Source organism: Scyliorhinus torazame, chromosome 27 (assembly GCF_047496885.1).
Source record: "Scyliorhinus torazame isolate Kashiwa2021f chromosome 27, sScyTor2.1, whole genome shotgun sequence".
NCBI classification, from domain to species: Eukaryota; Metazoa; Chordata; class Chondrichthyes; order Carcharhiniformes; family Scyliorhinidae; genus Scyliorhinus; species Scyliorhinus torazame.
The window spans coordinates 15,872,035-15,993,782 of record NC_092733.1 but is presented as its reverse complement, the minus strand read 5'-3'; the positions used below and the strand labels follow the sequence as shown (position 1 = coordinate 15,993,782).

The window sequence follows — 121,748 nt, the reverse complement described above, 5'->3', positions numbered from 1 at the left end:
GGTGCTTCATAAAAGGAAGATAAAATTTGGAATGCTGCAACCGGCAAGACTGTGGGTCACATATCAAGGGAGGCACCACTACTTTGAGACGGCGGATGAAGCGTGGACTTTTATTGTAGAAGAAAAACTGGAATGAGTGGACTATTAAAAAGAACGTTTGGACAAAGTGGTGGGGCGAATGTGGGGGGCGAAGAGGGGTTTTATGTTCTAATCCTGCGGTATGGTAACTTTTCTCTCTCCCACAGGTGGTGATGGGGGGAGGTGGGGAGGGAGAGGAGATGGGGCGTTGGCCATGGGGGGCGGGGCCAAGGGAGAAGCGCGGGCTTGGCTCCCGCGCTATGATAATTATGGCGGGAATAGAGAAGCAGGAAGGAGGGGGCGTCGCACGGTGCGAGCCGTGGTTACGGTGGGAAGCCGAGGTCAGCCAGAGTTTGCTGACTTCTGGCAGCAACATGGGGGGAGTAACTACGCTAGCGGGGGGTCTAGCCGGGGGGGGGGTGGGGGTGGGAGGGGGGAATTACTGGGTTGCTGCTGCTGGGGAAAGGGGGGAGTGGGTACAGGAGAGGATGGGCGGGGGGGCACCGCCTGGGGGAGATACAGCTGCGTGGGAACTGGGTGAGAAGCTGGAAAAAGATGATGGCTAATCGGCAAGGGGGGGGGGTGGGAAGCCCCCCAACTCGGCTGATCACGTGGAACGTGAGAGGGCTCAACGGGCCGATAAAGAGGGCACGGGTACTCGCACACCTTAAGAAACTTAAAGCAGATGTGGTTATGTTACAGGAAACGCACCTGAAACTGATAGACCACGTTAGGCTGCGCAAAGGATGGGTGGGGCAGGTGTTCCATTCGGGGCTGGATGCGAAAAACAGGGGGGTGGCTATATTAGTGGGGAAGCGGGTAATGTTCGAGGCAAAGACTATCGTGGCGGATAACGGGGGCAGATACGTGATGGTGAGTGGCAAACTACAGGGAGAGATGGTGGTTTTGGTAAACGTGTATGCCCCGAACTGGGATGATGCCAATTTTATGAGGCGAATGCTAGGACGCATTCCGGACCTAGAGACGGGAAAGCTGATAATGGGGGGAGACTTTAACACGGTGTTGGAACCAGGGCTGGATAGGTCGAAGTCCAGGACTGGTAGGAGGCCGGCAGCAGCCAAGGTGTTTAAAGATTTTATGGAGCAGATGGGAGGCGTGGACCCGTGGAGATTCAGTAGACCTAGGAGTAAGGAGTTCTCGTTTTTCTCCTATGTCCATAGAGTCTATTCGCGCATAGACTTTTTTGTGCTGGGTAGGGCATTGATCCCGAAGGTGAAGGGAACGGAATATACGGCTATAGCCATTTCGGATCATGCCCCACACTGGGTGGACTTGGAGATAGGGGAGGAAACAGGAGGGCGCCCACCCTGGAGAATGGACATGGGACTAATGGCGGATGAGGGGGTGTGTCTAAGGGTGAGGGGATGTATTGAAAAGTACTTGGAACTCAATGACAATGGGGAGGTCCAGGTGGGAGTGGTCTGGGAGGCGTTGAAGGCGGTGGTTAGGGGGAGCTGATATCAATAAGGGCACATAAAGGGAAGCAGGAGAGTAAGGAATGGGAGCGGTTGCTGCAAGAACTTTTGAGGGTGGACAGACAATATGCGGAAGCACCGGAGGAGGGATTGTACAGGGAAAGGCAAAGGCTGCATGTGGAATTTGACTTGCTGACTACAGGCACTGCAGAGGCACAATGGAGGAAGGCGCAGGGTGTACAGTATGAATATGGGGAGAAGGCGAGCAGATTGCTGGCACACCAATTGAGGAAAAGGGGAGCAGCGAGGGAAATAGGGGGAGTGAAGGACGAGGAAGGAGAGATAGAGCGGGGAGCGGAGAGAGTGAATGAAGTGTTCAAGACATTTTATAAAAAATTATATGAAGCCCAACCCCCGGATGGGAGGGAGAGAATGATGGACTTTTTGGATCGGCTGGAAATTCCCAAGGTGAAAGAGCAGGAAAGGGTGGGACTGGGAGCACAGATCGAGGTAGAAGAAGTGGTGAAAGGAATTAGGAGTATGCAGACGGGAAAGGCCCCGGGACCGGACGGATTCCCAGTTGAATTCTATAGAAAATATTTGGACTTGCTCGCCCCGGTACTGACGAGGACCTTTAACGAGGCAAAGGAAAGGGGACAACTGCCCCCGACTATGTCTGAAGCAACGATATCGCTTCTCTTAAAGAAGGAAAAGGACCCGCTACAATGCGGGTCCTACAGACCAATTTCCCTCCTAAATGTGGATGCCAAGGTCCTGGCCAAGGTAATGGCAATGAGAATAGAGGAATGTGTCCCGGGGGTGGTTCACGAGGACCAAACTGGGTTTGTGAAGGGGAGACAGCTGAACACGAATATACGGAGGCTGTTAGGGGTAATGATGATGGCCCCACCAGAGGGTGAAACGGAGATAGTAGTGGCGATGGATGCCGAGAAAGCATTTGATAGAGTGGAATGGGATTATTTGTGGAAGGTGTTGAGGAGATTTGGTTTTGGAGAGGGGTATGTTAGATGGGTGCAGCTGTTGTATAGGGCCCCAGTGGCGAGTGTGGTCACGAATGGACGGGGATCGGCATATTTTCGGCTCCATAGAGGGACAAGGCAGGGATGTCCTCTGTCCCCATTACTGTTTGCACTGGCGATTGAGCCCCTGGCGATAGCGCTGAGGGGTTCCAAGAGATGGAGGGGAGTACTTAGGGGAGGAGAAGAACACCGGGTATCTTTGTATGCGGATGATCTGCTACTATATGTGGCGGATCCCGCGGAGGGGATGCCAGAAATAATGCGGATACTTGGGGAGTTTGGGGATTTTTCAGGGTATAAATTGAACATGGGGAAGAGTGAGCTGTTTGTGGTGCATCCAGGGGAGCAGAGTAGAGAAATAGAGGACCTACCGTTGAGGAAGGTAACAAGAGACTTTCGTTACCTGGGGATCCAGATAGCTAAGAATTGGGGCACATTGCACAGGCTAAATTTAACGCGGTTGGTGGAGCAGATGGAGGAAGATTTCAAGAGATGGGATATGGTAGCCCTGTCAATGGCAGGGAGGGTGCAGGCGGTTAAGATGGTGGTCCTCCCGAGATTCCTCTTTGTGTTTCAGTGCCTCCCGGTGGTGATCACGAAGGCTTTTTTTAAAAGGATAGAAAAGAGCATCATGGGTTTTGTTTGGGCCGGGAAGACTCCGAGAGTGAGGAAGGGATTCTTACAGCGTAGTAGGGATAGGGGGGGGCTGGCACTACCGAGCCTAAGTGAGTACTATTGGGCCGCTAATATTTCAATGGTGAGTAAGTGGATGGGAGAGGAGGAGGGAGCGGCGTGGAAGAGATTAGAGAGGGCGTCCTGTAGGGGGACTAGCCTGCAGGCTATGGTGACAGCCCCATTGCCGTTCTCACCGAGGAACTACACCACAAGCCCGGTGGTGGTAGCTACACTGAAGATTTGGGGACAGTGGAGACGACATAGGGGAAAGACTGGAGCATTGGGGGGGTCCCCGATAAGAAACAACCATAGGTTTGCCCCGGGGGGAATGGATGGGGGATATGGAATGTGGCAAAGAGCAGGAATAACGCAACTGAAAGATCTATTTGTGGATGGGAAGTTCGCGAGTCTGGGAGCGCTGACCGAGAAATATGGGTTGCCCCAAGGGAATGCATTCAGGTATATGCAATTGAGGGCTTTTGCGAGGCAACAGGTGAGGGAATTTCCGCAGCTCCCGACACAAGAGGTGCAGGACAGAGTGATCTCAAAGACATGGGTGGGGGATGGTAAGGTGTCAGATATATATAGGGAAATGAGGGACGAGGGGGAGACTATGGTGGATGAACTAAAAGGGAAATGGGAAGAAGAGCTAGGGGAGGAGATCGAGGAGGGGCTGTGGGCAGATGCCCTAAGCAGGGTAAACTCGTCGTCCTCGTGTGCCAGGCTAAGCCTGATTCAGTTTAAGGTATTACACAGGGCACATATGACTGGAACACGGCTCAGTAAATTTTTTGGGGTGGAGGATAGGTGTGCGAGGTGCTCGAGAAGCCCAGTGAATCATACCCATATGTTTTGGTCATGCCCGGCACTACAGGGGTTTTGGATGGGGGTGACAAAGGTGCTTTCAAAAGTAGTAGGAGTCCGGGTCGAACCAAGCTGGGGGTTGGCTATATTTGGGGTTGCACAAGAGCCGGGAGTGCAGGAGGCGAGAGAGGCCGATGTTTTGGCCTTTGCGTCCCTAGTAGCCCGGCGCAGGATATTGTTAATGTGGAAAGAAGCCAAGCCCCCGGGGGTGGAGACCTGGATAAATGACATGGCGGGATTTATAAAGCTAGAGCGGATTAAGTTCGTTCTAAGGGGGTCGGCTCAAGGGTTCACCAGGCGGTGGCAACCGTTCGTCGAATACCTCGCAGAAAGATAGATGGAATGGAAAAAAGAAGGCAGCAGCAGCAGCCCAGGATCGGGGGGGGGGGGGGGGGGGGGGGGAGGAGGAACCAGAAGGACTCTCAGGGTTGTTAATATATACTGTATAATATGTATAGGTCGTTGCTACAGATAATTATATATTGGACTGTTAAATTATATTTTTGGAGAGTGTTACTTGTGATAAGGCAGTTGCCAATTAGGGTTAGTTTTCATTTTTGTTATTTATTATTTATTCATTTTTTTTTTTGTTTGTTTATAAAATAGGTCATTGTTATTTGTGTTGTTATAATATTGTGTAAAGGATGCACAATGTACTGTGTTGGTTGACCAAAAATTTTCAATAAAATATTTATAAAAAAAAAACTTGTGTCATATGGCTCGATGGGGTTCTATGTAATAAACTTTCCCTCAGCTCAGTCTTAGACAGTGACCTTTCCCCAATGCCCCAAGCTTTAGTGCACATAGTCCTGGCTTTGGATTTTCCAATCTGCAACACTCGGACAGGGACAACTCTTTGCACTGGAAGACCAACCTGCCTCGGGCACACGAAAGAGCTTCTTTCACCAAGTTGACGATCCTCCAGCAACAGCTGATATTTGTTTTGATGTGCATCCCTGGGAGTGGCCTTTAGAGAGAGCACCACTGTCCTGCAGCACGGAGCTGCTTGGGATGAACCTAGACATGGCCCACTTCATCTCCATAGAATCCATGGAATTCCTCCAGTGCAGAAGGAGGCCATTCATCCCATTGAGTCTGTACTGGCCCTCTGAAAGGTCATTCTACCAAGTCCACTCTCCCACCCTTAACCCCAGGCATCGATCTTGGCTAATCCACCTAACCTGCACAACTTTGGACACTAATGGGCAACCTTTTTGGAGAGAATCTCTCTTTGATCCATCTTTCTGGTTTCTTGTCCCATCACCGTCTCTTGCACTACCATTCCTTTAGTCATTCAACCTCTCCTGCTTTCCACCCTATCACAGACCTACCACTTTCTTTTACCCCCACCCCTTCCCTACTCGCTTAGGAACACCACTAGCAGTTATTTTCCTATTTTCTTTATTCATTCATGTGGGTGTCATTGGCTGGGCCAGTATTCATTGCCCATCCTTAATTGCCCCTGAACTGCGTGGCTTGCTAGGCCATTTTGGAGGGTCAGTTAAGAGTCAGCCACATTGCTGTGGGTGTGGAGTCACATGTAGGCCAGACCGAATAAGGGCGGCAGATTTCCTGCCCTAAAGGGACATTAGTGAACCAGATGGGTTTTTCCGACAATGGGTTCCTGTTCATCATTAGACTTTTAATTCCAGCCTTTTGTTGAATTCAAATTTCGCCATCTGCAGTGGTGGGATTCTTACTCGGGTCCCCAGAGCGTTACCTTGTGTCTCTGGGTTACTGACCCAGTGACAATAACTCCACTGCCTCCTGAAAGTTCGTCCTTGCCTGTCTGCTCCCACACCTGCCGGGTAGTTGCAGAATTTCCTATTTCAGATTTTCTCTATATTCCGCAGTATTTTGTTCCTTGAGCTCCTGCCTCTGATAATTTTTTAAAATGTAAATTTAGAGTACCTCATTCTTTGTTTTTCCAATTACGGGTCAATTTAGCGTGGCCAATCCACCTACCCTGCACATCTTTTTGGGTCGTGGGGGTGAGACCCGCGCAGACACGGGGAGAACATGCAAATTCCACACGCGCAGTGACCCAGGGCCGGGATGGAACAGGGTCCTCGGCGCCGTGAGGCAGCGGCGCTAACCACTGTGCCACCGTGCTGCCCTACCTGCCTCTGATCATTGTCCCTTGCCACCCCCTCCCCACCCAAGTGGACAGCAAGCGATGGCAAAAGTATGGACAAACTGTGATGCCTCCGCGGTTGGAATAGCTTGCGGGCACATACCGCCTGGGCTTGAACATTTGCGTAAGAGCTCTTCCTTGTTTGAAAAAAGTACAGTGTTAATGCAACTTCCTCATCGTGTAACATCCTTTACAAAGTTTCATAATTTCCCAGCCCCGCATGGACATCAGTACGATGGCTGTGATCTAGAAGCGCAGCTGCTAGTATTATGAGTAAATTTAGCAGTAGGCTTCTTAAACACAGCAAGACCCCTCCCACGTGCAGTAAGCCAGATAAATGACCAGCCTATTTGCTGCAGTGTGGTGCAACTAGGGGCAGCACACTTTCTGGCCACCCCCCAAAAAAAATCTCAAATTGCATTAGGAAATAGCTAAACACAGCACAGTCCCAGATCGTTGGGGCACGATAAGCGGTCACTAATCCAAAGCAGAGTCCTGCAATATGTGGACAATAGAAAATGTTTCAAAGCAAGTTCATTCTCTCAAAGAGCTCACATGGGAAACTAACTTGGTGTTGACGGATACCAGAATAAGGGATTACAATCTTGCTGATGTGGTGGCCAGCAATCCATCCCAAGTTTCAGCTTAGAATGCAGTATTTATATTCTCAAACTGCCCCCCTCTATTCAATAGGCGCCCTCACAATGGGTGGTGGGGGTGAGGGTCTTGTTTAGAAGGAATAAACTGTGAATGACACTGCTTCCATTTGGCTCTGATATCTCTGCTCCTTTTTAAAAAATAAATTTAGAGTACACAATTCTTTATTTTTCCCAATTATGGGGCAATTTAGCGTGGCCAATCCATCTACCCTGCACATCTTTGGGTTGTGGGGGTGAGGCCCATGCAGAGATGGAGAGAATGTGCAAACTCCACATGGCTGGGATCGATCCCGGGTCCTCTGCGCCGCGATGCAGCAGTGATAACCACTGCACCTCCGTGCCAATCCCCCCCCCCGCACCCGCTGCTCCTTTTGTAACTATGTTAGGCATAACATATCTAACCGAGAAATACACTAAGTCGTGTTTCAGGCAGGGAGCGTTTTCAGGTGAAGGGGTCTGGCCGAATTGAGTATAAGAACTGGCAAGTCATGTTGCAGCTGTATAGAACCTTAGTTAGGCCACACTTGGAGTATAGTGTTCAATTCTGGTCGCCACACTACCAGAAGGATGTGGAGGCTCCAGCGAGGGTGCAGAAGAGATTTACCAGGATGTTGCCTGGTATGGAGGGCATTAGCTATGAGGAGCGGTTGAATAAACTCGGTTTGTTCTCACTGGAACGCTGGAGGTTGAGGGGCGACCTGATAGAGGTCTACAAAATTATGAGGGGTATAGACAGAGTGGATAGTCAGAGGCTTTTCCCCGGGGTAGAGGGGTCAATTACTAGGGGGCATAGGTTTAAGGTGCGAGGGGCAAGGTTTAGAGTAGATGTACGAGGCAAGTTTTTTACACAGAGGGTAGTGGGTGCCTGGAACTCGCTGCCAGAGGAGGTGGCGGAAGCAGGGACGATAGTGACATTTAAGAGGCATCTTGACAAATACATGAATAGGATGGGAATAGAGGGATACGGACCCAGGAAGTGTAGAAGATTGTAGTTTAGACGGGCAGCATGGTTAGCACAGGCTTGGAGGGCCGAAGGGCCTGTTCCTGTGCTGTACTTTTCTTTGTTCTTCGTTCTCTATTATCACAGAATTGTTATGACGCAGAAAGGGGCCATTCGGCCCATCGTGTCTGCACCACCTCTCCAAACGAGCATGATGACTTAGTGTCCATCCCCTGCCTTTTCCCCATAGCCCCTGCACATTGTTTCCATTCAAATAATCAATGCCTCGATTGATCCTGCCTCACTATACTTCCAGGCATTACGGAGTCAAACCACTCACAGTGTGAAAACATTTTTTTTTTCCCCATAGTGCATTTCACCATAGACGTTAGTGCAGTGCAGAAGGAGGCCATTCAGCCCATTGAGTCTGCACCAGCTCTTGGAAAGAGCACCCTACCCAAGCCCATACCTCCACCCTATCCCCATAACCCAGTAACCCCACTCAACCAACACTAAGGGCAATTTTGGACACTAAGGGCAATTTATCGTGGCCAATCCACCTAACCTGCACATCTTTGGACTGTGGGAGGAAACCGGAGCACCTGGAGGAAACCAACGCACACACGGGGAGAATGTGCAGACTCCGCACAGACAGTGACCCAAGCCGGGAATCGAACCTGGGACCCTGGAGCTGTGAAGCAATCATGCTAACCGCTGTGCTACCGTGCTGCCCTTTGCGAATCATTCTCAATCTATGCCTTCTCCTTCTAGATCCTCTTAGGGGCGGGATCAGTTCCTGTCTGACCTCATCATGATTTCGAACATCTCCATGAAATCTCCCCTTCGCTTTCTTCTCTTCAAAGGATACAGTACCAACCTCTCCAATTGCACTCATAGAAATCACGTTTAAAAACTAACACTTCATAATTGGCTTGTGATGAAAGTACTTCACAGCTATTCCACTCATCCTTTCCTTCCCCTCTGTTGCCCTTTACATGGTCACAGCTTTAATTCCTTGCGCTGAAACTGTTAAGGACCCACACCTACACACCTTCTTCTCCCTGCACAAATTCGAGGGTCTCTTAAACTTTGGAACTCATTATCTTTTATTTTTTTAATTCATGGGTTGTGGGTGTCAATCTGGGCGTTGCTGACCAACATTTATTTATTTATTTATTATAAATTTAGAGTACCCAATTCATTTTTTCCAATTAAGGGGCAATTTAACGTGTCTAGCAATCCACCTAGCCTGCACATCTTTTGGGTTGTGGGGGCTAGGCCAGCATCTGTTCGCCACCCCTAACTACCCTTAAGGTGGTGGTAAGCTGCCTTCTTGAACCGCTGCAGTCCATGTGGAACAGGAAGACCACAGTGCGGTTAGTGAGGGAGTTCCAGGATTTTGACCCAGTGGCAGTGATGGAACGGCGATTATAATCCCAAGTCGGGGTGGTGTGCGGCTGGGACAGGAACAAGCGTTAGTGTTCCATGCGTCTTCTGCCCCTCACGGTGGTAGAGGTCGCAAGTGTTGAAGGGTCCAGAGTCACGTGGAGGCCAGACCCAGTGGAGGAGCCAGATTTCCTTCCCGAAAGGCCACTCAGGAATCGGATGGGTTCTTGCAACCACCAATGGTCACTGTGACTGAGACTGGCTTTATATTTCGGATTTATTCACCAAATTCAAATTCCACCGGCTGCATTGGTGGTATTCGAACCTGCGGCGCCTGGGTCGCTAGTCCAGTGACATTACCACTGCCTAGGGCAGCACGGTGGCACAGTGGTTAGCATTGCTGCCTCAGGGCGCCGAGGGCCCAGGTTCGATCCCGGCCGCGGGTCACTCTCGTGTGGAGTTTGCACATTCTCTCTGTGTCTGTGTGGGTCTCACCCCCACAACCCAAAGATGTGCAGGGTAGGTGGATTGGCCACGCTAAATTGATTTGATTTTGATTTGATTTATTGTCACGTGAACCGAGGTACAGTGAAAAGTATTTTTCTGCAGCCAAGGAAACGTACACATTACGTACATAGTAGACAAAAAAGAATAATCGACAGTCCATTGACAAATGGTACATTGGCAAACAGTGATTGGTGACAGTGCGGAACAAGGAGCCACACAAAGCAAATACATGAGCAAGAGCAGCATAGGGCCTCATGAATAATGTTCTTCCAGGGAACAGATCAGTCCGAGGGGGGGTCGTTGAGGAGTCTGGTAGCTGTGGGGGAGAAATTGGCCCTTCAATTGGAAAAAATAATTGCGTACTCTAAATTTACTTTAAAAAAAGACATTGCCATCTTCCCCCCCCCCCACCAATGCAAATACGTGCCAGTGCTATAAGCAGTGACAGCCTGGTGTCCCTCACTGCAATGAATCACAGAAGGAGAAGGAGGCCATTCAGCCCATCGAGTCTGCACTTGCTCTTGGAAAGAGCACCCTACCCAAATCCACACCTCCACCACCACCCCAAGTCCACACCTCCACCCTATCCCCATAACCCAGCAACCCCACCCAACACTAAGGGCAATTTTGGTCACTAAGGGCAATTTATCATTGAGGCCAATCCACCTAACCTGCACATCTTTGAACTGTGGGAGGAAACCGTAGCACCCGGAGGAAACCCGCGCCCACACGGGGAGCATGTGCAGACTCCGCACAGACCCAAGCCAGGAATCGAACCTGTGGCCCTGGAGCTGTGAAGCAATTGGATTGGATTGGATTGGATTTGTTTATTGTCACGTGTACCGAGGTACAGTGAAAAGTATTTTTCTGCGAGCAGCTCAACAGATCATTAAGTACATGAGAAGTACAATTGTGCTAACCACTATGCTACCGTGCCACAGTATTGAACCAGGCACAGCCAGGAAAGCCCGCTGTTGCCCATTGAGGACATCACCAACAGCCAGGCCACGCCCTGACTTGTTCCCGCCTTTCCCCGTTTCTGATTGGCCGGGCCGGCGCCGGCCCGTGAATGGCTGGCGTCACTGTCAATCTGACGTCTGGCCTCTCCCCCTGCTCCTCCCCCCCCCCGCCCCTCCCTCCTCCTCCAAGCCCGTCCAGTCCGGCCCCGCCCCACTTTGCGAGACCAGCCCAGCCCGTCCATCAAACGCACCGAGCAAGTTCGGGTGTACCCAGCTGCCTACCGCCCCGCCCGCCTTCCAGCCAACCCTGACGTTCGACCCGCCTCCTTCCGCGGCAGCTTCCGATCGGCGATTGGTCTGAGCCCAACGTCCGTCAAATCAGCCACCAGGTTAGTGAGAGAGGTCGAGGCCGTCCTGGGGGAGGGGCGGAAGATGGCGGAGGAGGGCCGCTCGCGCTGGCCGTCTGAACCGATGCGGCAAAAAAAACAAATAATAATCACGGCACGTGTTTTTTTTTAAAAAACAAAAAATATATATATTTATTTATATTTAAAAAAATATGGGCAACTGCTTCAAGTCGCAGGCGGGCGACGACATCTCGCTGCTGAATGACTCGGCCGTTGGCGGCGGTTCCCCGGAGCCGGAGCCGGGCCCGGGCTTGCTGCTCGCGCTGCCGCTGCCCGCAGCGCTTCACCAGGTCAGTCAGGGAGGGAGGCAGCAGCCATCATCCAGGCACAGAGAGAGGGGAGTGGTAGGAGGGGGGCGGCCTTTGTCTTTTTAAAATTAAGAGCCTTTTGCATTTATATAGCGCCTGTCTGCCTCCCTTTGCACCCAGCGAAATGCATTTTGTTGGGCACTTTTTTTAATGGGGAGGGGGGAACTTTTGCATTTATATAGCGCCTTTTGCTGCCTCCCTTTGCACCCAGCGGAAGGTTTTTTGTTGGAACCTTGTTAGGGGGGGGGGGGGACTAACACTGCATTTGTATAGCGCCTTTTGGTGCCTCCTTTTGCACCCTGTGAAATGCATTTTATTCAGTCCTCTTTCAATTGGGGGGGGGGGATACTCTTGCATTTAAACAGCGCCTTTTGCTGCCTCCCTCTATACCTAGTGGAAGGCTTTTTATTGGACCTTTCTTAAATTGGGGGGGGGGGGGAAAGGACTGTTTGTGGCATGGTAGCGCAGTGGTTAGCGCTGTTGCTTCGCAGCGCCAGGTTCGTTTCCCGGCTTGGGTCACTGTGCGCGGAGTCTGCACGTTTTCCCCGTGTCTGCGTGGGTTTCCTCCGGGCGCTCCGGTTTCCTCCCAGAGTCCAAAGTTTTGCGTATTAGGTGGACTGGCAATTCTAAATTGCCCTTGGTGTCCCAAACAAAAACGTTTAGGTGGGGTTACGGGGATAGGGTGGAGGTGTGGGCTTTGATAGGGTGCTCTTTTCGAGGGCCAGTGTAGACTCGATGGGCTGAATGGCCTCCTTCTGCACTGTAAATTCTATGATTAACATCTGAACCTAGTGATCATTGGATATTGAAACAAGGAGAGGTCTTAAACAAGCTGACACCTCGCTATCGTATAACATGGAAATGTTGCCACAGAGAACCATAGGTTGCTCTCCCCTTCCAGAGCTGACTGGTGGTGATTGAACTAGAGGGCAGCCACACCTCAGGCGAGCGGCAAGGTGGGAAGACGGGGCCTTCACCTCAGTCGGTACGGGAATTGAACTCGCGAAACAGCCACCCAGCCATCTGAGCTAACCTACCCCCGAGTGTAACAGGTGTCACACTCTTGCACACAGTTAGGAACTGCTTTACCGAGGTCCGATGTGAAACGGATTTTAGGTTTGAAGATTTGAATTGAGGTTTCTGCGTAGCAGCTGTGATTCTGTGATTTGCCTAGTGCCTTTTGCCGCCTCCCTTTGCACCCAACGGAATGCGATTTGTTGGAGCCTTTTTAAATGTTGGGGGGAAATTATCCTTTGCATTTGTATAGCGCCTTTCACCGCCTCCCTTTGCACCCAATCAATACTCTAATTGAAGTGTTTTTAAATTTAAAAATAACCTTTTACATATATATATCGCCCTTCGCACTGATGAAGCATTTTAAATTAAAAATAGACTGCATTTTCCCAGGTTCGATTCTGGGTCACTGTCCGTGTGGAGTTTGCACATTCTCCCCGTGTTTGTGTGGGTTTCACCCCCACAACCCAAAGATGTGCAGGGTAGGTGGATTGTACACGCTAAAATTTCCCCTTAATTGGAAAAAATGAATTGGGTACTCTAAATTTTTGATTTTTTAAATAGACCGCATTTAAGCTTTTGCATTTTTGTAGCGCCTTTCGCACTCTCTGATTCTCTCAGTTTTTATTTTTATTGCAGTGTTTTCAGTTGAAAGAAACTTTTGCGTTTGTAAAGTGTCTTCCACAAACCTCCCTTTGCCTGCCACCATTGTTGGTATGGCAGTACAGTTCTCCCTCAGTACTGTACTGGAGTGTCAATGCGAAATAAAAACAAAAAATGTTGGAAATACTCAGCTGGTTGTTGCAGCAGCTGTGGAGGGAGAAACAGAGTTTACGTTTTGGGTCTGTGACCTTACATCAGAGCGGTTTATCGTCCAGCTTGAAAGGCAGTGCAGCAGAACTGGCGTGTCATCCTTTGATTTTTGGGCTCATGTCACTTGGAGTGGGTACCGAACCCACAGCTTTGGAGGTGAGAGCACTACACCTGGGCCACAGCTGAGACTGGAGAGAGAGCAGCATCGTACTCTGGTGGCCTCTTAGTCCACTGACTGAATAGTTTGAAAAATTTTGAGGGGTTGCTGTAAATGATTTGCGTCAGAGGGCTTCCTAAATACTAACTTCAGTGCAAAAATGAGCCCCAGGAATTTGTAAACAATAGGACATTTCCCAAATAACCAAGTGCATTAAGAGACTTTCATTTCTATTGTGCCTTTCTCCACCCCCACTTTGCAGCCAGTTAAGTGTTTTTTCGTAATAATTGGCTTGGCTTTTGAAATGGAGTTGCGCTAAGCCAGCTCCCTCAAACGTCATGACTGGATTGTTTTTCGGGTTACCTATTGGTCAAGGGGGGTGGCGCAGTGGTTAGCACTGCTGCCTTACGGCGCCGAGTACACGGGTTCGATCCCGGCTCTGGGTCACTGTCAGTGTGGAGTTTGCACATTCTCCCCGTGTCAGCGTGGGTCTCGCCCCCACAACCCAAAGATGTGCAGGTCAGGTGGATTGGCCACGCTAAATTGCCTCTTAAATTAGAAAAACTGAATTGGGTACTCTAAATTTATTTTTTTTAAACCGTTGGTCAAGGTCACCAGGGGGAGCTTCTTTGAGGTAGTGTCCTGGGATCTTTTGCAACCACCAGATAGCGTAGGCAGGGCCTCCGTTTAACATCTCATCCAAGAGATGGAAGCTCTGACGATGCACCACTCCCTAGGTACTGCGCTGGAGTGTCTGACTGGGTTCTCTCCTCGTGTCTCTGGAGCATATTTAAAAATTCCAAGTTTCCTTCCGCCTTGAGGCTCGTTTGGTAGCTCGTGTGTCACTTTGATTCTTGACGAGCATGGTTGCTGGCGAATTGGTCCTTTTATGTGAAGCTTGTGAGCAATCCAGCAAGGCTTTTGCTCCTGAAGACTACTCGTGGCCCATGCTTGACGGGGACGGACTGGAGCTCATCTGTGATACGCTTCTCAGTCCAGTAAGCACAAAAGAGGATAGTAATCACTTCCCGTGGAAATGTGTCCCAGTGGGAGTCTGTGATTTCAGCAGTTTTCCCAGTATAAAAAAAAGTCAGACATGAACAGTACTGGAACTAGATTGTGGTGAGCATTTCTAAAAGAATATTTCAGTTACACTTGAGTAATTCTTTGGGTTTTCTAAGTATGTCCAAGGTTTATAATTTGTTTTTATTTTATCAAATTCGCCAGTTGCCATCCAGAGCTGGTCTCCATATTGGTGATTGTGAAAATATCGTTATTGTCATAAAAACCCGTCTGCTTCATTAAGGGAAGGAAATCTTCCATCCTTACCTGATCCGGCCTACATGCGACTCCAGGCTCGCAAGTTAGGCCTGGCAAACCGTTCGGTTCGAAGGCAATTAGGAATGGCTCTGCCAATGTTACCCACATCTCCAGAAAGATTTTCTAAAAAAGGGTTGATGCAGAAAAACGTTCTGCTGGTGAGAAGCACCAATTCAGTCCGACAGGCCTAACTCGATATTTAAGCATCAACCAAACTTGCTCGTTCCCCTCTTCCAGTCCATTCGGCGTAACTTTTTATTCCTTCCGTCATCAGTTGCTTACCAGCTTTCCCTGCAAACGCACCTGTTGATTAAGCGAGTGTGTGAGGAAAATGGGAGTTTTGAGAATGACGTTAAACAATGTTGTTGAGACTGCGCAAGTAGAACTTTAACCTGGACCTGTCCCAGCTACTACCAGATCTGGGAATGCTGTGGAACGAATGAGAGTGGGGGGGCTTAAAACACAATGATGTTCCTTTGGGATTTTATTTTCGATGTTTGGAACCACATTCGACACCCCACAGCTGGACAGGCCATGAACGGGAGGCTTTGGAGGTGGTGCAACACATAATAAAGGCCCACACTTACGGGGTGAGGTCTGAGAGGTTGGAGCAGAGCTATGGTGATGGGGTATTGCGAATACATCTTGGACCTTGGGTTCAGCGATGGGCTGTGAATAGAGCTTGGGGACTACGCGTGCCACTGCTGCAGTAACATTGTCCAAAAAAAAAACGTGGGGAAATATAGTCTCCTCACTGAGGAGAAGATGTTGTTTCTGCACTTTAGAACATTGAAACCTCGGAGCCTCTAATACTGACCACCGTGTGGCTTTTCTTTTGCAGACAGGATTGCTACAATAACAGCAAGTTTATAGACGACCAGAGAGTCGAGACAGGAAAAGCCAGTGGAGACCAGCGAGTGCGCAACACAAAGAAAGAAAAGAGAGAGGGGAAAAAAAGCCACCAGCTTAGTAAAGAGAAAGGGAAACTGCGTAACATGGCTGAGAGTAAGAAAGAGAGGATCAGAATTCGGGAGGAACACAAAGGGAAAAGGGCTCTCAGAGAACACAGCACAGTGAGTGAGAAATAAGCTATTTGACTGGTGGGGCTGGTGGATTTACTGAAACCACTGTTGGCAGGCGGCTTCAGTACTTGAAAATACTACCAAAACCTTTTTATGAAAAGCTTTTAACAAGGTGAAACTCGATGTGGTGTGAATTTGTACGCACAAGAGGGAATGTGATGCCTGTGGGTTTGTTACTCGGGAGTTGTTATTCGTGATCGCTGAATCCACAGTGGCTGTTAAAATAACCACTCGGGCACATGGACAATTGGCTGACCTGAATCTGTGATTTTCAAATCGGGTGGCCAGGAGATTTGGTCTCCCGTCCTCTCTGGGTTGGATGTGGGTGGCGGGAGTTACCTGAGATTCCTGCCCCTCATCCCTCTCGAGTTTTGTGTAGGATGTTATTCGGAATGCCATGCCTGAAAGTGCGGTGGATCCCGTTCCGATAGTGGCCTTCGAAAGGGAATTGGATGAATAGCTTGAAGGAGGAAAAAAAATTGCAGGGATCTGGAGAAAGTGCAAGAGAATGGGCCCTAACTGGACTGCTCTCGGAAAGAGCCAACACACTCTCCCGTGTCTGAATGGCCTCGTGTGCTGTAATATTCAATGAGTTGGACGGGTGCCTGTGGGATGGCACAGGTCACCTTGCCAAGTGTGCTCCAAAGACGAGCTTCTTGCTGCCCTGAATGCTGTTGGCTGCTGCGTATTCTCTGCCTTGCTTGCACTAAGCATGTTAAATGAGTTAATGAACATGTTACCGTGCAGATGATTACTGAACACTGAAAGCAACTTTGACTCTTTGCTTCAGTGTTGTTGTCTGTAGTCTGAATCTTATCTGCTTCATAGGCAGGGATCGTCATTCATTCAGGGGATGCGGGTGTCGCTGGCTAGGCCCACATTTATTGCCCTTGAGTAAGTGGTGGTGCACTGCCTTCTCGAGCTGCTGCAGTCCATGTCATTAGTTTTTGCAGCATTGGAAGAGGCCCTTCGGGTCATCCTGTCCACGCTAGCCATCAAGCACTATCTACTTTAATCCTATTTTCCGACCCTTGATCCGTAGCCTTGTATGCTCTGGCGTTTCAAGTGCTCATCTAAGTACTTGTTAAATGCGGTGAGGGTCCCTGCCTCTACCACCCTTTCAGGCAATGAGTACCAGATTCCCACCCTCTCGGTGAAAAGGTTTTTCCTCAAATCCCCTCTCAACCTGCTCCTTACCGTAAATCTATGCCCCCTGGTTATTGACCCCTCTACTAAGGGGAAAAGGTCCTTCCTATCCACCCTATCTATGCCCCTCAATTGTATACACCTCAACCAGGTGATGTTGATATACCTGTAGTGCTGTTAGGGGGGAATGGGAGTGATTGAGAGAATTGAACGGTGCAGTGCTTTACATGTTAGTTCTTAAACTTAGGTTTTAATACTGCCTCAAGGTTTGACCAATTTTAATTTTAAAGGATATGTGAACCACAGCAAATGCTGATTCCGATGGACACTGGACTAATTCCTCCCCTTTTCCAAGTCTATCTGTTGTCATCGTTTGCCTGTCCAGTCTCTTTCCCCTCCAAATTCAGATACTTTATTCAAATAGAGGCACACGGTCTTCCTCATCCACTCGAAGTAAGCCGGGGCCTTGGTTTACTGTCTCACCTCAAATGCAGCACCTCTGACAATGCGGTATTCCCCCAAGAGCTGCGTTGGGAGCATCAGTCTAGGTTGTTAGAATAATCTTTATTAGTGTCTCAAGTACATGAACACTGCAATGAAGTTACTGTGAAAACCCCCACGTCACCACATTCCGGAGTCTGTTCGGGTACTCTGAGGGAGAATTCAGAATATCCAATTCACCTAATAGCACGTCTCTCAGGACTTGTGGGAGGAAATCGGCGCACTCGGAGGAAACCCACGCAGACACAGGGAGAAGGTGCAGACTCCGCACAGACAGTGACCCACGCCAGGAATCAAACCCAGGTTCCTGGCGCTGTGAAGCAACAGTGCTAAACATTGTGCTATTGTGCCGCTCATAGTGTGCTGATGTTTCTGGAGTGGGTCTTGAATTCTTGACTCTGACTCCGAGGCGGGAGTGCTACCCAGTGAGTCACAGCTGGGCACTCAACCAGCTTTAAAGCCTGGCTTTGTGAGGTATTGAAACTGGGTGGGGTGGGGAAGAAAGCTGAGAATTACTTAAGAATAGGATCTCAAAAGCACCATTTACTCAGAGCACTACCCAGCATAAAGATGTCACAATCCAGTTGCCTAATGTCGTAAGCTATCTGAGTGCTGTAACCAAAGCTTCGAACAGCTGAGAGACATGCACAATATATGGTGGATGAGTGGTGTAAGGAAAGCAATGCCGTCACTGCAAGTGGCTTTGATGTGCCACTTTCATTCCGAGTCTGTTAATTAAATGTGCATTCTCTTTGCAGCCTAGCACTTTATTTTTCTTTTAAAAAGTGGCCTGGTTAACATAGTTGAGTAATTTAATAGGTCTATTAAAACACCACTTTTAGCCATACTGCTGCATTTACTAACTATGATCTCTTGAGTTCTGTCTTCTGGGGTATACGCTCCTGCCATTTTTAGCCCCCCTTTGCCGAATGCTCTCTGGAGTACAGTTCTGTCACTGCCAGTGGAGATCTCTGTGAACTGAGTGCCAGCAGACTGTGCCTGCTGTACAGAGTATTTTTAAAAATTATTTCACGGGTCATAGGCTTCACCGCCAAGGCCAGCATTTTTATTGCCCGTCCCTAATTGACCTTGAGATGGTGGTGGTGAGCTGCCCCCTTGAAATGCTGCAGTCCTTGTGCTCTATTGTGCTGTCGCAGAGGGAGGTCCAGTATTTTGACCCGGTGATAGCGCAGGAACGGTGATGCGTGGCTCAGAGGGGAACGTGCAGGTGGTGGTGTTCCCATGTGTCTGCTACTCTTGTCCTTCTAGGTGGTAAAGGTCAGGGGTTTGGAAGGTGCTGCCACCCACACCACCCATACGCACTTTTAGCCACGCCGGCCGATCTTCGCCACCCACCATTATCACTTACCTGCTTGGTCCTCACTCTCACTTGCTTTGTCATTCAATGTTACATTTCTGTCAGGACTTCAGCTGATGATTCAAGTTCTCACTGGATTCTGTGGAGGAAAAAAAATCAAGAGCTTTGTCATCTAACTCGCCTTTGAAATGCCTTTGAAATTTTGAGCGTTTTGAACTTTAATTTGCCAGTATTTCCCTGTATATAGCACTCATGGGCTTTGCACCCTGATTTTCATTGGCACAATTAACAAAACCATACCTCAAGAAATCATCTTTGTACTGCTTCGTTCATGATTCCCCCCCGCCCGTGTTGACCAGCACAGAGCCCCCCCCCCTCAAACGCTGCAGCCATTCGGGGATTAACCGTGGCCAGCGTTTTTGAAAGCTGGCTGCAGCCATTGGGTGGTACTTCCCGTGATCGGAAACGCTGCAAACGATTGCACCACGACCCTCCCAACACCCGCCCCTGTGTTTAGAAAAACCCTGCCGTAGATGGTACACACTGCTGCTACTGTGTGTCCGTGATGGAGGAAATTAATGTTGGGAATCTTGTAGCATAGCGGAGTGATTATTCCCTAACACCTGAATTGTATGCGTTTCAGGAACAAATGCAAATTCCAGTTTATCACCCAACGCCCAGTCAGACCCGCCTGGCAAGTCAGCTGACGGAGGAAGAACAGATCCGAATAGCGCAGAGGCTCGGCCTGATCCAGCACCTTCCCAAAGGCACCTTTGACTTTGGCGGCAAGGACAGCCAAAACAAGAAAATCAAGGAGTGAGTATGAGTGCGTTGGAAAGGGAGCGGGAGATAGCATGGCAGGGAGCTGGGTACTATAGTTCTGCTTTCCTAAAGTGGGCTGCAAGAGTGGATAGGCATAAACTGTTTTCACTGGCAGGAGAGTCGGTGACCCAGATTTAAAATAATTGGCAAAATGGTCCAGCGGGGAGACTTGGGGAACTTCCTTTACACAGCAACTTGTCATGACCTGGAATACACTGCCTTTTAAAGGGGTTATACTTCTGCAGGTGTGTCTGTGTGTTGCGGGGGGGGGGGGGGGGGGACAGGCATGTGGCACTAACTAGATAGCTTTTTCAGAGAGCTGGCAGAAGCACGATGGGTAGAATGGCCATCCGTTCTGCATGGGTCACATGAGCCGATTATTAAGAGCTTGTGAGTATTTCCTGATGGCACAGGGGATTGATTCTCTTCCCAGCCTGACACTGAGGCAATGCGGACTGAGTAGGTCTCAGGTTCGATGTCTACTTTTGTACCTGATTTCAGTGGGAATGGTGGGGTTCTTTAATCGGACCCCGAGATAGGGAGGCAACGGTCAGCTGAGGTTTCTGCCCTGTTCACAGTGTTCATGAGTGTTGGGTGAAGACAGTCTCCTGTTTTAGCTGCCATGCCCTTCGTGATCAGTCAAACAACCTGCCGATTGTCGGGTGTCCAGACTGGCGAGTGAGGAGCAGTGATTCTGACATGTGCAGTAGAGTGCAAATCTATGGTCATGTGAACTGGGAAGCAATAAATTTTATAAGCCAGTAATTGCTGTATCCTGCTGCTTCTGTTTATCAGGATTAATCTTGTGTTGTATCAATAACGCCAAGTGTGCGGAAATGGATAAAATCGAAACACTGAATTGTCTGATACATTAAGCAAGGATTTTTTTGTTTTTACTTGTTAGTGTTTTCCCCTCCTGACTGTTCGTGAGGTGAACCTTTTTCCCCCTTGTCCCAGTGATCATTATTCATGGGTATGTGAACAGAGTGAGTTTATGTATGTTATATTTCACATTTCTGCCTATATTGTAACTAATGTTTTGGATAAATTAAAAACAGGCCAGAATGTGGCAATGCTCTTTCTGGTCTCCACTCTTCATTGCTGACTTCCCATTTACCTAGCACAGGTGATAGCCTAGAAATTCAGCCTCACTGTACCGTGACTGGTTTGGTTGCTAATAGGCCTGCCTGGGGTAGCGGGCAGGGCAGTGTACTTTGTTACAAATAATTTCAGGATAAATTAAAAACGTTGAATCGTACAATGCAGAAGGAAACTGTGTTGGTCATTCTTTTGCCAACACTTTAGTCACACCCTCTTTGATCTGGTAGCACAGCGGTTAGCACTGTTGCTCCACAGTGCCAGGGTCCCAGGTTCGATTCCCGACTTGGATCACTGTCTGAGCGGAGTCTGCACGTTCTCCCCGTGTCTGCGTGGATTTCCTCCCACAAATCCTGAAAGACGTGCTTGTTAGGTGAATTGGGCATTCTGAATTCTACCTCCGTGTACCCGAATAGGCACAGGAATGTGGCGACTAGGGGATTTTCACAGTAACTTCACTGCAGTGTTAATGTAAGCTGACTTGTGACGATAATACAGATTATTATTATCTCTCCCCATAGCCCTGGAAATTTTTCCTTTTCAACTATATCCAGTTCCCTTTTGAAAGTTATTTTTGAATCAGTTTCCATCGGTCTTTCGGGTAATGCATTCCAGATCAGAACGCAGTGGGTAAAACAATGCTCCTCATCTCTCTCTCTCTCTCTCTCTCTCTCTCTCTCTCTCTCTCTCTCTCTCTCTCTCTCTCCCTCTCCCTCTCCCTCTCTCTCTCTCTCTCTCTCTCTCTCTCTCTCTCTTCCCCCCCCCCCCGGAGCATATCCGTTAAAACTCTCCATAACTGTCTCTGCTCTTAAGGAGAACAACAGCAGCCCCTTCACCCCCATCCCTGGTGCCATTTTAGTAAATCTCCTAGTGGCCCTCTTCAAGGCCTCAACATCCTCACTAATGTGAATTGGCCGCAGTACTGATTTTATAAAGGTTCACCATAACTTTCTAAAGTTTAACATCTGTATTCGCTCTGTTTTTTTAAATAAATTTAAAGTTCCCAATTCATTTTTTTCCAGTTAAGGGGCAACTTAGCATGACCAATCCACCTACCCTGCACATATTGGGTTGTGGGGGCGAAACCCGTGCAGACACTGGGAGAATGTGCAAACTCCACACGGACAGTGACCCAGAGCCGGGATCGAACCTGGGACCTCGCCGCCGTGAGGCAGCAGTGCTAATCACTGTGCACCGTGCTGCCCTTAATCACTCTGTTTTTAAAAAAAAATTGAACCATCCTTCCTTCGTTGCCATTTCTGCCATCTTCAAGAATGTGTGTGCAAATCCCCAAGGTCTCCCTGCACCTTTGCCGATCCTTTATCACATTGTACCATTTAACCCTGTGCTTTGTTTCCCCCTCCTAGGTGTGTGATCTGTATGATGGACTTTGATTATGGCGATCAGATCCGGTTTCTGCCATGTATGCACATATACCATGTGGAATGCATTGACGAGTGGCTCATGAGGTCCTTCACGTGTCCTTCGTGTATGGAACCCGTAGACGCAGCTTTGCTCTCTTCCTACGAGACCAACTGACTTAATCCGGCCTCGCCGAGCCTCACCGCACTTTGAATGTCTTGCTGCCAAAAGGGGGAAAGAAATGGGTGGGGGGGGGAGGGGGGAAGAAAAGAATCATGCACTCACTCAGACCAAAGAAATATCCTGTCATCTCACCAAATGAACCGTAGCTTTTAGGTGTGTACCAGTCGCATTTTTCCAACTGGAAAAGCAGTCAATTGGCCAAATCTTCTACTTAACACTAACTGGCTAAAAGGGAAGTGATTAAAACCAAAGTGGAGGCAGTAGTCCCACTGTAACAGCACAAAGGTGTTTTGGATTTCGCTTTCTCTACACGTGCGGTATTAGCCACCCTGCTCCCAGCTAAACACACACACACAACGGTGTCGCTAACTGGGAGACCAGGGCAAAGACTTTCTTGTACTTTTTTTGGCTTTTACTGCTTTGTTGTTTTTGCATTGATGTTCTCTCGAGATGCTGCCTCATGCTGGGTGATGGTAGCTCCCTCGGGCCACACCAAGGGGGCCATGCTTCCTGCTCGTCTAATGAAATGGGCCGCAGGTTTGGGATTGGAAATGGTCACGCTTAGCGATGATTCTGCCATGGAAACGGGACAAGTTAAGTCTCGGGGCCCTTCCACCTTAACTTAGCAGTGCCCCGCAAGAGATTGTTGGCAGGTTATTCAACCATTGTGTGTGTGTGTGTGCGTGGGTGGGGGGGGGGGGGGGGGGGGGGGGGGGGGGAGAGAAATGTGCATCTTTTGCTTGAGATTTGTTCATGGGATGTGGGCGTCGCCGGCTAGGCCAAGCATTTATTGTCCGTCCCTAATTGCCCTTGAGAAGATGGTGGTGAGCTGTCTTCTTGAACCGTTGCAGCCCCTGAGGTGTGGGTTGGGGAGGGAGTTCCGGGAGTTTGTCCCAGCGACAGTGAAGCAGTGGCGATATATTTCCACATCGGGATGGTGTGTGGCTGGGAGAAGGAGCTTAAAGCTGGTGTTGTTCCTGTGCACGTGCGCCTTTTGTTCCTCAGCTGACCCTCACTTGTTCAGCAGCCGCTCGACAGGCTGGAATTCGGACCATCCGAAGTGCTGAAGAAGATGGTACCAACTGTCTGTGCAGCCAAAGTCCACTGCTGAGATTAGCCAGCTCAGCGCTGTAGCAGGGGACAAGTGAGTGTCAAATACCACCTAGTCTGAGGCCACCATGTGATGGGTTTAATAAGTGAGACAGCGCAATGAGTTAGTATATTTTAACCGCTGATTTACAAAGTCTGCTGGGTCCCGTGTTGGATGCGGATGTCAACCTTGCAACTGTCAGCCTTGCTGCTGAATCCTGTTTCCAGCCAACTGGACATGAGGTGCTGCGAGCAGCCCAAAGGGGTGTTGGGGAGGGACGGATACATTGCAGAGGCCACCCTGGGAGGGCAGCGAAGGTATTTCTCAGTAGCAGGTTGCCGAACATCAGAGAGCTGGTGAAGTCCTGCCAGCCAGCAATAATTTGCGGAATGAGACAAGCTCCCGCAGTCTTTGAGAGGGATTGACTTGAAAAACTTCCACTCAATCTCACAGCACTTTACTACAGAGAGCTTGTGCTCAAGTATCAAGATTTCTTGAAATTTCGTGCAATCTAATGAACCAAAAAAATGAAGACTAGTTGAATAGAATAATCAAATGTTACAGTGCAGATGGAGTCCATTGGGTCCTTCTGCCTGTACTGGTTCATTGATAGACCTGATCATTTAGTTCAATTTACCCACAGCGTGGTTTTTTTTTCCCCCCCTTTAAATATTTATAAGTAATGGATTGTTTTGTATACCATTTAAAGTGTTCAAATGCAGTGCCTCCATGGGGCTGTTGAATCTAGCGCCTTTGTAACTCGGTGCCATCTGGCAATCTGTTTCTCCAATGCTGGGCTGTCCAAGGATGATTGTTGCTTTCCTTCTGCACACTCACATTGTCTACCTTCAGGCATGAGGTTGGACAGTGGGTCCAGCGGGTTACTTGACCATGGATTGGGCCCCATCCTGCCCTTCACTGAAGTGCACTACCAGAGAGTGGGTGATTGGATTGTGGTCCAATCCCTAATGCGGGAGCACTGTCCAATTGACAGTGTGTCCCAACCAGGGGTTGCCAAGCCGGGAGGTATCAGCACATCACTCCATCCTCACGGGACCCTGGCTCCCCATGCCGAGTGGAAAGCAAGGTGAGGATGTGTTACAGATAATCCAGAGAATCTAACTTGCTTTGGTAACCTTCACTTTTACATGTATTCCGGAGCTATGGATAATGATGGTGGAGGCTCCAACATTCTTTCCAATGCATGGCTGACTAGGAACCTCTCCCACCCTTGCCGTCTCTCATTGGTGTGAGTTGGAAGGATACTTGACCTGTTTGGCCGCATTATGTACGGACCTTCTTTGCCAATCAAGTCCTGGGGGTAGACTTGAACATGTAACCATGTTGTAGAGGCAGAGATGTTACCCACTGCGTCACAAGACCACCCAGAATCATAGAATCCCTAAAGTGCAGAAGGAGGCCATTCAGCCCATCGAGTCTGCACCGCCCTCTGAAAGAATGCCCGCCCTATTCCCATAACCCACCTAACTTTTTTTTGACATTTAAGGGGCAATTTAACATGGCCAATTCACCTAACCTGCACATATCTGGACTGTGGGAGGAAACCAGAGCACCCGGAGGAAACCCACGCAGACACTAGGTGAAAGTGCAAAGTCCACACAGTCGCCCGAGGCCAGAATTGAACCCATGTCCCTGGCACTGTGAGGCAGCAGTGCTGATCACTGCTCCACCGTGTCGCCCACACAAGTCCTTGACAGCCAGTCAAGACTCATCCAACAAACGGCTTCTTCCCCCATCTCCAATATTTTTACAACTAATGAGAACCTATTTTTTTAATAAACATGCGTGATCTTCCTTTCCTCCGGGCTGCAGCAGCTTTCTGGTGATTAACCTTTCGTTTCTGGAGACTATAGCAGTGTTCAGAAAGGTCGACAGTGTTAATCTCAGTGGAGATCCATTGGCCCTGTACAGATAGATGATTGAAGCCAGAAACTTGCTGGTCTGTCTGGCTCTGCAGCATGGGGCAGCCGGATTTATTTACACACTCGGCCTGAGTCACCAACTCTTGAGGATGTTTCCAACTTGCCTGGGGATTCCAAGACTAGATAGGGAGTTGTTTAAAAATTGGAGCTAGACTGGCAGGAATGAAGTTGGGAAACACACATCGAGAATAGTGGAAGTTTGGACATTCTGAACTCTCCGAACAGGCGCCGGAGTGTGGTGACTAGGGACTTTTCACAGTAACTTAATTGCAGTGTTAATGTAAGCCTTCTTGTAACTAATAAAGATTATTATTAGAGGTAGGTGTGTACTTGGTACTGAGGTATATTGGCGATCTCAGTGTGAGGGTGGGGAGGAGGCAGCAGAGGCCAGTAAAATTCAGCCTGTGATGCCCCTCACCTCTTTATTTAATTTCAGCACTCCCAACACATCCCTCAACTGAGATCAGCTTATTCAGTACCAACCGATAGTGAACTCTGTGACTTTCTGGTCTCCGGCTGAGTGTTAAAGCTGGTGATGCCTTTCTCTAATGGGATTTGGTGGGGGGAGAGATTTGGGGCCTTAGAAGTGCTCTTTAACCCGTGCACTGCCACATATCTTGTCGCAGACTGAAATGTCTCTAGGAATGCACTATAACGTGATTAGAGTTTATAGCTGTTTGGGGGTCTTGCTATATACGCGGTGTGAGTAGATTATTGGCTTCTAAGCATCATTTGATAGTCTTGTTTCGCTGAGAGCAGCCTATAATTTTACCCCGGTAAATTGGAAGGAGCAGTGCTAGAGTGACTCGCCTGTTGCACAGGGAGAATGATGCCTGGGCTGTTACCCGGAGAGAGAGAGAGGAGCATTAAAAGAGAGACTTGACTGGAACTGACCTTCCAGATAGTGTGACAAGTCTACCTGGGCCAGGTGCAATATTTAAGGACTTGTAGCAGTTTAGCAATATTTAAGGACTTGTAGCGGTTTAGCAAATTGGATGTCACATCTGCCTCTGGAAAGCTTGTTGCAAGCCTAGTGGCAGTTTGCATTATAAATGTGGGCATAGGGATTTAGAATGGAAACCTGAATATGAGGACACAAACGTGACGTGAAAGCGGGGACTGAATTGTGTGTATGTATGTTTCAACGCTTCCCACTTTCTAACTCCCCTTTTATTTGTAAGTGGGACTTGGAGTTTGCAATGTGACAGGAGTTCCACTTGCACATGTGCACCTGGGATGTTGTATGAATGGTAAACAAGGGGCCTCCATTCTCGGAGGCTGGTTTTCACCCTTGCCTGGGAATTGGCAGCAGTGAGCGAACGTTTATGTGATTACAATCCCCGGTGAGAAATATGTTGGGTGCAAACACTTGAAAGCGCTTTTATGGTCTATCGTGCACACTTGAAAAAAAAAAAACAGGTTTTGGAAGCCCATGGGGTGGGTGATCTTGATGTGGGTGGGTCATGCTAAGGGAAGTTGAGCTGTCAGCCACCCCATGTTTCTGTGGATCTGACCGTGAAGTATAAAGTCAGAGTGATTCAAAGGTTTTTCTCTCTCTCTCTCTCTCTCTCACCCCCCCCCCCCCCCCCAATAGAGAGGGGGGGGGGGGAGGAGTACCTGAGAAATGCAAAAGTAGCTTGTTCAGTGACATAAACAGATCGGATATTGTCTGCATTTTTTGGGCTTGCAGTCAGTGACTTTTCGCTGACACTCTCGCACGGGCCAGCTTAACCCTGAGTATGCTGGGCTGGCGTCTGCATTTAAGGGTTCGCCCCCAAGAACTGGCAATCTGTGAGTAAGGACACGGCTCCCCCATTTGTGGCGGGGGCATCTTGTCAGAATCTTGCTGTTTGGGAATACACAGCCACCCCATGTTACAATGTAGTTCTTTAATTTGCACAAAAGGCTTTCTACATCAACGATGTCTCGTATCTCCCAAGTTCTTCAGCTCATTGTGTCTGTGCCGGCCCGGCCATAACCATCTATTCTAATCCCATGTTCCAGCTCTAGGTCCGTAGCCTTGTATGCTATGGCGTTTTAAGTGCTCATCTAAACACTTCTTTTTTTTTTTTTAATATATTTTATTCAAATTTTTTTTCGGCCATACAAATTTTTTTCCCTTTTTACAACAATAAAACAATATAAATAATAGTGACCGTTTTTTAATAAATAAATAATATATAAACTAAATGGCAACTGCCATACCAAAATATTAGCTCTCCCAAATAATAAAGTCAAACAAGCCAATATACATATCCAAGTAAAAATATCCATACAAAAACACCCCTGAGGACCCACCCGAGCCCCCCCCCCCCCCCCCCCGGTTGCTGCTGCTACTTTCCCAGTTCCTTTATCGTAAACACTTCTTAAATGTTGTCAGGATTCTTGTCTCTACCACCCTTTCAGGCAGAGAGTTCCAGATCCCCACCAACCTCTGGGTGTTGAGGCTCTTCCTCAAATCCCTATCTACTGCTTTCCTAATTTTTGCACATCTCAATTAGCCCCCTCCTCAGCCTTCTCTGCTTTAAGGAGAACAATCCCAGCCTCTCTTCGTAGCTGAAACGCTCCAGCCCAGGCAGCATCCTGGTGAATTTCTTCTTGGACGACTATTGTTTGCACCACCATGGGTAGAGATATCCTGAAGCTGCATTTGAGTGTGAAGAGCCTTGTTCTTTATTTGACATAATGGACAGAGCAAAATTTGTGTACACAGCCCTTTGCTTCTGACAAGCACCAAGATCCCCACTGACTGATATCGTAGATCCTCAGCCATGGGCAACCGATGTTCCCATTATTTATTTTTATAACTCCGATCAACCTAAACACATTTCAGTCAAGATGTTGCAATCCAAAACTGCCCAATACTCTATTTTGAGTAGAAATAATATCTTTTGTTAGTTTATACTAGCTGCTGGTAATATAAATCATGTAAAAGTATGTGTTTATTTTTAATTATAAAAAAATAAAGTAACTACATATTTGATTTCCACAAGGTCTGGTGTTATTGTGCTGGGGCTGTTGGATGTGATCTATGCTTAGAGATGTCTATTCCTTCTACTTTCTTTAGCACTTTCTGGATGAGTTCAGCCCTGACAACGCTTAAGAAGCTTGAGCGCATCCAGGACAAAGCAAACCCCCTTGATTGGGTACTCCAAACACCACCTTAAATAGTCACTGCATCCACCATCGACACCACCATGGCTGCAATGTGCTCCATGCACTGCAGCAGTTTGCCATGGTACCTGGCAGTCCAAGCGGTGTAAAGTCTCCACTGTTATTGGATTTTGACCCAGCAATGCCGAAGGAACTTGTATATTTCAAAGTCACGATCATGCGTGAAGGGGCAGCACGGTGGCGCAGTGGTTAGCATTGCTGCCTCATAGCGCTGAGGTCCCAGGTTTGATCCTGGCTCTGGGTCACTGTCCGTGTGGAGTTTGCACATTTGCCCTGTGTTTGTGTGGGTTTCACACCCACAACCCAAAGATGTGCAGGGTAAGTGTATTGGCCACGTTAAATTGCCCCTTGGAAAAAATTAATTGGGTACTCTAAATTTTTTTTAAAAAAATGATTGTGTATGACTTGGAGGGGAACTTGGTGTTCCCATATGGCTTTGTTCAATGGTTCAAGTGGGCAGCTCACCACCACCATCTGAAGGTCAATTAGGGAGATGCAATAAATGCTAGCATCAGCAGCATCCCATGAATTATTTAAAAAAAATCTCTACCTGGTTTTCCCTAGCCCTACTCAATGGTCACCGAGACCAGTTACAGTACAGACCACTAGAACCCCAACTGTGGTAAACTGGCACGGCAGCCCCCAAAACAGACTTTCTGGCCTGAACTCTTATGTTTATTATATGTTTATCATTTAAGGATTGCTTGCACTGCATGATTTTAAAACAAATTTGGAGTATCCAATTATTTCTTTTTTTTCAATTTAGCATTGCCAATCCACCTACCCTGCACATCTTTGGGTTATGGGGTGAAACCCATGCAGACACGGGGAGAATGTGCAAATGGGTTGTCAGACTCTAATGGGATAATGGCCAGGATCGAACCTGAGTCCTCGGCGCCATGCTTGCACTGCATGTCACTTCAGACACCAAATGTCAGTATAAGACACCCCCAGGCCATGTTAAATGTGGAATCATGCTGCCTCTGCAGTAAGATACAGGGAAGATAGCAGGGAGTAGGTGTGGTTTTTGCAAAGCTCTTGAACAAAACAATGTATTGGCACGGACAGAATGGACCCAAATAACTCTTGATTTCCATTTCCCAATCTCCCATGCTGATGTTGGCAGTAAGTTAGCATAGTGGTTGTTACCTATCTAGCAGTCTAGATTGCAGCATTGGACTTCCGGTTGCGGCCATGCCGAGGTAGGTCGCACGTTTGGCAGCTCCCGCCGAGAATGGACTTTTGGGCTCTTCAGAGGGGCCCCAATGGCAATTGTTCGACGGCTCCCAGTGTGGGAAGGTAACAGCAAGGTTCCCCCCCCCCCCCCCCCCGTCCGTATATGGATTGACCAGGAGTGGAGCGGTTTAAAAAAGTGATCCTGGTGCAGCGGAAAGTGCGAGGGAGGAAAAGCAAGATGGCGGCGGGTGGTCGCAGGAGCACCAGGAGTTTCTTAAACGCTGCTTCGAGGAACTGAGGACAGAAATGCTGGCACCAATGAAGGTGGCGATTGAGAAGCTTGTGGAGACCCAGAAGGCCCAAGGGACAGCGATCCGGGAGGTGCGGCAAAAAGCCTCGGAGAATGAGGACGAGATCTTTGGCCTGGCGGTGAAGGTGGAGGCGCTGCACAAGAGGTGGGCGGAAAAATTTGAGGACCTGGAGACTAGGTCGAGGAGGAAGAATCTTCGGATTTTGGGTCTCCCTGAAGGAGTGGAGTGGCCCGATGCCGGGGCATATATGAGCATGATGCTCAATTCGATGATGGGCGCGGGACCTTTCCTGAGGCCCCTGGAGCTGGATGGGGCTCATCATGTCCTGGCAAGGAGACCCAAAGCCAACAAGCCGCCAAGGGCTGTAGTGGTGACGTTCCACTGCTTTATGGACAGTGTCCTGAGATGGGCCAAAAAAGAGCGGAGCAGCAGGTGGGAGGACACGGAGATCCGAATTTACCAGGACTGGAGTGCGGAGGTGGCTAAGAAGAGGGCTGGTTTTAACCAGGCTAAGGCGGTGCTCCATCGGAAGGGGGTGAAGTTTGGGATGCTGCAGCCAGTGCGATTGTGGGTCACGTTCCAAGATCGGCACCACTACTTGGAAACGTTAGGCTGCCAATGTGGTGATGATCCGCAAGTGGGTAATGGAGGGAGAGGGGGTGGCGTGGAAGAGGCTAGAGATGGCGTCCTGTGTGGGCACGAGCCTGAGGGCGCTGGTGACGGCACCGCTGCTGCTCTCACCGACAAGGTACACCACGAGTCCGGTGGTGGCGGCGACGCTGAAGATCTGGGGCAGTGGAGGCGACACGGGCAAGGTGGGAGCCTCGGTTTGCTCACCGATTCAGGAGAATCATCAGTTCGTCCCGGGAAGGATGGATGGGGGGTTTTGGAGCTGGCATCAGGCAGGGATTAGAAGAATGGGGGACCTGTTCATTGATGGGACGTTTGCGAGCATAGGGGCTGGAGGAGAAGTTTGGGCTAGCCCCGGGAAACGCAAGTGAGGGCGTTTGTGAGGCGGCAGGTGAGGGAATTCCTGCTGCTTCCGGCACATGAGATTCAGGACAGGGTGATTTCGGGTGTATGGGTTGGAGAAGGCGAGGTTTCGGTGATTTACCAGGAGCTGAAGGAAGAGGAGGAGGCCTCAGTGGAAGAGCTAAAGGGCAAGTGGGAGGAGGAGCTTGGGGAGGAGATAGGTGAGGGTCTGTGGGCTGATGCCCTGAATAGGGTTAATTCTTCCTCGTCTTGCGCCAGGCTCAGCCTAATACAGTTCAAAGTTACTCACAGAGCGCATATGACAGGGGCGAGGTTGAGTAGGTTCTTTGGGGTGGAGGACAGATGTGGGAGGTGCTCGGGGAGCCTGGCAAATCACGTCCATATGTTCTGGTCGTGCCCGGCGCTGGATGGGTTTTGCAAGGACTATGTCCAAGGTGGTGAACGCCCGGGTCAAGCCGAGCTGGGGATTGGCATTATTTGGGGTATCGGACGAGCCGGGAGTGCAGGAGGCGAAAGAGGCCGGTATTCTGGCCTTTGCGTCCCTGGTAGCCCGGCGGAGGATTTTGCTACTGTGGAAAGATGCGAAGCCCCCTAGTGTGGAAGCTTGGATCAACGACATGGCAGGGTTCATCAAGCTGGAGAGGATAAAGTTTGCCTTGCGAGGGTCTGTGCAAGGGTTCTCCAGGCGGTGGCAACCGTTCCTAGACTATCTTGTGCAGCGTTAGGAGATCAGCAGCAGCAGCAACCCTGGGGGGGGGGGGGGGGGTTTCTTTTGAGGTGGCGCTTGGGTGAAGGTGTTTTTTTCCCCCTATTTGTGCTTTTAAATGTTATATGGAGGGTTATTGTATATGGGGGAAATCCAATGTATAATTTCTGATTGTGTTTTTGTTTCTTTTTTCTTGTTGGGGGTTGGGGGGGGTTTGTTGAAATTTTGAATAAATATATATATATTTTAGATTGCAGATAATGATCTGCAGCCAAAATTTCCTCCCACAAAGGACATTAGTGAACCAGATACATTTTAAAAAAAATTACATTACCCAATTATTTTTTCCCAAGAGGCAATCCACCTACCCTGAACATCTTTGGGTTGTGGGGGTGAAACCTGTGCAGACATGGGTTACATTGTGGGAGTTACATGGTCACAATTATGATACAAATTTGTTATTCTGAATTTAATTGAATGTTAATTCCCTGGTTGCTGTGGTGTGGTGTGATTTGTACACATATCCAGTTCATTAGTCCAGACCTCTGGATTATTAGTCTAATAACAACTATGATAACACACCCTTCAAAAGCTAACAAAAAACATAAGGATTTTGCCCCTTCTTCTACTTCTCTCTAATTAGGTTTCCTGGTATCTGTTCTGCTTCCATTTTAAGCTGCCTCTTTACACCTGGGACTATCTGTAATTATACTTAGTTGTGTCATGTCGGAGATGTTAGAAACTGGTGTCCAGAAATGGGGTGGAAGATGACACAGGCAATTTAGCAGTTAAACAGACTGAAAAGGAAACTACTGTTAGTCCAGAGTCAAAGGTATATGCCCACACATGGTTGAGTCATATGGTCCCATTCAGACTTAACCTCATGAGGGAATGCATTAGGTAATTCGCCCAAGATCCATTGTCATTTGGGGCAACCTTGTTTGACAAGCCATTATCCCATTAGAGTCTGACAACCCATTTGTCCGCAAAATAGCATAGCTCTAGTCTTTTGTGTAAACGGGAGTTGGCAATCAAACCCACATTTCAGTTGAGTTCCGGTCTAGACATCCCAGAGGAGGAGTTTTGTTTGAAGGGCTGGGCAGAGCTTAGAGAGAGAGGCAGAATCGATTTTGGAACAGGCAAGAAAAAAGGACGTGAGCAGCCATGAGACAGGTGACAAAATCTGCTACACAGAGAAGGCTGTGGAAGTCACCCAGAGAGGTCATGAAGGAAACTGTTCCTAGGGCAACATGGTGGTGCAATGGTTAGCACTGCTGCCTCACGGCGCCGAGGTCCCAGTTTCGATCCCGGCTCTGGGTCACTGTCCGTGTGAAGTTTGCACATTCTCCCCGTGTTTACATGGGTTTCGCTAAAAATGTGCAGGTTAGGTGGATTGGCCACCCTAAATTGCCCCTTAATTGGGGGAAAAAAAGAATTAGGCACTCTAAATTTTTTTTTTTAAATGAAGGAAACTGTTCCAGATTACAGGCTTTCAAAAAGGGTTCTAAAGGAACTTGATTTACAGCAGAGAATTGCTTCGAAAATACAAGTATCATCTTTGCCTATCTATGTAAGTGGAATGAAAGCTGATTGTTTAAGTATATATTCGATTTGAAAGACTGTTGACCATTATGTCCAAAGTAATATCAATATTTAATTATGTAGATATGTCATGTTGCTGGTTGGGTGTTACAGTAATGGGATTGAGTGCTTGGAGCTGTACGGATGGTCTGACAGTGCAAGGGGAGATTCATTGGACTGGTGGTCTGACAGTGCAAGGGGAGGTTCATTATTAACACATCACAAGGGGAAAAGTTCACAACTTCTGAAAGATCATACAGAAGAGGGTACGAGTGACAAAAAGCAGCGGTTTGCCAGATCTGAGATGTCGCTCTTTACTACCTTATTCAGGACCATAACATATGGTGCTGTACTGCTCCCTTACTGAATACAATCATTGGCAATGCAATGGTAAACAATGGGAACCTCTTAAAAAATTATACACATTGTTACAGCTACTCTCAACCACGATCCAGATCATTCTTGTGCGATTTTGATACCCCACACTCTTAGCGGCATTAAGGAGTGCAGTACTGTAGCCTGTAGTCTTATTAGGAGTCTAACCGGACACTGATGCGGTGGTAAGTGGACACAGCAACACAAAAGCTATTTACAACATTTTTATTTAGTATCAGCAAAGATGGGGGGAAAAAAATTGTGTTCTGCACCTGAAGAATAGCTCTTTAAGTAAGAGCAATGTGTGCAATGTAACGGTGGCAGGTGGAAATAAGCAGGTTTGAGCACAATCTAAATTCAATCAATTGGCCACCCTAATTTATATTGTAAGAATGGGTCGGTGAGCTGTGCTGCTCCCGAATCTCATAGCTGTCATTCAACAAATAGTGAATCGTACAAAACGAGAAAGAAGACAACATAGCTAATTCATCTTGCATGCTTTCAATACAATATGTAACACGCATAGCCAATTTAACTCAGTTGGCTGGACAGCTGGTTTGTGATGCAGAGGGAGGCTAACAGCCTGGGATCAATTCCCAGAACAGCTGAGGTTTTTAAAAAAAAAATTAGTCTCCAATTCAGGGGCAATGTAGCATTGCCGATCCACCTATCCTGTACGCCTTTAGGTTGTGGGGCTGAGACCCAAGCAGACACGGGGAGAATGTGCAAACTCCACACGGACAGTGACCCGGGGCCGGGATCGAACACTGGTCCCCTCAACATGAGGCAGCAGTGCGATGGTTGTCTGGGACTTTACTTACCATACCACAGCACACACTAACATAGGCTTCTTGGTCTTTGCTGAGTGACCTAATGTAGTTAGCGTGGTTTTTTAAAAACCTTGTTTTACCCTTTGGGGCATAGTGGTGGGGAAGGATTCCTATGCCGATTATCAGCCCATTGAACTGCGTTGAATGCTCCTTCCGTGACCAACAAGTCCTGGCATTGCACTCAAACCCGGAGCTTCTGGTCCAGCGGTCGGGATGCTACCACTGCGCCACAGACCTCCTTAGTTACTTCAAGGCCCCTAACTTCCTCGGTGGACTTATCCACTTGATATTACAAAGCCCATGTTTCACCCAACCTTCCTCACTCGGGCTGGGTGAGACAGGAACAGCAAGGTGTGTCCCTGGCTGCACCGGAGTAACTGGGGTGCAGGGAAGAAAGGAATGTCCCTTTTTACAGCATTAGGATCAGTCCGGAGTGTGTGTGGGGGGCTCATGTTTGTGCGGGTTGTCCCATGCAAGGTTGGGTCTGGGTGTTTAAATAGTTACTCAAATTAGAAGTGACCCCCCTCTTTCAAAGTAACCATCAGGGTAAAACTGGCAGGACCATCAGAAGTTAGCAATTTAAATTGCTTCTTTCAGATGGTTCCCAGCCCAGCACAATTGTCCAGAGGAAATTGGCACCTCCTGGAGCAATTCCCCAGTGCATCATTAGGGTACCCCCCTAAATGCAACACCAAGTAATGGGTTATGATCAGTATTATTCTACATTCAACCATAGTTTTCTTGTGTGGACAGCCCAAAACAGCAAAGTTAGCTGCTTCCCCTAATTCTTGGTTTGTTGTAGCTATGCTGATAACACCCAAGGTCTTGCCACTTGTTAGCAGGAATCACAGGAGAGGAGTCAGCAGCTGGAACCCTGTTTGATTTTCCCCTTCCCTAGCTCAGAGACACTGCCATCAACCTCAGAGCATGATTGCTCTTTCCTGGTATGAGAGTGTCACTGGCAATGTTGCCCACCTCTAATTGCTCTTTGAGGAAGTGAAGAGTCAGCTTCTTTTGTGAGTCCAGAGTCGCATGCAAGCCAGACCAGGTAAGGATGGCAGATTTCCTTCCCGAGATGGATTTTTTATGACAATCAATGACAGTTTCATGATCACTGTTACTGAGACTAGCTTTCAATACTAGATTTTATTAACTGAATTTAAGTTGCCAGGGTGGGATTCAAACATATCACTGGAGCATAAACCTGGGTCTCTGGTTTACTAATATTGCCACTACACTACCGGCTCTCTATATATAACTAAGTGCAATCAATTTCCAGGGATAAAATGCAAGGCTGAGTTCCATTATCAGCTCCTGCTCACAAGGAACTCAACTTTAATTCCTCCTCAAATTGGCACACTTAACAGCACAGCAAAAAATGCACCATTCCCAGAGCGAAATTAGATCTATTAAATATTGGTCTATACCTCTGAAAACTATTTGTGGTTAAGGCAGGAGAAAAGCACAAGTTGTACAATATTGTCATTGTTTTAAAAGCTGTCAGTTTTACAGCACAGTGACCCTTCGGCCCATTGAGTCTGTGCCAGCCATCAAGCACCTATTCCATTTTCCAGCACTATCGACGGATCAAGTATGCACTTGCATTTCAAGTGCTCATCTAAATACTTAAATGTTGCGAGGGTTCCCACCTCTACCACTCTTTCACACAGAGTTCCAGATTCCCACCACCCTCTCTGGCTGAAAAGGTATTTCCACAAATACCCTCTAAACCTCCTGCCCATTACTGTAAATCTATGCCTCCTGGGTATTGACCCTCAACTAAGGGAAACTTTCTTCCTATCTATGACCTTCATAATTTATACACCTCAATCAGGTCCCGTTCCCCCCTCTCAAGGCCTTCTCTACTCCAAGGAGAACTCCAGCTGAATCAGCCTCTCTAGATAGCAGAAATGCTCCAGCCCAGGCAGTATCCTGGAGAAACTCGTCTGCCCCTTTCTAGTGCAATCAGATCCATCCTATCATGTTGCGACCAGAACTGCACACAGTACTTTGGCTGTGACAACCGTTTTGTACAACTCCATCATAACCACCCTGCTCTTGTATTCTATGCTTCAGCTAATTAAGACATATGGGATACTTGCCTTTCTCACCTTACCCACCTGTCCTGTTGCTTTTAGGGACTTATGGACATGCACCAAAAGGTCCCTTTGGTCCTCTGTACTTCCTAGCATCCTGCCATTCACCATGTATTCCCTCATCCTTGTTCATCCTCCCAAAATGCATCACCTCGTACTTTCGGCATTAAATTCCATTCACCACTGTTCTGCCTATCTGACCAGACCATCTATATCACCCTGTAATACAAGGCTTTCCTCCTCACTATTTACACCACCTGAGGTTTACTAAAATGATCTGTGCCACGAGGCAGTATGCTCAATATACAATGTAGGGGAGGGGGAAGTTTATTCTTTCGTCAAGTTGTCATTTATCTTGATGCATAAACCTCTCTGCAAAAAGAAAATGGGGGGGGGGGGGGGTTATTCAAACATCAAATTAGGTAACCTATTCTAAATGGATTTACATTAAGCATCAATTTAGTTTTCAAAATGCAGCAGTGTGCTGGTGGTCCACTGATGCAGATAAAACATCCAAAAATGTGCCACTTAAGCGTGAAGTAAACATGTACAAGTCAGTCAAAATTTGTGCACTGGTGAGGGGCCTTTGCAGATTGGAAAATGCTTCCAAATTTCAGATTTCCAGGCAGAAGAATCCAGCATTAAAGGACTGGCTTTTAGTTTATTTTTTTGTTTTAAAAAAGACTGTTTTGCATGCAAAACATATAGCATGGCACAGCAAAGTGTCACTGATACATCAGATACTATACATGTACACCAATTGCTATGTGACAACTGTCAGTTGCTTTGCATATTGTAGGCAACTGGTATTGGATAGTAGAAGGCAAAGTTTAAATATCAGTAAAAATCCAGTAGCCAAACAAATGAACCAGAGTACTGGCAATTCATTTTACCTTTCAGTCAAAAACAAATGAGTGTTCCAGAACATTCCTACCCCCCTAAATCTTGGTTAAGGATCTTTTCTAGTCATACAGTGACATATATTGAAGACCTGGCAGTAACGTTGAGCTGAGTTAACATAATGTTATATTCTGGAAGAAAATGTTCAATGGCATAATATTCAAAGGACTGTTCGGGGTGAGAGGCCGCATTTAGCCTCTATAGATCACAAGAACTGGGAAAACATCTTTAATTATCTATCGGCAGATTGGGATACCAGCACCGAATAAAATCCCTTATACCAAAATCCAAATTAGTCATCAGTGAGTGTGAACGATGGTTTAAATTCTTCACGACCATTGGCTTGCTCAAGATTTCACTTGGATAAAACTGCGTTGGTTCTGGATAAAGGGAGGTTTGAATTTATTCCATGGCTGATGTTTCCATGATACATTTCACATCTGATTCACCACCTTACCAGCCAAAGCCAAAGGGCCCAAGTGTTAAAGCTGCGAAGAGATTGAGAATCAGTTCACCAAAGTTTTGGCCTTCCTAAATGTCCACGCACAAGGAGAAATGTGAAAACTGGCATTCTCAGGATATCCAGCATGGCCAAAATAGTTTCGGATTTGTCCACTTATTACAAACAAACGACTAGAATCCCTCATCAATTCAGTGCAAACGACCGGAATCCCTCATCAATTCAGTTCAATTAACCACAGCTATTTGCACATAATTAGGAAATTCAGATTCAATTCCCATCCTACACAAATTGCTTTTTTGAAAAACGAATTCTCTTCTCCCTCGTGAACTTACATAGTGCCAGTAACCCTCAGAACATTCTAAATTGATTCACAGACAATTTGCAAAATGGAAAGTCCCTCTAAGCGAGAGATAATTGGTCAAGTAACTCATAACCAACAGGTTGGACTGAACATCACAGCTCTAGTGCCATAGGATCCTGCACACCAAGACAGGGCTTCAGTTTAACATCTCATCCAAAAGACAGCACCTCCAACAGTGCAGCACTTCCTCAATCCGGACTGACAACTGTGCAGCTTTATGTGCTCAAGTCTCTGGAGTGAGGCTTTAGCCTACAACTTGACCCAGAGGTGAAAGTGTCACCCATTGGTTTTAGACTGACAATGTTGAAAACGTGGTCCTGCTTCCACTGGATTGATTGCAACACCCTCCAGTAACTCTCCCAAACTGCTATTCACCAATCAGCCCAGATAGCAAGTAGTAGGCTATTTGAGTACCCCACACGCACAAAATAGGAGTGGGAACTGTGCCAGATTTCCCCCTCCCTAACCCAGGAAGAGCTGAAGGAAACTGCAGTGCTTTAACCTGGCCGGGATGAGCTAATCCAGCAAAGTCACAGGATCAGTGACACGGCTCACCTACTCATTGCTAAACTGCTTACAGGTTGAATTACGTGGTTTCATTTGATAATGGGTGCTTGTTGGTCCCTTTACATCAAAGTTTCAAAAACAAAAAACTTAAAACCTTTTAAAACAAAATTGTTGGGGCAGCACGGCTGCCTCACGGCTTGGGGACCCGGGTTCGATCCCAGCCCTGGGTCACTGTCTGTGTGGAGTTTGCACATTCTCCCAGTGTCTGCGTGGGTTTCACCCCCACAAATCAAAGATGTGCAGGGTGGGTGGATTGGCTATGCTAAATTGCCCCTTAATTGGAAAAAAATGGGTACTCTAAATCTATTTTTTAAAAACACAATAATTGTTAGTGCTCCCCTCCCACTAAAGAGTGACAATTCCTGTAGTGGCAGGTTTCTAGAAACACTAGCAATACTCCAACATATCATCTGAGTGACTATTCTTCATGTGAGAGCATACAGCAAGGCCTGGCCACTTCCATTATTGAGGAGTAAAAGTAAGACTTTAAAAATAAAAGTAAAACATGGGACTGATTGGAGGAGGACGTCTGGGGAAATGATGAGATGTGAATTCACCCATCAGTGGAAAACAAGTATTTTACAATATGTGATTAGAGAAAACAATGGGTGGTAACTTCAAGGTGGAGATGAGGAAATGGGCCCATACCTGCCAAAAGCCAACTCCACTGGGTGGATATCAAAGGTAAAGAAATAGTCTAACTATAGAACTAGCTAAAGACAAAGCGAGTGAGAGAGGAAGCTGACATTAGAACCGCAGAACATTGCAGATACAGGGCGGGATTCTCCGACTGTTCATGGCGGTGGGATTCTCTGGTCCCGTAGCAGTGAATGGGAGATTTGGCTGAGCGCCCAATTCTCCGTCCTCGCTGGCAGCAGTAGTGGGGCAGATTCACAACAGAGAATCCTGACCAGTCTCCTGAAAGCAGCAGCCATTTTCCATCTTCACGGAACCTGAAGATTTCCCAGACGTGGACACTATAACCTGGCTTGGTAGTTATTTTCTGGATTTACCGGATATAGTTACTGAATATTGGATGTGGTTTGGAAAAAGGGTGTCTCACTTCACCTAGTGTAGTTGCATGTGTATAGTCATCAGTCCACTTAAGTGTCATAGTGTATTATAGTCCTTCTTGTTGTGTGTTTTTGTTTTGCTTTAAAGTAAATAAATATTCTTTATTAATTGTTCACACTACGACTGGACTGTTCCTCACTGGGTTGTACACCGTCCCTCATGTAATACCAGAATAAACACATACGCCACTATGAAACGGTGTTCTACGATACTCTTCTGGGTTTTGGTATATTCTCGCATTTAACATCAGCGTGGTTTGTAACACCATGTAAATGTTTTGCTAATGTTCTCAGTAAACATCGAAACGCACGAGTTTCTCAGTGGAGGAAGTTAAGACTATGATCAGGAGCAGGTGCCCTGGATGGTTTTCTTGGCTTCCCAGCCCCATACCAACCAATACTGTACACCGGGAATCAGTTAAAACACAGACCAAAATGGATTTTCTTGCTTGCATGGTTCAGTCCCCATCGAGTTATCCTACTTCTGTCAGATACCTTAAACAGCAGCATATTGGAGAGAGATAAATGACAATTCAATCCCCAAATCAGTCAGTATCCATTATACCTCCCCACCCCAATCCCACCCACACAAACCAACATGAACTACACTGACAAGACACGGGGCCCGTAAGAGGAAACTATCAGGTGGGTTACAAGGTGCCTGGGAATATCTCACATCCTCAAGCAATTGGCCAAAAGACACGCTGCTGAAAATCTGGGACAAACAAAGGCACAGCCAGAAAGACTGAACAGAGAGAGGAATCAATTAAATAGTCAAAATACTAATTTGTTAAATGCAAGGAAACATCTAATATAGTACAATCCAGTTCTAATCTATTGTATCTATTATTTCCCCCATTTAATTTACATCTTACCACATCCAAATATTTATAGGTCCAGCAGATATTATAGATAAATCCTATACAAATCAGGAGTTTGCAGTAACAGTCCTATGGAGATCCAGCAGGAACCAGCAGTTTGAACTGCACTTCAGGATAAAATGAGAGTTCTGACTTGTTGAAAAAAGACAGGAATTGTAGAGCAGGCTTCTTTGTAATTTGTAAGATAAAACCACCGTCGGACCTTTCCTCTTCATGCCCCCCCTGGCTATTGCCAGTGGTATGTAGTTAGTAGCATGGCTCAGGGGTTCTACCAAATCAACTCTTCTGTTTTCCCCCATCACAACTCTCTGTAATCTGGTAACGGAGGAAGAGGTGCTCTGGACACTGCTCTGGTAAATCATGAACAGCTTTCCAGCAACTCATTCTATTTAGACTTGAGCAGTCACACAGACCATTCCAGCATCAGTAGGCTTTGCCACGCTCGCAGGCTTTGTGGTCAATAAATGGGAAAGGGAAACTCAAGCATTAGACAAGAAGCAGTGTCCTCACTAGCACTGCTGGAAGATGAGCAATACCAACAAGGTGAAAAGCCAGCTGTGTCGATTGTAATAAGAGCTTTGTATTAATGTTCCGCTGAATACATTTGAGGTAGTTTTGCGAACTTGAAAAACATTTCCTAGTCCTGCCCCATTTGCTGTGTTCACTTTAGACACCTGCGTGTCCATACTGCCCACTCCCACTTAATTCTGTCAGGGCTGTCCCACTCGTCAGCTGTCCCATCAGAAAACTCACTCGAGAGGTACAGCCGGTGGTCACATTTGCAGCTTTGTCCCTCAGCCCCAGGAAGGAACTCACGGTGAAGGCCAGTCAAAATCACCGATCTCCAGCATTAGAGCTGTCGCCCAGCAGACCACAAGTCCCACTACTGCCTCTTACAGTTCAAGTCTCAATGTAATACTTCTGATCAAAAACATAATGCCTCACCAGCAACGGTCAGACACTGGGCGTCTCCCAATGCAAAAGCACATGGAGGCGTCTGACCAGCCAGAGATGAAACCAGCTGTTCCCTACGTTTTAGCTGGCTCGGCAAAACACACTTGCCAAGAGTCCAGCAGAATATACAAGTTTCAAAAAGTGGCTACAGTTTTGTAGCTAATAACTGGAGGCACAAAAGAGCAAATATGCATGGAGTTTTTTTTTTACTGACAATTGGAGCTATATCGTGCATGTTATAAAAAATAAAGATTAAAAGTGTCTGGAAACCATGTTCTATGTTGAAAACAGGAGGTGGGACATAACTATCGGGAAACTGTACACAAAATCACACTTTGAAAGTGGACAGGATTTCCAAGTTGAAAATGAAACAATGCATTGGATTTTTGTTTGCAAACCACAAATCCAAATAAATATATATTTCAGGCGGTCAAAAAAAAAAAATCTCATACTGGCTGTACAGTGAGGGCAATGGGTGGAGGACTTGGATCTTAACTATTGTAAAATATAATACAGTTCTTGGCTGCAAGAGCGCTGAAATGTGGCTATTTAACAAGAGGCCGAGTTTTGTCGTCGTCACTGCACTGATGTGCTTTGTATTTCTTCACCTCTGCCATGTATTTGGCCCACGCGTCTCCTCCACGTGCCTCAGCCTGGAAAGAGAATGAAAAAGAAACACAGATAGATTGAACTGTGCATTTAACAGAAGCAGCATTGAGGCAATTGCAGGACTCCAATTTAGTACCAAAGAATAGGATCTGGATTCAAAACCAGCTACAATGCCAGAAGGGATTTGTTGGCTGTTTAATAAACTATTGTTGTGGTTTTGTCTTCCTCGTTTTTCCTGAAGGCACTGACGTGGTACAGTCGTGATTCCACATGTTGTCTTTGGCACCTCATCCAAGGAGGTTCCTGAGCATACCTTGGGAAGATCAAAAGGTACTCAAGAGTGGAGCACCAATAGTTGATCTGTCCTCACACAGGGGTGCCTAAATTAACAGCAATAATACTTGGCTAAGATCAAGAAACTCATCAGGAAATGGACAGAAGGAAAGCATCCACCAGTTTAAATATGGTCAAGTGCCTTAAATACTTATTATGGTTCGAATGCTAGACTGGTGAGCGGATAAACAAGGATTGTGTTTAATTATGGGGCACTGGACTTTAGGGAGGATGTCAAAGCCTTCGAGAGGTTGTAGCAGAGACTCACTAAAATTATTCCTGGTCTGGGAGACTCAGTGATGTGCATAGAGTGGAGAAGTTGGATTGTTCTTAGAATAGACAAGGTTAAGAGAACATTGGATAGGGGTGTTTAAATTCTTGAATGGTCTCAATAAGAGTCAATGAGGAGAAACTGTTTCCACTGGAAAAGGACCAGTAACTAGGGGAAAAACATTTAAGGAGTTTAGCAAAAGTATTAGGAGTGACATGGAAACGCTTTTGCTACAATTTGGAATGCATTACTTAGAAGAGCTGGTGGAAGCAAATTCAACATATTTTTAAGATGGGAGTTGGGGTTAACTACTTGAAGGGGGAAAATTTGCAGTGTTATAGGGAAAAGGCAGAACAGTGGAACAAGTTGGATATGAGCATACATTCAAATCTACAAAATCGGAGCAGAAGTAGGTCATTTGGCCCCTCAAGCCCTCGTTGCCATTCAAGATCATGGCTGATCCCTTTCCGATTCCACATTTCCATCTACCCCCGATAACCTTTGATTCCCTTGCCTAGATAGCTCTACCAAATAACCAATACAAGCACAAAAGATCGGGCATCATTCTAGAAAGTGAAAATAGTTAAGTCAACACAAAGATTAGTGACCATAACATTTAGCGAAAGGATAGCTTCAGAGGCTGCACAGACTGTCTCCCTTTTTAAATGATAACATGTAAGGGAAGAGACTAGCTGACTCCCATCAAGGTAAATCCAGTCAAATGCTTTAACAAGCAAAAAACAGTACACGTGGACACAAATTTAAGACATTCCAGGGTAGACTGCACACACAGAGCATCATAGTCAAAAGGCTATTGAATCTTACCTCTTCTTCAGCCTTGTGTTTCTTGGCTACCATTCCAGTCTTGAGGGCTAGCTTTGCCCCACCTCGCCGCTTTCCCACCTGGGGTAAGGGACAGAAGACTGCAACCATTACACGAGCGCTTGGAGCTGCAATGTCAATGCTGCCCACTATGTAATAAAACAGGGATCCTGAAATTAGACCTCATTCCACAACAGAATGCATCTCCCACATCAATGTCTCAACACATTTCTAACATACAGTACACAATAATGTGAACAGAGGCAGGCCATTCTTTATACTCTCCTAGAAAGCAAAAGTGACAGTATGGGTGTTTCTATCAACCACCAAGAGCTCATCAGATCTTTTTAGCATTGAATTAGCCAGATATTTAATGTGAATACTTGCAAGCCCATCTTGCAAGAAGAACGAGATTGCAAATTGAATTTCTTGTTGGATTTTCAATATTTCTCTGGGATAAGAATTAAAACAGACCAGGTAGCATCATCCACATACGCATTATGGATAAAACAATGTTATAAATCAGGTTTCCAACTACAATTTGATGTAAACGCTTCAGTTCGGGGATCTCTTGGTTTCATAGGTTTCGTCAGTTTACAAACGGATACTTCTTGGCTCCTGCACTATTTCTGCCCCGTTTTATTGAGCAGGGAACACACAATTAAAATCATGAAGAGCAAACCCTGAATTAATAATGAAAGCTCTCTTCTCCAGATGCTAACTCAGTTACTGGCCATCCCCAGCTGTTCATTTCAGATTTCCTGTTACTTTTTTGACACAACAGCACTTCACCTCATGTCTCTTCACCTTACAGAAAGGAAAACACTGACATTTAGAAAGTAACGATATGACCAACTAACTGTAGCAATGCTCATTAAAAGGGACACCTTAAATGTGTTTTGCAATCTGCTGCAAGCTACGTTAGCATCAAAGGACTTGCAGATCAAATGCGCCATTTGAGTCACTGCTTCAACATTGTAAACAGCACCAGTGACATTTCCAATAATATCAAGTTTTAATGCTCTAAATGAGATCAATTTGTATACTGGAATCCAATTCCATTGAGGAATAAACTACCCAGGTCCGCACATTCCCGGGCTGGAACAATAATAAACCCGTTATTATTATTTATTTTAAATTTAGAGTACCCAATTCTTTTTTTTCCCCAATTAAGGGACAATTTAGTGTGGTCAGTTCACCTAGCCTGCACATCTTTGGGTTGTGGGGCGAGACCCACACAAACACGGGGAGAATGTGCAAACCACATACGGACAGTGACACAGAGCTTGGATCAAACCCGGGACTGGTGCTGCCCCAGTCTGTTACTATTTTAACAAGAACTATTCACTTATTTTGTATCCTCATAGCTACCATAGAAGCTAACATAGCTGCATGGATTGCTATGATGTTCCAGTCTTTAGTGTAATCTACACATTACTGATACTTGTACCAGTCTTATCAGATACATTCTCAAGTCTATCTAATAAGCAAGTATTTGGCCTCTGTCTAGCTGACATCACAGACAGTGTAATATTTTGAGTGAATTAAGACCACATCATTAACTAAAGATAATCCTGTTTTCCCGTAATTAATGCAGCCAAAACAAACTGAATACTATTACATCATTCCACCCCATTGAATGGACCGTTTGTGAACAAGACAATGATGTGTTAATGCTTAGAAACAAACAGCACATGGCATCATACCACATCACCTGGCTTATAATAGGTCCAAAATAATTTCCACATTCATATTATAATGAAGAGAATGTCTTGCAGCTGTAAAATATACAAGGGGACGGAGACACTACATATTGCTATCTTTAGTTATTAGCAGTAATTTTCCAGTTTTAATTTTTTTGTAAAATATAGAATTGAAAATATACACAACCGGATCGAGCAATATTAGTTGATCTTTCTGATCTGAAACATCATGCAGTAGTTGAATGATTCAGTAGCTGGGGCAAGAGAGACAGTTTGCATTATATAACATCTGGGGCTAGTACATCGACATTGCTCTCCTACAATGCACTCAGGAAAAAGGACCCAAGAACTGAAATGCTTATTCTAGCACAGATAATCTTGTTTTGTGACATGAAAAACACTGAAGATTAATTGTCCATCATCGTAATATAAGCCAAGAATCCTGGGGATACAATTGTTAACAGCCTGAATGTATACAGTTCTACTCCAGGTAAACTTGGGAAGGAATCTTTTGACCCAAGATTTAAATCATAGCATCTTACCAAATCGAATCACAATTGGAACAAAACTGACCATTTGACTATTGAATGAGTTCCACCATTCTTGGAACTCCCATCTTAACAACTCCGTGGCTGTACTACAACACATGGATGGTCGCAGTTTAAGGTGGCAGCTCAGCAATTAGGGATGGGTAACAAGTGCTAGCCTAACCTGCGAGATCCACATACCACGAAAAATATGGGGAAGAAAAGGTCTGCCCATACAAGATTTTCAGTGATAAATTTTAATCTTCAACTGATGACAGTTCATCTGCTCCAGCCACTAATAACCGTGATACTGCTGCTCACTCTCAAAGTCATTGACTGTCCAGGGAGTAGGATACGGCCTGTATGAAATAAAGTGAAGGGAGGAAAAAGAGCTGCATTCAAATTAAGCTTGCTTCATGTGTAAAGTGGTTGTGACCCAAACTGAAGTAAAAAAAAAAAATTTAAAATTTTTTTTAAAGAGCATCCAATTTTTGTTTCTAATTAAGGGACAATTTAGCATGGTCAATCCACCTACGCTGCATAACATTGGGTTGTGGGGCGAAGACCCACGCAGACACAGGAAGCATTTGCAAACGCCACATGGACCAAACCCAGGTCCTCGGCGCCATGAGGCAGCAGCACTGCACCACCCAAACTGAGGTTAAACTGTGCTGTGTAAATTGATGTGGAGATGCCGGCGTTGGACTGGGGTGAGCACAGTACGAAGTCTTACAACACCAGGTTAAAGTCCAACAGGTTTGTTTCGATGTCACTAGCTTTCGGAGCGCTGCTCCTTCCTCAGGTGAATGAAGAGGAATCCCATCTCTGGATCTGTAAAGATTTAATCACCTGCTAATGCTCGCATTCCAAGCATTGTCTGGCATCTTTGAATCTGTCTATATATATGTTTCTGGAACATACCTCTTCATTCACCCGAGGAAGGAGCAGCGCTCCGAAAGCTAGTGACATCGAAACAAACCTGTTGGACTTTAACCTGGTGTTGTAAGGTGCTGTAAATTGATGTGGAGATGCCGGCGTTGGACTGGGGTGAGCACAGTACGAAGTCTTACAACACCAGGTTAAAGTCCAACAGGTTTGTTTCGATGTCACTAGCTTTCGGAGCGCTGCTCCTTACCTCAGGTGAATGAAGAGGAATCCCATCTCTGGATCTGTAAAGATTTAATCACCTGCTAATGCTCGCATTCCAAGCATTGTCTGGCATCTTTGAATCTGTCTATATATATGTTTCTGGAACATACCTCTTCATTCACCCGAGGAAGGAGCAGCGCTCTGAAAGCTAGTGACATCGAAACAAACCTGTTGGACTTTAACCTGGTGTTGTAAGACTTCGTACGGTGTAAATTGGGCATTGAAGCTTGAACTTGGTCCAAACCAAAACAAGGATGTTGAGGTTTATGGGGGAAACACGCATGTCTTTGTTTCTTTGCAGCAATGTTTGAATTATTGTAATAAAACTTAGTGCTGGAGACGGAAACATTTTACAATTCAGGCTGTCGGGTGTCAGCATCAAGCACTCCCAGGACATGTACTTGAAAAATAAAGCTCCCTGTAGCCTCATCTAATCTCAGCTCAAAGATCCGATGGTATGACATCATTCCATTTTGCACGCCAGCCTTTCAGAGCCAGATTGCCAATTAGGAACTGGATTGAGACTGCCCTAACTTATTCGCCGTAGGATCCTTAACATCCAGCAGGTAGGATTTTACCCCACCAGTATGGCCTGATTTGAATCCATACTGGATCAGTCAATCCACTCGACCACTCACAATTAAAGTATTTTCTACAGCAGATACATTTTAGGAAGCCACGCATAGATTTCTACTGAAACGAAGGTACTATTTTAACCAGTATGCTAGTTATGTCAAACATGCAGCTTTATAACGAGTGATTAACCTTTTTAAAAAAAAAAAGATTTAAAGTACCCAATTCCTTTATTTTACAAATTAAGGGGCAATTTAGCATGGCCAATCTGCCTATGCTGCACATCTTTTTTAGTTTGTGGGGGTGAGACCCACGCAGACACAGGTAGAATGTGCAAACTCCACACGCACAGTGACCTGGAGCCGGGATTGAACTTTAATCACAGTGACAACAGTACCAGACGCATCAGAAGGCATCCCACGGGACGTGGTTACCAGCTCCTCTACCGTTAAAATGTAAATGTTTTATACAGCATAGTCAACATTCTCCAAATATTTAAAACACAATAGCTTTAACATATTGCGGGGCATGGAGTGGTTGGGAGGGGAGGGGCATGCATTGAAAGACAACCCTACAGCAAATACTGAAGGGCAATTTGACAACATTGTAGAGTTACATTCCACCTACATGGAGCCTCACTCAGTGTTCCTTAATGGCGAGAGAAGCAGCAATGGGATTTAGGCATCCACGTAGACAAACCACTAAAAGCTGGTACACAGGAAATAAAACATAATTTTGGCTTTTACCTTATGGATGCTGGAATTCAGAAGTGAGGAAGTGGTGCTTAGAGGGTAGACCGATTGTATGAATTTGGCTTGTATTTCTATGAAGTTTGATGGGTTAGCTAATCCAGGGAAGAGACACAGACATGATTTCCTCTATTGCGGAAATCCAGACCAAGAGGACACAATCTTAAAATCAAAGCTAGGCCATTTAGGAGTGAAGCCAGGAAGCATTTTTGCCCCCCCCACACAAAAGAATAGTACAAGGCTCCAACTCACTCTCATAAAAGGCCACGGATGCCATGTTAATTGAAATTTTCAAGACCGAGTCCGAGAGTTTTGTTCGACATGTGTGTCGAGGGATATGGAGCCAAGGCAGGGAAATGGAGCCGACGATCAGATTAGCCTTCCTATAATGAAATGATGGAACAGGGTCAATAGGCAGAGTGACCTACTCTTGTTCTTATGTTGAGTGGGTAGATGCCAAGAAAATAGTCTCAGAGCAAAGGGTCAACCATTTAGTGATGAAATTAGGAAAGTCTTCTTCACTGTGAATCTTTAGAGTTTTCTACCGCAGAGGGCAGTGGATGCTTCATCATTGAACACATTCACAAAAATCCAATGGATTTTTGGGTACCAAATGAATTAGGAGATATCAGCTCCCAACACCAACTTAGGGCGGGGAAGGGTAGTGGAAAACTATTGTGATGTTTATGAGAACCCATTAGGAAAAGTCCTCACATTGAATGGGAGCACATCAAGACAATTTAAACATCAGTATCGAAAATTTTAAAAACAATATTGGAAATGCAGTTCCAGGGGAAAAAGGACGATGTATTTTTTAATCCTTTATTTTTGGCATCCTTGCTATGGTGTGGTGCCCATAAATATGTCTCGATTTATAAATCCCAGGATCAATGATGCTTTTGAAAACAGCTTCGGCTTGTCCTGTTGCCTTCAAAGACGCGTGCATGTGAATGGTCAGCTTTTATTTTTCCTGCAACCCCATAAAAAACAGGTTACTTCATTTACATTGTCCTCTCCTTACCCATTAAACACGAGGTTTGATATTTATCTGAAAGACAGTGTAGCACTGAGTTATCAGCCTTGAATAGGTGCACAAGTCTCAAAGTGGGGTTCAAAGTCCCGAGCTCCTGATTCAACAGAGAGAGCACGAGCAACAGCTGGCACACTGCCAATCATAAAGTCATAGTTTTCACAGCATGTAAAGAGGCCCTTCCTGTCCGCACTGGCCATCAAGCACCTATCTATTCGAATCCTATTTTCCAACACTTGGCCCGTAGTCTTGTAAGGCATTTCAAGTGCTGATCTAAATACTCCTTAAATGTTGTGAGCATTTTCCTGCTACTTTCAGACAGGAAGTTCCAGATTCCCACCATCTTCTGGATGAAAAAGATTTTCCTCAAATCCCCTCTTAACCTCCTGCTCCTTACCTTAAATCTTTGCCCCCTTGGTGAATGACCCTTCAACTAAGGGAAACGCTGCTTCCTATCCACCCTATCTATGCCCCTCATTTTATACACCTCAATCAGGCACCCCCTCAGCCTTCTCTGCTCCAGGTAAAACAACCCCAGCCTAACCAACCTCTCTTTATAGCTGAAACACTCCATTCCTGGTGAATCTCCTCTGCACCCTCTAGTGCACTCACTTGCTTCCTTTTAGTGGGGAGACCAGAATTACACACACTACTCCAGCTGTGGCCTAACCAACGTTTTATACAGCTCCATCATAACCCCCCACACTCAGGGGTCACATGAAACTGCCTTTTCTAAGAAGGAGCTTTATTGTCACTACAATTGTTGAATGAAGGGATGAAAATGTAAACAGTGGGCTATTATATGGGGGGGGAGAGAATAGACAAAGAAGGGGAATGAACTAACTAGCATCTTCCAGTCCTAGAATACCTACAGTGCATCAGGCCATTCGGCCCATCGAGTCCACACTGACCCCCTGTCCCACTCCCTGTAACCCCATAACCCACACCGTTGGACATTAAGGGACAATTTAGAGAGGCCAGCCCACCGAACCTGAACATCTTTTGGTCGGACCGCCCCACCAAAGCCCCGTTCTTTAACCAGGAGGCAAACGGGGAGCAAAATCCCTCACTCTTACAATATTCAGCACGCTTTTCTTCCTGTCGCTCTGGGCCTCAGCACTTTGCTCCTGGCCAGCAGCCACACTCCTCTTGCCTCCATTGTCCACATCCCCGCCGCTCGGCGCGGCTGCCCCGTCGCCCCTCAGCCTCTTCTCCTCCTCCATCTTCTTCTTGAAAATCGCCATGAAGCTGCCGTCGTTAGCGAAGGCGTTCACCCCTTTGCTCTCCGTGCCGCCGCCGCCGTCCGCCTCCGAGCTTCCAGAAACTTCGCGGCTCCTCCGCCTGTCCGCCATCTTGGGAAGGGGGAGGGGGGGGGGGGGGGAGGGGGGGAGAGAGAGAAGCCGCCGAGGCTGCTGGGAGTTAGCCACCTCAATAAAATCTATTTTTTGTTTTTGGAGCGGGGTGAAAGGGAGGCCAAAAGTAGTCAATCCAATTGATTATTTTCAAAAGAAAAACTCCGATGGGTTCGGCCAAAAAAAACCGGTCGCGCGGTGTTTATCTGGAGGGGGAAGAGGAGGGAAGTTGGCCAACTGACAAGCGCAAGGCATGACGGATCTTCAAACGGAACCGGGTCAAAAATAGATTTAAACCACGGGGCCCAGCAGCGTTTCGATTTTAAAGACGACCCGCGGCGGAAAAGTTTTATTTTAAAGCCGTTCTTTGAGCGGGGTCGCGGGCCGGCCAATCGGGAGGCGCGTCGCTCAGCAGCTCCGAGCCAATCAGCGTTGAGGATGGAGGGAGGTGGCGGCGGCGCTGCCGGGATCTGAAGTGAAGTGAAGTCCGTCCGGCTGCACCCTCGGCGCCGGAAGCCCGATGTTCCAGGGCCGACGTGTGCTGCTTTCTTTCTTGTTTTCTCCTCCTTTCCCTCCCCGCGGATGTCGATCGATAGATAGATAAATAAATAAATAGAAAGTTCCACCCTTAACCCCACGGGGGGGTGGGTCACGTGATTGTGTCGGGCGATGGCAGCGGCCATGGACGAGGAGTTTGAGGATGCCATCGACGTGGAGCCCCTGGAGCCCACCCTGGCCAACATCATCGAACAGAGGTCCCTCAAGTGGATCTTTGTGGGTGGGAAAGGAGGGGTGGGTAAAACCACCTGCAGGTAAAAGCAGGGAGGGAGTTACCCCACGTTTTATAACCCCCCCCCCCCCCCCCTGCATTCAAGGGACACGTTGGCCAATCCCAAGACTTAAACTTGGCACGTAAAAGAAAATCGCATATGCAAGCGTGACAACCCTCAGTTAATTTCTGTTCTTCTATTTAGTTGATTGGCCCTATAATACATCAGATCAACGAACCCAGCAGGTGGACTTGACGTTAATGCTGGATCTAGATTTGTGTCAAAATGACAAGCCAGTCCACGACTCTTGACATTTCAGACCAGGGAGGACGCTTTCTTTTTAAATGTCAGGTTGAACGTGGGGAATGAGAGCAGACTTACACCCACACATCCTCCCTTGTGCCTGCTCTGCCCTTTGGTTTGATCGTGGCTCATTTGGGTTTATTGGCACATGTACCAAGGTACAGTGAGAAGTATTTTCAGTCCAGAAAGATTGTTCCATTCATGAGAAGCATAGGACATATGATAAGTACACAAAGTAAATTTGTAGGCATCGGGTGAAGCATACCGCGTGCAGTGCTACTCAGTAGAAAAGATGCATGCTGAGATCAGTTCAGTCCATAAGAGGGCTGAAGTGTGGTAACAGCGGGGAAGAAGCTGTTTTTAAACCTGTTTGTGTGTGTTCTCAGACTTCTGTATCTCCTGCCCGATCAAAGAGGTTGGTAGAATAACCTGGGTAGGGAGTGCCTTTGATTATGCTGCCTGCTTTCCCAAGGCAGCGGGAGGTGTAGACAGCCAATGGATGGGAGGCAGGTTTGTGTGATGGACTGGGCTGTGTTCACGACACTGTAGTTTATTGTGGTCTTGAGCCGAGCAGTTGTCATACCAGGCTGTGATGCAGCCAGATAGGATGCTTTCTGATGAAATGAAATGAAAATCGCTTATTGTCACAAGTAGGCTTCAAATGAAATTACTGTGAAAAGCCCCTAGTCGCCACATTCCGGTGCCTGTTCGGGGAGGCTGTTACGGGAATTGAACCGTGCTGCTGGCCTGCCTAGGTCTGCTTTTAAAGCAGCGATTTAGCCCTGTGCTAAACAGCCCCAGGACTGTTCTATACCAATTCTTCTATATCTTCTATACCAATTCAACTTTACAATCTGGTCCTTTGATTCCCTTAAGAGCCCAAATACCCTTCGATCTTAGACTTGTACATACTCGGGGACTGGCAATCCATTGTACTTTGGGATAGAGAATGCCAAAGATTCGTGCACCCTAGGAGTGAAGAAATTTCTCCTGACTCTGTCTTAAGTTATTGACCCACTTGTCCACAGTCTATAACTCCTAAGATGAAAGCAAATTACTGTGGATACTGGAATCTGAAACAAAAACAGGAAATATTGTATCTTAAGCAGATCTGAACCGAGAGAAGGGAGCTAACGTTTCAAGTCTGGATGACATCCAGACTCAATGTTAGCATTTGTGGAGCGAGAAGGAAGCTATCAGACCTGCTGAAATTGTCTAGTATTTTCTGTTTTTGATGTGGCCGTCACATCTAGTTCTGGACTCTCCAGCCATGTCACATACTTTCTCAGCATCCGACTTGTTGAGTCCTCCAATGGGATCACATCTCGTTCTGTTCAATCTGCTCATATGGGACAATCATCATCCCAGGAATTGATGTACTGAACCTTTGTTACACCACCTCTAAGTGTAGTGTGTTGTTCCTTGGGTGCCAACACCAAAACTACAACTCCCAGGTGTGATCTCACTAAAGCCCTGCACAATTGCAGCAAGATCTTGTTCTTGTATACTCCTTGTATCCCCTTGCATTAAACATCCCGTTTGCCATAATTGTAGCCAAATTTAATTGGACTATTTAAGATGCCTTTTTTTGTCCAATCTTGCTGAGTAGCATTCAATCGGATGTATTTTTAAAAATCTTGTCCGTTGTTAAATTTTCCTGTTAAAATGTTGCTTTGTTTGCCAAATCTGAATTGGAAGATTTTCTTGATAGTAACCTCTTGTCTTTGTTAATAATGGTGCACTTCATAAGGAAAATGATGGGGATTGTGTAAAATGTTTACTTTCAAAGCTTTTCAGTGCTTGTGCTGCAGGAGGACGTTGCCAGATTTGAAGAATAGAATATCCCTACAATGCAGAAAGAGGCTTTTTGGCCCATCAAGTCTGCACCGACCCTTTGAAAGAACACTCTACCTAGGCCCAATTTCCTGCCCTATTCCCTTAACCCCACCTAACCTTTTGACACTAAGGGGCAATTTACCATGGCCAATCCACCTAACCTGCACATCTTTAAACCGGGGGGAGTGGACAGAACCGGAGGAAACCCACGCAGACACAAGGAGGTCGGAATCGAGCCCAGGTCCCTGCGCTGTGAAGTCAATGTGCCACCGTGCTGCCCACAACTTCATTTTCTCTCGTACACCATGGCCATTTGTTGCAGTGTTGGCTGTGGTACTGAGGATTATTGGAGCTAGTGTCATTACAGGAATTGAGTACATTGGCTCACAAGCTCAAAGAATACTGTGGATACCGAAACAAGTCAGAGGCTGGGGGTTCTGTGGAGCGTAACTCACCTCTGATTCCCCAAAGCCTGTCCGATACAGTCAAGAATGTGATGGAATACTCTCCACTTATCTGGATGATGCAACTTCAACAACAGAAGCTGGACACCATCCAGGACAAAATGACTGACTTAATTGCCACCCCATCCACCACCTTCAGTATTCGCTGCCTCCACCACCTTTTTGTCTTGTGTTCCATTATTGCACCAATATCACTGAGTACAGGGTGTTGACTCTAGTCAATCTTACAAGCTACATGTGCTGTACAAAGACAGGAAGTAATGAATGAGGACCTCTGTCAGAGATTGCCCCAATGATTACTTTTAATGTTTCATATGGTTGTACCTAATTTGTGAATGTATTTCCCAAAACAGCTGCAGCTTGGCTGTGCAGTTGGCAGAGGTTCGCGAGAGCGTGCTGATCATTTCCACAGATCCTGCCCATAACATCTCGGATGCGTTCGATCAGAAATTCTCCAAAGTACCAACAAAAGTGAAAGGCTACGACAATCTGTTTGCTATGGTAAGTAAAAATACAAGCCATGTAGAATAAAATAGCACAAATTAAATGTTATGCATGCGGCTCAAATCATTTATTTTGCAAAGCATATTAGGTAAACCAAGAACTGATAATGCAGAGGTTGCTGTCAGGGAAAAATGCTGCAGCTACTTTGTAATAAGAATAGTTTCAATTATTACATTTGGTGGTGTGTGTTTACATGCGGTGGTTGGCCTGAATGTCGACATTGCAGCTTTCAAACCTGCAAACATGGTAAATCTGATTTGGAGGCCAGTTTTATTTTAAGATAAAAATAATGTTTTGTACAATCCACTGCTTCCAATATCCATTTATGAACATTCAGTCGTAGGCTTATGTTTTACCCACGCTGTCACCTGTTGATTCCCGATAGAGTTCTCTTCAGAGAAATCTGCCCTCAATTTCTGTTCCCCACAGATGTTAATTCAAGTTTCAATTTTCCCCAAGTCGGCTACCTGCTTCGCACTTCTGTTGTTCAGAAGGTTTTGATCACCCATATTAAAACGTCTTTCTTTGTCCTGGTGTTAACCTTTGACAGATTGCGATCATGAGACTGGGCTAGATCTAGCCCATTCTCATGATCGCAATCTGTCAAAGGTTAACACCAGGACAAAGAAAGACGTTTTAACATGGGTGATCAAACGCTTGGTCAAAGAGTCGAGGGAGGCAAGAGGAAATTCCAGACCTCAAGGCACCGCAAATGATTGGGTGAAGGAAATGGGAGAATGAAGGAGTGCAGTGTTTCAGGGGGGTTGTGAGACTTGGTCACCCGATTTGAAGTTGTAAGCATACTCTGAATGTATGATTCACGTGGAGCCCAGATCAGTTGCTTTGAGGGAAAATTTCTATTCATGCAAGAGTTTCCCTACAAATGAAAATAACGTCAAACGTGGGAAATTTTATTGAAAATCCAGTTGGACGGGCAGCGCGGTGGCGCAATTTAGTGTGGCCAATCCACCTACCCTGCACATCTTTGTGTTGTGGGGGCCAAACACACACAAACATGGGGAGAATGTGCAAACTCCGCACGGACAGTGACCCAGAGCCTGGGACCTCGATGCAGTGATGCAGCAGTGCTAACCACTGTGCCACCCATGGTTTTTATTAGGTGAATGCATCAAAGCCAGGTCAGTGGAGTTTGCGTAGAGAACAACCATGATATGATTGAATGTTTGAACATGCTAGGTGAGCTGAACAGCTTACTCCTGTTCCTACATTCTCAGTCTATCTCTTGAATTAAACTTTACACCATTCCCTCTAAGCTTGCTTTCAGCTCAAGTCAGCTGCCTTATGCTTGCTCGTGAACTACCTTGTGTTTCTTGACACTTAAAGGGTGCTCTAGAAGTTCAAGTCATTGCCTTATATTTAAGCTAACTCTGATTTACACAGTCATAAAGAAAAATGGGGAGTGGGGATGTTCCTGTAGGGGGGAAAAGCTGTTCGAATGAAAAAACTAGGTTGATATGTCCGATAGGGTCTTCTGGGTGTGAGGTTTTCAGCTTGCATGCCATGCGGGTAAGAGAAAAGCAGTTTTGGGGAGTTTTCTATCCTGTACCAGCTTGGGTTCTAAGAATGATCACACTGAAGCTATGTTGCAGCTTTTTCTCCTTTCCTCCTCCAGGAAATTGATCCGAGCTTGGGAGTGGCCGAATTACCTGATGAATTTTTTGAGGAAGACAATATGTTGAGCATGGGTAAGAAGATGATGCAAGAGGCGATGAGTGCGTTCCCAGGCATCGATGAAGCTATGAGCTACGCTGAAGTCATGAGGTAATGTGAGAGGGAAAGGAAGATGGGAACAGGGGGCGGCTGTTTAACTGCTCACACATGTTCCGCCATTCAATGAGACCATGGCTGACTTACCTAATTCTATGCACCTTTGCCTCATTAAATATTTAAAATTAACACTCCATCTCGAATCAATTGCTGTTTGGGTGTTCCAAACTTGCATATAAGATTTGTGTGTAATTTTACTCTTGAAAAGTCTGGCTCTAATTTTTATGCCCCCTCGCCCTAGACTCCTTAAGCCACAGAAATAATTCCTCTAACCTGTCTGTTTCACTTAATATTCTAATCTTCAGTCAGATCACCCCTTAACCTTCTAAATTCCAGGAAATACTTGGATCCAAAAATATATAAAGTTGTACAGCCTTACTTTCATCAAAAGACAGCAGGTTAAGATAACTTGTTTGAGAGACTCCAGTTCTGTTTCTTTATTTAAATCTGTAATATTTAGTGTTCTAGGTTAATGATATTGGTAGCAAGGTATGATTGGTGTTTTTTTTTCAACGGGTAAGATGTTGGTTTGTGTGTGTGAGAACTCCCATGAATGGGGCCTCTAGCTTCAATCCTGGGCCCTTACTTTCAAACAGGATTGCAGGGGAGCAGCTGCATTGTCTTTTGTCTCGTGTGAATGGATGCAAACCTGAGGAACAGCGGAGGAAAATATTGTGGGGTAGGGTGCAAGTATGTTCATGGGAACGTAAAATGTCCCCATATGTTATGGCCCTTAATGTGTACAGGGTGCAGTCTAGCAAAAACCGCTATAAAGAAGGTATTCATGAGTGAGCAATAGTTGAAATGGATTTAATCCATCAACTAATGGAGATAAAGCCCTGGAGCCATTTAAGTTGGGTGTTGTACTTGTAGTGAGGCATGGGGGCAGTGGGGGAACTGTGTATGAGTTAACTATGGGTACATAAGCTAAGATGGAACTTCTTTACCCAGAGAGTGGTTGCAATCTGGAACTCGCTACCACATGGAGTGGTTGAGAATATGGAAAATGGGGCAGAACAGTGGCACAGTGGTTAGCATTGCTGCCTCACGGTGCCGAGGTCCCAGGTTCGATCTCAGCTTCTGGGTCACTGCCTGTGTGGAGTTTGCACATTCTCCCCATGTTTGCGTGGGTTTCACTCCCACAACCCAAAGATGTGCAGGGTAGGTGGATTGGCCACACTAAATTGACCCTTAATTGGAAAATATTTATTTGGAAAAAAAAGAGAATATGGAAAGCTAGATAGATAGAGATGGGAATAGAAGGTTATTCTAATAGGGGATGGTGGTGGTGGGTGGGTGGGTGGGTGTGGGGGAGGGGGGCGGGGTGTGGGGGGGGGGGGGATTGTGGCGCATGAACATCAGCAAGGACCATTTGGACCAAATTGCCTGTTTTTAATGCTGTACATTCTAAGTAATCATCCTCTATCTGTTGCACATTCTATGCTTTGCGAGCCATGGGGATATTACTGCCTAATATTTTTATTTAGATGATTTAAATGAACCTTCAATCTGTTCGGAAATGCAGTTTGTTTGGAGTAGGGGATGGGAATACATACTGAGCTACTTGCTGACGTGGATCTAAAGGTGACTATCATAGACATAGAACAGTACAGCACAGAGCAGGCCCTTCGGCCCTCGATGTTGTGCCGAGCCTTGTCCAAAACCAAGATCAAGCTATCCCACTCACTGTCATTCTGTTGTGCTCCATGTGCCTATCCAATAACCGCTTGAAAATTCCTAAAATGTCCGACTCCACTATCACAGCAGGCAGTCCATTCCACACCCCAACCACTCTCTGAGTAAAGAACCTACCTTGGACATCCCTCCTATATCTCCCACCCTGAACCTTATAGTTATGCCCCCTTGTAACAGCTACATCCACCCGAGGAAATAGTCTCTGAGCGTTCACTCTATCTATCCCCCTCATCATCTTATAAACCTCTATTAAGTCGCCTCTCATCCTCCTCCGCTCCAAAGAGAAAAGCCCTAGCTCCCTCAACCTTTGCTCATAAGACTTATCCTCCAAACCAGGCAGCATCCTGGTAAATGCTGTATGTCGAAGTCATATAGATAGTACCAATGTAAGCGTCCTCCCCCAGGCCAATATTCCCAGTATCGGGGTGCGCTCGACCAGTGCAATAATGGGCGGGCTGCATTGCCCGCACGCCCGACAAAAGACTCCCGAAACAAGTGCTCTACTCCGAGCTCCTCAATGGCAAGCGATCACTGGGAGGGCAGAGGAAACGCTGCAAGGATACTCTTGATAATCTCTGTAAATAAATGCAACATCCCCATCGACAGGTGGGAATCACTTGCCTTAGAACACACAAACTGGTGAAGAAGCAAGTCATCATTGACGCTGATCAACTGCGCAAGACAGAGAAATTCTATTGTGCACTGAACCTCAACCCACTGTTCATATCGCTAAATATAGGACACCATCTCTGTAAAAATCTGTAAGATGCTCAAACATATTTTAGCAGTGATGCTCCGACTCTCAAAATCCTTGCAGATAAGTGACCGGGTGGATTATTGTGGCTCTTACTGCACATTAATTGGTGCAGGTAAAATATAATATATGTAAAATGCTTGATTCAGAACCGTACGTTGTATAATTTAGCCTTTACATGTCTTGTTGCAATTTGAGAACATGCTAAGATAGAACTTTAACTGTCTGTCCGGTTAAGCTGTTTAAGGGTATAAAATTTATGGGCACTGATTTGCAGGTGAACCAGGTTTCATTGTGGCATTTGCAAATAATTTTTTAATAGCCTAACACAGCTCTATTTGTTAAATAACTTGTGTTCTGCAGGCTGGTGAAAGGCATGAATTTCTCGGTGGTGGTGTTTGACACGGCACCAACAGGGCACACACTACGACTCCTGAACTTTCCAACTATCGTTGAGAGGGGACTTGGGAGACTAATGCAGATTAAGAACCAAATCAGCCCTTTTATCTCCCAGGTAATCTAAGCTCGTTGCTTCATTTGCTCTGAAATCTTTTAGACAATATAATGAAGGTAAATTGATGTAAAGAATGAGATTATGGTTGCTCTGCTGGTAGGTAAAGGAGCTTGGTGTAGTGCTTTTGAAAGTCCATGAGTTGGGAAGTGTGTAAAAATAAAATCTGATAGCATTCTTGCTTCTCGGGCCATCGGTGTCCACAACTGAAAAGTGGGCAGGTCTAGATATTTTCCCTGGGCACAAATAGCCTCCCAACACCTAATATCTACGTGAAGGACTTTAGTGGACCAATGGTGCTCAATTTAAAAAAAAAAAAAAATCATTGAGAGAAGATCAGATGAAGGAAAATAAACAATAAACAAAGTCAGTCTTCTATGTGTATATTTAAGTACAATTTTCATTTGGTCGATGAGGCACTGTCTAATTGCAGACTCTCCTAAACTTTTTTTTGAAGCTTGCATATGTTAGGTTATTGTAAAGCCTAGCTGTTACTTATGACTTGGAAGCTGCAGTATAAATTTGATATTGTATCCAGTTTGTTCCGTTTTAGCTGATCTTGGTGCTGAACAGCTATTGCAAATGTGGAATCTTGCTGTGCATGTTGTTGAATCACTGGTGTGATGCCTGCAATTTTCTGTTGTGGTCTTCCACACTTTATAGCGTGCATTATGGAAAGCCAGTTTTTAATGTTAGAGTGTGCAGTATTTTGGAATCTAATTAACTAGGATACCTTCCTTGCTTGAGTATAAATGTAAGCAATGCTTCAGCCATCGACTCTTAAATAAAGAAAAACAATTAAGGTGACTGACATTATGCAAGCATTTAACCTTTGATTAATTGATGCTTGAATTGGTGTGTATAATCTTTGATCGTGCTGGTGTAGGATCAGGCTGTGCACAATTCAACCACTGCCTGTGTTTCAGATGTGTAGTATGCTTGGACTTGGTGACATGAATGCAGATCAACTTGCGTCGAAGCTAGAGGAGACTTTGCCCGTCATTCGTTCAGTCAGCGAACAGTTTAAAGACCCGGTAATTACTGCCTCATTAATTTTTCACTTCACACAAGATCAGTAGTGACTTGAGATTTAATGATTTAACTGAAGTCGCTATTCTACAAAATCTGATTTAGGGTGTGGAACTTTTATTACCACCTCGAGCGAAACTCTACAATGCAGCATCCTTTCCAAGCCACACTCTCGCCTTCCCTCATAATCTTCAAGAGCCCAAATTTGGTGTCACTAGGCCGTGGTACCGTGAATGGAAAATTGTAAGGGCAGCACAGTAGCATTGTGGTGAGCACAATTGCTTCACAGCTCCAGGGTCCCAGGTTCGATTCCCGGCGTGGGCCACTGTCAGTGCGGAGTCTGCGCGTTCTCTGTGTGTGTGCGTGGGTTTCCTCCGGGTGCTCCGGTTTCCTCCCGCAATCCAAAGATGTGCGGGTTAGGTGGATTGGCCATGCTAAGTTGTCCTTACTGTCCAAAATTGCCCTTAGTGTTGGGTGGGGTTACTGGGTAATGGGGATAGGGTGGATGTGTGGGCTTGGGTAAGGTGCTCTTTCCAATAGCCAGTGCAGACTCGATGGGCCGAATGGCCTCCTTCTGCACTGTAAATTCTATTATTCTAAAGATGTAGTGGTGTTAGGGGACACGGACTGGTAAATTAAATTGTCTGTCACTATTTGCCTTGAGAGTATTTTTTTTCCATTTAAGGGGCAATTTAGCGTGGCCAATCCACCTACCCTTGTACGTCTTTGGGTTGTGGGGGTAAGGCACTCGCAGACACGGGAGAATGTGCAAGCTCCATATGGACAGTGTCCCGGGTTCGATCCCAGCCCTGGGTCGCTCTGCCCTGTGAATATTGAGATTGCATTGTATCATGTGTAGGGGGTGGCGCAGTGGTCAGCAGTGGGTTCGATCCCAGCCCCGGGTCACTGTCCGTGTGGAGTTTGCCGATTCTCTCCGTGTCTGTGTGGGTCTCACCCCCACAAACCAAAGAAGATGTGGGTGGAGATCTGCAGTCGAAGAGAGTTTCGCTGAACTCCACTAATCTATGCTAAATTTGTTGAATTCTTCAGCAATTTCACATCTAAACATTGTCAAGGCACCCAGATATTTTCCAATAGGATTCATGTAAATGTATAACCAGACATGGGTTAGACCAAAAGACATAGGAGCGGAGGTAAGGCCATTCGGCCCATCGAGTCCACTCCACCATTCAATCATGGCCGATTTCAACTCCATTTACCCGCTCTCTCTCTCCATAGCCCTTAATTCCTCGAGAAATCAAGAATTTATCAACTTCTGTCTTAAAGACACTCAACGTCCCGGCCTCCACCGCCCTCTGTGGCAATGAATTCCACAGACCCACCATTCTCTGGCTGAAGAAATTTCTCCTCATCTCTGTTCTAAAGTGACTCCCTTTTATTCTAAGGCTGTGCCCCCGGGTCCTAGTCTCCCCTGCTAATGGAAACAACTTCCCTACATCCACCTATCTAGGCCATTCATTATCTTGTAAGTTTCTATTAGATCTCCCCTCAACCTCCTAAACTCCAATGAATATAATCCCAGGATCCTCAGACATTCATCGTATGTTAGGCCTACCATTCCTGGGATCATCCGTGTGAATCTCCGCTGGACCCGCTCCAGTGCCAGTATGTCCTTCCTGAGGTGTGGGGCCCAAAATTGCTCACAGTATTCTAAATGGGGCCTAACTAATGCTTTATAAAGCTTCAGAAGTACATCCCTGCTTTTATATTCCAAGCCTCTTGTGCTGAATGACAACATTGCATTTGCTTTCTTAATTACGGACTCAACCTGCAAGTTTACCTTTAGAGAACCCTGGACTCTCTTGCCTTTAGAGAATCCTGGGTTCTCTTAGGAATGTGTGCTATTCAATCATACTGAGCTAGAGAATTCTAATCTCTGCTATTTAGAATAGAGTGAGGTGCTATGGTTGACTTTGAGAGGTGCAGTGTGTAATAACCATCCAGAAATTTTACTTATGATTATTCCTTATTGGATTTCTTAGGGATGTTTATGGCAGGGATTGGGATTGAGCGGGGCAGGGCTGCTTGTCTTGCTCCCCTGGCTAATGTAGTTTCCTGATGCACCAGAAGCAGAAAGTTTGCACCCACGTGATACCTGCGCAAACCTTCTGAGCAGAAATGGCAGAAAGACTTGCCTTTCACTACCACAGGACCTCCCAAGACACTTTACAACCAATTAACTACTTTTGAAGTGTAGCAATTGTTATACTGTAGGAAACATGTCATTCAATTTACGCACAGCAAGAACCCAAAAACAGCAACGTGATCTGTTTTAGTAAAGTTGATTGAAGGAGAAATATAACTATTCATCAGCACACTCTTGCTCTTTGAAATAGTGCCACGGATCTTTTTATGTTCAAGGATTCTGTTTAGTGTGCCATCTGAAAGACAGCACTGTAACACTCCCTCATTACTGCACTGGAGTGAAAGCTCAGATCTTGTGTCCAAATCTCTGGCGTCAGATCGCAACCATCTAAATCATGGGCGCTTGTGCTACCGACTACTAAGCCATGGCTGACGGCCAAGAGGGATATCGAAGAAGTGAAAGAAAATCAAACCTAATATTTTCTCCTGCCTTCACCTCTGTTTTTTGGTTGGTGAGATTCAAGATGATGTTTGCCTCTTAAATCTATTCTTTTTTTAAAAAAATAATTTTTTTTCCAATTAAGAGGCAATTTAGCGTGGCCAATCCACCTACCCTGCACATTTTTGGGTTGTGGGGGCAAAACCCACGCAAACATGGGAAGAATGTGCAAATTCCACACGGACAGTGACCCAGAGCCGGGATCAAACCTGGGATCTTGGCGCTGTGAGGCAGTAGGGCTAACCCACTGCGCCACCGTGCTGCCCTACCTAAATCTCTTCTATGGCCTTTTCTGTTTACTTCTCACAGGAGCAGACCACATTCATCTGTGTATGCATTGCGGAGTTTCTGTCCTTGTACGAGACAGAACGACTAATTCAAGAATTGGCCAAGTGTAAAATCGACAGCCACAACATCATTGTAAACCAACTGGTGTTTCCAGATCCTGGGGAGAAACCATGTAGGATGTGCGATGCTCGACACAAAATCCAATCAAAATATCTAGACCAGGTACTGTTATAACGGGCATGGATTTTCTACTTCGGTGAAATATTATGCACAGAAGATGTGACCAGCTAATCTGACTTGCTCATGCTTAAATTAAATCAAGTTTATTTTTATTTTCTTTTTCAGAGATGGTTTAAGCCCATTTCAGACTTACTGTTTCAAGCTTGGTGCAGTCGAGATATAAAGAATGCTAATAGGAGTTGGCCCCTTCAACCCATTTCAGCATTCAGTAAGATTGTGGCTGATCTGCAGTTTGACTCTGTTAAACCCCACACCTTTGACCTATGCCCCTTGATACCCTTGCAGACTAAATCCCTCTTGAAAATGTCAAATGGCCCGGAAAAAGTTCTGGATTTCCACTGCACTTTGTGTGGAAAAAATGCTTTCCGATTTCACTTCTGAAATTGTGCCCAGTGTTTCCTCAATATTTTGTTTTGAGTGAGCAGGCTATTTGTTCAAGTGCAAGGCCCCTTTAATTGTTTTTAAAATTAAATTTAGAGTACCCAATTATTTTTTCTAATTGAGGGACAATTTAGCACGGCCAATCCGCCTACCCTGACATTTATTTTGGGTTATGGTGGTGAGACCAACGCAGACACGGGGAGAATGTGCAAACTCCACATGGACAGAGACCCGGGGTCGGGATTGAACCCGGGTCCTCTGCGCCGTAGGCAGCAGTGCTAACCACTGCGCCACCGTGTCGCCCCCTTTAATTGTTGTTCCATGGCCACATATGCACAAAATCTAAAGGGGTCGGCATCTGTGTGACCTGCGATGTTGGTTGAGCAGCTGCGCAGCTTTTAGAAAACCTTGATTGTGTCCCCTTATTCTGGGTTTCCCCGTCAGAGAAAATTGTTTCTCAGTTAGCTACTCTATCTAATCTCTTTTTATAATTTGAAACACCTCCTTAGATCACCTCTCAGCCATCTACGTTCAAGCAAATGCAACCCAAGTTTATGTGAGTTTAAATGTAAGAACTCTGAGAGAGGTTGGAGGGGGTGGGAATGGGGAGCAGGTGGACTGGAGGAAGCGAGGGGGCAAATTACTGCCCAGGCTGTGAACTCCAATACTAAATGCAATTAGCTCTGTTTCTCTCTCCTTGGATGCTTCCTGACCTAAGAATTTGGAACATTTTCTATTTCCGTTTCGGGTTTCCGGCTTATTTTGCTTTTTGTGTTGTACAAGCTGACAGATTTTGCTTTGTTTTCAACTGATATGACTTTAAAATGAGTGCTTCATTATGATAAAATTAGCTTCTGATACCCGAGTTCAGGATGCTTGTAATTGCTGAATCTATAAAAACGTTTTGCTTTGAATTGGCTGTTCAAGCCTTTTGAACTGGTTGAATGAAACTGATCTGGCAGCTTAATATAGTTATGGTGCATGAGTAATGACTTGAGGGTTGCTGAAAAAAGACATGCTTTCAAAGTTTTTTGTCTTGTACTCATCCAAACAGAATCACAAGAATACCAAATCTCAAAGGGAACAAATTTATATTGCATGAGCAGAGGGTGCTGATTGGTTGAAAGTAGACTCTGGTTGGTGTATGAGGTACCATGGAGACTGTATTAGGGAACAGTTAACTGCCAGGATTTTTGTTTAAATTCAAACCAGGCAAGTCGACTCTGATCATGGCATTGCCATGGGGAATGAACCTGGGAATGGCTGTTTCCCCGCCCCCCCTTTTTTTTTTTTTGGCTGAATGAAAGCTTAGGGACAGCCATTCATAGAATCATAGAAGGAGGCCATTTGGCCCATCAAGTCTGCACTGAAAGAGCACCCTACCTAGACTCTCACCTATACCCTATCCCCATAACAACTCCACCTAACCTTTTGGACACTAAGGGGTGATTTAGCATGGCCAATCCACCTAACATGCACATCTTTGGATTGGGGGAGGAAACTGGAACACCCGGAGGAAACTCATACAGACAAAGGGAGAAAACTCCACACAGTCACCCGAGGCCGGAACTGAACCATAGTCCCTGGTGCTGTGAGGCAGTAGTGCTAGCCACTGTGCCACCGTGCGTCCCTGGTTCATTCCCATGGCAATGCAATGATCAATCAAAGTTGACTTGCCTGGTTTGAATTTAAACAAAAATCTTGGTGGTTAACTGTTCCCTGGTGTATTTTCCATGACAATGCCTCTACCAATCAGAGTTCACTTGTCAGCCACTCAGCACCCTCTTCTCATGCAGTATAAATCATTGTTTGTTTTGAGGTGTGCTATTCTTGCAATTCTGTTCCAACGAGTGCATGGCAAAAGCCTCAACAGCATGTCTTTCGTCAACAATACCCGAGCTCTGTAAAGATGACATCCTGGCCTGCTTTTGAGGTTTCAGTGTGTCAGGCACAGAGATGTTTCCATTCCTTTCCTTACTATTCATTATGGAGGGTTGGGTCACAATTTGCATCTTAAACGTCTTTCTTGAATGCGATGACTTTGGCTTGTCTTTTTGGTTTCCTTTCTAGATGGAGGATCTGTACGAAGATTTTCACATAGTGAAGCTCCCACTGTTACCTCACGAAGTCAGGGGCACCGACAAAGTCAATACCTTCTCTAAGCTCCTGCTTGAGCCTTACAAGCCACCCAGTAAATGAACAGACTTCCCTCATTCCGTTTTGAGACTGACACAGAGAAATCTGACACTTGTAATTTATTAACACTACGTTTGTAGGAAGGAGCATGGGAAGAGCAATACATGGATGTTATTTATTGTTCTGGCCAGATTTTTTTTTTTTGTGGTTATTAGTAATTTTAAGGAGGTGATTTTGCATTGCCTAAATGTGATCTCGAACAGGTTGTGTCAAAAGCCGGGGTTGTAGAGCGAGGCATTGGAGATTTGAAGCTTTATTCTGTGATTGATGACTTTAAAGGAAATGGCTTTTTAAGCTTCGACTTCCCCATCTCCTCTTAATGTTTTTCCGTCCTCTCTCAAGTGATCTCGTAACTTGAGGACTCGGCGCAGCCTCCGTAATCCTCTTATCCAGTGATTCCGTGGCATAGCTTTAATTTTTCTCTAATTAAACGCCTCCAAAAGGAAGTGAATGGTTTACCACAAGTGCAGCAATTGTGTTAGGAAGCAAAAGTGCCCCCCCACCAACCCCTTTCCCCTGTTGCTGTATTGGAGGATATGACCTCAACGTTGTGAAACTAGCCCATTAAACAGATTGACACAGGCCATTCTCTTTCATAGAACTCTTGCGTTTCCCATCAGCAGGAATTAAAGTTGCTCGTTGTTTGTGAATGGGAGGCTGCCGCCCAATATTGGGCAACAAGTTCTCATTTTCATTACTAATTTAGAACTTGCGTTACATCAGTACGTTCCTTATTCCACCCACCTCCCCCAAAAGATATCTTAATATACAGCATGCTGACTGCATCACCCACCTCCAGCAGGCCTTGGGTTACAAGGGAAAAGGCTCTAAACCTAATATACTTTTTTAAAGTATATTTCTTGTTCTGACGTTGCAGGGCCTTTGATTTGGTTTATCGCATCTGACACTTGGGTGAAAGTGTACCTGTGCTGATGTGCTGCTTTGAATGCTCTCCGTGCTTTATGGGATCATTTTTTTCCCCCTCAGTTGGAAAAGATGTTTTTCAATTTGGAGAGGATTGTGATGGAGAAAATGGTTTATAAGGAACCCATGCAGACCCAGGTATTTTTCAAACATGTTCCTGCTGCTGCACTCGCACTACTTTTGGATTCCCTTGCGGAGATACTTCATGGTCTGGCACTGGGTCAGATGTGGTTGATGTTCACTTTCCTCTTAAGACCCTTCCATGAGTTGGGGGCCAGGTGTGGGAGCGGACCCTGTATTCTTTCAGACCTAACCGGTCTTTTCATCTCCTGGGTGGCTCAGCTAGCTAAAGTAATGAGACCTAGCAGAGCAGCGAGGTCAAATGATTGGCACAAGGAGGTAAGAGGTCAGCCAGGGCGGGAGTGGGCTGGCTACAACGACTCTGATCTAAAGAGGAGGCAAATTAACTGCGGTTCTTCTCCCTGTTCCTCGTCCTCCGAGATAAATAGGCATTCGGTGTTCACTTGCTGTTCTGACACGTATGAATGCCCACTTGGTACAGGAATGCCCACTAGTGAGCCCCCCACAATCAACATCATTTATTTCTTTGGGGGGGTGGTTCTCGTAGTTTGGGGAATTAAATTCAACAAGCACCTAAATATCCACACCTGTACAGCGACTTGTTTTGATCCATAATTCTGAGAATGTTCATAAAGTCACAAAAAATGTCTAAATACTTTAGGAGCAGTAAACCAGCAGTTGACTGAAAATACCAGGTGCATTTACTTTCCCTCAAGTACCAGGGACTGAACTTTGAATGATTTATCTTCCCCTCCAGTCAGTAAGTCAAAAGATGGCTACCTGTGGCAGCACGGTGGCACAGTGGGTTAGCCCTGCTGCCTCACGGCGCCGAGGTCCCGGGTTCGATCCCGGCTCTGGGTCACTGTCCGTGTGGAGTTTGCACATTCTCCCCGTGTTTGCGTGGGTTTCGCCCCATAACCCAAAGATGTGCAGGCTAGGTGGATTGGCCACGTTAAATTGCCCCTTAATTGGAAAAAATGAATTGGGTACTCTAAATTTATTTTTAAAAAAGATGGCTACCTGACAGATACAGTAGGTGTTGTGGTATTCGTGTTTTAATGTTTCAGCTGCTGTGGTAGGGAGGGCAATAAAAACAAGCCAAACGTATTTAAACACACTTCCCCTTCCTTCTGCTCACTTGAGATGATTGTCGAGTTTACTTTGCAACAGACCTGGCTTCCCATTAACCCAACTGTGTTGGCTGAGTTTCAACCAGCCCGAACCTTCTACTGGAGTAGGAAGGGAGGATACATAACATGGAATGGTTGGGTTTAAAAAAAAATAAATTTATCCTAACCTGCAAATGACAAACGTTAAGTTGTGGAATTTACAATTTCTTGTTTACACATCCGATTCTGAGCCCATCTCCAAATGCTCTTTAATACCGAGTGAGCGATCTTTTAGGTTCCCCCCAGTGACTCATTCAATTGCCAACACGTGGCATGTAACTAGGTAGTTCCCAATCTGTTATCACGTTGGCTGGACCCGCAGCAGTTATGGGAGAGGTCCCACATCTGACCTCGGAAGGCTGGGCTGGCGCACAGAGATCCAGCCGAGCTCCCTGACCTGTTGGGCAGTAACTGACCCTGGTTGGAAAATGCACATTTGTACATCACTGGCGAGGTTGGGATCAGGCACGAGTGAGACGCCCCTCTGCCAACCCCACAAACAGCAATGCCGCAATAAATCAATAACTTGCGACACTCTGCGAAGTATGACCACTGGCACTCGATACTGGAAGGTGACAAGTGACTGTAACCAGTCTCCCGCCTTCAGGAGAGAGAAAATTAATAATATAAAGCTACCTTTTTAAAGTAGCAACATTTCACACTAACAGCTATTAATATTCCCTAAAAGTCGATGTAATGAGTTTAAAACTTGAAATACTACTGGAGTTGAACTAAATATTAAGTTATTCGTCTTGCTTACGATGATTTCTGGGATGGAGATGGGGAATGATTAAACTCTTGAAATATACAATCACTGTGTGTTTTTAGGAATTTTATTGATGGGGAAAAGGGGCGACTCATGATCAGTAAAAGGACAGTTCCACTCTTAGTCGCTGGAGCTCCTTTAGTCCATACTTTGCATTGGCATACAGAAGGATGTGGGAGCAGTGATGATTCTTCATCCTGCTGTTTAGTACTTTGCAGTTGCTCACTTTACAGCACAAGCATGGGACTTTCTTAGATCTACATGGATGATCCAGGCAGGTCGAGAACCTGAATCTTCCACCATTGACCCATTCCTGTCTCCAGAATAAAATGGTCAATCTCATTGTCCGGCAGCGGCTGTTTCTGTTTGTCGGTGCCCCTGGAGGGAAGTCATCCAAATTTCCATTCAGGGTTGGCAGGAAAGGCTTCATCACATTTCTCTTGCCCTTATTGAACGTCTTCCCTCAAGCTTCACCTTCGAATCCCTACAGTGCAGAAGGAGGCCATCTGGTCCATCGAGTCTGCGCCGACCCTCTGAAAAAGAAACCTACCCAGGCCCACTGCCCTGCCCTTTGTAACTCCACCTAACCTGCACATCTTTGGACACTAAGGGGCAATTTAGCTCGGCCAATGCACCTAACCCGCGCATCTTTGGATGCGTAAGGGGCAATTTAGCGTGGAAAATCCACCTCACGTGCGTATCTTTGGACTGTGGGAGGAAACCCACGCAGACGTGGGGAGACCGTGCAAACACCACATAGACAGTCACCCAAGAATCAAACCTGGGTCCTTGGAGCTGAGGCAGTTCTCACCATTGCGGCCTTTTTAAAGTCCACAGATTTTGTACCCACTTCTGTCGTTGGCAGGGCATTACACATTACAGAAAGCTTTGTTTAATAATGCTAAATAACCCATCTCATTTGTAATTTAGTGAATTACAATCCTGCCCATTACCGACTCACCCATGGAAATAGATACATTTTCCTCAATTTTGAAAACGAAACATGCATGTTACCAACTTGTATCTTCTGCCTCCAAATACACCTTAAAAGCCCTGCAATCGGGTCAACGTTGGTGACTTCATTGCAGTGCTTAAGCGCGAGCCCACTACACCGGGTTCTAGTGTGGGCAAAGCTGTCAAAATGATCAAACAAGTCACCGAAGAAGGTTCTGATGGAAGAATCATACGGACTTGAAACTGTAACGTTTAGCTCTCCGCAGAGGCTGCCAGACCCACTGAGCTTTTCCAGGGTTTTCTGTTTTTAGGACAATCCATTGTTGCCTCCCTGAGACGTTTGGGACAGTCTGTTGCAAATCTACTTGTGTGCACCAATGAACATGCTCAATGTGCTTGTATTGGTTTTTAAAACAATGAGCTGCCATTGTCTTCGGGTGAATGCACCAGCGGCTGTGGTGCTTTGCTGATAGCCGCACGTTGGCTTCCCGTTGCGGCGATGCACTGCTAAGCCGCACGTTTCGGCAGCTCCCGTTCTAACGGACGTTTGGGCTCTTTTTGGGAGCCCCAACGGAATTTTTTTTAGACCAAGCCCAGTGTGGGGTGACGAAGGAAGATCCCCCCACCCCCCCTGTGTGTGTATGGAAAGGACCACTGGTGGCCAGATTGCGAAGGACCCTTTGGAGCAGCGGCAGAGAAGAGAAGGAAGAAGCAAGATGGCGGCGGATGGAGCCCGGACCAGCAGGAATTCCTCCGACGATGTGTGGAGGAACTAAAGAAAGAGGTGCTGGCGCCGATGTTATTGACAATCAAGGGACTGAAGGAAACACAAAAGGTCCAGGCGATAGAGCTCCGTGGAGTGAAGGCAAAGGCAGCCGAGAATGAGGATGAGATAGAGGGCCTGGTGGTAAAAACGGAGATGCATGAGGCGCTACATAAGAGGTGCATAGAAAGGCTGGAAGCCCTGGAGAACAGCTCGAGGAGGAAGAACCTATGGATTTTAGGTCTCCCCGAAGGAGCAGAGCGAGCTGATGTTGGGGCTTATGTGAGCACGATGCTCCATACGCTAATGGGAGCTGAGGCCCCAACGGGCCCCCTGGAGGTGGAAGGAGCGCACCGGGTCCTTGTGAGAAGACCAAAGGCGGGTGAAATACCAAGGGCGATAGTGGTTAGATTCCACTGCTTCATGGACAGCGAGGTGGTCCTGAGCTGGGCCAAGAAGGTAAGGAGTAGCAAGTGGGAGAATGCGGTGATACGAGTGTATCAGGACTGGAGTGCGGAGGTGGCGAGAAGGAGGGGGAGCTTTAATCGGGCCAAGGCGGTGCTTCACAGGAAGAAAATAAAATTCAGGATGCTGCAGCCGGCGTGATTGTGGGTCACGCATCAGGGCAAGCACTACTACTTCGAAACGGCAGATGAGGCATGGACCTTCATTCAAGAAGAGAAACTGGACTAGATCTGAGAGTGATGTTGGGGGGAAGTAACGAGGTGGTGGTACAGGAATGTAAAGTGGGGAAAGGGGAGGTTTATTATACAGCAATGTTGGATGGGGAATTTTTCTCCCCCTGATGGGGACACAAAGAAATGTGGGCGCCGGTGGGGAAAAAGGGACAGAGAGTGGGAGGGGGAATGAGGGAGCTGCGCCACAGGGGGCGGGGCCGATAGGAAAGCACGTGTTTTTTTTTCCCGCGCTATGGAGATGATGGCGGGAAGATAGGCGAAGGAAGAGAGCCCCACACGCAGGGAGGTCAAAGTGAGAACGGGGGAAGCCGGGGTCAGCTAGAGTTAGCTGACTTTTGGAAGCATTGTGGGGGGAGTAACCACGCTAGAGGGTGATCTAGCGGGGGGAGGGGGGGGGGAGAGACTAACTGGGTTGCTGCTGCTGAGTGCAAGGGGGAGCTGTCAAGAGAAGAGGTGGTCAGGACGGGAAGGCGCCGCCTGGGGGACAGATGGGTGCGCGGGACCTGGACGGGGAGATGGCCCAGAAAAGGGGATGGCTAGTCGGAGGGGGGTGGGTGGGGGCGAGCGGCCCCCCAATCCGGCTGATCACGTGGAATGTGAGGCGCCTAAATGGGCCGATTAAGAGGGCCCGGGTGTTCGCACACTTAAAGAGACTGAAGGCGGACGTAGTCATGCTCCAGGAGACGCACCTGAAGGTGGTGGATCAGGTTAGGTTAAGAAAAGGATGGGTGGGACAGGTGTTCCACTCCGGGTTGGACGCGAAAAACGGGGGTGGCGATACTGGTGGGGAAACGGGTATCGTTCGAGGCTAAGAACATAGTCGTGGATAACGGGGGCAGATATGTGATGGTGAGTGGTAGATTGCAGGGAGAGGCGGTCGTGCTGGTGAATGTATATGCCCCGAACTGGGATGACGCGGGATTCATGAAGCGGATGCTGGGACGTATCCCGGACCTGGAGGTGTGAAGCTTGGTAATGGGGGGGGGGGGGGACTTCAACACTGTGCTGGATCCAGGGCTAGACCAGTCTAGATCCAGGACCGGAAGAAGGCCGGCAGCGGCTAAGGTGCTTAGGGGATTTATGGAACAAATGGGGGGAGTGGATCCGTGGAGATTTGCCAGGCCGTTGGCTAAAGAGTTTTCCTTTTTCTCCCACGTCCACAAGGTATATTCCCGAATAGATTTCTTTGTTATGAGTAGGGCACTGATCTCGAAGGTGGCAGGAACGGAGTATTCGGCCATAGCCGTTTCAGACCACGCCCAGCATTGGATGGATCTGGAACTAGGAGAGGAGAGGGAGCAGCGCCCACTCTGGCGACTGGATGTGGGACTACTGGCGAATGAGGGGGTCTGTGGAAGGGTGCGGCGGTGTATTGAGGGATACCTGGAGGTCAATGACAATGGTGAGGTTCAGGTGGGGGTAGTATGGGAAGCACTGAAGGCGGTGGTTAGAGGAGAGCTGATCTCCATTAGAGCCCACAAGGAGAAACAAGAGGGCAAAGGGAGAGATTAGTGGGGGAGATTTTGAGGGTGGATGAAAGATATGCGGAGGCCCCAGACGAAGGGCTATATAGAGAAAGGCAAAGACTTCAGACGGAGTTTGGCCTGCTGACCACAGGAAAGGCAGAGGCACAGTGGAGAAAGGCACGGGATGAGATATGAGTATGGGGAAAAGGCGAGCCGGCTGCTGGCCCACCAACTTCGTAAGAGGATAACGGCGAGAGAGATTGGGGCAGTTAGGGACGAAACGGGAACTATGGAGCAGAGAGCAGGGAAGGTAAATGAGGTGTTCAAGACCTTTTATGAGAGGCTATATAAGTCCCAACCCCCGGGGGGGAAAAGAGGGAATGCTACATTTTCTGGACCAACTAAGGTTCCCGAGGGTGGAGGAGCAGGAGGTGGCAGGTCTGGGGGTGCCAATCGAGGTGGATGAGGTGACTAAGGGACTGGGGAACATGCAGGCAGGGAAGGCCCCGGGACCAGACGGGTTTCCGGTGGAATTCTACAAGAAATACGTGGACCTGTTGGCCCCGCTGCTGGCGAGAACCTTTAACGAGGCCAGGGAAGGGGGGATACTACCCCCGACAATGTTGGAGGCGACGATATCATTAATTCTGAAGCGGGATAAAGATCCGCTGCAATGCGGGTCTTACAGGCCTATCTCACTCCTAAATGTAGACGCCAAACTGCTGGCAAAAGTGCTGCCGACAAGGATAGAGGATTGCGTCCCGGGGGTGGTGCATGAAGACCAGACAGGGTTTGTAATGGTTCCGCACACGTGAGTGCGGCCTCAACCGGGACCTGGGATTCATGTCACATTACATTCATCCCCCACCACCTGGCCTGCGAAATCCTACCAACTGTCCTGGCTTGAGACAATTCACACTTCTTTAACCTGGGGTTACCCCGTCTCTGGATCTGTAAAGATTTAATCACCTGCTAATGCTCGCATTCCTAGCATTGTTTGGCATCTTTGAATTTGTCTATATATATGTTTCTGGAACATACCTCTTCATTCACCTGAGGAAGGAGCAGCGCTCCGAAAGCTAGTGACATCGAAACAAACCTGTTGGACTTTAACCTGGTGTTGTAAGACTTCGTACTGTGCTCACCCCAGTCCAACGCCGGCATCTCCACATCATAGCTTTTTGTGGGCAGGGAAGACCCCGAGGGTAAAGAGGGGGTTCCTGCAGCGCAGTAGGGATAGAGGGGGACTGGCGCTGCCGAGCCTGAACGACTACTACTGGGCCGCCAATGTGGCGATGGTTTGTAAGTGGATGAGGGAGGGAGAGGGAGCGGCATGGAAGAGGCTGGAGATGGCATCCTGTAAAGGAACGAGCCTAAAGGCGCTGGTGACGGCGCCGCTGCCATTCTCCCCGAAAAGGTATACCACAAACCCAGTGGTGGTGGCAACCTTGAGGATCTGGGGGCAGTGGAGGCGACACAGGGGGGTGATGGGTGCCTCGGTGTGGTCCCCGATTAGGAATAACCACAGGTCTGTCCCAGGAAGGATGGACGGGGGGGGTTCCAGAGTTAGCAACGAGTAGGAATTAGGAAACTGAGGGACCTGTTTATAGACGGGACGTTTGCGAGCCTGGGAGCGCTGGAGGGAAAATATGAGTTTCCCCCGGGGAATATCTTCAGATATATGCAAGTGAGGGCGTTTACGAGGCAACAGGTGAGGGAATTTCCGCTGCTCCCGACACAGGGGATCCAAGATAGAATGATTTCCAGGGTATGGGTCGGGGAGGGCAAAGTGTCCGAAATATATCAGGAGATGAGAGACGAGGGGGAGGCGATGATAGAGGAGCTGAAGGGAAAATGGGAAGAAGAGCTGGGGGAGGAGATTGAGGAGGGGCTATGGGCTGATGCCCTAAGCAGGGTAAATTCCTCGTCTTCGTGTGCCAGGCTTAGCCTGATTCAATTTAAGGTTCTACACAGAGCACACATGACGGGAGCAAGACTGAGCAGGTTCTTTGGAATGGAGGACAAGTGCGGGAGGTGCTCGGGAAGCCCGGCGAACCACACACACATGTTCTGGTCGTGTCCGGCATTGGGTGAGTACTGGGTGGTGAAGGTCCGGGTCAAGCCAGGCTGGGAGTTAGCGATATTTGGGATAGCGGAAGAGCCGGGAGTGCAGGAGGTGAAAGAGGCCGACATTCTGGCCTTTGCGTCCCTAGTAGCCCGGCGTAGGATTTTACTCGTGTGGAAGGAAGCGAAACCCCCCGGCGTGGAGGCCTGGATAAACGACATGGCAGGGTTCACAAAGATGGAACGAATAAAATTTGCGTTGAGAGGATCGGCTCAGGGGTTCCCCAGGCGGTGGCAACCGTTCCTTGACTATCTCGCGGAACGTTAAGGGTAGATAGAGCGACAGCAGCAGCAACCCGGGGGGGAGGACTATTTTTTTGTTATTTTGTTAGTTCACTATATTATTTAAATAATGTTATTTACTAGTTATTGTATTATTTTTATGTTGATTTGTAAAAACGGAAAAATTTTGTTTGAAAAATGTAATAAAATATATATTTTTAAAAAGATAGCCGCACGTTTAGTCTTGGGTGACTTCTGCCTCAGTGTGCGCGAGGGTGGGCTCAGCTGGGTTACTCACTTCGAGTCAAACAGTCTGATGCTTGGTTGGCGCAGATGTTAGCACTGCTGCCTCACGGTGCTGAGGATGTGGGTTCGATCCCAGCCCCGGGTCACTGTCCGTGTGGAGTTTGCACACTCCCCGTGTCTGTGTGGGTCTCAACCCCACAACCCAAAGATGTGCAGGGTAGGTGTATTGGCCATGCTAAATTGCCCCTTAATTGGAAAACCCCCCCACAAATGGTCTGATGCCATTCACTAAGCACTTCTATGTGCAGCTACTTGGGCAGAGTAACACATTGAACCCGCGTCCCAAGCATGAATTGTACCCGCCAGAAGAAAATGTGAAATTTAGGTACGCCGCATGGAATTGGGTTCTTAAACTTTTGCATTTATAGAGGACCTTTCATCCACCGGTCATTTTTAAATGTATTCTTTCATGAGATGTGGGTGTCACTGGCAAGGCCACTGTTTGTTGCCCATTGCCAATGCGCCTTCCTTGGTCATTTCAGAGGGCACATTTTTGCGGGTCACATATAGGCCAGGTAAGGATAGCAGGTGTTCTATTGACAATAGTGTTACAGTCGCCATTACTAAATTTAGCATCTTATGTTCCAGGTGTGGGATTTGAACTCCTGTCCCAAGGGCATTAGCCGGAGGCTCTGGATTTAAGAGTCCAGTGAGATTACCGCTAGACCACCATCTCCCCTGAGGTGCTGCCTTTTCAGTGAAGGTCCTTAGACTGCCATAACCCCACGAGATTCACAGGACGACCCGATTTCCCTGTGTGGCTCATGGAATAGGAACTCCCCTGCTAATGGTGGAAGCCCATCACCTCACATAAACCGGCCTGGATTGGGACCAGCATGATCAGTAATCCTGGGTTGTGGTCTTTTCTTTTGGCAGAAAATAAATTAGCATTTGGATTTATGTTCTCGGGTCTCCTGAACTTTCATACATCCAGTCACTGATAAGCTAGCCAGCGATGCAGCCAGTGGGTGCACTGCAAGACCCAAAGGAATGAAATCGTAGAATAGCTGCAGTGCAGAAGGAGGCCATTCAGACATTCATGTCTGTGGCTAGCTCTCTGAAGAAACAATTTGCCCCGACCTTCTCCCCATAGCCCTGCACATTCTTGCTTTTCAGTTAATGCTGTTAACATCTATGACTATAATAATCCTGCCTCCACCACATGCTCAGGCAGTGCATTCCAGATTGTCACCACTCCCTGTGCAAAAGCTTTTCCTCACGGTGTCATTGATCAGTTCTTTGGTTTTCGGTGGTGATATATTAACGTTGGGGTGGCACGGTGATTAGACCTGCTGCCCCACAGCGCCAGGGACCAGGCTTCGATGCCAACCTCGGGTGACTGCAGTGTTGGCATGTTCTCCCCGTGGTTTCCTCTGGGTGCTCCAGTTTCCTCCCACAGTCCAAAGATGTGCAGGTTAGGTGGATTGGCCATGCTAAATTGCCCCTTAGTGTATAAAGTTAGGTGGGGTTAAAGGGGATTGGGCCTGGGTAGGGTGCTCTTTCAGAGGGTCGTTGTGGACTCGATGGGTCAAATGGCCTCCTGCACCGTAAGGATGCTAAAATATTTTTTAAAACTAAATTAAGTACCCAATTCTGTTTTTTTCCAATTAAGGGTACAATTTAGCATGGCCAAAACACCTAACCTGCACATCTTTGAATTTGTGGAGGTGATACCCACACAGACACGGGGAGAATGTGCAAATTCCACACGGACAGTGACCCGGGGCCGGGATCGAACCCGGGTCCTTGGCACCATGGGGATTCTATGATATTGCCCATGACACCTGGAGAGCTCTCCCGCTCCTCTTCAGAGCACTGTGGGACACTTTACACACAGCTGAACAAGCAGACAAGGCCACAATTTAAACCTCTTATATGAAAGCCCATTTTTCTGACATGTCCGGAACACTCGGCAGAGATATCAATTTAGACGATGTGTGGTGGGGTTTGAACCCAGAACCTGACTCTCGGCACGTGCAGCTTCAACTTTCCAGCAGGATGGAGCGTTTAATAATAGCTAACCTGGTTGCAGTCTTCTTATGAAGTTGAATTGCAACAGAATGATTTCAGAAATAATATACGAGGGAGCGTTGAATTCTCTCTTGCCACAGTGATTTTTTTTCAATTGAGTGGAAAGTGGACTTATTTTTAAAAAGTTTAGAGTACCCAATTATTTATTTCCAATTAAGGGGCAATTTAGCATGGCCAATTCACCTACCCTGCCCATCTTTGGGTTGACATGATGTGGAGATGCCGGCGTTGGACTGGGGTGAGCACAGTAAGAAGTTTTATAACACCAGGTTAAAGTCCAACAGGTTTGTTTCGATGTCCATAAGACCATAAGACATAGGAGCGGAAGGAAGGCCATTCGGCCCATCGAGTCCACTCCGCCATTCAATCATGGCTGATTTCAACTCCATTTACCCGCTCTCTCTCCATTGCCCTTAATTCCTCGAGAAATCAAGAATTTATCAACTTCTGTCTTAAAGACACTCAACGTCCCGGCCTCCACCGCCCTCTGTGGCAATGGATTCCACAGACCCACCACTCTCTGGCTGAAGAAATTTCTCCTCATCTCTGTTCTAAAGTGACTCCCTTTTATTCTAAGGCTGTGCCCCCGGGTCCTAGTCTCCGCTGCTAATGGAAACAACTTCCCTACATCCACCCTATCTAAGCCATTCATTATCTTGTAAGTTTCTATTAGATCTCCCCTCAACCTCCTAAACTCCAATGAATATAATCCCAGGATCCTCTAGCTTTCGGAGCGCTGCTCCTTCCTCAGGTGAATGAAGAGGTATGTTCCAGAAACATATATATAGACAGATTCAAAGATGCCAGGCAATGCTTGGAATGCGAGCATTAGCAGGTGATTAAATCTTTACAGATCCAGAGATGGGGTAACCCCAGGTTAAAGAGGTGAATTGTGTCAAGCCAGGACAGTTGGTAGGATTTCGCAGGCCAGATGGTGGGGGATGAATGTAATGCGACATGAATCCCAGGTCCCGGTTGAGGCCGCACTCATGTGTGCGGAACTTGGTTATAAGATTCTGCTCTTTGGGTTGAGGGGATTAAACTGAAAGTGGAATATTATAAATTATACTTACTCTAAATATAAGGGTAATCCAGTTAGTCACGATTTATTCAAAAGTTTTTATTTCTTCCTTCCACCCCAACAAGATCCACCTGCGAGCGATCAGCGAGGTGAAGGCTAAAACACCTGCCCCTGCAACTCCGGCCTATCTGGCACCCCAATTGTGGCTTGTGGGGGACCATCTACATTTAAGACCCCCAGGATTGTACTAAACACCGTCCTCCAGAACCGCTCCAGCTTTGGACAGGACCAAAACATATGAACATGATTTGCAGGGCCCCTCCCACATCGCTCACAGACATCCCCCACCCCCTCAAACAGCTGACTCATCCTTGATTTTGTGAGGTGCGCCCCGAGGCAGTCACCCTCCGCAGCACCTCACACCACAATCCCTCCTCCAGTGCCGCCCCCAGCTCTTCCTCCCACTTTGCCTTAACCCCCATCCATGGACATCCCATCCTCCTCCAAAATCCTCCCGTAAATCGCAGAGACGACCTTCCTCTCCAACCTCCCACTGACAGCACAGCCTCTAACAAAGAGGAGACCGGCGCTATCGGAATCAGCTTTCCTTTGTAATTGCCTTAATTTTGGAGTTTAAAAAAACTGCAATCAACAAACCAATGCACAATGCAGATCAATAAAACCGTTAAGGCAACTATTGATTTTAAGGTCTCTTGCTTAAGGTGCTTTTCTGATGGAGCTCAGTGATACTACATGCTTCACGTGACGAACATGGGCAAAAAAGTTTTAAATCTGGCACTGCGGCAACAACAATCACAATCTCAGCAGTTTATATTCACAATCTTCCGACCAGGCTGCTCCTGATATTGGACTAGTTACAGGAGGCACATAACAGATTGCACGCAGCTACAATTGAGCTCCCAGAGAGTTGCTAGTGTCAAGAACAATATGCCAACACAATATGCATTCATGTCGAGAGGGCTGAATACAAGAGCAGGGATGTAGTTCTGAGGCTATATAAGGCTCCGGTCAGACCCCATTTGGAGTATTGTGAGCAGTTTTGGGCCCCAGATCTGTGGAAGGATGTGCTGGCCTTGGAAAGGGTCCAGAGGAGGTTCACAAGAATGATCCCTGGAATGAACAGCTTGTCGTATGAGAAGCGGTTGAGGATTCTGGGTCTGTACCCATTTAGAAGGATGAGGGGGGATCTTATTGAAACTTACAGGATAATGAAACTTACAGGATACTGCGAGGCCTGGATAGAGTGGACGTGGAGAAGATATTTCCACTTGTAGGGAAAACTAGAACCCAAGGGCACAGTCTCAGAGTAAAGGGACGATCGTTTAAAACAAAGATGAGGAGGAATTTCTTCAGCCAGAGGGTGGTGAATCTGTGGAACTCTTTGCCGCAGAAGGCTGTGGAGGCCAAATCACTGAGTGTCTTTAAGACAGAGACAGATCGGTTCTTGATTAATATGGGGAGAAGCCAGGAGACTGGGGATGAGGAACATATCAGCCATGATTGAATGGTGGAGCTGACTCGATGGGCCGAGTGGCCTAATTCTGCTCCTGTCTTATGGTCTCTTATGAATGTTCCTGCTGATTGTTCTCCAGTGGTTCCTAGAACAAGCTATGATGCCTATGGCAACCACTTTCTTCACTTCTCTGCGTGAAGGCTTGTGCTCTCCACCATGGGTAGGCTAAGGAGGTAGATGTTGAACCTGGCGCTGATGGCACCAGACTGATCCATATTTGACAGCCCACTGGCACCTGCCCTCAAGCGTCTATGTTGCTGTGTGTACTTTATTCCTGGCCCAAAGCTATGGATGTGCTGGTGTAGGCTCCAACATGGATCCCGTCACCTGGCTTGACCAGGAAGCTCATCCAGTCTTACTGCCGCTCATTGGCGTGTGTTGGAAGGATTTGCAGATCGACACGCGACCTGGTTGGCCACATTCTGAACACACTTTCCTTGGCCACCAGGTCCTGGGGTTAGCCTCAAACCCGCTTCTTCTGGCCCAGAGGCAAGGAGGCTAACCCACTGCACCACAAGATCACCATGGCGACCACGTCCGGGAGGTAAATGAGCAAAGGTACCAGAAGGTACTCAGATGAAATACAAGAGTAGCTCCCTTGGGAGGAGACAATTAACCCAAACAAAAATATTAACATACCCTACATGTAATTGTTTTCAATTAATATTTGGAGACAAAATTGGAATCAAAATAATATAGTTGAAATGAAGAATTATGGAATGATGTCCTTAATCATCATTAACAGTATTAGGTGCAGTATTAGGTCTAAACCTAGTGGGGGCGCAGTTTGCTGCTGTAAGCACAGAATTGCTAAGGCACAGAGGAGGCCACTTGGCCCATCGTCTCTGCACCGGCTCACCACACGAGTGCAGTGCTGTATAGTCCAGGTTTCAATGATCTGATGTAGTTTTCCTGCTTCCGCCAACTGTTTAAAACCAAAGTAAAATAGATCTGATTGGACCTTGTGGCTTTCCTCAAGTGCCTCAGTACGTTAGTACACTGTCCTGGCCTAGGCCGAGACACGTAAACTAAGAGAGTCCTGGGTTTAGTCCCAGCTCTGATGAGCAAGTGAATCTCAGCCTGTGCAACAGTGAAAATGCTACATGGATCTCAATGCCCCCCCCCCCCCCCCGCCGGCCTCCCTCCCCCACAGCAATAGAATGGGGAAGGAGACGAGGGAAAGCCAGGGTTATCACTACTGATCAGTATCCTATCATCTATGGAGTTCTAGCCCGAGAAGTAACAGCATTTACAAGGGGGGGGTGGAGACATTTGATTAAAAATAAAATCTTTTGTTATGAATTCTAAAGAACATTCACGGTGGATATCAAGATAAGGAAATTGTGTGTTTTTTTAAACTCCTCTGGAAAAATTGTCAGGGTAGTGTTTGGCTATTCCACTCAGGAGGGAATCGCAGCTCAGCTCAATGCTGCCATTGGTGTCCACGGTTGATAAGAACTCTTTGAGTTCCTTTTTCAGGGGGAGGGGGAGGCGGTGGAGAGACATTTTCTAGAGCTTTCTTTTGTACAATCTCTCAGGTGATTTTGCAGTGAATGGGGAAGGTGTACATCTGGTTTTCAAATGGTGGAGATGAATCGTAAAACTATAGAACGATTACAGTGCAGGGCGGCACGGTGGCGCAGTGGTTAGCACTGCAGCCTCACGGCGCCGAGGACCCAGGTTCGATCCCGGCCCCGGGCCACTGTCCGTGTGGAGTTTGCACATTCTCCCCGTGTCGGCGTGGGTCTCACCCCCACAACCCAAAACGATGTGCAGGCTAGGTGGATTGGCCGCGCTAAGTTGCCTCTTAATTGGAAAAAGAAGGAGCACTTTAAATTTAAAAAAAAAGAACAATTACAGCGCAGAAGGAGGCCATTCGGCCTGTCCTGTCCCTACTGGCCCTATGTGGGAACAACTCAGCTAACCTCACTCCCCCCACCTTTTACCTGTAATCCTGCACCGTCTTTCTCATCAGGTAATTATCCAAGTCCCTTTTGAAAGCCGTGATCGAACCTGCCTCCGGCTCAACTCACACGCACTGCATTCCAGACCCTACCCCCGAGGTGTCACTGTGGTGCGGAATGGCACTGCTGAAAGTGTGTGGTGGGAGCAGATTCGGGAATTACTTTCAAAAGCGAATGAGCCAATTGCTTGGAACAGGGAAATGAAATTCAGGGCTGCGGGAAAATTATGGGGGAGCAGGACCAATTGGACAGCTCTTTCAGAGAGCAGTCACAGGCGTGATGGGCCAAATGGCCTCATTCTGCGTTTTGTTTCAAGCACATCTTTGCACCCACGCTGTTTTTAACCTTTGAGGCGTAGTGGAAGGATTCCTGAGCTGATTATTAACCCGGTGAACTGTGTTGAATGCCCTTCCCTTGGCCAACGAGTCCTGGAGTTGGACTTAAACTTCGAGATTCTGGCCCAGCAGTAGGGACCAACCACTGCGCCTCGAAGCCTCCTATTATGTGCTGCATCATTCTGTAAGGCACAGAGTCCTTCCCGATACTATCTGGCATTAAGTTATACAGGTAGGTGACGTGCTGTGTGAAACTTCACCTCTATGTAGACTTTGTGAAAGGATTAAGACTGTTGAACAGCATCGACAAATCGTCCGGCATTTAGGAATATTAGTGCTGCGAAAGTGGACAATCCATCCATTCCATCGTCCCAGTGTCAACATCAAGCATTCCCAGATCAGGACTGGAGAATGGATTCACAATCGATTACGCAATGGCCGTGGGAGATGTAACTTCATGGAACAATTGGCTCCTTTTCTTTACTCACTAACTTCTAAATTCGGATTCTGTACTGCCCTTCGAGTCACCAGGAAGAAAACCCGTCATCTCATTGGTCTGGCTGACTGAGGCGAAAGGGACTGTGAGATACCAATGTCTAAGATATTTCTACTCATAGCACATCGAGGGCTACAAACGGTGTACACCACCCTCGGGCTGACAAGGAGCGTACATTTTAAATATTAATTGTACTGAGGGACCTCAGAGTAGAACATTCTGCGTGGAGACGAGTGATATTTCATTGCATCTTCTTGAAATTTTCAAGTTAGAATGTTTCGTAATGTACTATTACGAATTTTGTCAATACAGTATACTTCATAGCGCCAGGGACCTAGGTTCGATTCCCGGCTTGAGTCACTGTGCAGAGTCTGCACGTTCTCCCCGTGTCTGCGTGGGTTTCCTCCGGGTGCTCCGAAGGACGTGCTTGTTAGGTGAATTGGACATTCTGAATTCTCCCTCAGTGTACCCGAACAGGCGCCGGAGTGTGGCGACGAGGGGCTTTTCACAGTAACTTCATTGCAGTGTCAATGTAAGTCTACTTGTGACACTAATAAAGATTATTATTATACTTTTGTTTTTTTTTGGTTATTCCTTCGTGGGATGTGGGCATCCCTGGCAAGGCCAGAATTTGTTACCTGTCCCTGGTTGCCCTTGTAGGTGGTGGGTGAGCTCACCCAGTACTCAATGGAACTGAGCCTATGACCTGCCTTGTAGCCACCTGGGTTGGCCACTTCCCGACTTAAAATGGAGAAGCGCAAAGACTGAAGGGAAATTCAGACAACACAGGCAAAATTGAGCAAGTGCAGAAATCATGGGCGCGATTCTCCACCCCCACACCAAAGTGGCCACGCCGTCGTGAATGCCGTCGAGGTTCACGACGGCGCAGAACGGCCCCGGTCCCGACCGATTCAGGCCCTGACAATGGGCCAGGATCAGGGCCGCGTCATCTATACGCGCCAGGCCTTGTCGCCCGCGTAAAAGCAGCGCCGCATAGATGACGTGGCCGGCACCGCATAACGGGCGTCATCCGCGCATGCGCGGGTTGGCCGGCGCCAACCCACGCATGCGTGGTTGCCGTCCTCTCTAAATCTGCTCCGCAAGAAGATGGGGGACGGACCTTGCGGGGCCGCGGAAGGAAGGAGGTCCTCCTTCAGAGAGGACGGCCTGGCGATCAGTGGGCACCGATCGTGGGCCACCCCACATTTCAGGTAAAGGCCGGTGCAGGATCCCCCCTCGCCCCCCCCGCAGGCCGCCCCCCCAGCGTTCACTCACCGCCCACGACTGCAGCGACCAGGTGTGGACGGCGCCGGGGGAAACCTGCCGTTTTGGCCTGGCCGCTCGGCCCATCCGGGCCTCAGAATAGTGGGGGTGCCGGAGAATCACCATTTTCGGTGTCTCCGGCGATTCTCCGGCCTGCGGCCCGTGAAACTCAACCGGGCCGTTCCCGCCGCTTGGGAGAATCGCGGGAGGGCGTCGGACCGGCGTCCCCGGAAATTTCGGCGGCCCAGGCGATTCTCCTAACCGGCGTGGGAGTGGAGAATCGCGCCCCATGTGTATTGAAACTTGCAAAAACCAGACAGCACTGAAACCAGTAGCCATCTGCATAGTAATGAGCGATTCCAAGGCACAATCACAACACTTAAGGTGAATAAAGCCAAGCCAGACTCCTCGGCGCCAGCAGGAGCCAAGACAAAGGCAGGCCAACGGACATTTAGGTTCCGCCCTGCGATCAGGGAACAACTCCAGTATTGGAGAAATCGATCCAAATGATCGGAACACAGTCCAATCATTAGGAACCAGGTACGGGGTCCACCCCGAAGGGCGGGAAGCCCCTGGGGACTATAAAGTAAAGCCCCCAAGTTCAAATCGTCCTTCTTGGCAGGGTCACTCAACAACACGAATCAACCCCTGAGAGTGAACTGCCCAAGTGGCCACATCAACCAAGTAAGTCTCCAGTCAATGCTCGCTGTGAGATAGGCGCTCCTAGCTACAAGTCCATACCAGCTTTTGAATTCTGCAGACTCAGGACCTGAACGAAAGGCCATTTGTTCCCCTGACCTGGTGGGCCAATTCCGAAGCTAAGTATAGGCCTTTTAGTGATAGAAATAGTCTAGAAAGTGGAGTTATATGCATAAGTAGTGACTTACTGTATATAATAAACGTGTTTTGATTTAAATCTTACTAATTGGTGTGTTGAGTTATTGATCATTACTTGAACTTGAACCTCGTGGCGGTATCATAAAGATACCTGACGACTCTAGAGCAAAGGTTAAACAAACAGAGCAAATTACGAATTAAGAGCCAACCAAAAGCTAGTAACAGCCTGCATGTGGATGGCTTTGCCCATCGCGCGCACTTCCCAAACCTCTGGCCTCCATCAACAATAGAGTGAATTTACAAAAAATGGAAGCAATGGAGTCACTGACCCAGTAAAACAACCAATCAAGGTGGTCTTTACGTTCATTCGCAGCATTTGAGCCTTGTCGCCAATTATTGGAAAATCCCAACTTGCCCCTTGAGAAGGTGGCAGTAACCATCTCGAACCGCTGCAGTCCATGTGCCGTGGGTACACCCACAGTGCTGTTAGGGGAGGAGTTCCAGGATTTTGACCCAGCGACAATGAAAGAACGGTGATGTATTTTCAAATCAGGATGGTGAGTGGTTTGGAGGAGAACTTGCAGGTGGTGGTGTTCCCCATGTGTCTGCTGCCCTTGTCCTCCTATGTGTAGAGGTCATGGATTCAGGAGGTGGTGTCGAATAAACCACGACTGTGGTGCATCGGTGTTACCGGGAGCGGTGGTGGTCGGGTAAGGGGGGCAGTTCTGTCCTGGATGGTGTTGAGTTCCTTGAATTATTTTGCAGCTTGCCCCAGCCGGTCTCATACCCACTGCATTCGTTCGGCTGGTCCATAGAATCATAGAATTCCTGCAGTGCAGAAGGAGGCCATTCAGTCCATCGAGTCTGCACCGACACTCTGATAGAGCACCCTAACCAGGCCCATTCCACCGCCCTATCCTTGTACCCCCACCAAATCTTTGGACAGTAATGGGAAAAATAGCATGGCGAATCCATCTAACCTGCGCATCTTTGGACTGTGGGAGGAAACCGGAGCACCCGGAGGAAGCCCACGCAGACACTGGAGAATGTGCAAACTCCACACAGGCAGTTGCAAACTCCACACAGACAGTCGCCCATGGTCTGACTCGAACCCGGGTTCCTGGTGCTGTGAGGCAGCAGTGCTAACCAGTTTAGTTTCTGGTCAATGGTAACTCTGGGATGCTGATGGTGGGGGATTCAGCTGTAGTAGTGCCACACTGAATGTCAGGGGAAGATGGTCAGACTCTCCCTTGCTAGGAATACCAGCAGAGGGCACTAGATCAGAGCTGCTGATTGGCTGTTGCGGGGCAATTTGCATACGTCTGTTGTGCTCACCCTAACTTGAAGGTGTACCTGAGCAAGAGACCCTAGCTGTTCAAGTGAAGACAAGCATCCAGCAGGGGGCAGTAGAGCGGAGCTGCTGATTGGCTGTTGTGGTGGGCAATTTGCATACGTCTGTTGAGCTCACCCTAACTTGAAGGTGTACCTGAGCAAGAGACCCTAGCTGTTCAAGTGAAGACAAGCATCCAGCAGAGGGCAGTAGAGCGGAGCTGCTGATTGGCTGTTGCGGGGGCAATTTGCATACGTCTGTTGTGCTCACCCTAACTTGAAGGTGGTTTGTGGAGGAGCTGTTGTCAAGTGACAACTGCTGTAAAGATCAAGAGGAAAGCTCGAGGGCAGGTAGAAGTAGAAAGAAGTTGAACCGCGAAGTCACAGTCACAGTGTTTGTACATTTCGAGCTGTGGGTCAGTACTAGTTTTCCTTAACTTTTTAAAAGATTGTTTAGCTTCTGTCTAATAGTAAGGTGTGATTCCTGGAGTACAGCAAGGGGATACTGGAATTGAGAGGGAATCAGCTTGGCTGAATTAATGGCACTCTTGGGGGCAGCACGGTGGCGCAGTGGGTCAGCACTGCTGCCTCGCGGCGCTGAGGTCCCGGGTTCGATCCGAGCTCTGGGTCACTGTCCGTGTGGAGTTTGCACATTCTCCCTGTATTTGCGTAGGTTTTGCCCCCACAACCAAAGATGTGCAGGGTACGTGGATTGGCCATGATAAATTGTCCCTTAATTGGAACAAATGAATTGGGTACTGTAAATTTGTTTTTAAAAAATGGTATTTCACTTCCTGATGTCAATGATCAGCTCTTTAGTTTTGCTGACTTTGAGGGGGGGGGATTGTTGTCATTGCACCATGCCACTAGGTTCTCTATCTCCTCCTGTACTCTGACTCGTCGTTGTTCGAAATCAGACCCACTACGGTCGTGTCATCAGCAAACTTGTAGATGGAGTTGGAGCCAAATTTTGCCACGCAGTCGTGTGTGTATAGGGAGTATAAAGAGCGATCACGTTCTCCTCACCTCTGGAATTCAGCTCCTCTGTCGCTGTTTATGCCCAAGACTGTACAGAGGCCTGGAGCTGAATGGTCCTGGCAGAATGCAAACAAAGTATGAGTGAGCAGGTTATCGCTGAGTGAGTGTTGCTTGATAGCACTGTCGATGACACCTTCCATCACTTTGCTGATGATCAAAGTGAGACTGATGGGGTGGTAATTGGCCGGTCTGGATCGGTCCTACTGTTTGAGGACAAAATGTAGCTGGGCACTTCGTCACATTGTCGATGACGCCAGTGTAGTTGGAACAGCTTGGCTGGAAGCAAGGCTAGTTCTGAGCACAGGTCTTCAATGTTTGAGCTGGGATGATATTGGGCCATGTAACCTTTGTCCAGTCCACTCAAGTTCATTTAAAGACATACGTGGGGGGGGGGGGGGGGAATTGAGTTGACTGAAGTCTGACATCGGCCATCTCCTCATTGTGTCACCAAGCGATTGTTCGAGAAGTTTAAGATGCTGTTTGTAAATGAGGTAATGTGGAGATAGTCTTTGTGTGGGAGAATTGCGTTCAGTTTAAACTGCTGAGTAACAATCCGAGATCAACAGACCATATTTTGGGAACTCTGTTGTTCAGTGGTTACAAAACACATAAACAAAGTTAACTCATCCTTTCCTTTGGTCAAAGCCCATTTTGCGTCTTATTTGTATTCAACACAACTCAATCTGATGACTGTATACAATTCCCCTGCATGCCACTTGCCAGACAGAAGGTCAAAGAAGTGGCCCTAGGACATGAAGCTGTCAATTTCTAGGATATCATGTATTTGGTTCATGGAAGGAGAAGGTTTGTTGGGACGAACAACACATTCTTCATCCATGCTGTCTTGGCAGAGAAGCACATTGGCCTCTTGCCACTAGATGGATGATCCAGGGTCCCTCTCAGTCTTTGTTGGATTGGAACCCACATTGCCGATGTGGAGGGACCTGTACCAATCCAATTTCTGAAATACATACCTTTTAAAAACTTTTTTTTAAGATAGTATCTTTATTAACCTACTTTTACCGCTTCTCTTCTCTTCTTCTCCCCCCCAAGTGGAGCGAGAAGATAACCTTTAAGGCACAAGGCTTGAGTGAGGATCATCTTTCCGGTCCCAATCGAAGAGGGGGCCCCGCCCCGGGAAGAAGGAATCGTCAAGACGCTCTGGGAGGGAGGGCCGACCCCCTCCTCTCCCGCACCATGGAACCCACCCCACCATCCGCACCCACCCAGGAGAAAGGCCAACGTCAATGTAAAAAGAACACTCAAGGTGGACCCACTCCTTAACGGATAGAACACCAATATCCAACCTGCCTAAACACGTGCCAGGGAATCAGTAGCCAACCCACATCCCCAACCTCTCGGGCAGCCTCCTGGGAATCACCGACGAGCAGGAGAGCCAGCCACCAGTCAACAAGGGGGGCATCACATAAAAACAGGATATCTACTAAGTCCAACGCTCAGCCCATCCCCAAGTCTCCATGCACACCGGAACCAAACCCAGCCTCTCTGAGCCCTCACCACAGGCACCCTCGAAAGGGGGCACCGCCGATCCTCGGGGACAACAGGATATCAGCCAAGGCGCCAGGCTTGGCTTACCCCAGCACCGTCCAAACAGAAAACTCAGGAAGTTATGTCCCCGGGTCCTCCCGCACAACTCCAAAACCCACACCCTGCCGAACCTGCACCCACCCAAACCCACAGGGCGGCATGGTAGCACAGTTGTTAGCATTGTTGCTTCACAGCTCCAGGTTCGATTCCCGGCTTGGGTGACTGTGCGGAGTCTGCACTTCCCCCCCGTGTCTGCGTGGGTTTCCTCCGGGTTCTCCGGTTTCCTCCCACAGCTCAAAGATGTGCAGGTTAGGTGGATTGGCCATGATAAATTTCCCTCAGTGTCCAGAATAAAGTTAGGTGGGTTTTGAGGATGGGGGTGGAAATGTGGACTTAAGTAGGGTGCACTTTCCAAGGGCCGGTGCAGACTCGATAGGCCAAATGGCCTCCTTCGGTACTGTAAATTCTATGATTCCATGATCCAGGACCGTGCACCACTCCCACTCACACAAGGAGGGAAAGGGTGATCACTCTAACAGTGCTCAGTCCTGGAGAGGGAGACGCGGCAAGACACTCACCAATAGGACATCCTGGGAAAGAGGGCCGGCCCATTTCCCTCGCCGCCCGAGAGTCCCCACCCACTCCACCGGGCCAGACCGGAACCATTACCAGCACAATGCTCGCCCAGATGGAGGAAGAAAAAATAAACCCCCAGTGCGGGGACACCCAAACCAACTCACGGCAACCACCGTCACGTAAACGGTAACTAGATCCGCTCTCATTCCCAATCCTCAGCTATCTCCCCAGGATCACAAGAAGTCTGGCCAGGCCGGCAAGGGCTACAAGACACGATGAGGCATAATTGCAATCAGGAGTAAAACTGCACAAATCCCATTGACTAACTCAGGATAACCAACGGTACAGGACATCGCACCATGGACGAGATTCTCCGTTCCCTAACGCCGATTTTGTAATCACCGATCGGGCGGAGGATCCAATTTTTCAAAAGAATCGGGGTGGGGGGGGGGGGGGGCGCTGTTTTCGGATGCTCTGCCCCCTCCAAAACAACATCGTCGAGGAGTACGCTGCACGCCATTGGGACGGCCTCAGGACGTTACCTCCCCCGATGCTCTGCCACCGATGGGTCGGTGGGGGGGGGGGGGGGACTGGCTCTGCCGAACTTCTGCAGCTATTATTGGGCAGCCAATGTGGCCATGATTAGGAAGTGGATGATGGAGGAGGGGGCGGCATGGGGGCGGCTGAAGGCGGCGTCATGCAACGGCACCGGCCTAGGGGCACTAGTCACGGCTCCGCTGCCGTTCTCGCCGGCGCGATACACCACGAGTCCGGGTGGTGACGGCGGCACTGAGGATTTGGGGGCAGTGGAGGAGACACAGGCAGGAGGAGGGGGCCTCTGTGTGGACCCCGATACGGAATAACCATAGATTTGCTCCAGGTTGGATGGATGGGGGGGTTCCAAGGCTGGTATAGGGCAGGTATTAGGAGGATGGGGGACCTGTTTATAGACGGGACTTTCTCTAGCATGCAGGCGCTGGAGGAGAAGTTCGGCCTGCCCCCGGGGAATGCATTCAGGTACCTCCAGGTTCGGGACTTTCTTAGAAAACAGGTGGGGACATTTCCGCTGCTGCCCCCGCGTAGGATCCAGGACAGGGTGGTGCCTGGCATCTGGGTAGGAGAGGGGAAGGTGTCGGACATCTATCAGGAGCTGCAGGAGGTGGAGGAAGCCTCAGTGGGGGAGTTGAAGGGCACGTGGGAGGAGGAGCTGGGTGAGGAGCTGGATGAGGGCCAGTGGGCCGACTCCCTGGGCAGGGTAAACTCCTCCTCATCATGTGCCAGGCTCAGTTTAAGGTGGTGCATCGGGCGCATATAACGGCGGCAAGAATGAGTACATTTTTTGGGGTGTAGGACAGGTGCCCGAGATGTGCAGGGAGTCCGGCAAACCATGCCCATATGTTTTGGGCATGCCCGGCGCTTAAAGAATTCTGACAGGGATTTGCAAGGGTGATGTCCAGGATTTTGGACACTCAGGTGAAGGCGAGTCCAACAGTAGCGATATTTGGGGTGCCGGAGGATCCGGGAGTGCAGGAAGCGAAAGAGGCCGAGGTTCTGGCCTTTGCCTCCCTGGTAGCCCGGAGACGGATCTTGCTAATGTGGAGGGACTCGAATCCCCCGAGTGTGGAGACCTGGGTTAGCGATATGGCGCTAGGGTCCTTGATGGGGTTCTCCCGGCGGTGGCAATCTTTCCTTGACTTTCTAGGGGAGCAATAATTGTCAGCAGCAGCAGCAACTGCGGGGCGGGGGGGGGGGGGGGGACAGTTGATATAATGTAAAGTTTATAGGAAGACAACACCCACCTTGTTCTGTTTAATAATTTGTGTTTATTTTTATTTTTATTATTATTTGTACTTCTATTTCTGTTCTGTAAAAACGTTGGTTGGAAAAGCTTTAATAAAACATTTATTTAAAAAAAGGACTCCAACAATCGAAGCACGAGACATCATTACTTCCACCATGCCGTCTAACCAAAACCCAGGCAGTCCACAGCTGAGGGCCCAGCCGGGGGGAATGACTCGACCGGTTTGGTCACCAGCCTCTCATGACGGGTACCAGGAACAGGACAATACAGGACTAGTGATCGATGGGAAAACTGACACCTGGGATTGAACACAGGATATGTTGTGCGAATCTGACCCAGCCAGCCTCCATGTCAAGATTACCAAAACATGGCAGCCAATTTTCAAACTCACTGGGGAACTCTTCTACCGCCTCTCGCCAGGGCGCAGGCCCAGCGGTATAGAAAACCCACTCAGACTCCTTCTCCTGAGCCCTTCAGGACGGATGACAAGCTATGTAGCAGGATCCCAACAACACGGAGTTGGGCCTCTACCAGGGAACATGTCTCTCAAGTACAAGAAGCCCCTCGTGCGGCTCCATCGCCTCCGCAATTCTTGGAAGTGGGGCCTGACGAACTGCATCACAGAGCCGACATCTTCAGCCAAGACAACCCCTCCGTTGGCAGCCACTAGGGCGGCACAATGGTCAACATTGCTGCCTACGGCACTGAGGACCCGGGTTCGAATCCCGGCCCTGGGTCACTGTCCGTGTGGAGTTTGCACATTCTCCCCGTGTCTGGGTGGGTCTCACCCCCACAACCCAAAGATGTGCAGGGTAGGTGGATTGGCCGCGCTAAATTGCCCCTTGATTGGGATAAATGATTGGGTACTCTAAATTTTTTTAAAAAGGAACTATCTACAGTATGCTAAAAAAAGATGCTGGTGACAGACTAGCGACCTGTGCCAGGAATCACTAGCTATGGAGACAGACAAAAGTCTGACCTAACTGCGGAGAAGAGAGTTGGGATTGGAATTGTAATAAAAAGAAGTGCCTCGCAAACATTTATCCCACAGGCATCATCTCTAAAACTGAATATCTGGCCACTGATCTCATTAATGTCCATGGAATCTTGCTGCCCCCCCCAAAAAAAATTGGCTGCTGCCTTTCCTACATTACCACAGTGACCAGGCTCCATCAACGTACTTCAGTGGCGGTAAAGCGATGGCCTGAGGTAGTGAAAGCTGCAATACAAATGCAAGTCTTTCCTTCCCAGATTAAGGGCTGGGGCCTCACAAGGGGAGATATGATGGGTCACTGGCGTCTGCCTGTGGCGCTGATGGGGGCCGAGGGAGTTGAGGGCCCGATCTGGCTGAGGGAAATTTATCCTGACTTCCAGTGCTGATTGTAGTCCTCTGCGATGTGGGAGGATCTGCACCGTTTCATCACTTTTATTCACGACTGTACCCTTATTCTTCCTTCAGTCCTTGGGTTCATGCGAGCATTCGGTTTTGATTGTACCAAACCAGTTCTATTGTCGTTCTCCTTGCCGTCCTGTGCCACGTACGTTGAGCCGTTTGCTCGCTTCATTTTGATGTATGGTATTTGACTTTTGTTGCGTCAATTTCTAAAATGTAAAATCCTAATAAATGCACTTTAAAAAAATGCGCGTCTCTTTAATTAACCTCACTGTTGAGGTAACAAGATAGGTGACGCTGTGGGATAGATAGCAGACCCTGTGGATGTCAGCTCCCCCATATTAAGTGCTCAAAACTCTTACCAATTAACTGCCTCAATTACATTAGAAGCAGCACCTACCTTGCCTGACAACCTAACAAGTTCCCGCACTGGCTGCAAAGACAAGAAAGATTCAATGTCCAACCTGTGTGGCTGTAGCTGGCCTTGGCTCCAGCGACACAAAGGGCTTTTACAATTGGCCGCAGTCCATTGCGGAATTGGTGGTGTAGCCATCATAGATATTTACAGTGCAGAAGGAGGCCATTTGGCCCATCGAGTCTACACCGGCCCCTGAAAGAGCACCCTACCTAAGCCCACACCTCCGCCCTATCCCCGTAACCCAGCAACCCCACCTTAGCTTTTGGACCCTACAGGGCAATTTAGCGTGACCTATCCAAGTAACCCGCACATCTTGGGACTGTGGGAGGAAAACGGAGAACCCGGAGGAAACCCACGCAGACACGGGGAAACGTGCAGACTCCGCACAGTGTTAATGTCACTGGGCCCGTAACCCTCCTGCTAATGGTCTGGCGACATGGGTTCAAATCCCCCGCCCCCCCCCCCCCCCCCCCCCCCCCCCCCCCCCCCCCCGGCAGTTATTGGAATTTAAAAACACCATCAATAAATGTGGAATGATAGTGACCATGGTTTAATGTCCTGATGATTTCTCTCCGGGGTTGCAAACAGCAGTGCCCCGAAGATTGAGCTTCAATTCTTGGAGACTGGCGGCCAATGCTGTAGGGTTGGCAATTCTTGCAGGATTAGCGTTGAGGGACACAGGGTCACATTCAAACCTCCCTTCGCCACCCTGTCGTTCCCTCTCTCCTCCCCTGAAAACCGTCTGCGACGCTCTTGCGTTTTCCGAATGAATTGCGACCTCATTGCCCTTGTTATAAGAATAAACCGAAGCAACCTCTTTCCTTCCTCCAGCCTGTACACCTCATGCTATGATTCGATGCATTTCCCCCCCCCCCGCTAACTGTGCAAAACATTTCCACACCTTTCTTTATTAAAGTTCTTTGGCCACCGTCCTGGTGTTGCTGGTTTTTGCAATTGAGCGAACCGTCTCATCTTTCTGTGTTTTTGTCACAAGGACACTTCCCTGAGAGAGAGAGAGAGTGAGAGCGAGTGAGCGAGGATATAACAGACCCGTATCAATTGTACTAACTATCGCTAAACAGACCTGTGTACAAGCAATCAAAGGAGATTTTAGGTGAGGCCAAGAGAAATGAATTGTGGAAACAAGCTCCATGTTTAGGCCAAAATATCCATTCGATACGAGTCACTTCAACCCTTTCAGGAGAACAAGAGCAGCAGCCCCGTTGGCGAGCTGAGGATCTTTCAAACTCTGCATCCAACTAGCCAATTTGGTTCATGTTGACACTCAGCAACATAGTGTGCCTCTGATAGGAGCTATCAGACACCGTTTATGTCAGAACTGTTACTCCGCCCAAGCAAAGCTCCATTCTGTGAGATACTTGGAATTTGACTGCATGTGAGGTTTTTATGTCTGAGCTTCCCTTGGAATGAGCACTTTCTCTGGGAAGGCCAATGCATGATCGAGGTTTTTCAAATTTTGAGAGAGGGGGTTAGCTCAAATGTGTCTGGGTTGCTCCAAAATGGTTTAGATGCTTCTTTTTAAAAAATGAATTTGGAGTCCCCAATTATTTTTTTTTCCAATTAAGGGGGAATCTAGCGTGTCCAATCCACCTAACCTGCCCATCTTTGGGTTGTGGGGGTGAGACCCACACAGCCGCAGGGAGAATGTGCAAACTCCACACGGGCAGTGACCCAGGGCCGGGATTCGAGCCCGGGTCCTCAGCACCGCAGTCCCAGTGCTAACCACTGCGCCACATGTCGGCCCAGGAGACAACTAAATTAATAATTAAATACTCAAGCATACAGCTGAAGGGGTTTTACTCAGTTTCTTGCCCCTTGCTGTACTACGAGTGAAAAGCCTTAGCTTATTTTTTCCAAATATAGGCTTTATTCATGAATTTTTATCAAGAATATTCCAAAACGTTTCAAATTGAGTATCACAGAAAGTTGCAACTTGTTTCCATGCTGCATTCGATGAGATGTCTCAGTCGTTTCAATGCTCTCGATATTCACAATGTGCATTCAATGTCAGAGCTTATAGCCAAGGGGCATTTCAGTTTCCAGTACCTGGATGTATTATGGCTAAAGGGCTTTAAACAGAGGCCTTTCCCCACTGAACCTTTGCAGCAGCAGCTACCCCAAATTTTAGTGCGTCCCTCAACACGTAGTCCAGGACCTTGGAATGTGCCCGTCTGCAACACCTGGCCCTGGACTACTCTTTGGCTACTGGCAGACCAGAAAGCTTTGGGCAGATGAAAAGGCGTCTTTCGCCGAGTCGGTGGCCCGCCAGCCGCGGCTGATGATTATCCTCTGTGTGTGCGTTCCCTGGGAACAGCCCGTAGAGCAGGGACCCCTGCGTCAGGGAGCTGCTCGGGAAGAACCTCGACAAAAAACACTGCTCCTCTCTCCCTCTCTTTCTGCCGCCCTTTTTTGCCAAGGCCCATTCTACCCGTAGTTTCTCATACTCCAGCCGGCTCTGCGGTTAGCCGGTTAGCGAGCATGTCTAGCCTTAGTTGAAAGGAAGCCCCTTGTTGAAGCCTCCCCTGAGAAGCACTGGCCATGCACAGTGTCGTGGGCGGGGTGGGGGGGGGGGGGCGATGGAGGCCTTTAACTTTGCTGAAAAGCACAAACAAACTCTCATTAGCAGCCTGTGCCTCCTGCAGCTTCTGGGACCTCAAACTCAAAGTTCAGCTCAGTGTTCATTACTGCGGACTGAATTAGAGAATTCTGGTACATATCGGCACGGGAGAATTGACGTTATGTAACTGAATTATTCGGGGCCGGGGACTGTATTCCTTTGAAGTAATTTTGAAAGGAGTCTCTTGTTACACCTGACAAGCAGGTCAGGGGGCACTTGTAATAGGTTTCATGCATATTTAACATTAAATTCTGTATTTAAAGCTGTGCGACTTCCGGTTCAAATATTCCGAGCCTGGAATTCCCCCCCCCCCCCCCCCCCCCAACCATTAATTTACACTGCTGTTTTAAAAAAATATACATTTAGAGTACCCAATTCATGTTTTCCAATTAAGGGGCAATTTAGCGTGGCCAATCCACCTACTCTGCACATTTTTGGGTTCTGGGGGCGAAAACCACGCAAACACGGGGAAAATGTGCAAACTCCACACAGATAGTGACCCAGAGCCGGGATCGAACCTGGGACCTCGGCGCCGTGAGGCATCAGTGCTAACCACTGCGTCACCTTGCTGCCTACACTGCTGCTTTATGGCCATTATTATTGTGTAGAGGATATTTGTGTTGCCAGATTATGGCAAAGAGGTTTGAACTCATCATCCTAGTTTATGTACCTGTTGGAAAAGGAGCACAGGTTGGATACGATTGTACACGATTGCTTTGCCTCACACAATGAGGGAGCTCATTACAGTGGGGACTATCATAGAATCATAGAATCCCTACAGTACAGAGAAAGACCATTCAGACCATGGAGTCTGCACTGACCCTTCGAAAAAGCTCCTTACCTATGTCCAATCGCTCTCCCTATCCCTGTAACCTCACCCAACCGTTAGACACTGAGGGCAATTTAGCACGACCAATCCACCTAACCTGCACATCTTTGTACTGTGGCAGGAAACCGGTGCATCCGGAGGAAACCCACCCAGGCACGGGGAGGACGTGCAAACTCCACACAGGCAGTGACCCGAGGTTGGAATCGAGGCGGAGTGCTAACCACTGTGCCACCCCAGTGGTAGTGGTAGATTCCTTGGTAGGCTCTGTGGACTAGTGGTATATTCCGCCCCCTATCTCTGCAACCTTCTCCAGCCCTGCAGCTCTCTAGTTTGAGTCACTAGACTAGTTTTTAACATGAGAAGATTGTAACAAAGAGGAAAGGTGAACACACCAACCCAAACAACAAACAATGCAAATGATATCAGTGTGTGTGATACACCAAAGCGGTTTATAGTGAGTCAGTGGAACATCATCAAATAAGCTTGGACTTGCACTTGTTCTGACACACGGGTCACCTTGCTGAGCATCACTTGGCAAAGATACTTCAAAAGAGTGGGCTGATGTCATTAACCATGATTGCCTATGTGGGATCAAATAACTTTTTAAAATAGTTACGATCAAAGTTGGGTACGCCAGTACTCTGGAACATCAAGGGAGGGGGGGGGGGGAGAGAAACTGAGTTGACGTTTCAAGTCAAGGACATCTCCTCAGACCTGGGTTTTGGGACTAAAAGATGGAAAGTGGGATTAGCATGGATGGTTCCTTGTGGGGCGGTGAGGCCGTCGAATCCCTACAGTGCAGAAGGAGGCCATTCGGCCCATCGAGTCTGCATCGAACCTCTGAAAGAGCCCTATGCCCCTGCCCTATCTTTGTAACCCCGTAACCTAACCTGCATATCTTTGGACACTATGGGGCAATTTAGAATGGCCAATCCACCTAACCCGCACATCTTTGGACTGTGGGAGGAAACTGGAGCACTTGGAGGAAACCCCACACAGACATGGGGATAACGTGCAGACTCCTTGCAGGCAGTGACCCAAGTCGGGAATCAAATCCGGGTCTCTGGCGCTGTGAGGCAGCAGTGCTAACCACTGTGCAACCGTGCCACCCTACGACGGGCTTAATGGCCTCCCTCTGGGCTGTAAATTTCTATGATATCTATTTCTGTGAGTTGGCACCATACTGGGCAGGGCGACCAACCCACTAACTCAGCAAGGGAACATCGATGAGTATAATTATTGCCCAATTCAACGCCTTTTACAAGAAGCTGAAACTGCCCATGATACCGAGCTGCAAACAAGTATCGCTGTGGATTTCTGTTCATTACATCAGCAATGAAGTATTGACTCAATAGGGGATAAATCGGTTCACAAGGTATCATTTTGGGCTAATGCATATTTTGAAGTGGTGAACAGCTCTGTTATTGTGTTTTTTTTTTGTTGAAAATGCAGCCTCTATTCCTGTAAACTTGGCTGATCTAAAGATACTGTGTAGTTTGTTTTGTATTAACAGCTAAGCCATGATGTGGCTCATAGTGGGATGGATGATGTGTTATTTTATAAAGATGGGAGTTTTCTACCTTTCGTTACAGCAGATATTGTCCCATTGCTAGAGTTGATTGCAATTTTTCAGTGCATGCAGCCACGGGTCATTCAGAGTTCAATTGTTGCATCAGGGCATTTTACTGATTGAAAATTGTTTGTACATTTCGAGCTGCGGGTCAGTACTAGTTTTCCTTAACTTTTTAGAAGATTGTTTAGCTTCTGTCTAAAAGTAAGGTGTGATTCCTGGAGTACAGCAGGGGTGTACTGGAATTGAGAGGGGGAATCAGCTTGGCTCAATTAATGCCACTCTTGGGGGCAGCACGGTGGCACAGTGGTTAGCCCTGCTGCCTCACGGCGCCGAGGTCCCAGGTTCGATCCCGGCTCTGGGTCACTGTCCGTGTGGAGTTTGCACATTCTCCCCGTGTTTGCATGGGTTTCGCCCCCACAACCCAAAGATGTGCAGGTTAGTTGGATTGGCCACGCTAAATTGCCCCCTAATTGGGAAAAAATGAGTTGGGCACTTTACATGAAAAGAAAACCCCTCCTGGTGCTCGGACGTGGCGCCCCTGGTGACCTACTGCTTCCCGGACCTGGAATACCTGACTGTGAAGTGCCTCCCATACTACCTTCCACGGGAGTTCACTTCTGCCATGATCGTGGCGATCTACATCCCACCCCTAGTGCAAGTGAAGATGGTGCTTGATGAATTGTACACCTCTGTAAATAACAGTGAAACAGAACACCCGGAGCCTTGTTCATTGTGTCCAGGGACCTCAACCATCCCAACCTCAAGAGTGCACTGCCAAAATTCCACCAACACATCTCCTGTCCCACCAGGGGCGCCAACACTCTCGACCTACACAAACATCAAGGGCACCGACCGACCCATCCCCCGACCGCACTTTGGAGAATGGGACCATAAGATGGTGCTCCTTCTCCCGGCATACAAGCAGAAACTTAAGCAGGAGAATCCGGTTAAGAAGGTCGTGCAATGCTGGTCCGAGGCAACAGAAGAGCTCCTACGCGAATGCTTGGAGTCAGTGGACTGGTCCATATTCAAGAACTCAGCGGCCAACCTAAACGAGTATGCCACCACTGTCATGATATTCAGATAAACATCATGGTGCAAACACACATACACACTGATGGACAGATCAACGGACCAATCAACACACACGCAACATCACAGCCAATCACAAGCAAGAGCAGACACACTATAAAACGGGGAACACGACACTTCCCGCTCATTCCAGCAGGAGACAGCTCAGGGCACAGAGCTCACAGCAAGCCACTCAGACATTCACCATGTGCTGAGTGCCTCTCCAAGATAGTGTTAGGGCTGGGTCCACAGGTTAGTGGGTAATGAACGAACCACAGTAACCAGTTTACAAATGTTAATAATTAGTTAGTCATAAAACTGAGTTGTACCTTCCGCAACCGTGTTGCTTCGTCTGTGTAGCAGAGCACCCAACACAACCAACACGACAACCACCATTACAGACTACATCAGCAGGTGTGTGGAAGATTGTGTGCCAAAGAAGGTAGTATGTATGTTCCCCAACCAGAAACCATGGTTTAATCGGGAGATTCACTCCCTACTGAAGGTCAGGTCTGAGGCGTTCAAGACAGGCGACCCTGACCTATCCAAAAAATCCAGGTATGACCTCCGCAAAGCCATCAGGGATGCCAAGAGGCAATACCAGACTAAGCTAGAGTCACAGACTAACAGCACGGACTCTCGTCGGTTGTGGCAAGGCTTAAACATCATAGAATTTACAGGACTGAAGGAGGCCATTTGGCCCATCGAGTCCATACTGGCCTCTGGAAATAGAATCCTACTCAAGCCCATGCCTCCACCCCATCCCTGTAACCCAGTAACCCCACCCAGGACACTGAGGGTAATTTATCATGGCCAATCCACCTGACCCGCACATCTTTGGACTGTGGGAGGAAACCGGAGCACCCGGAGTCAACCCACGCAGACACGGGGAGAATGTGCAGACTCCCCACAGACAGTGACGCAAGCCGGGAATCGAACCTGGGACCCTGGAGCTGTGAAGCAACTGTGCTAACCACTGTGCTACCGTGCTGCCTTTCAACAGGCTACAAAGCAAAGCCAAATAGAATCTCTGACAGCAGCGCACCCCTCCCCAATGAACTCAATGCATTCTCTGCTTGTTTCGAGCAGGAAATCAACAAACCATTGTCAACTGTCCCAGCAGCCTCAGACACACCCATACCGACCGTCAGAGCTTCCAAAGTCAGATCGGCCTTCTTGAAAATGAACATACGGAAAGCAATGGGTCCTGACGGAGTCCCTGGTCGTGCACTCAGAGCCTGAGCGGACCAGCTGGCAGATGTGTTTGCGGACATCTTTAACCTGTCCCTATTCCGTTCCGAGGTTTCCACCTGCTTCAAGAAGACCACCATCATATCGGTGCCAAAGAAGAACCAGGCAATGTGCCTCAACGACTATCATCTGGTGGCCTTGACAGCGATCATTATGAAGTACTTCGAGAGGTTGGTCATGAAACACATCAACTCCATACTCCCAGAATGCCTTGATCCACTGCAATTTGCATACCGCCACAACCGACCCACAGCGGACCCCATTTCCCTGGCCCTACCCTCTTCCCTGGAGCATCTCAACAACAAGGACTCCTACGTCAGAGTCCTATTCATTGATCACAGCTCCGCTTTCAACACCATAATCCCAGCCAAATTCATATCAAAACTCCAAAACCTAGGACTTGGCTCCTCCCTCTGCAACTGGATCCTCGACTTTCTGACCTATAGACCACTTAAATCAGTAAGGATAAACAACAACAACACCTCCTCTATGATAGTCCTCAATATCGGGACCCCGCAAGGCTGCGTACTTAGCCCCTTACTAAACTTCCTATACACACACGACTGGGTGGCAAAATTTGGCTCCAACTCCATCTACAAGTTTGCTGATGACACAGCCGTAGTGTGTCGGTTCTCGAACAACGATGAGTCAGAGTACAGGAGGGAGATAGAGAACCTAGTGGAGTGGTGCAACGACAGCAATCTCTCCCTCAATGCCAGCAAAACTAAGGGGCTGGTCATTGACTTCAGGAAGCGAAGTATTGTACACACCCCTGACTGAATCAATGGTACCGAGGTGGGGATGGTTGACAGCTTCAATTTCCTTGGTGTGCACATCACCAACAATCATCAAAAGCATCCTATCTGGCTGGACTACAGGCCGTGAGAAACTACAGAGAGTCATAAACACAGCCCAGTCCATCACGTGAAACCCCTTCCCATCCATTGACTCTGTCTACACCTCCCGCTGCCTGGGGAAAGTGGGCAGCATAATTAAAGACCCCTCCCACCTGGTTATTCTCGGGCAGGAGCTACAAAAGCCTGAGAACACGGACTAACAGGTGCAAAAACAGCTTCTTCCCCGCTGTTACCAGACTCCTGAATGACCCTCTTTGGACTGAACTGATCTCTTCACACACCTTCTCTACTGAGTAGTACTACACTCTGTATGCTTCACCCGATGCCTGTGGCTGTGTATTTACATTGTGCATTTATCGTATGTCCTATGTTTTTCCATTTATGGAACGATCTGTCTGGACTGTACGAAGAACAATACCTTTCACTCTACCTTGGTACACGGGACAATAAATCAAATCCAAATCAAATCCACCCGCAACACAACAGACCTCCCTTCCCTCCAGCCAAATCAGATACACCGTTCAAATCCCACCATCACCGGAAACTTAAACCATTTTACACCAAGGACAGCCCACCGACAAGGAGAGGAAGAATCGTCAAGACACCCACCAACAGGATATCTCGGGAAGGGATACAATTCTCCTCCTCTCGATAAGACAAGGGAAACCCTCCAGAATTACATATAACAGATCAGAGTCCAGATCAGCACCTCAGGATTAGCCAGTAGACATCACGCATCGTCTGGCAATGTAAACGTTCGCAAAATGGATACCAGGGACAGAACACCATAACTTCATAAGAAATAGGATACTGCACCAGGAGAGCCCAATCCTCAAGGAGGACAGTCTGGAACTCTCTGCATACGACCACTTGATGGGTGACCCACTCCTACATCCAGCCCAATCTCCAATCAAAGAAAGGCTCTAAGGGATCACGCAAACTCGGGATGCTGCATCCCCAGGGGAACCAAATCTCAAAAAGCAGAGTAGTCTAGATGCATCTTGGGCAGCACGGTGGCGCAGTGGTTAGCACTGCAGTCTCCCGGCGCCGAGGACCCGGGTTCGATCCCGGCTCTGGGTCACTATCCGTGTGGAGTTTGCACATTCTCCCCGTGTCTGTGTGGGTTTCGCCCCCACAATGTGCAGGGTAGGTGGGTTGGCCACGCTAAATTGCCCCCTAATTGGAAAAAATGAATTGGGTACTCTAAATTTATATTTTTTTAAAAAGGGTGCATCTTGGGGGAGGGTGACCTGGAATTGATGCTGAGAGGAGATCAGCCATGGAGCGGGCTCGAGGGACTGAATTGCCCACTCCCGCTCCTAGTTCTTATGTTCTAAGTGGTTCAATGTGATGTTACAGCACCATTGGCAATGAGAATGTTGCACGCGGCACTCCCATACAACTGTGGCAGGCATCGGGTCACAGGCCCCCAAGGTGCCTGCCCTTTTTGCTGCCTTGTGGAGTCCGTGGACCATGCTTACAGAGGTTGTTTTACACTGCACCTCCTTTTCAGTTACTTAAAACACCTTTTCTTGCAGTTTTGTTTACACTTCAGCCCCACGCTCCTGATCTACAGGCACCCGGTGGGGAGAGGGGCGGGCAAGGAGGACGTCCTCGTGAACCTGCTCCTGGGCCTGGTGGAACACACCATTAACAAGTCCAGGCAGCGGTCGATCGAGGGGGTCATCCGCCCTGACTGTCTGACCCTTCACGGCTACAGTCGCGGCCACGTGCCCCTGGACAGGGAAATGTGCGGAGTCCACTGGCACCTTCTGTACCCGCTGGGCACCGCAGGGGCTGGGCGCCTTACTGACCCTTCAAATCACATTTTGGTTTGATGTTTTTTGTGATTCACTTTTTGTTTCAAGCAGCTTCCCTTAAAGGGACAGTCCCTTTAATTTGTCCCTCAGTTTATCTGATTTAGTTTAATTGGTTATTTATGTTGTTCAAAATTGTTGGCAATGACGCTCCCACCCGCCCAGTCAAGCAGCTGCAGGGCAGGCCTGAGATGTTTCCTTCCCTGTGCCTCCCCTCTCTTGTCCAGTTTAATTCAGAAATGCCAATATCTGCTTTTCTTCAGCCTTTCTGAATGAGCCAGGTGTAATATTCATCCCCATTGAACTAAATTTGCCTCTTGATTCCGCTCGTGACCAACCTTTGTTCTGGAACGATACTGATTTTGGTAGACAACTGTTTGAGATTTTCAGTGCTGTGGTTAAATCAGAAACGGTACCAGCAATTCACCAGCTGAAGGGTTAATTAAGACAAGGGTCTTACGCCGCTCATGGTGAGAAAAGCATTTTTCCTCTAATGTTTGCCGGCTCCTTGCCAACTGAATTCCACCGACTCGCGCGCTCGTGCGACCAACACTGACAGCGAGTGGGATAGCTTGATCTTGGTTTCGGACAAAGCTCGGCACAACATCGAGGGCCGTAGGGCCTGTTCTGTGCTGTACCGTTCTATTCCACCGGACAACATACTCACCAGCTGACCCAGAAAAACACAGTTACTACTGCCCTAACCTACTCAATTGAGCTAAACTAGGATCAAGCCCCTCCATCAACGAGATTCCGCCCATTTCTCCTCATCACCAGCAACCCTAACAGTAAATATAGAAGACTTACTGAAGAAAGGCTAGATATCCAAGGATTAATCGAGCACGCCTGGGCGCGCACCAGTACGTAATTCCCCCAACTCCAACAACACCAGTGGCGCCATCGATAGAAATAATAAAAACCCAGTCTTTCTCAGGATACATGATGAGGGGTTATGGAGGGAAGGTAGGAGAATGGGGATGAGGACCATATCGGCCATGATCGATTGGCAGAGCAGACTCGATGGGCCAAATGGCCTAATTCTGCTCCTATTTCTTATGGTTTTATGCTGATTGTTGTAAAAACTCATTTGGTTCACCAATGTCCGTTAGGGCCAGGCACAGTGCTTAGCACTGCTGCCTCACAGCGCCAGGGACCCAGGTTCAATTCCAGCCTCGGGTGACTGTCTGTGTGGAATTTGCACGTTCTCCCCGTGTCTGCGTGGGTTTCTTCCGGATGCTCCAGTTTCCTCCCACAGTCCAAAGATGTGCGGGTTAGGTGGATTGGCCACATTTAAAATGCCCCTTAGTATTCAAAGATGGGGGTTAAGGGGATAGGGTCGGGGAGTGGGCCGGGGTAGGGTGCTCTTTCGGAGGGTCGGTGCAGACTCGATGGGCTGAAAGGCCTCCTTCATCACTGTAGGGGTTCTACGGTTGTACGGAAGGAAATCTGCCTTCCTTACCCGGTCTTGTCTACATGTGACTCCAGAGTAATGTGGTTGTTTAACGGCTCCTCTGAAATGCTCAGGGGCGCCACCCAGTTCAAGCGCACTTAGGGATGGGTAACAAATGCTGGCCCAGCCAGTTACGCCCACATCCCATTCGGCCCCTTGAGCCTCCTTGTCCATTCAGTAGGATTGAGGCTGATTTACTGCCTTGACATTTCTATCCTGTCCCTGAATCCCTTGATCTCTCCCGGTGTCCAAAAACCTAACAATCTCCATCTCGGTTACGCTGAATGTCTGAACTTTCACAGGCCTCTGGGGCAGGGAATTCCTCAGATTCACAGCCCTTCCAGCGAGGAGGTTAGTCCTGCTACCAGCCCTGAATGACCAACGCCTTATCCTGTGGCAAAGCTCCTGAATTCCAGACTCTACAGCTAGGCGGGAGGAGGAGAAGGCCTCTCGGAGACGGAAGATGCCAAAGATTGTGGAAACCTCCCTCTGCAAGCTGAGAAAAGCAGAGACGGTTTCTATGACGACGCCAGCTGCTCGCACATCCTTCATAATGTCTTGCTTTAAATTACAGGCTTGCCTCGTTGTTGAGTTTGTGTGTGCTTGGGAGTAATGGAAGGTTGCGAGCTGCCCCCAGCTTTTCTCTTTTAAGTTTTGTTTTTGCACCACACACTGCAGTGTTAACCCGTGCCGGTCAGAAAGTACCAGGTGCGATTAGCGAGCCTCCGCCGAGATTGCTGATCTAAGCCAGGCCGCATGACACAACGTTAATTATCTTTGCTTACATAACAACCGTCTCTGCGCTCCACTGCGAGTCAGTGTGTAAAATGCTTTGGGGCGTTTCTGAGATTGGGGGAGAGAAGACACTCTATAAACACAAGCCGCTCTTTGGTGTTGCTCGCATAGGCAATTAAGTTCTCAAAAGAGGGGGGGAACCAAAGTATCACAGGGACAGGATCTACCCCTCGAGGCAATTCAATTAGAAAACGGCCGACCTGCATCTTCACACTATGGTTCCTTGGCCTTCCCTTTTTTTTTCACAAATTTAGAGTGCCCAATTATTTTTTTCCCAATTAAGGGACAATTTACCGTGGCCAATCCACCTAACCTGAACATCTTTGGGTTGTGGAGGTGAGACCCACGCAGACACGGGGAGAATGTGCAAACTCCACACGGACAGTGACCCGGGTCTGGTATCAAACCCGGGTCCTCGGCGCCATGAGGCAGCAGTGCTAACCACTGCCCCACCGCGCTGCCCTATCCTTGGCCTTTCAATATCCTTACCCAAAACTGAATCTACCAATCTCAGCTGAGAAACTTTCCTTTGACTCTCCCCAGTTTCAACAGTTATTGGGGAGCGAATTCCAGATTATTTGGGCTGCTGTTTGTGGGGAGAGATCCTTCCGACCATCATCGCTAAATGGCACAGCTCCAATTTTAAGGTTTTGGGCCACCCCCACTGGAGAAAATAGGTTATCTCTCTCTACCCCTACCAAATCCTTTGATCGCCATAAAAATGTTAATTATCCCTTCATCCCCTGTTCTCTATAATGCAATGAGTAATTTTTAAAAATAAATTTAGAGTACCCAATTCTTTTTTTCCAATTAAGGGGCAATTTAGCATGGCCAATCCACCTACCCTGCACGTCTTTGGGTTGTGGGGGCGAAACCCACGCAAATACAGGGAAAATGTGCAAACTCCACACGGACAGTGACCCAGAGCTCGGATCGAACCCGGGACCTTGGCGCCGTGAGGCAGCAGTGCTAACCACTGCACCACTGCGCCGCCTATGCAATGTGTAATTTAACCATTTTAAGCTCTTGTCTGATTCTGGTGTCGCTGAACTTGCCCGCGCACCAAGTCCCCTACAGTTCAATACCCTGTGCGTGGATGACATTCAACGATCGCTGCTTGGGCGCATATGTGTAGATATTGGCTGGGGACCAGATCGGCTCAGCTGTGATGCTCAATACAGTCGAATAGTTCCCACCCCCAAAACAAAAGTTGAGTTGTAAAGATTGCTGACGATACACTTGAAGCGATAAAAGCCAGTGGGATCATGAAGAGCTAGCGGTCTGCATTCAGATTATGGAATATGATTCTCCCAGTGATAGTACAGATTCATGAAAGTCTGACCAGGAAGAGAGTCAATCACCTTTTCAACATCAGGCTATAGCTCGCTGTGTAGGAAACTCTCTCCTCTGGTTCATCTGCTGATTGATTTAAATCTCTGCCCTCTGGTTATCAACATTCCTGCCAATGCAAATAGTTTCTCTATCGCGCCTACCAAGACCCTTCGGAATTCTGAACTCTTTTGAATCTCCTCTTCAACTTGCTGCTCTGAAGGACAACAATCCCAGTTTCGTTTATTTTGCCAACAAAGTCGCCAGATACACTGGGCTGCATTCTCCGTTTCTGCGGCGAAGTGCCGGCTCGAACGGGGAGTCCGTGGGAGGTTTACATCAAAAAAATTGGCGCCAACCCCTCACCGACCGGTGAGGGGCTAGCACCGTCGGCAACTGGAACTCCCGCCTCCTGCGCCGAAAGCGGCCGGAGAATGGCCGGGTACCGGGCCGTGCACGCGCACGGCTGACGATCTGCACGGTCGCGCCGTACAACATGGCTCCGGCCGTGAGCAAATCAAACCCACCGCCCGCGGCCCCACAGCCCACCCCCTGGCCACCCCCCCACCAGCCCCCCCAGCCCTGTCAGAAACCCCCCGGTCTGCGGTGCTGGACACAGTCCGCAGCCGCCACCCTGGGTTCACGCACGCATGGCACCACACGTGACCCGCGCCGTAAGGAACCCGGCCCATCGGGGGGGGCGGAGCATCGCGGGTGGGCCGGCCGAAGAGACGGCAGCAGCATTCCGATTGCGCGCAGCGAGCGTCGCAATGACGCCATTCTAGAGGGGGCCATGGCTGACTCTCGTCAAACTGGCGCCGGCCCCGATTTCAGCGTCGGAGACCATTCTCCGCCCGATTGCCGAACGCGATTTTGTCGTCGGGCAACGGAGATCTCCGCCCTGTGTTTTCTGGCACTGGGGGAGGCAGCTTGCCATTGACCGCCAGTGGGATCGACCCATCGCACCGATGTCTATGACATTTTGCGTGGCTCGCCCATCCTGCCGCTGGGGTTCCCGCCGTGGGGCGTCACCAGCGGTGGAATGTTCCCATCCCGCCAGCAAGAAGGATCTTCAACTCCTGCCCGGCATCTCGATTCTCCCGAAAGCCCTTGTGTGATTGGTGGGAGCGTGTGGCTGTGCGAAAGCTGCCGTCACCAGGCTGGGATAAGAGTATTTGAACTGAAAGGACTCACGACGGATCTTACATATGGTCGGGGACGGCTAAGCGGACAAACGAGCGGGAGCTGGAGAAAGCCGGAATATGTCTGAGGCTGTGACATCGAGGATGCTCATGTGAATTCTCCGCCGGCGGGATTCTCTGTTGCCGCCGGCAGCGCACCCACCCCCCCCCCGCCCGCGGGTTTCCTGGCGGCCACCATGGGAAATCCCATTGGCCGGCGACGGAGAATCCCGCTATGGGCGACGGCGCGCCACCGAGGGACACGAGGCTGAGAAGGCGGAGAATTCACCCCCGCATATTTTGGACAGATGATGCGAACAGGAGGGGAGGGTTTAGGAAAAGACGAGATGTGAGGCAGAACACCTGGAAAACGTTCACAGCGGAGGACCCAAGGTGGCCAGCGAGGATAATATCGGAACTTTATGGGATGAGGAATAGAAATCAGTGGAGAAAGATTGTTCAGCGTGGGGACAACCCTGGGAATAAGGAGGGAGGAAATACAAGAGAAAAGTGAACCTGGGCCCTACGAACAGGGATTAACCGTCCCCAAGGGCACAAGAAAACCGGAAAGAAAACGCTTATATTCTTTCGCTGTCCGGTATTAACAAAACATGAGCCGAGTACCAGCAGAAAGCCAAAGAGAAAACAGCTGGCAGTTGATGGCCTGCATCAGCATCTTGGAAAACGGGCCAGCCTGTTTGAATCCGAACCGAGCACCTGGGACAGGACACTTGCAAGGCCTCAGGTCATTGAATCAAAAGCACATGGACTCTGTGCCTTTAACATTCAATCCTCCCCCTTTCTGGCCCCCCCCCCTCCAGGGTTGAGCCCTTTCATCTTATCCATCCCAGAAGAATTGCTAACTGGACTAGTCAGACATAACTAATCTTGTGCAAAGCGGTGAGAGTCCTGCAGAAACTGCCCCATTAGTCATTCGCCCCGCTGGGAGCACATCCTGGATGCCAGGAGACGAACTTGAACCCAGTTTGGCAGACTGCTTTGGGTAGCAACAATGCTGCCACCTCCTAGACGACTGCGGCTGCGGAAGGGATGGTGGGGGGGGGGGGGGGGGGGGGGGGGCGATACCCAGAAAACTGCACCTCGTTCAATACTGCTCAACTTTTCTGACACTCGTTACGTTCCCTCTTCCCCTTGCTGGCCAGAAGCCCCCTCATCCCGGGAGAATAAAATAATTAAAGATAATCTTAGGTCACTTGCCCCATTTGCTGATTTCAGTTCGTAGGGTATGGGGTCCCCTCGCAGCACACGGTCTAGGGTGACACTATAGTGCAGTGCTGGAGGAGTGCTGCACTGCTGGAGATGTAGCCGGTCTAGAGGGCAGCAGATTCCCATAGTACTAATGGTGAAGGTCAGACAGCAGGCGGCAAGGTCACACAGTGGTCAGCACAGATGTCTCACAGTGCCAGGTCGCGGCTGTTTTCCCACACTGAACCAATTCCATCATCTTATCCACCCATTCTTCACCACCACTTCCATGCCACCCCCTCTCTCTCCTTCATTGTTGCCAACCCTCCAGGAATTGCAGATTAATCTCCGGGCACTGCTGTGTGCGACCCTGGGGAACAATCATCGAGACATTAAAAAAAGATTGTTCTTTGTTTGTCATTTTCTTTGGGTCTTTCTCTTCCCAAGGTATAAACATATTGAAAATGGGACAGTCGTGCATCATGCAGTTGGATAATGCTTTCCAATTGGCAGAGGAAGGCAGTGGGTCACAAGGATGGGCGTGTTGGCCGACTAATAGCTGGCATGTGGGGGCAAGTCATGTGTTGAAACCTACAGGTATACATTTAATCACAGATGGACAGATGGCAACCCTATCTCCCTCCCATGCCATCCCCATCACTCTCTCCCTACTATCGCCACCTCTCCTATCAATCCCATCTCATCCCCTTTAGAAACAATCTCTCCAGGCAAGCTAACGTTAGTTATTGGGCTCCCCTTTAGCTTCAGCTCTTGGGCTCTCCACAAAACTCTTCACCTTGTTGCAGCCAGCTGTTGGGAGCCGCATGTGCACCGCGTGCCACGGTCCTTTGCCGTGCCCGGCGTGCCACCGCATGCCCGCCAAAATAAACTTGCATGGGAGTGTCATGTGAGTGTTCCTTTAAGAAAGGTTTGGTCTGGGCAGCACAGTGGCGCAGTGGGTTAGCCCTGCTGCCTCACAGTGTGCCCTTGAAAGAGGTTTTGGTTTGTTGGATTTTGTATTGAATTGGAACAGCTACTCAGGGGGATTCATTAAGAGTTATATACATAGATTATTGTAGCTGTTGTGTTTTCTTCATGTTTGCAAATGATACCAAATTCTTGTCTCATATATGTCAACTATACTCTTACAATAAACTTTGTTTTGATAAAAGTGCCTAGGAAGTCTGATGAATCAGACCTGCAACAAAGGATTTCCAGCACTCCTCCAGTGCTCTTCCTAGCCAAATTCAACATAAAGGTTGTAGGTCAGGTGAGCTTCATAAGGCACTTTGGAGTTTCTAAGCCCTGGCCCATAACAGGAGGCACAGTGGTTAGCACTGTTGCCTCACGGTGCCGAGAACTCTGGTTTGATCCCGGTCCCGGAACACTGTCCGTGTGGAGTTTGCAAATTCTCCCCGTGTCTGCGTGGGTCTCACCCCCACAACCCAAAGAGGTGCAGGGTAGGTGGATTGGCCATGCTAAATTGCCCCTTCATTAGAAAAATGAAAAAGAATAAAATAAATTCGCGAACAGACACACCCCGTAAACTGACCTACAGAATCCTGGAACTCCCTCCCTTCTAACAGCTCGGTGGGCCGACCTCAGCGGTTCGAGAAGGCGACTCACCACCACCTTTTCAAGGTCAATTAGGGATGGGCAATAGCTGCTTGCCCTGCCAGCGAAGCCCACATCCCGTGAAACAAAGTCTATGCAAACAAAAATCGAGTCTTATTATTACAGACGAGAAATAATCAATCCAGAAAATATTTGCAAGTTCGATTTGCAATGATCAGAACATCACAGGATTTGGCCTTGTGATATTGACTGAGCTTGAAATAACAAAACGAGTGTTCTTTATTTCATCAGTGTCGGGATTTTAAGGAATATTGCTTTGTGAGCATGGGAACAAACTGGGAACTAAACATTGAGGGGGCACTGTACACACATGGAACCTCTGCGATGACATATTCGAGAAGGTGGAAATGAAATCAACAACATTCGATTGGATTGGGTTTGTTTATTGTCACGTGTACCGAGGTACAGTGAAAAGTATTTTTCTGCGAGCAGCTCAACAGATCATTAAGTACATGGGAAGAATAGGGAATAAAAGAAAATACATAATAGGGCAACACAAGGTATACAATGTAACTACATAAGCACCGGCATCGGATGAAGCATACAGGGTGTAGTGTTAATGAGGTCAGTCCATAAGAGGGTCATTTAGAGATGTCAAGGGTAAAAGAAAAACCAGACTGATTAAATTGGGAGGGGAAAGACTAAAATGGTCAAAACGGAACAGGGAAGGAAGAAAGATTTAAAATACATTAAAAAACACGCAGAACGACCAAAATAATAATTAAAGATGGAAATAAAATTGGAGAACACAAAGAGAGTCTTTAAAGGAACCATTCATTTATATTACAAACGTTTATATACATTTAAAGGAACCATCCATTTAGATTACAAATATATATACATTGAAAGAAACCATACATTTATATTACAAATGGGTTTCCTCTGGGTGCTCCGGTTTCCTCCCACAAGTCCAGAAAGACGTGCCTGTTAGGTGAATTGGACATTCTGAATTCTCCCTCTGTGTACCCGAACAGGCGCCGGAATGTGGCGACTAGGGGATTTTCACAGTAACTTCATTGCAGTGTTAATGTAAGCCTACTTGTGACACTAATAAAGATTATTATTAAAGGAATCATACATTTTAATTTGTAAACAAATTCCACAATTAGGAAAACACTCGTATTCATTAACTTCTTCTTTATCCTCAGGGGAACTTTATTTCAAAGGACAGTTAATGTTGTTATGGAGGCAACTGTGGCAGCCATTTTGTACACAGCAAGATCCCACGAGCAGTAACGAGTTAAACGAAAGCAAAATATCGCGGATGCTGGAGATCTAAAATAAAAACAGGAAGTGATGGAAAAAACTCAGCAGCGGCTGTGGAGAGAGAAACAGAGTTAACGCTTGAAGCCCCATATGACTCTTCTATGCAACTGAAGAGAGGGAGAGATGTGAAACGCAGAGATAAATGATCGATTTGTAGTCTTTGTTCTTGGTACATTTGCTTGGGAAATGTGGGCTGAGGAACAGGAAGAGTTTCCTGCTCTCCTTCAAATAGTGTCAGAGCCTGTCTGACATGGATTGTGATTAACGTGCCCAGTTTAACATCTCATCTGACTCCTCCCTCAGCCCTGAATTGAAGGGTCAGCCTAGATTATGTGCTAAATCAATGAGTGAGGCTTGAATCCACCAATGTCTAGTTCAAACAGGGAGACGGCTACAACTGCCAGTTCAGAGGCACGTTCTTTTGGGGAATAGCAGGAGGGAAGATACCCCTCGTTCGCCTTTGAAATAATGTTGTGGGATCTTTTGCATGAGGCCTTCAGTGTCCCAGCTGTCGACATCGGATATTGGATTGGATTTGTTTATTGTCACGTGTACCGAGGTCCAGTGAAAAGTATTTTTCTGCGAGCAGCTCAACAGATCATTAAACACATGAAAAGGAAATAAAAGAAAATACATACTAGGGCAACACAACATATACAATGTAACTACATAAGCACTGGCATCGGATGAAGCATACAGGGTGTAGTGTCAATGAGGTCAGTCCATAAGAGGGTCGTTTAGGAGTCTGGTGACAGTGGGGAAGAAGCTGTTTTTGAGCATGTTCGTGCGAGTTCTCAGACTTCTGTATCTCCTGCCCGATGGAAGAAGTTGGGAGAGTGAGTAAGCCGGGTGGGAGGGGTCTTTGATTATGCTGCCCGCTTTCCCCAGGCAGCGGGATGTGTAGATGGAGTTACTGGACGGGAGGCAGGTTCGTGTGATGGACTGGGCAGTGTTCACGACTCTCTGAAGTTTCTTGCGGTCTTGGTCCGAGCAGTTACCATACCAGGCTGTGATGCAGCCTGATAGGATGCTTTCTATGGTGCATCTGTAAAAGTTGGTAAGGGTTAATGTGGACATGCCAAATTTCCTTAGTTTCCTGAGGAAGTATAGGCGCTGTTGTTCTTTCTTGGTGGTATGCACTGAATTGCTCTTTGCTGTGATGCACTCCATGGCCAAAGTGCCTGCTGATGATGTGCTGATGATGGGCGGCACGGTACCACAGTGGTTAGCACGGTTGCCTCTCAGCTCCAGGGTCCCAGGTTCGATTCCCGGCTTGGGTCACTGGCTGTGCGGAGTCTGCACGTTCTCCCCGTGTCTGCGTGGGTTTCCTCCGGGTGCTCCGGTTTCCTCCCACAAGTCCCGAAAGACGTGCTGTTAGGTGAATTGGACATTCTGAATTCTCCCTCTGTGTACCCAAACAGGCGCCTGAATGTGGCGACTGGGGGCTTTTCACAGAAACTTCATTGCAGTGTTAATGTAAGCCTACTTGTGACAATAAAGATTATTATTATGAGCACACTGGCTGTCGCTCCCTACACAAGGCAGACTTTCATCTGTTCCCTTAGCGAGATCTTTTGTGGGGTAGGTCGCTAGCCTCTTGCCAGAGGCTGATAGCTTAAAGGATGCCATTCCACATCATCAAGGTTGACCAGGAGTCTCTCCCGCTCTTACCAGTGGGCACTGATGTGTGTTGAAAGGATTTTGATATTCCACCTGTTGGTCACTATAAACGTACCTTCCTTGGCAGTCAGGTCTTGGTGTGGGACTCGAACGCAGAGCTTCTAGCTCAGAGGCATGGAGAGACACCATCCACTGACCAGTGGACAACCCCCACCCACTGGCTGTGTCCATCCACAGTAGCATAGGGAGGTGGTCGAGGTCTGACGTTATGGTGTTCCTCCTACAGGAGAGGAAGGCAAGAAGATTGTGGGCTGGAGCAGGAAGCAGTCTGAAATCCCCATAGCGAAATATATCACCCCAACAACAACTTATATTTATATAGCACCTGTAACATAATTAAATGAGTCAAGGCACTTCACAGGGGAATTACAAATCAAAGTACGGCATCAAGTCACCGAGGAGCCGTTAGGACAAATGGACAAAAGCTTGGTCGTAGAGGTAGGTTTTAAATATTGTTTTTTTTTTAAAAAAAAATTTAGAGTGCCCAATTCATATTTTCCAATTTAGCGTGGCCAATCCACCTACCCGGCACATCTTTGGGTTGTGGGGGCAAAACCCACGTAGACACGGGGAGAATGTGCAAACTCCACACAGACAGTGACCCAGAGCTGGGAACGAACCTGGGACCTGGTTAGCACTGCTGCACGTTCTCCCAGTGGGGTTCCTCCGGGTGCTCCGGTTTCCTCCCACAAGTCCTGAAGGACGTGCTTGTTAGGTGAATTGGCCATTCTGAATTCTCCCACAGTGTACCTGAACAGGCGCCGGAGAGTGGCGACTAGGGGATTTTCACAGTAACTTCATTGCAGTGTTAATGTAAGCCTACAGTGCAGCAGTGCTAACCACTGTGCCACCGTGCCGCCCCCAAATATTGACTTAAAGGAGATGAGAGAAATAGAGAGAGGGAGCGGTTTAGCATTCTGGAATTTGGAGCAATTGCAAGGGTCGAGCTATTCAAACTGAAGGTACTATGGGCGGCAGGGTAGCACAGTGGTTAGCACAGTTGCTTCACCGCTCCAGGGTCCCAAGTACGATTCCCGGCCAAGGGTCACTGTCTGTGCAGAGTCTGCACGTTCTCCCCGTGTCTGCGTGGGTTTCCTCCGGGTGCTCCGGTTTCCTCCCACAGTCCAAAGATGTGCAGGTTAGGTGGATTGGCTATGCTAAATTGCCCTTAAGTGCCCCAAAAAGGTTAGGTGGGGTTATGGGTTACGGGAATAGGGTGAAGGCGTGGGCTTAAATGGGGCGCTCTTTCCAAGGGACGGTGCAGACTCGATGTGCCGATTGGCCTCCTTCTGCACTGTAAATTCTGTGAGCTTCTATTAAGATGCCAGAATAGGAGGAGCAAAATATCTCTGAGGGTTGTGACCTGGTGGAGATCAGAGAGAGAGGCAGGGGTGACGCCGTGGAGGAATTTAAAAGCAAAGATGAGAATTTTAAAATCGAAACATTGCTTCACCTGGAGCTATTGTGGGTCAAATGGCACAGGGGCGATAGGGAATTGGGACTTGGTGCGATTAAGACAGGAGCAACAGATTTCGGAATGAGCCCTGATCTACGAGAGTAGCATCTGGGAGACCAGCCGGGAGTGACTGTCTGTGTGGAGTTTGCACGCTCTCCCCGTGTCTGCGTGGGTTCTTTCCGGGCGTTCCGGTTTCCTCCCGCAGCCCAAAGATGTGCAGGATGGATGGGGCTACGGGATGACAGGGATAGGGTGGGGGAGTGGGTCTTGGCAGAGTGCTCTTTCGGAGGGGCAGTGCAGACTCAATGGGCCAAATGGCTTCTTTCTGCTCTGTAAGAATCCAATGGATTCTATGGGGTGCGTTGGACCAGTCAAATCTAAAGGTGTGAAAGACATGAATGTTTCTGTAGCAGATGAGTTGAGAAGGGGGCAAAGGTCAGGTGATAGTCAGACTTAGAACATAGAACATGCAGTGCAGGAGGCCATTCGGCCCATCGAGTCTGCACCGACCCACTTAAGCTTCCACCCTATCCCCATAATCCAATAACCCCTGTAAACCTTCTTTTTGTTTTGGTCACCATGGGCAATTTAGTGCGGCCAATCCACCCACCTTGTAGGTGTGATGCAACAGAGATTTACAGTACTTTTAAATTAAAACAATGTTTATTTATGAAACCAGTTAACACTTTATAAACCCACAGTAAACATCTTAACAACTATCAACACCAATAAATCCCCCAAAGAATACAGTACTCTATAAGTAACTCTTAATCTTTCCTTGCAACATCCATAAGACAAAAAAAAAAACCCTTTTACAGAAAGACATCAGGTTTAACTTCTCTACTGAGACATGTACCACTTTGAAATCCCCAAATGAGCTAAAGTCGGTCTGTAGCCTGCAGAGAGAGATCCTTACAGCTGCTTGCCTTGCCTGCAGCTATCCAGCTCTCAAAACGAAACTAAAACACACCCTGTAGCTGCAAGTCTCAAGCGAAAGTGAAAGCTGACAGACAGCCCAGCTCCACCCACACTCTGACATCACTGCAGTAATAAACATCCATTTCTTAAAGGTACACCCACTACAGCTATTTTATAAAAACACCCATTTCTTAAAGGTACTCTCACATGACACACGGTAGATACAGGTATCTGTTGGGGATTCTGGAACCGGGGACACAAATTTAAAATAAGGACGAAGCCACTTCGGACTGACATGAGGAGAAATTTCTTTACACTCAGGATGGTGAATGTTTGGAATCCTCTACCCCAGGGGGCTGTGGAAGCTCAGGCCCCGAGTGTGTTTAAAGCAAAGATTGATAGATTTCTGATTAACAATGAGGTAAAGGGTTATGGGGATAATGGGTGTAAAAGGCATTGAAGTGTCTGATCAACCATGATCGCATTGAATGGTGGAGCAGGTTAGATGGGCTGAATGGCCTACTCTTGTTCCTATGTTCCTATATTATAGAATTTACAGTACAGAAGGAGGCCAATCGGCCCATCGAGTCTGCACCGGCTCTTTGAAAGAGCACCCCATCCAAGCCCACACCTCCACCCTATCCCCATAACCCAGTAACCCCACCCAACGCTAAGGGCAATTTTGGACACTAAGGGCAATTTATCATGGCCAATCCACCTAACCTGCACATGTTTGGTATGTGCGAGGAAACCGGAGCAACCGGAGAAAACCCACGTAGACACGGGGAGACGTGCAGACTCCGCACAGACAGTGACCCAAGCCGGGAATCGAACCTGGGACCCTGGAGCTGTGAAGCAATTGTGCTAACCACTATGCTAACGTGCTGCCCTATATTATGTAATAGATGGTCTCAGTACGGCGTGAATACGAGGTCGGACTCTCGTCACAGGGTCAAGCGAGACACCAAGGTTGCGACGGCAGGCGCGACAGTGCATTCCCAAACCTGGATCCCCCATGCACAACAAGGACTTGTTTACCACACCCGAAGCAGCCTTCGACTCAAGTATTCTTATTTAGTAAATATCCTTGTGTGTGTGGGTCCATTTCTAATTACAGGCATTTCTCGGAACTGAAACCACTCTAGGATCTGATGGAGCAGTCAGTTCCCAGGACTGTGCAATGGGTCCCAGTCCACCGAGAGAGAGGAGGAGGAGCAGTGAGATCATTGTCTGTGGCTGCCTTTTAATTTCAAAATTAAATGGGATATTTTGTTGCTGAAACCAATGGAAATTTACTGGAAGTCAGTGAGAAAACAGCTCCAACAAAACTCACTCAGAAAGCGTCTGCGCCTGTCATAATGTATTTCAGATTATAGCTCCTGACCAGCTCTTGAAGGGAAAGAGAATTTTTTAATATACGCCACCGGGATAACTGGTTGTGTCTCCAGTAATTATAACAAGATCTCGGAACAGCTACTGAGAAAGAGAATTTTCACCGCTGGCCGTTAAACTGATCTAGTCCTGGGAGGATCAACACTTTTCCCTCTGGTGCTCGTCGGTGTTCCAAAGTGTAATGGGTGTGAGCTCGAAAGCTTCATTGCTGATGTGCCTGAGTCAAGTACATTGGAGAAAAAAACTTGCCTCAGAATAACTCAAGAGGTCGCAAAAGGAAGGTTGGTGTGCTATTTGGGTTCCCAGGAAGAGAAAGGCGTTTTAAAATGTTCTTTTGCTCCTTTCGTGTGATGTGGACATCACTGGGCAAGGTCAGAATTTGTCGCCCATGCCTATAATTGACCGTGGACGGCACAGTGGCAAGATGGTTAGCACTGCTGCCTCACGGCACCGAGGACCCGGGTTCGATCCCGGCCCCGGGTCACTGTCCGTGTGGAGTTTGCACATTCTCCCAGTGTCTGTGTGGGTCTCACTCCCACAACCCAAAATGATGTGCAGGATAGGTGGATTGGCTATGCTAAATTGCCTCTTAATTGGGAAAAGAAAATTACGGACTCTAAATTTAATAAAAATAAATAAATAAATTGCACCTTAATTTGAGGTTACGAGAATAGGGCCTAGGTAGGGTGCTCTTTCAAAGGAACCAATGGGCCGAATGGCCATCTTCTGTACTGTAGGGATTCCACAATTGTACTGGGTGGCTCGCTAGACTTTCTCAGAGGACAGATTGCTGTGTGTGTGGAGTCACATGTAGGCCAGACCTGGGAAGGATGACAGATTTCCTTCTCTAAAGGCACATGGTTTTTATGACCACTGATGATAGCTTCATGGTCACCATTACCGAGACTAGCTTCATACTCCAGATTTGGGATTTGAACCCATATCGCCAGGGCCTCTGGATTTAGTGACATTACCGCCACACCATCTCCATAATGGGTTAGATACAGCGAAACTATTTCTGCTGGTGGTGGGAGTCCAGGCCAAAGGGATATTATTTTTTAAATTAGAGCCAGGCCATTCGGAAGGGTCATTAGGAAACTTTTCCTCACACAAGGGGTGCTGGAGATAGAAATCTTACCCTCAACTTGCTTGGGGTCAGTAGAGGCTAATGGCATAGCAGACACAAAGGGCCTCCTCATGTTCCCATTGTTTCCACACTTTGCTGAGTTGGGGTAGTGGTGGAGGGGTTTTATTCTAAGATACACATTTGGGTTAAAGTGGGAAGACCCATCCAACCGCACCATGTTATCCCTGCCTCTGAAATTGGGGCGGTTCATCATGAAGCTGGTGGCAAAGTGGAGAAAAATATATCCAGTCCACACATCTTGGTCCTCCCTCCCGAAATGAGGAGTGGCTGCTGGCAATGGCACCAGATTAGATGATGGCGCATGTTGACAATCCTTCCCCAAAGGCAAGGCTGGGCCAAGCCCAAGTGGGAGAGGGGTGAAAGTAGAGGCAAGAGGAGTCATCAAGTCAACCAAAGCATCACCAAGTGGCTGGTGTATAAAACTGCACTGGCAACTGCATGGGGATTAACCCTATCATCTTCCTAGCATCTCATCTTCTGGTTGGGACTTTGCAGCCCTCGGGACTCAATGTTGAATTTGGCAACTTTAGGTTGTGACCCTTCTCCTCCCTCTTAAACCCCTTTAAAAAAAAAATCCCATACATGTATTGCCTCAATGCAATCTCTCCCTCCCCCCTCACACCAGTCCACTTTTTTTTGTTCTTAAAGTTGCTACTTTTTGTTGCAATCTCTCACAGCGCAAACACATTCTCTCTCCCTTCAGTTCTGATGAAGAGACAAAGGACTCAAAATGTTAATGCTGTTTCTCTCCTTACAGTCGCTGCTGGACCTGCTGAGTTTTTCCAGTATCCTCTGTTATAGAACCATAGAATCCCTACAGTGCAGAAGGAGGCCATTCGGCCCATCGGGTCTGCACCGACCCTTCGAAAGAGCACCCTACCTAGGCCCAATCTCCCGCTCTATTCCAGCAACCCCACCCTAAGGGGCAATTTATCATGGCCGATCCACCTAACCTGCACATCTTTGGACTGTGGGAGGAAACCGGAGCACCCGGAGGAAACCCACGCAGACGTGGGGAGAACATGCTGACTCCGCACAGTCACCTGAGGTTGGAATCGAACCCGAGCCCCTGCCGCTGTGAGGCAGCAGTGCTAACCACTGTGCCGGTCCGTGTTCTTGTCTCAGATTCCACAACCCGCATTATTTTGGCACAATATGAAGCTGGGCTAAAGAATGGGTGAAGAGAGAATATCTGAAATGTGGACCAGCTAGTGACACAATTTGGGGGAGGGGATAAAGTTGGGGAAGCTGGGGACTGGAAGCAAAGGACAACAGCTCGTCTCCACCTTCTGTTTGTTTAAACGGCTCTAACCGTGAGAAACAGGAGAAAGTTTCAGGTAAAAGTGCTTAGATGGGACCTGAAGAGTGGGATTCGTGGTTCAAAAGGGTGAGGCAACATTGTGAACCGACTGAAGACTTTGAGGATGTGTTTGTTTTCCTGAGTGAGTTACGTCAACATAAGTGACACCATTAAACCCTAAAGGAGTCACTCATTACAAATATGAGGCATGTTAGATTTGATATTATTGCTGTTTCTGAGAAATGTGTGCAGGCATGCATCTTTGGGAAGGTGAAGTGAATAATCCAGGAGCTGTTATAAATGGTATGTTTACAGATATTGCTACTAAATACTTTGGACTTTAGGCAAAATTAAGGCAGAACTTTGTCATGGTCCCATGGCACATAAAGTGAGTCGCCAGCCTTCTTCGGGCAGCACGGTAGCATTGTGGATAGCACAATTGCTTCACAGCTCCAGGGTCCCAGGTTCGATTCCCGGCTTGGGTCACTGTCTGTGCGGAGTCTGCACATCCTCCCCGTGTGTGCGTGGGTTTCCTGCGAGTGCTCCGGTTTCCTCCCACAGTCCAAAGATGTGCAGGTTAGGTCGATTGACGATGATAAATTGCCCTTAGTGTCCAAAAACGTTAGGTGGGGTTGCTGGGTTTCGGGGATAAGGTGGATGTGCGGGCTTAAGTAGGGTGCTCTTTCCTAAGGGCCGGAGCAGACTCGATGGGCCAAATGGCCTCCTTCTGCACTGTAAATTCTATGATTAACATCTGAACCTAGTGATCATTGGATATTGAAACAAGGAGAGGTCTTAAACAAGCTGACACCTCGCTATCGTATAACATGGAAATGTTGCCACAGAGAACCATAGGTTGCTCTCCCCTTCCAGAGCTGACTGGTGGTGATTGAACTAGAGGGCAGCCACACCTCAGGCGAGCGGCAAGGTGGGAAGACGGGGCCTTCACCTCAGTCGGTACGGGAATTGAACTCGCGAAACAGCCACCCAGCCATCTGAGCTAACCGACTCCCGAGTGTAACAGGTGTCACACTCTCGCACACAGTTAGGAACTGCTTAACCGAGGTCCGATGTGAAACGGATTTTAGGTTTGAAGATTTGAATTGAGGTTTCTGCCTAGCAGCTGTGATAGAGCCATTCAACGGGCACAAACTTGTGCACAGCAAGATCCCACATAAGCTGTGGAGATCACAAAATTGTTACAGATGAGGGAAGCTATTGAGTCCACTTTAGTTCATTCATCCTGAAGTTGCTCCACACCCCCACCTCGTCTAATTGCCATAATTTCGGAGGCCTCAAAGCCCAGCTTGTATGTAATTCGATAGAACCATAGGATGCCTACAGTGCAGAAGGAGGCATTTTGGCCCATCGAGTCTGCACCGACCCTCTGAGAGAGGGCCCTATCCAGGCCCACTCCCCCCGCCCTATCCCCGTAACCCGCACATCTTTGGACTGCGGGAGGAAACCAGAGCACCGAGATGAAACCCACGCAGACACGGGGAGAAAGTGCAAACTCCACACAGACGGAGAGGTGGTGGCATTGCGGTATTGTCGCTGGTCTAGCAATCCAGTACACCCAGGATAACGATCTGGGGACCCGGGTTCGAATCTCACCACGGCAGGTGATGGAATTTAAACTCAATAAAATTTCTGGAATTAAAAACCTAATGATGACCATGAAACCATTGTCGATCGTCATAAAAACCCACCTGGTTCACTGATGTCCTTTAGGGAA

The 121,748-nt window shown here is 47.8% G+C and overlaps 3 protein-coding genes across 4 annotated transcripts; 2 read left to right on the top strand and 1 right to left on the bottom strand.

Moving 5' to 3' along the window:
• Positions 1–10,885: 10,885 nt before the first annotated feature.
• On the top strand, positions 10,886–28,234 carry rnf11a (ring finger protein 11a). Its single transcript, XM_072491009.1, has 4 exons — positions 10,886–11,067; positions 15,539–15,770; positions 19,388–19,560; positions 22,032–28,234. Exons 2-4 carry the CDS (start codon positions 15,693–15,695, stop codon positions 22,201–22,203), a joined length of 423 nt encoding a protein of 140 aa, XP_072347110.1. The 5' UTR covers positions 10,886–11,067; positions 15,539–15,692; the 3' UTR covers positions 22,204–28,234.
• An 8,891-nt stretch (positions 28,235–37,125) lies between these two features.
• On the bottom strand, positions 37,126–50,833 carry trir (telomerase RNA component interacting RNase). Its single transcript, XM_072491006.1, has 3 exons — positions 50,526–50,833; positions 43,722–43,799; positions 37,126–42,336 (listed from the first exon to the last, which is right to left on the bottom strand). Exons 1-3 carry the CDS (start codon positions 50,799–50,801, stop codon positions 42,229–42,231), a joined length of 462 nt encoding a protein of 153 aa, XP_072347107.1. The 5' UTR covers positions 50,802–50,833; the 3' UTR covers positions 37,126–42,228.
• A 414-nt stretch (positions 50,834–51,247) lies between these two features.
• Positions 51,248–69,150, top strand: get3 (guided entry of tail-anchored proteins factor 3, ATPase). Of its 2 annotated transcripts, XM_072491004.1 has the most exons (7): positions 51,251–51,613; positions 54,528–54,675; positions 56,312–56,460; positions 59,279–59,429; positions 60,353–60,460; positions 63,370–63,570; positions 66,040–69,150. In XM_072491004.1, the coding sequence occupies exons 1-7, from the start codon at positions 51,471–51,473 to the stop codon at positions 66,166–66,168; spliced, it is 1,029 nt and encodes a 342-aa protein (XP_072347105.1). In that variant the 5' UTR covers positions 51,251–51,470; the 3' UTR covers positions 66,169–69,150. The 2 variants fall into 2 exon arrangements, with proteins under 2 accessions (XP_072347106.1, XP_072347105.1); XM_072491005.1 differs by lacking the exon at positions 63,370–63,570 and having other exon boundaries at positions 51,248–51,613.
• The last annotated feature ends 52,598 nt before the right edge of the window (positions 69,151–121,748 follow it).

Excerpts from the sequence above, each read along its gene's own strand:
- rnf11a (XM_072491009.1), top strand. The coding sequence starts at position 15,693 with ATGGCTGAGAGTAAGAAAGAGAGGATCAGAATTCGGGAGGAACACAAA. Across the intron at positions 15,771-19,387 it reads CTCTCAGAGAACACAGCACA|GAACAAATGCAAATTCCAGT; the intron begins GTGAGTGAGAAA and ends TATGCGTTTCAG. Across the intron at positions 19,561-22,031 it reads CAAAACAAGAAAATCAAGGA|GTGTGTGATCTGTATGATGG; the intron begins GTGAGTATGAGT and ends TCCCCCTCCTAG.
- trir (XM_072491006.1), bottom strand. The coding sequence starts at position 50,801 with ATGGCGGACAGGCGGAGGAGCCGCGAAGTTTCTGGAAGCTCGGAGGCG. Across the intron at positions 43,800-50,525 it reads AGAAAAGCGTGCTGAATATT|GTGGGAAAGCGGCGAGGTGG; the intron begins GTAAGAGTGAGG and ends CCCTTACCCCAG. Across the intron at positions 42,337-43,721 it reads AACACAAGGCTGAAGAAGAG|GCTGAGGCACGTGGAGGAGA; the intron begins GTAAGATTCAAT and ends TTCTCTTTCCAG.
- get3 (XM_072491004.1), top strand. The coding sequence starts at position 51,471 with ATGGCAGCGGCCATGGACGAGGAGTTTGAGGATGCCATCGACGTGGAG. Across the intron at positions 56,461-59,278 it reads AGCTACGCTGAAGTCATGAG|GCTGGTGAAAGGCATGAATT; the intron begins GTAATGTGAGAG and ends TGTGTTCTGCAG. Across the intron at positions 60,461-63,369 it reads GCGAACAGTTTAAAGACCCG|GAGCAGACCACATTCATCTG; the intron begins GTAATTACTGCC and ends TACTTCTCACAG.